The sequence below is a fragment of the Mauremys reevesii genome, linkage group 7, assembly GCF_016161935.1.
Source record: "Mauremys reevesii isolate NIE-2019 linkage group 7, ASM1616193v1, whole genome shotgun sequence".
NCBI classification, from domain to species: domain Eukaryota; kingdom Metazoa; phylum Chordata; order Testudines; family Geoemydidae; genus Mauremys; species Mauremys reevesii.
Genome location: NC_052629.1, coordinates 94822017 through 94924377, shown reverse-complemented (window position 1 = coordinate 94924377; position 102361 = coordinate 94822017). Strand labels below are relative to the sequence as shown.

Sequence of the window (102361 nt, the reverse complement as noted above, 5' to 3'; positions counted from 1 at the left end):
CTCCTGGACCCTGAGAGGCACAGACCTCATCCCTCAGGTCACTCCTTCACCCCATCTAATTCAAACTAGCCCCTCCCCAAAAGCTCTTTATGTCCCCTAGTTCCATCCGGTGTCCTTAAGCAGAAAGCTTTGGAAAAATCCTGCAATGATTGTGCAGGTCGAGGTCACCTTTAGCTTCTGCTGAGAAATCCTCCCCCACAGGAGCTAGGGGACAGGATTCCACAGCATGGGGGCGGCTCCAGGCTTGTGGGCTGCCAGCAGAGAGAGAGGTTTGCAGCACCTTGGGCTTTGAGGCCATCATGCTAACAACAGCCCTCCCTCCCCCCATGGTTAATCGGGGGTATTAATCTGGCCATTTGCAGCTGGGCCAGGCAGGGAGATTTGTGATTTTAAAATGCACCACCAGCTGTTCAGCCACCTGAGCAGGGCAGCCATTTAATTAATAGGGATCCAGACTGGGGGTGGGGGAATTGTCCGCCGCACTCACTCTGTCTGTCTCTCTCTTTCTCCACACTTCCTAACCCCCCACAAGTTGGCAGTGTCTCATCCTCAGGGGCATCAGCAAATCATCATCCCACTGCCCCCCCTCAAAGGCAGTATCAGATCACTGGAGGCCTGACTCCAGTCTCAGGCCTGGTACTGTTTGTGTACAATAGTGTCTAGAGACCCCCCTAGAGATCGGGGCTCCAGCATGCCAGTCACTGAGACTGGGGCCCCCATCATGCCAGGCGCTGCACAGACCCCAAATGAGATGGGGGTCCCATTTTACCCAGCATTGCACAAACACACAGCAAGAGACAGTCCCTGCCCCAAAGAACCTAAGCAGACAAGGGGTAGGATAATTGTCCCCATTTGATGGGGAAGCCAAGGCATGGAAAGGTTATGTGATATGCCCGAGGTCACACGAAGTTTGGCAGAGCCAGGTGTCCTGACTCCCAAGGTAGTGCCCTAACCACTGCACAACACTGCCTTCAAATTCCTCTCGAGCCAGAACCCCACACCAGGGGAGTATGAATTGCTGATGTTCTGGGCTCACACACAGGCCTCTGGGGAGGTCGATCCGGCACATGCACCCACTGGAATTTAACCCCAGTCCCAGCCCAGCCCCAGGAGACAGACAGCAGCTTTTCAATGTGTCTTTATTGTCAGGGTCCAGAGGGAGCGTGAAGTCTCAGCAATACATACACTGGGAAGCACAAGCCCCTCTCCCCACCCATCCCACCCCTCTCCCTCCTTCCACAGGCCTCAGACCCCTGGATGTGGGCAAGGGCAGCCACTAACACAAACCACCCGCTGCCAGGGCCGGCTTTAGGCCAATTCCACCAATTCCCCCGAATTGGGCCCCGCGCCTAAGAGGGCCCCGCGCCCAGTGAGAATCCCTTCCCTGGCTAGAGGCGCCTTTTTAATTTTTACTCACCTGGCGGCGCTCCGGTTCTTCGGCAGCACTTCTGCGGTGGGTCCTTCGCTTGTTCTGGGTCTTCAGCGGCACTTCGGCGGTGGGTCCTTCAGTGCCGCCGAAGATCTGGAGCAAGTGAAGGACCCGCCGCCGAAGACTCGGAACACTGCCCGGTGAGTACAAGCCCCACGTGGTTTTTTTGCGTGTTTTTGGTTTTTTATTTTGTCTTCCCTGCCGGGGCTCTGTCGAAACCGTTCGAACTGGGCCCCGCACTTCCTAAAGCTGGCCCTGCCCGCTGCTTAGGCTGTGGATGGGCCCCATGTGGGTACTGTTCCTAGCTGTAGATCCCACCCCAAGAAGAAACTTTCACCCACACCTGGTCTGTGCTCCCAATGCCACCTGCCTACCTCACTGCTGGGATCCCTCCCGGGCTCCACGCCCCACCCCACACTACTGAGATCTCTCTTCTGGCCCCACCCACAGCCTGTACTCCCCACACCACCTCCCCCCCAAATTGCTGGAATCCCTTCTCCATCCCCATCCCCCGCCTGGGCTCCCACAAGCCTGCTTCCACCATGCTGTACCTCCCATGCTGCCGCCTCCCGCCCCTACTGCTGGGATCCCTCCCCCATCATTTCCTGTGCTCCCCATGCTGCCTGCCTCCCCCACTGCTGGGATCCCTCCCTGGCCTGCACACCCCACACTCTCCCAATGAAACCACCTCTGATATGTGTGGGGAGGAAAATTTTGAAACATGGGTGGTGTCAAGGCCACTCCTACCTCAGCCAGCAACTTAGTGACATAGTGGATCACATCAGAAATAAATTACCAGAGCCCTCCTCCCCTGCCCCCCGCCAAGGACCCCAACTCTGGAGCACCCCTCCCCCAGTCACTCATGCACAGTGTCCGGCAGGCCGTGGGGGGATTTGAAGGCATCAGGGATGTCGCATTCCAGTTTGCAGATAACCTTGTAGATGGATTTCTTCCAGGAGGGGTCAGCATCACAGCCCTGGGAGATGGCACTAAAGAACTCACGCAGGGTGATCTGGGAGACCTCCAGGAACTTTCTGGGGATCTGGGTGGGGGGAAAAAAGACACAAGGGCATCACCCCATCAGGAATGGTGAAGCTTGGTGCAGGAGGGGTTTATCTGGGCTCTTTTATTCTTCCCCCAAGGTCAGTTTCCTCTTGTCAATTGCTCCTACGCTGCCAAGATCACCCCAGGACTGCACTCCTCACCTCAGGTGGAATCCCTCCCCAATCCCCACCTTGGCCTGTGCTCCACTTCCCATCCACTTGGCCCACTGATGGGGCTCCTCCCAAATCTCCACCCGGTCTGCGCACCCCACGTTGCCTGCCTCCCTGCTGCCGGGTCCCCTGCCCACCTCGTAGTCATTGGCTTTGTTGTAGTGCTGGTTGAGGACACGTGCCAGCTCCGAGTCCCGGGTGACAGTCAGCGTCTCAGCGCTGAGCACGCCATCACTCAATGCTTGGCGTGAGAACTTCTCCATCTGGATGTAGAAGAACTCCCGGAAGTTGCTGAACCACTTGATGAGCTGGGATGTGATGCAGCGATTGAACTAGGGGGACGGCAAGAGGAGAGAGACATTGCCATCAACACAGCCCTGGGCCTCAGTCCCCCAGTTCACCTTCCCTGCCCTCCAACTCTCTGGGAAAAGGGATGTCCAATCCCCCTGTGCTGTCTCCTATGACTCTGGGAAAAGAGGAGGCTGATTCCTGTTCTGCCCATTCCCTGGCAAGGAGGGGTTGTGATCCCCCTGCCCTCCGCATCTCTCATCACATGATATACCTAAGTGTCTGTTTCTGGCAACAGGGTCAGAGGTGGGGAAGGGGCCAGGGACCCTCCCTCCACAGATGGATGCTGCTAGAGGACCTGCATGGGCCATAATCCATGGGGAGGGTCCATGGTCAAACTGTCCCAGAGTTGGGGAGGTTCTGAGGGACCCACCTTGACATCAGAGAAATAGGTCTTGAGTGTCCCGGAGCTGGGATAGCGAGTGTAGAAGAACATCAGCTTGGCCTTCTTCAAGTGCCCAGGGGTGAGGCCCTCCTGGGAATGACGGGGTTAAGGAGCAACCAGGGGAAGAGCTATAATGGGGGCACCTCAGTCAAAGGCCCTCCAGAGAGCAGACACCCCCCCCCCAAGAAAGCAGTGACCGCTGCCCACAAGCTGAGAATAGAACCCAGGAGAGTCCTGACTCCCAGCCCCTCTTCCCCATTGTACCCCACGAATTTCACCTCTCAATCTCTTATCCCTGCCCCGGCAGCTCAGCTCAGGCAGTCAAGGGAGACGGGGGTCAGTGGAGGGCAGGTTGTGTGTGTGGGCTGAATATGTGTGGAGCAGTGCGTTTGGGGGGTTTCAGGGGAGGGGGCGGCATGGGGGAGGCAGTCAGGGAGGGGCAGTGTGTAGGGTGGGGGATAGTTGAGGGAGGGGGCAGCGTGTAGGGCAGGAGGCAGTCAGGAGGGGGGCAGCGTGAATGGCGGGGGACAGCAGGGGGAGGAGGCAGTGTGTAGGGCAGTGTGTATGCTAGAGGGCAGTCAGGGGAGGGGGAAGCGTGTAGGGAGGGAGGAGGTTGAGGGAGGAGGCAGTGTGTAGGACAGGAGGCAGTTGCGGGAGGGGCAGTGTGTAGACCGTGGGGCAGCGGGGGGAGGGGGCAGCATGTACAGCAGGGGGAGGAGGCAGTGGGTAGAGCAGGAGGCAGCGGGGGAGGGGGCAGCGTGTAGGACGGGGGGGGGGGGCAGCGGGAGTGTCTTTGCCAGCCCACTCCCACTAATCCTGAGGATTATTCCCAGCAGGTGCCTAGTGGGTTTCAGGAGGAAGCTGTTTCCGAGCTGGTGCAATCAGCTTAGGGTCCGGCTCAGCCTGGTTAATCATTAAACCTACCCCGGGCCTCAGGGGACTAGCGGTGGGTGGGTGGTGTTGGGGGAGCAGGTGATGCTAACACCTGCCCTGCCAACGCCTCACAGGTGGCAGCAAGATGTGAGCAGGTGTGGAGTGGAGCAGGGCAGGGCCATGGGAAGGGGTCTGGCTGAGCTAATGGCAGGGCTGTCAGTGTATAGGGTGTGCAGGAGGTGGGGGGACAGGAGTGTGTGTTTGGGGTGTGGTGTATGCAGCATATGGGCTGGGGGAGGGAGAAGGAAGAGGCTGTGTGGGGATGTCCAGGTCAGTACGTGTATATGAGGCAGGGGCCAGTGTGTGGGAGTTCAGCAGGGGGATGCCTGTGTGTGGGTCTATGGGAAACAGTGTGTGCATGGATGGTGAATGTGTGTAGGTTGGTTTGGGGCAGGGTGTGTGTGGGGGGTGGGTCAGTAGAGGATAGGTTGTGTGTGGGGAATGAATATGTGTGGGTTAGTTGGGAGCAGGGTTTGGGGGGGCAGTGTGTATGTGTGGGTTGGGGGGCACAGTGTGTGGGTCAGTGTGTGCATGGGGAGTGAATGTGTGTGGGTTAGTTCGGGGCAGTGAGTGGGGGTCAGACTGTGTGAGTGGGTCAGTGTGTGCATGGGGGTGAATGTGTGTGGGTTAGTTTGGGGCAGAGTGTGGGGGGCAGGGCACGTATAAGGGGGTGAATGTGTGTGGGTTAGTTGTGGGCAGGGTGTGTGCATGTGTCAGTGGGGGACAGGATATGTGTGTGTGTGTGTGTGAGGTATGTGGGTTAGTTGGGGGCAGGATGTGTGTGGGGGGAAGTGGGGGGCAGGGATCAGACCCTCTCCCCACTCTACCCTGAGTCCTGGCTGGCTACTAAAGGATATTGAGGGCTTGTAGAGGGCTGGCTCCAGGCCATGGTGCGTCTCTGTGGCCTGGCTCTTGGGGAGCTGGCGGTCAGTCGTCCCTGCCAACTGGAAGAGGGCACAGTGCGGCTGCAGCAGGTGGCGTGAGGACAGCTTGGTGCGCAGGCTCACACCCTCCCAGTAGGCCTCTCCCGCTGCTCTGTCCTTGAAGGCCGACAGGTATGGGGGCACAGCCATGGGCTGGGGGAAGGTGCCAGCCACCAGCTCAGGGGGAGCACGGGGCAGGCTCTTCCTCACCACTAGGGGCAGTGCCTCTGTCTGGTCACTTGGGTAACTGCAGGGGGGCTCCTCCGGTGGGGGTTGCTGGCGGGCAAACACCTGCACGACTGTGTCCACCACCTGGGTCATGGCTGCCCCAAGCTCCTCCTTCAGGGCCTCAGCCAGGGTGCCAGGGTGCCTACTCCCTCCCCCAGGATGCTGGGTGCTGGCTCCAACTCTGCCTGGCTCCTGGGACCAGGCTGCCCCCATATTGCTTCCTTCCTCTCGGGCCACCCCGCTGTAGATCTGGCACAGTTTCTCCTGCAGCTGGAACACTTGCTCACGCATCTTCTCCAGCTGCTGCTTGAGCTGGCTCCGCTCCTGGGCCCGGCGGGAGCGGCCGTACCCGGCGCCCCCTTCTTCCAGGCCCCCATCACGGTACGAGCTGCTGATGCTGCACACAATGTTCTCTACCCGGGCCCGCTTGGCCCAGGCAAAGTCCTTGGAACCTTCTGGATCCAGACTCCTCTTCGCCGGGACCTCCCCGTCTCCCTGGGAAGACTCGCCCGAGTCACAGGCCTCTGCCAGCTTGGCCTTCACACTCCTGCGCAGCCATTGGGAAATGAGAGCACTGTCAGGGTAAGGGCCCGCCATGTCACCGCAGCCCCTAGGTTGGCTTAGCTGGTAGGCAGGGCCCTCCAACTGCTGCTCCTCTAGCCGCTCCAGCTTGAGATTGGTGCCGGAGAAGGACATCGTTGTTGGGAGTCTGCAAAAAAGATCGGACACATGGGAGTTGGGGAGTCTGTCGTGCACCGTGCTCCCTCCTGCAGCACAGCGCTCCCAGTACCGCTCTGGGGCATTAGGGTCAACATTGAATACAAGGGGAGAGCACCCCCTACTGAGAACCTGCCCCACTCCTTGCAGCGCAGTGCCCCCTAGCACCACACTAGGGCAATGGGATCAGCACTGATGGTGAGGGGAGAGCGCCCCCTACTGACTCCCCCAACCTGCTCCTTCTTTGGCTTTTCTCAGTGGATCCTGCTCTGCATTGGGAGGGGAGGGGGGAGTCTGTCTCAACCCCAACCTAAGCATGGGGCAGAAGCAGGGAAGGGGTTAATACAGCTGGCTTGTGCAGAGATCCCAGCTGGTGGACCTTGGGCTGGCAGATTGGGGGAGGGTACAGGGCCATTTAAGGGCTGTAGGCAGAGATGCCAGTGGGGCAAAGGTTCCCTCCCCCGCCCCCCCAAGCAAACTCTCCCCATCATGGTCCCTGGCCAAAACAAACAGATCCCTTGCTGCTCCCTGAGAAGGCAGCTGGGAGACGCGTGTAGGCCTGATGCAAACCTAACAGCTCCCTGTTCTGCACCACACACAGTGCCCCCAACCCTCCACAACTCCCACATCGCCTGCTGAGATCCCTGTCCCCACATCCACCCAGGCCTGAGCTATGGCAGATCTCCTAGTTCCCCCTCTGAGAGAGCCCTGTCCCCCTTCCAGCAGCCCCCCTCCAGCCTCGCCTCTGCTGAGATCCCCTCGCTGCCCTAGGCTGTGGCAGGCCATTCTGCCCCCCATGCCTGGGCTATGACAGCCCCACCTTGACCCCTGCAACCCCTCCGGTTGAGATCCCTGTTCCCCAGTGATCCCCCAGGCCTGGGCTAGGCAGCCCTTGCCTCAGACCCCCCTCCCCGACTCCTACATGGCCAGGAGGCTGCTCCCCATTTTGTTACCCTGACACAAGAGTGCAACTCCCCCTCCTCGCAGCCCCCTCCCAAACCCCTTGGAACAACTACTAGGAATAGGCTGTGTTGTGGGTAGAAAGCAAGAGGCTGGGGCAACGGGCACTAACAACCCCCACAGTGTTGGCTGGAGGGGGGCAGCATGGGGATTCTGGGATCTGTGGCTCTCACGCTGGCTAAACTTTATAGTAAACAGATAACCCCCTGCCTCCCTTCTGCCCCCCCTGCATCCCCCAAACCAGACCCTGCCTCCCTCAGCATCCTCCACCTGTCTCCCCCAAGCCAACCCCTGCATCCTCCCACCCAGACCCTGCTTCCTTTCAGCCCTCCTACATCCTCCACCCAGACCTTCCCTGCTTCCTTGCATTTCCCACCCCAGCTCTCCCCTAACCCCCTGCCTCCAAGCCTCTTCCTGCACCCCCCCACAGACCTCCACCCTGACCTTCCTACCCCCCAACCCTGCACCCCCTCATCACCCCCAATCCCTCAGCAACCCTGCTTCATCCCCTGTACCCCACCCCCAGACCTTCCCTGGCCCCAAACCCTGAACATCACCTGACCCAGACTCTGCACCCAACTCCCAGCCTTCCCCTGCTCCCTGCATGCCAACCCTTATATTCCAATTCCAGCTTCTCCTCACCCAGAGCCTGCCTCCCCTCAACTCCCCCACCCTGCTCCTGAACCCCCATGCCCGCTATTCCACCCCTCCCCAGCATCTCTGGGGGGCCCTGGAAATCCCCAGTTGACTCTGCCCCTTTTGCCCATGCTGGCACCGGAAGGCAGGTGCCAGGGGCAGATGGTATTCTGACTCACCGCTTGGCAGGTGCCCACCCTGGGGAGAGACCCAGCCCCGATCCCTGATGCCAGCTAGTCTCTGCCACACTGATTGACAGAGCCTGGAAGGACCTGGGTCATTCCTCTGGTGACATCACACCACGGGGACACAGCCCCACGTGGGGGGAGGGGAATGCCAGTAGCAGGGGAGGAGCTGAACCATGATTGGGCAGAGGGTTATCCCCTTGTCAATCCTGGGCCAGAGTGGGAGGAGGGACAAGCTGGACCCAGATGCCAAAAGGAAGAGCCAAGTCCTGGAGACCAGAAGGAGGGAAGGAAATGCTAGGAAACAAGTGAACACAGGAACCCACTCCCCTCCCAGAACTGAGGAGAGGACTCAGGAGTCCTGACTCCCAGCCCTCCACTCTAACCCATTGCACCTTGCTCCCCGCCCAGAGCCGAGGATAGAACCCAGGTGTCCTGACTCCCAGCCCCCCTGCTCTAACCCATTGCACCCCACTCCCTTCCCAGAGCTGGAGGGAGAACCCAGAGTCCTAACTCCAAGCTTCCACCCCTGACCCTGTCCCACCAGAGCCCACTGCACTTCCGGAGCTCAGATAGAACCCAAGAATCCTGACTCCCAGCTGCCCCTGTCTCCAGATCCTTGGCTACAACCCTCGCCTCCCAGCTGCCACTCTGAGGTGCTGTAAATCACACCATAAATACAACAGTACTTCCCCTGGGGCAGCTGGCAGCCGGGGCAGCCTCGGAGCAGGAGGGGACCTGCCAGAATCCAAGGGGCCACAGAGTGAGTGTGTCTGTGTGTGTAGGGTAAGGGGTCAGGATCAATGAGACCCAGGTGGGGTGGGGGAGAGGGAATCAACAGGGTCTGGGGGGTCCTAGATGGTTGGGATCTGTGGAGTCCCTGGAGGAGGGAAGGGGACAGGGAGAACGGCAGCCTAAAACTGACATTTATGGGGCAGCTGTTCAAACAGACAACCCCCTCCCCTAAACACATGTACCCACTCGCATTCAGACACCCTCCTCATGCACAACCACACCCAGTGCTCACAGGGAGGCGTACCCACACTGCCTCACATAGGGCCCACTATCAAGCTGCCCCCACTCCCCTCCCTGAATGGGGACAGAACCCAGGCTTCCTGCCACCCAAGCCCTGCTGTTCCAACTACAAGACATCACTCCCATCCCTGTGGCGGGGACAGAACCCAGGAATCGTGACTCCCATATCTCCAACCCTCAGTGCTCCACCCTGCTCCCCTGCCCCCAGGGTCTTTAAGGGTCTCTTTCCCCCCTCACCCCAGACCCGCTCCCCAGGGCTGGTGTAATGAGCTAACCCTGGGAGAAGCCTTTAGCCAACCCATCAGGAATGCGGGTGGGATTAGTCTGGGTCTGTGGCTGCCACAATAGCCACCCAGCCCCATACGGTGGGTGGCAGGCCAGGGCTTAGGCACAAGTGCTGTGTCTGCTCCTATATTCACGTCTCGATGCGTCCAAAGGATTTGTGCCCCCCCGCACCGCCTGGCCCATTCACTGCCTCCATTCAGCCCTTAATCTCCAGCCCCCACCCCGCGCCTCTTGTTTTCTGCTTGCTGGCATTATCAGGGCCTGTTTTCATGCCCCTTTGACACAGCCAGAGTTCCAGGGACCCACAGGGTCTTTGTACAGAGCTGCATGCCCCAGTGGAGGGAGTTGTTCCCCTGGGGGTAAGGGGGGGAAGTCTTGGCTCTTCCCAGTCCCTCTCCTCCCATGGATCTGGGAATAGAAGTCTTGACTCCCAGCAGCCCTGCTGTGATCACTAAACTCCACTCTCCTGCCCATAAGGTCTTTAAGCGTCTAGTCCCCCCACCCACGCACCTGCCCTATATCTGCTCCCTGCCTGGGGCAATTCTGGAAGGTGCACAGGGTGGCAAACTCCCTTGCACACTGGCATACAGATCCTCCTGGTTCTCTGTGACCAGTGCCATAGATGGCCCATGGGACCAGAGACCTGCCAGCTCCTTTCACGTGTGAACACACGGTACCCATTGAGCCAGGCACTGACCCACAATGGGGATCCGAACCCTTGTCATGCTGAGTGCTGCAGACCCATGACTGAGATTGGGGCCCCTGTGGTTCTGAGTGCTGCACAATCCCCAGCTGGGACTGGGGTCCCCTTTGGGTCAGGCACTGCACAGACACAGAGTGAGAGAGTCTCCTGCCCTGAAGAGTTTGCAGTCATGGCAAAAGGCAGGATTATTCTTCCCATTTGTCAGACAGGCAACTTGAGTCACCAAGTGGATGACCACCCATGGAATTGCAGCAGAGCCAGAAACTGAACCCAGCTGTCCCGAGTCCCAGGCCAGCGGCCTAGCCCCTGGAGCACCACCTTAAAGGGAAGATGTGACCCATCTGGATCATTGCGGAACAGAGTCACCTGCTCTGATGATGGCAAAATTCCCCAGACTAATAAAAGCTCCAGATAAGCAGATGCATAAATCTCCTGGGAGAGACAAGCCCCTCATCCATTACCTGAGGATCTGTCACTTACCCTGTCACACACATCGCAGGCAGGAGTTTCCCAGGGGCTGGAAGGTCCCAGCTTATCAGTCCCAGCTGGGCCCCGTGAGAACATGGGCCTCCAGTTCCTCTTGAGAGGCTGCTGCGTGTTTGCCTGAGTTGTTTTAAGATTTAATTGGACACCATAAAGGGGAGGGAGGGAGAGGCACCTTGGAGGGAAATAAACACAGCTCAGATTCTCAGGCTGTCGGATTCTGAGTTATAGACACCCCCCACCCATCCTGGGGATACACAAGGGTGCCTGGGAATGGGACATGGGGTTTTTCCTATCTAGATGGTGCTAGCTAGCTCCAGTCTGGCCCCAGAGTGGGAGACTGGCTGGCTCAGGAGGCCTGGGAATAGGATACAGCACCTTTCACCTCTAGGGGGCGCTGGCTTCTATCCAGCCCCAGGTGAGGGGGACTGGCTAGCTCAGAGGGGTTGGGAATGGGATATGGGTCCTTTCCTCTTCAGGGGACGTCAGCTTGGATCCAGCCACAGGGCAGGAAATGGAACATGGGGCCTTTCCCCTCTAAGAGGCACCAGCTCCAATCCAGTCCCAAAACAGGAGGCCTGGCTAGCTCAGGGGGGCTTGGGGATAGGATATGGGGCCTTTCCCCTATAGGGGGCCCTAGCTCAGATCTGGCCTTACGGCAGATAGACTGGCTGGTTCAGGGGGGTGGGGAATGGGACACAAACCTTTCCCCATCCCCATTACGGGGCGGTGGCTCTGATCCAGCCCCAGGCCAGGGGGACTCGCTGGCTCATGGGGGTGGGGAATGGCACAAGAGAACCGGCTCTGATCTGGCCCCAGGCCAGGGAGACCAGCGGGCTCCAGGGGGTGGGGAGTGGGAAACAGGAAACAGTGGGAAACCCCTTTTCTGGCTGAGCACACCCTCCTCAGGTCTCCGGCCTACGGCCTTCACCTCTCTTGGGGAGGAAACTTGTGATTCTCCTACTCTTGGCCTGGCTGCTGGGCTACAGCTGGGCCCATCGCGGGCCTGCTGGGTTCAAGCACTGGCAGATCTTCCCTCTGGGAGCCTGTGACTAGTGGGTTACAGCCACCCCAAAGAGCCTTCGTCAAACCCAGGTATTGATTACTGAACCACAGGAACAAAGCACAGAGGAAAACATTCTATCCCAACCAAAAGCCTAGGCGCGTGTCTGTGGCTCTCTTTCCTGGCGTCTAACCATGCTTCTGGTGGGCATCCTGGCAGGGCGCACTGCCCCCCACACCTCTACACAAGCAGGCCTCAGGCTTCAGTCTCAAAAACCTGGGTCTCTTTAAACCTTCCCAAGACTTGGGATTCCCACCCCCCTCCCAGAGCTGGGGATAGAATCCAAGAGTCCTGGCTCCCACCACAGCCCTTCCCCCACTCTAAACTATTAGTCCCTACTCTACTTTCTGAGATCCTCTGGGAAGGACCCGTGTGTGTCCCAACCCTCAGACACCACACACGCAACCCCCATTCCACACTCAAATTCACACACACACACACCCTGCCTCACAAAGCCCCCCACTTGTGAAACCTCACACACAACCCATCCCCCAGCAACACCATATGACTCCCCACATAAAACACAATGCAACCACACACAATCCCCCTAGACAAACGCAACCCCCCATTATCCCCAATGATTCATTCACTTCCCCTCATGCACCACCTCACAACACTACACACTCAGCTCCCCTAGACATTAACACAATGCTCCAGCATGGCAGACCGACACCACACAGACAGAGGTGGATTAAGGTTTTGTGGGGCCCTGGGCCAAAGCAAATAGGGGGCCCCTTCCCCACACCTTCTGCCTGTGGTCCCGCCCCTGTTCTGCCTGTGGCCCCACCCACAGCCTCAAACCTTGTGCCTCTTCCCCATAGCCCAGACCCTGTAAGCTCTGTCTCCCCCCCCCATCTCCACCAGGGCCCTGGGACCACAGCAGGAAGTGAGGACTCCCCCAGCCCTGAGGCCGCAGCAGGGAGCAAGAGCTCCTCCAGTCCTGGGGCTGCAGCCAGGGCCAGGAAGCTGGGGCTTCCCCTGCCCTGCCTGGCACTGCTGCCAGAGAGCTGGGTTGGGACGCAGAGACTCCCCCCGCCCCACCCCAGTGTTTGACTTCTGGGGGTGGGACTCCCCAATTGGCCGGGGCCCATGGGCCCACTGGCTAATCCACCGCTGCACAGACCCACAACCTCTTAAAAGTCAACATTTATTGTAAAACTGACTTCTGCTACCTCCAGACACCCCAAAATTCCAGTGGCGCTTTGGGCTGTGTCCTACATCTCCCCCTACCTCCCACCTGGGGCAGGGGACACTGGCTGCCATTCCATACAGCTCCCCACCATGTGGATCGGGGACCCCAAACCATCACACCAAAGCTCAGACTCCCACAAACTCCAAGATCTTAGCCAGCTTCCTGAATCGCAAACCCACAGGGCGGGGGTGTGTGGGGGGAGGCAAATTATCCAGCACAAGGGGTCAAATGCAGGAAGCCGAGCCCATCAACACACAAAGATCGCCCAGAACCATCCAGTTGCACTAGGCACAAGTAAGTTACTTCCTTTAGCCCCCTTTTATGCACGGTGAAAATGAGGCAAAGGGAGTGGCTTGGCAGAGGTGACACACAGAGAATCAGTGACCGAGCCACTAAGAGAACCCAGCAGTCCTGGCTCCCAGTCTCTTACTCTAAATCTGATTCCTCTTTCATTGCAAGGAGGAGAACCAGGAGCCCTTCCCAGAGCCAGCAATAAAACTCATAAATCCTGACTCCCAGTCCAGCCAACTAGACCTCACTCCTCTCCCAGAGGCAGGGACGGGAACTCAGGAGTCCTGGCTCCCATCCTCACCCCCCAAGTCTCTCCAGACCATTAGCTACAGGCATCTTCAATGACCTCCAGCAGGGGGGCCGCCCCTCGTTTACTGTCCACTAGTAGCTGCGAGGGGCCATGGACCAGAATGCCTGGGTCCCGGAAAGCTGCTCTCTGGAAGACCACGGCTCCATCCAGCACCGTGAGCCCATGATGGCGGCACAGCTCTGCCATCTCCTCAGGGCTGTCCACTGCCAGCAGCTGGGCAAGCCAGGTCAGAGGGCAGCGACAGTTCCTGGCACTGAAGCCGTGGCTAAAGGTGAGCAGTGCCAGGCGCCGAGCGGGGCCCAGGTGCCGATGGAGGGCACAAATCGGCAGGTAGGGCAGGGCCTGCACCAGGCGGAAAAACCGTGCCCAGTTGCGCTCCAGGTAAGCCCAGTTGACAGCTAGCGCCGTGCGGAGTTCAGGGGAGGCCCGGACAGGGTCTGGGAGCTGCAGGACCTGGCGCAGGGCTTCCGGGAAGCCTAGGGTGGAAAAGAGGCAAATCAGAGCAGCGCTCCCTGAGCCCCCCACTGCTGCTCCTTGCAGCACAGCACCCCCCTGCGGAGCTCCCCACAACTCCCTGCAGCACAGGGCCCCTACTGAGATCCCCCATCCTGCTCCCTGCAGCACAGTGCCCCTCCCTGACTACATTCCCCTCTCCCTGTCATCTGGCTCCCTCTGAGCCCCTTGCACCATTCTCTGCAGTCCAGCACCCCCTACTGAGCCCTCTGTGCCACCCCATGCAGCACAATGCTCTCTTCTGAGCCCGCACTTCTCCCTGCAGCACAGCACAGCACCCCCTACTGAGCCCCTGCCCCCTCTCTGCAGCCCAGCGTCACCCACTGATCTACCCACATTGCTCCCTGCAGCACAGTACCTCCTAGCACCGCACTGGGGTCAGCACTGACTGTCAGGGGAGAGTGTCCCCTACTGAGCCCCTGACCCTGGTCTCTGTGGCACAGTGCCCTCTACTGAGCCAACACGCTATTCCCTGCATCACAGTACCCCCTGCTGAGCAACACGTCCCACTCTCTGCAGCACAGCCCCCCCTACTGAGCAATGCATGCAGCACAGCGTGCCCTACTGACCAACTCACTTTGCCCTATGCAGCACATCGCCCCCTCCTACTCCCTGCAGCATAACACACACACCCCCAAGACCTCCCCCGAATTCTACCTGCAGCATAGCGACCCCTACTGACTCCCTCCTGCTTCCTGCAGCACAGCACCCCCTAGTGCTGCTCACCCAGGTTGTAGAGGAGGAAAAGGGCCTGGAAGGCTGGCTCCCTGTGATGACAGCTGTCCCGGTAGCAGCGCCGCAGCCAGCTGAAGCACTCCTGGAGCTGGGTGCGATGGAGGTGGGGGTCGAAGCGGGCAGGAGGTTCCTGGCACAGCTGGTAGCCGGCATGGAGCAGGTAGCCCAGTGATCGCTCCAGCAGGGCCACGCATGGAGCCCCTTGCAGCCGCTGCAGCGTGGCATCCTGGTGCACAGCACGCAACCGGTCGGAGATGAAAGCATGGACCTCAGCTGAGGGCAGGTCAGCTTGTGGCGCCACCTGGCCCAGCAGGTAGCGCACAGTGGCCAGCAGCACTGGGGCAGGGCGCAGCTCCTGGGGCTGGGGCAGCTCCTTGCCAGCAGCTGGACGGGAATACTCCTTCACCACGCGGGCAGGGTCACCCTGCCGCGTCCCCTCCCGCAGCTCCAGCCGGTGCAGGCGGCCCTGGCGCTCCCGCTGCGCCAGCTCACCCAGTGAGCACATCCCAGGGCATGTGCCCTCTGGGAACTCATCTGTACCCCCCATTGGCCAGGCACCTGCAGCAGAGAGAGAGAGTGAGAGAATCTGGGGGGGGGGCAGGGGGTTCCCACAGCGCACGGGGCAAGATGAGGAGAATCAGGTCCTCCCAGTGGGGACTTTGAGGAAGGGCAGGTCTGAGGTAAGGGCCCCTCCTTGTGGGGCCTGGCAGGTGGGTGATTTGAACTAGGCCTCTGGTGGGTCCTAGGAGGAGACCTGGGAGTCAGGGCTGTCCCTGTGGGAGAACTGGACCAATCCCAGCAGCCCCCCAATTATATCCTCCTCCCCCCACAGACCTGCCCAATGCTAGGGATAAAATCCAGGAGCCCTGACCCCGCCCCCCGCTCTCACCACTAGACCCCACTCTCCTCCCAGCGCTGAGGCTAGAGCCCAATCGCCCTTCCCCCCAACCGAGGAGCCTTCCCTGGGTCCCACAATGCCCTACGGCCTCGCCCCCCGCGCCTTGCAATTCCCCCACAATGCACTGCGCCAGAGGCTGCTTCTCCCTTGCACAGGCAAACAGCCCATCATCATCATGTGATCTCACCATCCAATCCCAGCTGTGCAGGGCCCGGGGCGGGGAATGCTGCTGGATGGTCCGTTAGAAGGGGGGGCGGGCGCGCGCTCGGGACACCTGGGTTTTATCCCTGGCTCTGGGAAGGGTCTAGCGGCTTAGAACAGGGCAGCTGTGAGCCAGGACGCCTGGGTTCTATTCCCAGCTCTCCCCTCGGGGCACTGGGAGGGAGTTCTTGTGCCCCAGTTGTTCCCACCCGAGTTGGCAGCTGTGTGCTTTGTTTCCTTGCTGCTTGCAAAGTGCTTTGCAGTGGTGAGCAGGGAAGGGAACTCCTGGATCTCCTGCTCCAGCCATCAGGGCAAGGAGACCACATCCCCTCCAGAAGAGGAACCTAAGTACCACCATGCCAGGGGGCCCATTTAGCCTGGTATCCTAGCTCCCAGAGCAGCCTGGCCCAGCTGCTTGAAAGGCAGGTGAAGGAGCCCTTTGGGAATGACATAAGTGGATCACAAGGGCAAGTTCCTCCTGACCCCAATTAGTCAGGAGTGAGCTCTTGCCCTGAAGTATGAGGGTTTCTGCTCTTTCCCAAAGCCTAGGTGACATTTTAATCCTTGCTCTGGATGTTCTCGTTATTCAGATCAACATCCAGTTCTGGTATTAATCCCTCTAACTTGGTTTCAATGAGACCTTGTGGCAATGAGTCCCACAGGCTAACAGTGTGGAGACATACGATCAGACTCACACTCCCTCACTGACCAGAATTCACCCACACTTTCAGCCCCCAAGAAAGCCATAAATCCAGGTTGCAGCCACACACCAGGACACTGAAAAACCAGGGAGGTTTCTTTCCATTGACCCACACCCTCCATGGCCCAACTTTCTCAGACACATGAGGGGTGGGAAATGTACAGATAAAATACATTTAACACCAAGAATCAAGACTCCTGGATTCTACTCCTGGCTTTGGGAGGGGACTGGGGACCAGTGGTTAGAATAACAGGGTCAGGACTCCTGGGTTCTAGTCCCAGCTTTGGGAGCTGAGAGTGGTCTAAAGGGGGCTGGGAGTCAGGCTTCCTGGGTTCTTTTTCCAGGTTTGGGAATACAGTGGAATCTAATGGGTTGGGAGGAGGCCAGAGAATCAGGTCTCCTGGGTTTTATTCCCAGCTCTGGGAGCAGGGGTGGGGGGAGGAGGAGACAGGACTCCTGAGTTTTTTTATTCCAACTTATGAGAATCCAAAAGACAGCAACTCTCCAGAACTGTCAGCTCTCTCTGGCTCTGAGGAGCCCATCAGAGTAGTTACAAGCTTCAGAAACATTAAAGGATGTACCCTGACAGTACTCTGAAACTGAGGCAGAGATGGGAAGTGACTTGCCCAAGGTCAGACCCCAAGTCTGTGACAGCACCAGGAATCAAATCCATGTCTCTGGAGTCCGAGTCCTGGGGTCTTAACCACAAGACCGCATGGAAAGGCTCCATCTAATCCTTCTCTATGGTAGTCACAGTTGAGAGTCATCAGGAGGGGGACTGAACTCAGGCCACAAGAGAAATGCCATTGGCTGGTGGCAGCAGTAATAAGCCCTCATCCGTTGTGTGGACCAGGTAAAACACAGAGAATCTGGTCATTACCCAAGCAAGGCTGTGAGAGACAGAAAACCCTAAGGATTCCCCACAACAGTTAAGATTACAAATTAAAAATGCCCCCTGGGGTAAATAATTCACCCTCTTCTCTTCATCTCCCAAAACAAGACATCCCCACCCCCCAACATTTCCCCATCTCTGGGTGAGGCTCACCTGCTTCTCTGAACCAAAAGCTGTTTGATGGGTAGCTAAAAGGATTCAAGATGGAGGGTGGTGTATTTCTAGATTAAGTCCCACCCATAGGCAGGATTTACCTGGGAGGGTGGGGCTGAGAACTTTATATATTGATGAGAGCCACTAGGCTAGTTCTAGATTGACTGAGGAAGGAGAGTGGAGCTAGTCAGGTGGCCAATCTATATGACCTTGGTGTGTGGGGATACAAAGAGTTCCTGGCATAGGAGGAAATGGTGAAGCCTGGTATGGCGGGAGGAGCAAAGAGGGTACATAAAGGCCCTGGTTTGTGGGAAGTAGAAGGCACACAGAATCCCTGTCATAGGGGAGAGGAGAATGGAGAACATGCACATATTCTGGCCTGGAGGAAAGGAAAAGGGGGGCACCCAGAGCACTTGGTATGGGGAGAGGGGTGAGGGGGAGTCACCATGAGTCCTCAAAATAGAGGGTTGTGACTCAAAGACCTCTCAATGCCAACTGGCAGAGGGTACAGTGATACATAGGGGCACAGGGATCCCCAGAGTTCACCAAAAAGGTCATGCAAGGTCTCTACTAGAAGCCTGTGTCACACTGGTCGCCAAAATAATTGTGAGATGGATGTATGGAAAACGTGAGGAGTTGTGGCTATGCTGAAAATTGTGTTCTCTAGACCTTGTAGTTAAAGGCAGAGCACTCAAAAGCAGTGTGGGAGGCACCTATCTCCCTGGTGGGCCATTGTGTGTGTCCCAGGAGAAGTCTGCCAATGCACTGAGTCCAATGAAGAGCTTGTGGAGTCTTCAGGAAATTAACAGTAAGAGGGAAATGGGGGTTCAGTCTGGTATTTCTGGGGGTGCAGCAAGATGCCCTGGCATGCCACAATCTGCGAAGACTGGCTGCCAGCAGGCTTGAGCTTATGAAAGGGGGATCTCAGCCATGCTGGCTGAAAAGGCTGGGAAAAGGACTTGGGGCAAGCTGTCCTGCAGATGGAGCAATGTCTTGTGAGTTAAGTCTAGGCATGCAAGGATTTTGTTTTCTCTGTAACCAAGATTGTTTCCAATATTCTTCCTGTCCCTCATTTGAGTCTCTCTCCTCTGCTAATAAAGGAGGCTTGTTTTCACTCTGACTGGCTAACTGCTGGACGTTCAGCGGAGCAGGGAGCTGGAGGTGATTCTTGGAAGTTGCTGTGTGCTGCTCTTGCAGGCATGGCAAAGCTGAGTGTGCCCAGTGGGTCGGGGCTGGGCACTCCAGGGCAACAGGTGTAGGAGCTGGAGGTCAGTGTGTGCTGAGGACAGACTGGAAGGCCGGGCTTGTGTTGCCAGAGGTGGGGGGGCTGCTTCATGACAGGCATAGACAAGACCCCCTCAGGTGAAGGGCAGGTGGCAGTGAGGTGCCTTGCAGCCCTGGCACCCTTGGGAGGCATCCTGAGGGGGGCACACAGGGAGCTGTGGGGGGAACGGAGGGCAAAGAACCCCTGGTGTGTGCAATGCGCTTGCCTGACACAAGCTACACAGCGTGAGCCCCTCTTCGCTAGTCCTTGTTACCCAAGCAGCCTCATGTCCACACTGGTTTGTTACTGGCAGAAGCCGGCTACAGAATGGCCTGCAAGCCTTGTGGTTATAGATGCTGGGTGGTTGTTGTAGGGTTTCTTGCAATCGCTGCCCTGATTGTGCCTCTATGGGAAAGCTTGAGGGTTAAATCTGGACCCTGCTTTCAGGGGAAAGATTAGAGGGTCCCAGCCCCACAGGATTGATGCAGGGCCCCCTGCTAAGGACAGAGCCCTGGCCACATGCTAGTCTCTGCCAATAGTGCCCTGGGGGCTCCAGTGCTGCTGTGAGAATGAGTCAGCAGCTTTCACCCCATGCCGCTGAGTGAATGGGGGAGGACAGGTGGTGCGAGTCATGCCCACATGTGGCAGGAAAGCAGAGCCATGGGAGTTCCTCTGTATTCCATTCCCCTTTCCTACTCTAGGTTCCTCCACCCCTCTAGTGTGTTGGCCTTGTCACCCACTAGTGCCTGCAACACAGAGGATAAAAGACCTGCTGCAGTCTGAAGGAGGACAGCTCCGCTCATGTGGGAGAAGCCCAGCCCTTTGACCACTACATTCCCATGTTCAAGTCCCAGGACTCCTGTGGTCTATACCCAGCTCTGAGAGGGGAGGGGGGCCTACAGGACTAGAGAGGGGAACTGGGAGTCAGGACACCTGGCTTCTATTCTATGCTCTGGGAGGGGAGTGAGGTCTAGAGAACTAGAACAAGAGGAAGCCAGGACTGCTGGATTCGATTTCCAGCTTTGCCACCAGTTTCCTATATGATTTGGGGAAGTCATAGCTCTCTGTACCTCAGTGCCTGCATAGTGGGGGTGCTGACCTCTTCCCTCTTTGGTTGTGGGGGCTCCAGGGCTCATTCACCTTTGCAAAGAGCTGGAGCTTCCTGACTGATTGTTCAAACACACGCCCAGGGGGGAGAAGAAATCACCCACTGTCTGGAGAGGTACTATAGACACATATCTTTAGTAGTGCAGAGATTCCCCCCTTCACCATACAGCCCTGTGTTAAAGCAAACCATGGAGGCTGTGTGAGTGGTGTGTTTCTAGCCAGGGCCTGTAGTCCTGCTTCTGAGCCCAGGGGGGACATGAGGGAAGGGCTTTAGCTAAGTCACTGGTATGTGAATGTGTTGGCCCTAGATCCCTTTGGAAAGGCAGTTTGGGGTTCAGATCTCAGCTCAGCCCCATGCCCTGGGAGCAAGGGAGGGGACTTAGATCCTGGCTCATGGCTGGAGATGGGTCAGCTGGACCAGCTCTTCAGCCCGCTGTAGATACTCAGCTGTCTTCTTCTTCACTGCTTCCCGGCGGGTGGGATCGGGGTCTCCTGGGCAGGGAGAGGAGAAATGCAAAAGATGTGCCTATGACTGTAAGCAATGAGCTGACTCCTCCCTGCAGTGAAACGTATGACACTTAGGCCTTTTCATCAGCTGCAGAATTAATGCACGGGAGATGTGTGTGAGGGGGTGTTTGAACTCAAGCTGGCCAGCCCCAGAGGGGGTTTAGGCTAAAACTCAAGTGAGTGAATCTCTTCAGCTGCTAGCACAACAGTGCAGGGTGACTGCAAGCTAGTGCTGCTCGAGGGCAGCTAATCCTTCAGTGCCTTCCCCCAATTCCTCCCCATCCAGGTGCCTGTAAAGGACAGACGGGTTCTCCACCAATTCACTAGAAAAGGATCACAGCCACTCAGCTTGCTGTGATAATAACGACTATGGGATGCCCCCCTGAAATCTTAGCACCTCCCAAGAGCGGGGCAGACACATCAACTGCAGCGAGGCTAACACTTTGCATGCAATCACAGAGTTAACTCTGCAGGGAAGACCTGCTCTTGGAGAACAGGGGCCAGGAGACAGTGTCTCAGCATGCTGCCAGCTCGTCCCAATGGACTGGTGCATGTCTGGGCTGAGGACCAGGGTTTTCAGAACCAAGACCCACATCTCCAAACTCAGTGACATCTTGAGAAAGCAGCTGTGGGTTTGTTCTTTACACCGGCCTCTTTGGCCACAACAGCCCAGACTAAATGTGGGAGGATCCACACTGCTGTTAGGTAGCCTGAGTTAATTTGCAACCCCCTGGGAAAACAAAAGGCCCCCAAGGATCAAGGAGGGGAAAAGATGGTCAAAAAGCCACAGCAAAATCTGTGTTTAAGCCAGAGAGGCGTAGCAGCCCTGGCAAAGGGACACAGGATCAATCTCACAGCCTGGGTAACCTTAATATTGGATCTTCCTCCCTCCTGACAGCAGGCTGAGGGTGGCTGGCTCACTGGCAATACCCAGCTGCAGCTGGGGAGCTCTTTGGGGTAGGGACTGCCTGTTCCGTGTTTGTGCAGCACCTAGCACACTGGGGTCCTGCTCCAGGACTGGAGCGACCAGATGCAGCCTCATTAGCTGTTACGGCTCAGGAGAAGAGAGGGCCACACTGAACTCCGTGGCCTCTCTTTGTCTGGCTGGAATGTGGGAACTTATGAAAACTGACCACTTCCAGAATCGCTAGGAATGGTCAAGGCACCAGCACCCTGCAGAACTGGGGACAATGAGCAAACCCTGATTTTCACTAGAAATCGATCCCCTTGGTGCAGCAGGCAGAGGCTCTCTGGTGCCCTCTGCTGCTGCCTACACACATCACAGGCAGCAGCTCTCCAGAGGGTCATACACTCCCTTGCTCATGCAGGCCAAGCTCTCTGTGTTATCCAACTTCTTAAGTGCTAATTGAAGATCGTGGTAAGGGGTCCAGCTGGGGGAGGAGGGGCTGGCTGGGTGTGAGGGGCAGTAAGGGTCCAAGGCCCTGTCCGGGCAGGGGGCTGGACACAGGGGGGGCGAATGAGGGGCTGGCCAGCAGTGGGGCAGAGCTGCTGGCTATACAGTTTGTCCTACCTATGCCATGAAGGGTGCAATGCTCTGGTAATAACAGCGCTGGCCCAGGCCAATCCCTGGATCCCCTCTCACATCCCTGCGAGCGAGTGACATGGGGAGGGTTGTTCCACTGCAGCTTGTGAGAGCCGCCCCAAGTCCCTGCTTGGGGTGATTTAGGGGACGCACACACCCAGCCATCCTGCACAGCCAAGCACAGCCTGATGGAATCAAGGCCTGTGACTCGCTCTGGGGAGTGGGGGGAGGAAATCGATGCAGGTACAACACCGCTGACACTAATGGGCAGGGGGCTAATAGCTGCCGTGACACAGACATCTCTGGGAGAGTAGGGGAGGGAGCTGGGAGTCAGGACTCATGGGTTTGATGCCAGGCTCTGGGAGAGGAGTGGAGTCCAGTGGTTGAAGCAGGGGGCTGGGGGCCAGGACTCCTGCGTTCTGCTCTGGCTGTGCTGCAGACTTCATGCCATGCCTTGCAGGGGACGTCACTAACCTTCTCTGTGCCTCATTTTCCCCTCTATGCTATGGAAGGTATCGGTTTATCAATGAGGTCAGACCAAGAGGTTCCCCCACCCCTCCAAGTACCTTGCACCCCCTTCAGCAGGATGTCCACCCCATTGCGGTAGCCACAGAGGGCCCCTGCGTAGTCTTTGGCTGCTTCTCTCTTCAAGGCCAGTGTGATCTCCTCAGTGGCCACTGCCAGGTACCCTCCCGGGTCCAGTCCCTGTATTGCCTCCTGCTCCGCAGGCTGAGAGATCTGCAGATCCCACAGGGCATCAGCCGCAAGCTCAATGTCCTGGCCAGGAAGGAGTTCTGATCCCACGGCCAACGTGGCCCCCTGGGAAGGGCTGGCTGAGCATTGCTCTGAAAGCACAAAGTGTGTGGGTGAGGGAGGCATGTTAGAAGGGAGCGGGGACCCCATGCCGGCTTCATGAGACTGAAACCCTCCATTCCCCTCTCCCACTATGGGGAGCACCAGGCAAGATTCCCACCCCTGCACTCTCCAAGTGGCCTGAGCCTGCCCAGCTCCTAGAGGAGAAAGCCACCATGTCCCACTCCCCTGAGCCAGCCAGTGCCCCCACCCTGGAACTGGATCAGGGCTGGCATCCCCTAGAGATGACCCAGACCAATCTAACCCCCGCCTACCTTCCTTGATGAAAGGGTCAAAGAGGGCCAGGTCCTGGTTAGACAGGGGGCCGCGGAGAGGTGACCCGCTCTCCTTCTCCTCCCCTACTGAGGCAAAGAGCAGATCCAGATCCTCCTCGGATTTAGCAGCCAGTGCGGGATCCCCTGTGAGCCAGGCACGAAGCACAGGAGAAAGTGTGGGTGTCTGAACTGAACCCCACCCTGAGGAGCCAGCCTGCCTACCCGCCCCACCATCAGCTGAGGGTCTGGCGCTCAAGGCCTAAGTTTCCCCATCTGTACAACTGGGAGAGTCACTGTTTGTCTGTGAGCTCTTTGGGGCAGGGACGGTCTCTCGCTGGGTTTGTAGGCACTAATGTAATACTGCTACTAATGCACCCACCAAAATGGGACCGCAGGCTTGGTTGGGGCCTCTCGATGCTACTGTATAATTAATAATAAAGCACACACCATAATGGGGCCTTTGGGCGCTACGATATTACTACTACTAATGTGCATGCTATAATGAGGTGCAAATCTCAGCTGGTTTCTAGGTGCTACTGTAATGCTACTAATAATACACACCCTAATGAGGCCCTGATCTCAGCTAGGGCCTCTGGCTGTGACCATACTACTAATGCACACACTACAATAAGGCCCCAGTATTGGATGAGGCCTGTAGATGTTACCATAATATTACTAATAATGCACACCCGTAATGGAGCCCAGATCACGGCTGGGGGCTCTAGATGCTATTCTACTACTACTGTGTACCTCATAGAGGGATCCCCATCTTGGTCAGGGCCTTTGTGTACCATACTCTATGGTGTAATACAGCACCTCTAGGTACCACCATCATCTGATCAGTGCTGCTAAGTGCATCTAGGCTGGGCCAGCTGAAGAGCCTCTGCCTGAGGCAGGATAGAGCCTGGGATCTGACAGTCTTCACTGGCGAACGCTGAAAATGATGCCTTTCATTATAGGCTCAGGCCCTTGAGCTGCCTCTTCTCCAGTCCCTCCCTGGTGCTGGGCTGTGACTACAGCTCTTTGTTTCCCCGCTCCGGACTTGCCTGCTGTAGCAGCAGAATCCTCCCTCACTCCCCCACCTACAAACCACATGATGCATCATCCCCTGTCTCTCCCTGAATCAGCTGAATGTCATGTGCTCATGGTGCATTGTCCCCTAATCGTGCTCCCTGGCCTGCAGAGAATAGGAGGCCTGGGATTCTGAAGTGCCTGCTGCCCCGATCAGAGCCACGGATAGTCACTGCCTTTGGAAACCAAACCCTCGGCAAGGGCAACGTCCTTCATGGAGATCAAGGCTGGGATTTGTAAAAGGTGTTAAATGTCAATATCCTCTAGGAGTTGGGGACCTAATTCCCAATTGCAGCCTCCAATCCTCCCTACTAGGGAATGGCTCTTAGCAATGCCGCTTTAGACAGCTGATCACCGGGCTGGTCAGTTTCACATATACTGAGATGCAGCATGGTCCAATAGCTAGGGCACAAGGCTGGGCCTCAGGACTCCTGGGTTCTATTCCCAGCTCTGCCACCGACCTGCTGGGTGACCTTCGACAAGTCTCTTCACCTCTCTGTGCCTCTGTTTCCCACCCTTTGTCTATTTAGGGTATGAGCTCTTCTGGGCCGAGACTGTGTAACACAATGAGCCCCGAGTTCAGCTGAGGACGGTAGGTGCCACCACAATACTGGTGATAATGTGCACATCATAGTGGGGCTCTAGAACAGAGGGGTCCTCCAGGTACAACCTTAATACTCCTGCTAAGGTGTGCCCCATAATGGGGGTCCCTTCATGCTCCCACAATATAAATAGGAGTTGCTCAAATCTCTGCTCTGAAACTCAGCTGGCAAGTTTCCCTTCCTTCTCTCCCTGCCGTAAGCACAAGGTTGGTCTGTTTGGGTAGCCAGGGTCAGGTTTAAATGGTAAAAATGGGGAACAGGTTCCTGAACGTCACAGATCAACACCACAACATTTAACGGCACAATAATATTTTTGCCCCTCTTTTGTGCCTTTCCTCTGAGGAAGTCAAGGGCTTTGCAGAGAGCAATTAATTAACCCTTCGCAGCCCTGCTGAGAGGCTGGTCAGTATAATTATCCCCATTTTGCAGACTGAGGAAGAGCAGCACAGACAGGGGAAGCAATTTGTCCAAGGTCACACTGGGAATCTGTGGCAGGGTCTGGAACTGAACCCAGAAAACCCAGCTCTTGTCACTCAGTCAGACTCCCAGAGCTGGGGATAGAACCAAGAGTCCTGACTTCCAGCCCACTGCTCTAAACCACATGATCCCACTGCCCTCCCAGAGCTGGGGACAGAACCCAGGAGTCCTGACTCCCAGTCACCCAGCTGTAACCCACAGAATCAATAGCAGGAATCTTGTACCTGTCTCCTCTCCTTCGTCTCCCCTGTTATGCTCCTCCCCCGCTACCCCCACAACTCCCAGGGGCACTGGGCTCTGCGGTTCCGCCTGCTCCCTTCGATGTGGGTGTGGCTCTGGCTCCCCCTCAGGCTCCAGGCTCTGCAGTCCCAGCTCTGCCACAGATCCCCGTGCATCGTCCCCGGCATCTGTGCCCTCCTGTGGTACTGGGATCAGAGGGGGTGGCAGGATGCGTAGGTCACAGGCCTCCAGGGGCCTCTTTACCTCCCCTCCCTGGAGGAAGGAAGCAGCATGGTAAAGGAGGAGCTGGGGACTGGGGTGCTAGTGTGGCCATGGGGGCAGGGATGGGGTATTAGCCTCGTACTTCTCCACTGGCAGCAGACACGTTTTGACATGCACAGCGGGGAAGATGCGTACAAAGGTGGGGAAGTGACCCGCCCAGAACCACACAGCAGGTCAGTGACAGAACTGGGAAGGGAACCCAGGTGTCCACATACCAGCTCCCCCCGTAACCCACCAGACCCCACATCCCTCCCAGAGCTGGGAACAGAACCCAGGAATCCTGACTCCCGGCTCCTGCTGTTCTAACGCACTAGATCCAATCAGTCCTGACTATCATCTTTCAGAGGAGTCTCTGCTGTACACTGGGATGGGGAGAATCTCCTCAGCCCAAGCTTTTCAAGGGAAGTGTAGAGCAACTGGGTGGGCCATTGGTGTACTGCCACGTGTGTGAGCAGCCTGATGCATCAGCAATAGACTCTGACCACCCCGGGATCCCTCAGCCCAGACCAGCCCTACCCCACGTACCCTGAAGAACTCCTTGAGCTGGGGGCTGTTGTTCAGTGCAGGAATGTGCACTGTGAACCTCAGCATGGCCTCAGCCGCTTTCCTGCGCTCCTCGATCACCTCGGGCTCAAAGCGGCCTGCAAGACAAAGCTCCTATTAGGATAGGTCCTCCAGCACAACCCCCTCCCCAGACAGACCATCCACTCCACCTCTAACCCTGTGGTACATTCTAGCTCACTCACCCCTGCCACTATCTGGTGGGCATCCCACCTCAATTCACTTCACATGGTATGATCCACTGTGTGCCCCTGTTGTGGAGCACTGTGGGGAGGAAGAAGCTGTGTGGGAGGATGAGGGAGCTACGTGGGGTAGGGGGCTGTGCTGTGGGGATGGGGGAGCTAGGCATGAAAGAGGGAGCTGTGGGCGGGGAGGGAAGGTGGAGAGATTGGGGGAGCAGAGTGCATCTGTATGTGTGTGTGGGGGGAGCTCTCTCTGCCACTGCCCCTGCTCTGGGGGCAACCAGATGAATCAGGCTCCAGGAGCTGCTGTGCCCCCTGCCCCTTGGGAAGCCCCTTACCAAAGACCTGGGCTTTTGGGAAGGTGGGGAACTCCTCCATGCGCCGGAAGAGGTTGCGGTGGATGTAGGACAGGTCCCCATGCAGCTTCTTGAAGTCACTGTATCGTTTCCAGACCGTGATCTGAAGGACACGAGCCCCCCAGGTGCCCCAGTTAACTAGCCACAGATGTGCACTACCCCACAGCTCCCACAGTCCCAGGGACCCTTCCCTTATTCCCCAAACTGCAACCCTTCAACTCAAACCCCCACATATAAATCTATGGACCCATCTCCTTCCAAGCTGAACTTTGATGTCAAAACTCCTGGATTTCCCCCAAAGCCCTCCTAATTTTCACCCGCAGACCTTGGTCACTCTGCCCCTGCCTCACAACCTTTGCCATAGGCCTCAAAGCCCCAAGACAAAACCATCCCCAAAACTCAGCTCCACCAGACCTCAAATTTTGGGACTTTGCCCATCACTGCTGAGCAGCCGTGTGTGCGGGCTACCCTAGAGTGGAGACCCCCCCCAGAATTCTTTGCTCCCTCTCTTTGAGGACACAGACAGATGGATATGGATTCCTTCCCATCCTTTCTTTGCACCCCTCCCCTGCATGAGCAGATGGGTTTAAAAGAGTCACCTCCTTGACATCCTCCGGGTTCGTCTTCGAAACAAACTATGGAGGGAAGAGACAAGGAGTCAGTAACTTCCGAGCCAGGAGGTGGAGATGGGGAGGTTCAGAGATAATGAAGGGACCAGCAGCCTAGGGGCCATCAGCCTAGGATGTGGGAAATGTGACAGCCATGGGGTGTGGTGTGGTAGGGATCACTCCCCCAGGACACCCCCAGGGCGTGGGAGTTACCTTTAACCTGGGACATCCCTGGGACATGGTCAATGTGGGACAGGTCTTTGACCTGCGACATCCGCAATGCCTAGGGCTTGTAGCAGGGCCTCCCACCTGGGAAGCCCCTGGGGACCAGGGTCAGTGTTATATGGGCCCGTGGTGCCCGGAACTCCACCAGAGAGGTCCTTTGGGGCCATCTGCCTGTCCCAAGTCAGGGTAAAGGAGGAGGGTTGGGCGTGGGGCTAGCAACTCCACCCTGTAGAAATCAGCTTGCTACAGAAACGCCAACAATAGAGTTAACAGAGACTTTTAGCCTGGAAAAAGAAGGGTCTTCAACTCGAAGATGCATGACGCTGGGTGGTGAAAGCCGCGAGGAAGCCACTAAGCCGATCACCCTTCTTGCAGCCAGGAGGATTACCATCGGCACATGGAACGTGAGGACCATGTACGAGTCAGGAAAGACGGCGCAGGTTGCAGCAGAGATGAGGAGCAACAACCTGACCCTACTAGGCATTAGCGAGCATTAATAGCTGCCTCAGAAGGATTCTCCAGATCCGCTGGCCAGACACCATCAGTAACATCCACCTCTTGGAGAGGCAACTCCCAGCAGAGGAAGAAATTAGAAGGAGAAGGTGGGGCTGGATAGGACATACACTACGCAAGCAGCCAACCAACATCACCAGACAGGCACTGCAGTGGAACCCCCAAGGCAAGCGGAAAAGAGGCCGCCCAAGAAATACCTGGCGACGCGACCTTCAGGTTGATAGCAAAAAAATGGGCTATACCTGGAACCAGCTAGAGCGAATGGCCCAGGATAGAAGACTGTGGAGATCTGTTGTTGGCGGCCCATACCCCGGTTGGGGTGACGGGCATGAATGAATGATGAATGTGGTGCCCGGGCTCCAGCAATATTCAGGGCCCGGGGGCCCAGCTCCACCAATGTTTCGGGCTGGGTCTCTCCCCTGCAGCTCCCCGCTGCCTCCGCTTTGCTGGCTCCCGGCATCAACTGTGGCCGCAGAGTCCTAGCAACCCCATCCACTAGTGCCAAGGCAGGCTGACTCTTCCCTTTTCCGGCAGGACCCTCCACCAGCACACCCCCCCCCCCACCTGCAGTCACCGCTCCTGCCCCACACTGGGCAAGGGGCAGCAGCAGCAGGGGAGGAGGTGCACACGTGATGGCAGCCCCCCCCCCTCCCCGGCACCAACCACAGGGGAGGCAAGGGGGCTTCCTGGACCTGAGAGGGGCCCTAGGAGCATGTACAGTGACAGTGGTGTGAGGTGAGTGTGCTGCTGGGGGGTGGAGAGGAAGGCCCCTCCCACAGAGCTTGCTGCTGCAGGTGGGGAGGGGGCTGGGGGGAGTCCTCCTCTCCGCCCCCAGCCCTGGGGAAGCCTGTCTGCACCCCAAACTCCTCATCCCCAGAGCCTCCACCCCCAGCCAGAGTCCTCACCCCCGCACCCCAACCTTCTGCCCCAGCCCTGAACCCCCTCCTGCATCATGAACCCCTCATCCACACCCCAACCCTCTGCCCTAGCCCTGAGCCCCCACCCTAAACCCCTCATCCTCATCCCCACCCCCACAGTTTTACATTCTTTTAAAAATATATATACTGGCTTACAAGGCATCGGGGGTGGGGGGTGCTTGGACCAGTTCTGGGCACCACCAAAAATTATACAAACGTGCCACCCCTGCCTGGGGCATGGAAAGCTGTGGCAGGTGCTAGCCACGTCCCACGTGCGGGTCTCTCGGGACCCAGGAACACAAGGCTCCCCCTGCAGGAAGCTTCCACCTTAAAGGGGCCACACCCACGACACCCCAAAACGGAGACCCGACAGGGCCCACACGCAGCTCCCCATCTCTTAAAGCGACTACACACAGTCTCCTGCCCCCGGAAAAGTACCAGGGACAAGTCTCGCCACACCCGCGCCCCATAATGCTCCCTCCTTAGGGAGACCAAGTGAGGTGCCCCCCTCTCATGGGGGTATCAGCAGCCCCTGCTGCCCAGCAGGAAGGGCCCTTCGCCTTAAAGGGGCCACGCGCAGCCCCCTGGGGAGGGTCCCAGGAGCTGCCCCTCACCTTGGCTGTCACTTTATACTCGGTGTGGCCCTTGGGGTGGCTCCTCGGCTCTGTGACCGTGTAATGCCGCTGGTACTCATCCTTCACCCTGCAGGCCATCACCCTCCTCCCATTGGGGCTGCGGCCCCTTTAAATCCTCAGCCCGCCCTCTCCCCCAATCAGCAGCCAGCCCCCCACCAGCAGCGACTGCCGCCAGGGAGCGTGGGTTTGCCGAACAGCCACTACGCATGCGCAAGCAATGCAAGTGTCGCCTCACCCATACATTCACTGCGCACACGCTGCCTGACCTCCTCTCCCCGCCCCAGCCCAGGGAGCGTGTGTAAAGTGCAAGGCTGCAGGCGAGCTGAAGAGTCAAGGGCTCCTCTGGAAAGTGCCCACATGTTACAGGCAGGGTAAGCAGGGAGTTGAGCTTGGAATGGGGAAAGCAGTACAGAGGAGAAAAGTGGCAGGGGCAAAGGGGTAATTGGGACAGAGCTGGGATAAAGAAAGCAGGTTACAGCAGTGGTTCTTAACCAGGGGTATGAATAGCCCTGGGAGTATGCCGAGGTCTTCCAGCAGGTACATTAACTCATCTAGTTATTTGCCTAGTTTTACAACAGGCTACACAAAAAGCACTAGCAAAGTCAGCACAAACCAAAATTTCAAACAATGACTTGTTTTTACTGCGCTATATACGATACACTGAAATGCAACGACAATATTTATATTCCAATGGACTTATTTTGGAATTATATGGTACAAATACGAGTGAGCAATTTCTCAGTAACTGTGCTGGGACACTTGTACTTTTGTCTGATTTTGAAGGCAAGTAGTTAAGTGAAGTGAAACTTGGGGTACGCAAGACAAATCAGACTCCTGAAAGGGGCAAAGTTGTCTGGAAAGATTGAGAGCCACTGGGTTACAGGGTAAGGCATAAAGGGTCTAATATTATAGGATAGAAGGCGGAAGGTAATGGGGTAGGGCCAGGGGAGGCTATGTGACAAGGGAGGTAAATAGAGAGTAGGGAGAAAAATGGTGTCGCCCTTCTAATGCTGATGGGCTTTACAAGCAGAGCAAAGAGCTAGGAATAAGGTTTGCTCTCTGGAACCTCAATCCCCATGTCCCATTCCAACCCCAGCCAGGCTGCTCCAGCCCTCGCAGTTCTATGTTGGGGGGGCATCTTTGAGGTACATCCTTAAAGTCGAGGTCTTGCCATTGCTGTACGGACACAGCTAACCAGAGGGCATGTCTGCAGCAGCCCAGGGCTTCCCACTGCCGCAGGGACCTTGGCCAAAACAGCACCTCTCATGGCTCTCCTATCCCTTCTCCATCCCAGAGGTTGCTGCAGCACAATGAGGGTGAGTGCAGAGTTTGCAGAGCAAAATGAGATTAAATGCACTGGAAAGAGGTGAATTATTAAACTGTATTTGACAGAGATTAACTTTCTCAATCACTAAAATGCAGCTGCCTCTGGGGTGGGGCACAAGAGCTGTTTCTACAGGGATCCCTCACTCAGTGCTGAGATGTAGCCCCCTCTGAGGTGGGGAGCAGGGGCTGTTTATTCAGTGATCCCTTGATTGGCTCTGAGATGCAGCCACCACTGACTGGGACAGAGGGAGCTGTTTAATAGCTCATAGTAACAGTTAAGAACAGGAAGTGAATCTCTCTGCTTAAAACCACAGCAGGTTCAGGATAGAGTGGGAGGGTGAGGGAGATCCTTGCAGAACTCCCCCCTCACCCCCAGCCTCTTGAGTGCCCCTGCCCCCAACTGCAACTCAGCTGAGGCAGGAAAAAAAAAATATACAGGCATCACTAAGCCCATGTGAGAAACAGATGCTGTAGCTGGGCATCTAGAGCCACCCCTAGGGGAAGTCCATCTCTCAGGTGAAGCTGGCACAATAAGCCAAAACCACAAGGCAATCCATGCAGGGTCAAGGAATCCAGGCATAGCCAGGACATAGGCCACTGATTTTATTAGCGCAGGAGATGAAAAATGTGAGTGAATGTTTGATACAGAGGTGGTTTGGGTTTTTGTTTGTTTGGTTTTTTGTTTTTGTTTTTTTTTTTTGGGGGGGGGTGCCTCTCTACCAGTCCCACTCACACAGGCCTTGTGCTCCAGTGATGGGGCGTCAGCCCCCACAACTATAAATGGCCTGGTCCCTCTGCTTCCCCAGCTTCCCCCTTCATTTGGGTCGAACTGATTGCCAGCATTAAAGGCTCAAACCCTGAAACGCATGCACGAGACCCAGGCCAGGGGCACTAAGCCATGCGTCAATCCAGGGGGCAGCTGGGATCTAAGCCGAATCCAAGGGGAGTTGCTGTCCCGGTGACTGACTGTTGGAGGAAAGCATGATGAGAGGGTCCATGGAAACAACAGCCACATGGTCCTGGGAACTCTGTTCAAAGCTTGGATGCAGCCCCACCCCCATTCTTGCAGCCCCCGCACAAAGGAGGGGGCCAAGTCTGGGGCATGGTCAGTCCGTGGTGAAGATCCGGCTGGAAATATCATCCAGGAGCCAGTCGATCCCCGTCAGCAGGTTCTCCCCAGTGAAGGCACTGCAGGCCTGGATGCACCAATGGTGGCTTTTGATGCTGTCTAGTTCCAAGGCCTGAAGGGAAGACAGGACGATGCTGAGTTACCTGAGTGTGCTGGGACCAAACCTGTCCTCAGCCCACATCTCCCAGCACTAGCACACCCTCCTGTCCCTGCTCTGGGGAGGGAAGGATTAGTCCCTTACTCACAACCTGGTAAAACTGAGGCACAGAGAGGGGAAAGATCATACAGTGAGTCAGTGAGAAACTGGAAACAAGTCAGAAGTCCTGGCTGCCATTCATCTGGTGTAACTCTTCTACCCCACTCCCCTTCCAGAGCTGGGAACAGAAGAGCTTACTCCCAGTCCCTGCCCCCCATCCTCCACCCAACAGATCTCACTCCCCTCAGTCAATATCCCTGGTTTGCTTCAGGCCAGTGGCTCTCACCTCCCGGATGGCATTGGAGGACAGTGCTCCCGGCAGGTCCTGTTTGTTGGCGAAGATGAGCAGGGTGGCTCCGGCCAGGCGCTGTGGGGAAGGAAGCACAGGGTGAGTTGCATGGCCCTGTTGTCTTGGTCCCCCATGCTCGTTAGCCCTTCAAGCACCCTCCCACCCAGTCAGCAGCCTACCCCCTCCTCCTCTGTCCCAGACAGGGGTCTGTTTCTCAGTCCTGAGGGACCTGGCAGCAAGGGGACTGGGGTCCTCTCTGCAGCAGAGGCAGGTGCTGCCTCCAGCAGGTCAACACCAAACCAGGCCCCTCAGGGATCCCAACCCAAATCCCAGCTACCTCCAGCCTAGTTCAGCCAGAAGTTGTCCCACCTACCCATAGCATACAGCCCTCCCGAAGGACACTTTGTACAACCTGCTCCCCCATGCCCAAAAGATACACCGCCTCTCCCAAGACATTTGATACAACCCATCCCATACATATCACTCTTTTCCTGGCAGGATACTGCCCCCCCCCTCCCCAAATATAGACCCTCTCTGCCCCCCAGATAGATGCAGTTCCCACCTCTTCCACCAGGAGGCTCTGCAACTCCTGCTTGCAGACCTGCAGGCGCTGCTGGTCAGCGCTGTCCACCACCCAGATGAGACCATCTGTGCTCTCAAAGTAGTTGCGCCAGTAGGAGCGCAGGGATGTCTGTCCGCCCACATCCCAGATGTTCAGCTTGAACCTGAGCAGTAGAAAAAGACACAGAGTGTGGAGGTAAAGGGGCAGTCAGGCAAGATCCCAGCATGCAATGGGAAACAGGCAGCCTGGAGCAAGGAGGGGACATTCCCTCTGCATCTGACTCTGGGGAGACCAAACCTTCTCCAAATCCCTTAAGAGTGACAGAAAGTGAGCAAGGGGCTGAGCTGAGGGTGGGGGACAGGGGATAATAAGAACATAAGAACATAAGAAAGGCCGTACCGGGTCAGACCAAAGGTCCATCTAGCCCAGTATCTGTCTACCGACAGTGGCCAATGCCAGGTGCCCCTGAGGGAGTGAACCTAACAGGCAATGATCAAATGATCTCTCTCCTGCCATCCATCTCCATCCTCTGACGAACAGAGGCTAGGGACACCATTCTTACCCATCCTGGCTAATAGCCATTTATGGACTTAGCCACCATGAATTTATCCAGTCCCCTTTTAAACATTGTTATAGTCCTAGCCTTCACAACCTCCTCAGGTAAGGAGTTCCACAAGTTGACTGTGCGCTGCGTGAAGAAGAACTTCCTTTTATTTGTTTTAAACCTGCTGCCTATTAATTTCATTTGGTGACCCCTAGTTCTTGTATTATGTGAATAAGTAAATAACTTTTCCTTATCCACTTTCTCAACATCACTCATGATTTTATATACCTCTATCATGTCCCCCCTTAGTCTTCTCTTTTCCAAACTGAAGAGTCCTAGCCTCTTTAATCTTTCCTCATATGGGACCTTCTCTAAACCCCTAATCATTTTAGTTGCTCTTTTCTGAACCTTTTCTAGTGCTAGAATATCTTTTTTGAGGTGAGGAGACCACATCTGTACACAGTATTCGAGATGCGGGCGTACCATGGATTTATATAAGGGCAATAATATATTCTCAGTCTTATTCTCTATCCCCTTTTTAATGATTCCCAACATCCTGTTTGCTTTTTTGACCGCCTCTGCACACTGCATGGACATCTTCAGAGAACTATCCACGATAACTCCAAGATCTTTTTCCTGACTCGTTGTAGCTAAATTAGCCCCCATCATGTTGTATGTATAGTTGGGGTTATTTTTTCCAATGTGCATTACTTTACATTTATCCACATTAAATTTCATTTGCCATTTTGTCAATAAAGCTTCATCTTGCTTTGGTTAAGCCTGTGAGGACGGAAGAACCACCCCCATGATCTGAAGGGGGTTAAGCTCAAGGGGGAGCAGGAACTGTTAGGGGAATGGGGTGAGGGATCTGTACAGAACTTGGAGTAAAGAATCAAGGTTATTGAGATCTATTAGGCAGGGGAATCACTCTCCAAGGGCGCACTATAGAATCACAGAAATGTAGGGCTGGAAAAGACCTTGAGAAGTCATCAAGTCCAGCCCCCTGCACTGTGGCAGGACCAAGCAAACCTAGACCATGATATTCAATTTGTGATCCACTGAAACCCCAAGATCCTTTTCCACAGTGCTACCACCTATGGCTAAAGGGGTTTGAAACCAGGTCTGAACAGAGGCTGAGGGTTTGCACTGTGGGGCAGGGTGGATAATCCTGCCCTGGAGGGGGTGGGGATCAGACTTTGGAGGGACAATTATCTCCAGGGGATGGATGGGCTGAGCAGGTTTTGGGGCCTGTGGATAGACCAGACACTCCACTAGGCGCTCACCCCCGGTGCTCCAGAGTTTTGATGTTGAAGCCCAGTGTGGGTGAGATGGTGTCGATATCCTCCCCGTTGAACTTCTTCAGGATGGTGGTTTTGCCAGCATTGTCTAGGCCACTGTGGGAGGCAGGTCAAGGAGATGGTAGCTCAGAACACGGAAAGCCACATGAGCGTGTGGGAGGGGGGAATGGGATGTTAGTGTCACAGCTGGATGGCGGATCAGCCCATAAAAAGGAAACTCCCAGTTGGGACCAGTGCAGCCCCTTCCTCTTCCATCAGCACCTCACAGCGCTTGGTACAACCCTATTTACCCCTCTGTTCACTGGATACAGCCCCCCCAGGACATTTGGTCCCCCTCACCCGCATACCCACAAAATATAGCCCTCCTCCAGGACACTTGGTAGAGCCCAGGTCCCATATCCACAGGATACATCCCTGCCCCCAAACCCCTTGGCACAGCCCAAACCCACAGGATGCACCCCCTCCCCCCAGAACTGTTGGTACAGTCAGACCCAGACCCACGGAATACACCTCCCCCCAGCACCCCGGTACAGCCCAGACCCACAGGACACACCCTAGAACTGATGGTACAGCCCAAACCCCAGACACACAGGATACATCCCCCCGGCCCAACTCCTTGGTACTGCCGTCAGTTCCCACATCTCAATGATAGAAGCCCCCTTTATCACGCGATACTTGGTACAGCCCATCCTCTCCCCCTGCAAAAGGATACAGCATGAGGAGCCGCAGCTCCCGCTCCTTCTGTCGCATCTTCTTCAGAATAGTCAGCAGCCCCATCACCAGCAGTCCAGCCGCCTCTTCCGCCCCGCCCGGCACCTGCTTTCCACGGACCAGCGCCCATTGGGTCCCATAGCCGCCAATCACCACAGCGTTGATCTCCATTGGGTGCACTCACTACACGGTCCGCCCCCTTACCGAAAACCAAGGAGGACGGGCCCTGCCGCCAGGAGAGATCCCTCACAGCGCTAATTTTCCCACATCGCCATCTAGACGACGGGGGTGAAATTACAGATCCCACCCCCAGGAATCACAGAGGGGGAGGACCATCGGCTAGAAGAACCCTTAAAAGGAACCCACAGCGTCACCTGGGGATGGAGACTGGTATTACAGCCCCTCAAAGAGGTTTATTTACAAGTCACATGGAGAAGACTAGCCAAACCCGAAATGGGATAGCTGGGTGGGATCCCATTAGCCAGGTGCCCAGCCAAGCCCAAGGGAAAGCAAGATGCCCACCCACGCCAGGGGAAAATGAGCCACAGTGGGGGCAGTGAGTCACTGGCCCCACCCTAGATGGGGTGGGGGGATTAGCCCAGCAGCAGTGCACTCCAACAGCCAAGCTGGCTAGTACTGGCCCTGACCCCATCGGCTAGGCTCCTGACATCCCTGCTGGTGACACGAATCCCAATGCAGAAGGGAAGATGCACTGGTGGCTTGGCCATGTCCGAGCCCAGTGTGTGTCATCACAGGCCTCTGAATCTTCTTCTGCAGCTAGGGATAGCGCTAAGAGCAAACAGGCCATCCTTATCAAGGCCAGGGATTCCCACACACCAGATCCCTTAAGAGAGGGCAATGCTTTCACTGCTATTAACTCCTCCCAAGACACTGGGGATCACCCTTCCTCAACAGCTCAGAGCTTCTATGTGCATTAGATTGGGGACATGGACCCTTGTGGGGGTGCTTATTCTGCAAAGCACCCATCACTTGCATAGCTGGTGGATGATAATACTATGTTTACACATCTCACTGTCTAAAAGGTGCTGCAACAGCTGCAGAGCACCTAGCTGGTGCTATGCAATGAGTACAAATGCCTCTGTGTCCATGTACTGGAAGGAGGTGCTGCAGCACAACTGGACAGCTAGTCAAGTTGGTGAGCATAGAGGATCACAAATGACCAGTAGCAGGGAAATTTGCAGCCATTCTTCACTTCACTGGTTCTTCACTTCACTCCCTCATCCACAGAAGCCCTCCAGGAGCCAGGCTGGAGAAACTAATTCAGCTATTTGATCAGTGAAAATTTGAAAACTGGTGCCCTCTCCATTCTGGGATGGAATTTCATACTGGCACGTGATGGTGGAGTACGAGCTCTGAAGAGTGAAATCCCCTCTACCTCAGCAAAAGAGCAAATGTCCTCCCCCATACCTACATGGGGTCCAACTCTCAGGAGTTAGACACAACCCAGCCCTTCAACCCTCCACAGGAGCGAGTAGCCAGAAAGGGGAAGTGACCTGTTTTTCACAAGTGCAGCGCAGCCCCCCACTTGTATGAAGTACAGGAGCTGGAGGTTCTCAGCACCGCTGGCACTGATATAGGATTGAGAGACTGAATGCCAAAGGAAAGTTTTAAAAAAAAAAAAGACACTTTCACTTTCCTAAGGGGAGCAAGGCTACTGGAAAGCAGAGTAAACAATGTTCTAGGACAGGGGTCGGCAACCTTTCAGGAGTTGTGTGCTGAATCTTCATTTATTCACTCTGATTTAAGCTTTTGCATGCCAGTAATACATTTTAATGTTTTTAGAAGATCTTTCTATAAGTCTACATACAACAATAGTTTAATTATATATTATAAAGTAAATAAGGTTTCAAAATGTTTAAGAAACTTCATTTAAAATTAAATTAAAATGCAGAGCCCCCCCGGACTGGTGGTCAGGACCCGGGCAGTGTGAGTGCCACTGAAAATCCGCTCGCGTGCTGCCTTCGGCACACGTGCCATAGGTTGCCTACCCCTGTTCTAGGAAATAGTACCTAGGAGGGCACTGACTTTATTAATCACTATTAATCATTTGAGAGAAGCTATTTCTCTTTACTCGGCTAGGCAGTAACGAGATCAGATTGCACTCCTCAAAAGCCAAAGCACCTTTTCTTTGTTGGCTTCAGAGTTGGTTCCGGTACGACTGTCAGCTGGGGGAGGGGGAGGTTAACTGACAGATATACGACACAAGCCCTACTGTGGGCAGTTATAGTGGTAGAAAGGTGCCTTAGGCCTGGTCTACACTAGGGGGAAGATCGATCTAAGATACGCAACTTCAGCTACGAGAATAGCGTAGCTGAATTCAATGCATCTTAGATTGAATTAAAATTACTTACTTCGCGTCCTCATGGCGCTCGATCGACAGCTGCGGTTCCCCCGTCGACTTTTCTTCCGCCTCTCCGAGCTGGAGTTCAGCAGTCGACTGGAGAGCGATCGGGGATCGATTTATCGCGTCTATACTACACGTGATAAATTGATCCCCGATAGATCGATCACTACCCGCCAATCCAGCGAGTAGTGTAGACATACCCTTAGACTGCTATAGCTTATTCCCCTTCCTGTAGGGGAATAGCTCAGCACCTTTATATCCCTATCACGATGTCCAGCTGGAGTGGTGGGGTGCTGTACTTCTTTAACTAGACCAAGACCAGTCCTCTTTTCTGCAGTTTGTTGGAAACGGACCCAATCCTGGGTCCCACAAGCTTCTAAACCCCCTGGATCTGGGTAGGGTCTAGTCCCTGTTTCTGGGTCTCTAGGGTGGCCACCCAGGTGCCGACCTCTTGTCTGAGCCCTTTGTCTGCAGCCCAGCCACCCTAGGCCTCAAAAGCAGTGCCGCAGCTATCCCAAACCACTCAGCTGCTTACCTCCCATCTCCATTCCTCTCCCCCCCGGGCTGCAGAGGCCTCTGGCTTCAAGTTTAAAGGGCAACGTGAAAGGAACACAGGCTCAGCAAAGGGAGTTCTTAGCCACAGACACACTCAAGCACTGGAGACTTACAGCTCTTTGCAAAGCACCAGGTCCCAGATATGCCACCCCTCTACCTCCAAGTCAGATCTCCCCTGCTCTGAGAGTCTGAGGTGTACTCCGAGTTTCAGGCTAGGCCCTGTTCAAGGCCCAATCCTCCCAGGTATTTAGGTTCCTTCCCTTACTTTCAATGCACGTTAGGAGCTGAAATACCTTTGAGGATCTGGGCCTAAGGCCCCTTTCTACCCTGCTTTAGCGGTGTAATTTACACCCACTACATGGTCCCATTACTAGAGGTGGGCAAAGGAGCCATGGTGTGAGAACCTGGCTGTAGCGGTTTGATGTGAGAACACTCCTTCCCCTGGCTGGTTTTATTCCACCAGGGCTATCCTGTCTTCTCCCCTAAACAGTACATACATCTCAGCTCAGTACTGGGAAGGTGTCCTGCTGTCAGGCTCTACTAAGGAGCTGGAGGTCCACTGAAGACAAAATGAGGAGTAGGGAAGGTAATTAGAGGAAGATCCCCATCCTATGCCATGCCCATAGCCTGGGATGTGCTCCATGTTTCCAGGGGAAGGAAGCAAAGGCTACTGGAAGAAGTGGAAGGTGAGGTCAGTCTAGCTATAGAAGTAGCCTTTCCCATTACATAGAATTCTCCTTCTCCTTGCTCCTGAGTAGGTGGTCCTGTAACACCAGCTGTTCTGTACTTCTGACCATCTAAGGTACTTATCTGGTCCCTATTAGGAGACCCTGTGTGGCCTAGGGGATCATGCACTGGACTAGGACTCAGGAGAGTGAGGCTCTGCCACTGACCTGCTGGGTGACCTTCAGCAAGTCACATTTCCTCTCTGTGCTTCAGAGTCCCCCTGAATGGGGGTCACGATTCTGACCTGCTTTGTAAAGAGATCTGCTGATAAGAGACAGAGATTGCCATCATCTGGGCGCCTTGAAGCCTCAACTCTTTTCCTCCCTCCCCATCATGAGGCAGTACCGAGCTATTATCCCCATTGTACAGATGGTGAAAACTGAGACTGGGTGGCCTGCCCATGGTCACGCCAGGAGTCTGTGGCAGAGCTGGGAATTAAACCCAGGTCTCCCAAGCACCCTCACCACTGGGCCATTGTCCCGCCCCAGAAGCAGCTCTGTGGACAGAGAAGAGAGGGAGGTGAGGGATGGCACATCCTGCAGCATGAGATCAGCTGGGAGGAAGATTTCAGGGTCTGTGACTGCTCAAAGAGGAGCCCATTAGCAAAGCCAGTAGGCCCTCTTCAGGGACTGGCAGGGAACCAAAGACCAAGGCAGACACGAAATAATCAGCCGCCAGCCCAAATGCTACTTAAACAAGGATGTTTATTAGTTCCAAGCCTCGCCCCTACCCTTGTGATGCTGTACTAGGTGCCACCCACCAATCCCAGAGCCCTATGCTAGGGCAGCACATTTCACTCAAGCCTCGGATAAGGGCTGGAGCCAGGTAGCCACTGATACAGCAGAAGCCAACTTCTTTCAGAGATGCCAGGGTTCTGCAGAGGGGGCTGCCTGTAGTGCTGGCGGAGTTCCAACGCGAAATGTCACGGCAGCTTAGCACCAGCTGCACAGAACTAGTAGGCAATCCAGTTCTGGGTCCACTCACAGCTCTGCTGATGCCCCTCAATCCTGGCCCGCAGCCCTCATGCTATCCCAGGCTGGGCTCTGCTTCACACCCCCACCCCCAGATCTGCCAATGCTCATTAATCCCAACCCACAGCTGCCCAGCTATCCCAACCCGACTCCCCCGCTACACAGTTCTGTCAAGGGCTCTCTCAATCCTGACCCACAGTCCCCTGGCTTCCTCTTCCAACTCTGCTGATCCCCCTCAATACCCACCTCAGCCCCCTGCTATCCCACCCCCAGACTCCTCTCTCACACAGCAGTCAATGGCCCCCAATTACATCCTCCAGCAACACCCTCCACCTCCACTAGTCCATTCCTGAGCTTCTCCTGAGCTGACACTGCCAATCTGGCCCGCTTAGGGGGGTGGTTTAGTCCACTGGGGAACCGCAAAACAAACACAACCCGTCTCATGTAGCTCCTGTGGTCAAGTTTAACCCAGATCTCTGATTGAGAGAGGCTTTATAGTTACTGCTGCTCAGGGCCCCCTAGGAAGGTAATGTATTCCACTGCTCCAACCCACAAAGCACTGAGCCTAGGCTTCTACCCCTGCCTTTGGCCTCCACACACACACCTACCAGGAGCAGCTCGCCATGCTCATCCAATGCAGAGAAGCCTGCAGTCCCCACACTCCATCCTTTTCTGCCGGAGCCAACTGCAATTAACAGGGAGTCGAGACTATTGCTGGAGGTACCCGGTGGTAGAGACGTGGTGGTTCTCGTCCCGCACACGAGCTCTGCTGGCCCCATCTCTGTTGCGGGACCTCCCATGTCAGGGATCAAGGAGGGAAGCTGTGGAAGGTGTGGTGTTGGTCAAGGCCCCGGGCTAGACAAGGAAGCAAGGTGACTCCCACCCAGAAGCAGCGGTTCAGAGATCTTTCTGAGGCAGAGAAGAGGCCCAGCCAAATCTGCACTGCCTTGGTACAGAGTGAAGATGCAAAGCTGCCCCCACCAGTCCCACCCAAACCAAAGGCTGCAGGACGAGTCGTATCACCCAGGAGGAAATGGAGACAACCTTGGTCTTTACACCAGAGAATTCCCTCCTGTCCCAACACCCCTAGATGGAGAAAGCCGCCCGTGATGCAAACCAAGCCAGCCCTACAAACCAGCATCCCGCCCACCAGGGGATGAGTTCTCAACACCTTGAAAGATCAATCCCACCCCAAGCACCAATCATGATCGCAGGGAAAGACCTCTCCCAGCTCCTAGCTCCATGCAGCTCTCCCCAGCCAGAGGACAGAGCGGGGCCTAGGCTGTTTGCTCCCGTCGCCCGTTACCCAGCAGCCAGGAGGTGTGGAGAATCTCACCGAGCAGGGAGCCTTCCGACAGCATCCAGAGCACTGTGGCGGGGACGGAGCTCGCTGCTTTCGCAGAACAAGGGATGGTGGAGTTGGGCTGGGAGGGAGAGAAAGAGAGAGAGACAGAGAGAAGGCCCAATCCACTCTGCTCTAGGAGAGAGTAAGGAGAGAAGAGAATTTCAGCTGGAGGCTCCCCAGCTCCAGGCTTCCTTTCAGTCCTTGTTGCAACCAGGCCACTCTACACACAGATCATGTTGTGGGTGGAATGTTGTGCCAAAGGTCTGGATTTACCTCAATCTGCCCCTTCCTGTTCAGGTTGATGAGGAAGAGGAGAGCACACACATTTTGATGCAGTAGCGCCAAGGAACTGAAGCTGGGAACTGTTGGCTGCCCTAGATCTGTATGTTCACCTTAGGGCGCATTCACCCTATATTCAGCCTGGGCTCATAGCACTAGTAGGGCCACCTAACCAGAGCCAAGGGCCTGTATTTCTTCAGGCAGGCAACCCTAATATTACATAACTTAGAAGATGAAGAATGATCTTAAGGCTCAAGTGCTGGACTAGGAGTCAGGAGACCTGGGTTTGAGTCCCTGCTCTGCCAGTCTGCCTGTGTGAACTTGGCCAAGTCACTTAGTTGCTTTGTGCCTCAGTTTCCCCATCTGTAAAATGGGGAGAACAGCGCTGCCCTGCCTCACAGAGGTGTTGGGAAGATAAATCCATTCAAAACTGAGGTGCTCACATACTGCGGAAATGATTCACTGCTTTTAAGACCAGAAGGGCCCATTCTGATCATCTATGCTCACCTCCTGCATACTGTAGGTCAGAGAATCCTTTTTCCTGCCTCACGCCTGTAATTTGTGAGAGCTACAGCGCAGGTTTAGGAAAGATAGCCAGTCTCGACTTAAAGACTCCAAGCAATGGAGAATCCACAACGTCCCTATGTCCACTGGCTAATTCCTCTCGGGGTTAAAAATCTGCCTTATTTCCAGTCTGAATTTGTCTCGCTTCAACGTCCACCGACTGGCTCTTGTTCTGCCTTTGTGAGATTAAAGACTGCTCTACTCTCAAATCTCCACCCCAGCTGCAGACAGTGATCAGGTCACTATGGGAACCATATAAAGACCTAAACTAGATTACACCAGTAAGGCAGGAGGCACGTGCTTCCAGAACACCACCTCTCTGTGGCAGGGATTTCTAATACTACTTGACTCAGCACCAGCCAGTGGAGATAATAACCAAACATGAATCAACCCTTGCCCCTTTTACAGATGAGATCCACAGACTTGCCCTGAGGTCAGTGCCAGAACCAGGGAACAGAACCCAGATCTTGTGCTGTCCGTGACAGAAGCACACCACTGTTCCTTCCTCTTGGAGCGCGAGTGAAAGGGAAGGGGGGACAATCGCGCTTACCTCCTGCTTCATCTCAGGCTGGATTCCCCAGGGGTGTTTAAGGCTCACAGTGGTTAGAAAGAAGAGACTGGGAGATCTTCGGGGAATCCCTCAAGTCAGCTTTCACCTCTGCTAGCAGGATGCTTGGTGGGTCCTCCAGAAATCCTGCTCTTCCCCTGACATGTCAGCTGAGGCCAAAAGAGTTCCTGGTCTGGGGGTTACCTTGATGTAAGATCTCTTTGGGATAGGGTCAATCTAGAATAGATGGGCGAGTTAGAGTCACTAGCCCCTCCTGCCTGTGTTTCTAAAAGGATCTAGGGGCTTTGCATCCTGCCCTTTGGTTTCCCCTTGGCCTGGAGGAGCTTGGGTTAACAGCTGGCCTTCAGCGTAAAATGGAACAGATTTAAACACAGAGCTCGGATGGCGCATGGCTGCCAGCTCCAAGGACTCTGTGGAGTCAGCAGACTTGATAGTCCCAACAGGATGCCTCAGAAGTTAGGCTGACAAATGTCTGTCCATGAATTGTGCTGAAAGCAGATACTGCGCCCCCTCTTTGGATGCTTATGGAACTAAGACCTGCCCCCTAATGCTCCCCCACGGCCAGATCCAGACCGTTCTGATTGGACGCTCAGAGCAGCTTCCCCTGAGCTGCCAGGCTCTTCCAAATTCTGTTCTTGGGGCACATCACCCCACAACCCCTTGGTCAGGGGATGGAAGGAGTCTGACCTCTGAGCCTGGGCTGAATGGCAATGGTGCTTCTACAGCCCTTTCCATTAGAGGCTCTCCAGGCACTGAAAGGCTCCCACAGTCACACATGGGGAAACTGAAACAGGCAGAGGAAGTGATCTGTCTACGAGCTCATAGGGGTAGACGCTCCCTGCTCTAACCACTGCACCATCCCCCCAGTACCCCACTCCCCTGCTCGCAGCATCGTCTCCAACACACACAGGCTCAAACCCTCATCGGGGAGGTCTTTCTGCCTTACCTCAATCTGCCATGGCCAGATGCCAGAGGGAGACGGTTACCCTGTCGGCTGTTTTTTTCTGATGCTCCCCCCTTCACCTCCCAGACGTGCTGCTGGGGGAATGAAAGGGTCTCTCTATCACTTCTCTCACACACCAGTGGTCCACCTAGTTGTGTATCCCACATCAAGAGAAGGCATTACCCAATGCTGTACCAATGGGGGATGCAATTCCTGGCCCCAGCCGGTGAGCACGTTCTGCCCCAAGTCTGCTCCTAGGAGAGAAAGCAGCTCAAGCTGACTATTCAGCAGCGCAATGGATTCCTATGCCATTGTCTCTGGCAACTGAAGACAGCTACTAAAAAGCAAATGGAGGCAGGGTGTGCTAGCGGATGCATGCGGGGGGATCTGGAACGACCAAAGCGATCCCCAGGCTAAGACATACATGTGCTAAGGAGTGGGCCTGTCCCTAGATCTTCAAACCCAGTAAGGGCAGGAACATGAGCTAGCCAGAGGACATCACAAAGGGGGGGGAGTGGGGCTTAGGTGGAGCGCTTTAGATGGGTGGAGGCAGCATCCCCAGCAAGAAGCCAAAATCTCTTTGCACATACAGTGCTTACCCAAAGATTTCAACGCAATCTCTGCTGTGGGGAAATTGAGGCACAGGGAGGGGAAGGGAGTTGCTGGAATAGAACCCATGAGTCCTGCTAGCCTTGCGCTCTCACCAGAGGGTGCCCTCTGGACTGCCAAATAGCTAACCCGAGAGCACCAGAAGAGGAAGAAGCGCAGGTAGGGGACAAGGGGAGTGGTATATTCACTCAAGCTTGTAGTGGAGGCTTCACGCTTCCTTCAGCAGGGTGGTGGTTAAAGGCATTGCGCTGTCTTGAATCAGCTCTGCCTGCACCTTTTCAGCCGAGATCCCTTTCCCCCTTACGCCTCCGAGCACCGGGCTGTGTATGGAGAAAAAAAATCAATGGGGGGGGAGAAAGGGTTAAAATGTTAGATACCTGACAAGTGAGGTCTAAACAAACGGGTATGGGAAGGGAGGAGGGGAAGTTGGCCTCAACAACAGGAACAGCAGATAAGGAGCTTGCAACAGGTCAGAGTTACTGATGCCCCGGCTGAGTTGGAGCAGGGGAATGCTGCAGCCAGAAGGCAGGAGGGAAACCTGGGCAGCCTGTGGGGTTGCTAACAAGGTGCTCGCCGTGGGGAGGGCACAGGGAGACGGGAAGGGAAGAGGGTTGCTCCGTTAACCGAGGCAACCGCGGTGGAACAGGCAGCGCGATACAGTCAAGCGAAATCGGGGTGTCAGTTTTGCCATTCGCTAGGCACAGAGGAGAGAGGCAGAGAAAGAAGAGCCGCACGGAGGTTTGGGCACAGTTAAAGCGACGCAGCAGCTGATTTGACGACGAGACGCCGGGAGTTCTGTACAAGCTGTTTAATCATCAATGTAAAAAACGAAAAGGGAAAAAGAAGCCGTGACACGGACTTTGGATGCACCAAAAAAATCCACTTCCTTTTGTAATACTGAGGTACAGAAACAGAACAAGGCACCCCTCCCCCCGCCCTCTGGTCCTAGCTATGGATCTAGAGACACACATTTCAAAACTCCGCTCCTCATGCACAACACGGGAAGACCGCGCCAAGGAATTAGCCAGCAAAAGAGGAAAAAAAAAGAGCACTGCAAGTTACAACGGTTAAAACTGATGAGAGGGGAGGGGAATCAAGAAAGGATCAGCTCTGAATTACGAGCAGAATCGCCTTGACTTTCCGTGCAGGCTTGCAGGGGACCAGTTCGTCATGGTGGGCGACTGATCTTCCAAACTGGGATTATTTTCTTAGCGACCGAACCAAAACAAAAGAGAACGTGAGGAAAGGAAACCAGGAGGGAAAGGGGATGAGGGGGGAAGGTAAAGAAAAGATGCATCCTAACAAACCTTGGAAAGTGGGAGCATGAGAAGACTAAAGGAAAAGAAAGGTTAATTTCTTAACGGGGAGGGAGGGAGGCAAACTCACTTCTCGCCAGAGCTACTTGACCTTCAAAGGAAATCTAGGCTATATATTATATATATATAAAACACACACATAAAAGGTTGTCTAGTTCATATGAGCCTATTTACTGCCTTTCAGGAGGCATGGTAACCTCCATCCACTGTGGATGACATCAGAGAGCTACTTTAGGGAGGAGTGGCACTCCCTTACCCCATAAAAAACTGTGCCACTTAGGAGTTCTAGGGCTAGTTACTCTCCACCCCATGCCTCCGCCTCCCACCGAAGCTAAGATCTCTGGTCACTTACTGCTATGAGCACAGTGAGATTAGTACGTCTGGGCATACTGAGTGGCATAGCCGTTGCTGTATTTCTCATAGTACTCCCCTGCACTGTAGGTGGCACCCATGCTGTACTGGGAGTAGGTAGCTGCTGCTGCGGCTGCAGCCGCCACTGCTGCATAACCCGTTTGGTTGTACACTTGGCTGTATGTCTGGGCAGCAGCCGCAGCAGCGTAGGGATCAGTATACTGGGCCACTGCAGCAGTCGTCCGCCTGCCCACAGGGCTCCTCTCTCTGTAGGCAGTGGGGGTAGAGGGCGGAGGTGGCAGGGCCCTCTCGTATGCTGTCCTGGCAGTCAACGCCCGGTCATAGAGCTCATAAGCAAAGCGGTCGTAATATTCCCGGTCATACCAAGATCGGGTTGCATATGGGGTATATGGAGACGGTGGCGGGGGGATGCGCCCCCTGGGGAAGTAGTAACTGGGCAGTGCAGGTGGTGGAGGTGGCACAGAGGTCCCCTTGGTTGTCTTGAGCGAGTTGTTGCTCTTGGACAGTGTTACAAAGATCTTCTGGTCCTCCAGAGGCATGTCGTTGAGGTTCAAGATGGCGTCCATGGCTTCTCTCTCCTTGGCCATGTGGACAAAGGCGTAGTTCTTGACAATGTCACACTCCACCACCTTGCCAAACTTCTCAAAGAGCTCCTTGATCTGGGCTGTGGTGGCCTTGCTGGAGACATTGCCCACATAGATCTTGGTGGCGTTACGGATCTTGGAGGTGGCGTACTCTACCGTCAGGTGGGCCCCGTAGAACTCCTGCTTGTGCAGCTCGCTGATGGCCTTGTGGGCCTCGTCCTCCTTTTCCATGTGCACAAAGGCGAAGTTCTTCAGGATGTCACACTCGTTTACCTGTCCATACTGCTCGAAGAGCTTCTTCAGCTCATCCACTGTGACAGAAGGGGAGACCCCTCCCACAAAGATCTTCACCATGGCAGGAGGTTGCACTTCCAGCCTGCAATGCTCTCGGGAATCACCCACGCAAACTCAACTGAGAGACAGAGGGGAGAAGAGTTACTTCTGGCTTACGTTCAAGCTATCATAGTGATACTAAGTTGGGCTGTCAATCGCAGTTAACTCAAAAAAAATTAATTGCACTTATACCAATAGAATACCAATTTAAATGTATTAAATATTTTTGGATTTTTTTATATTTTCAATATTGATTTCAATTACAACACAGAATACAAAGTGCACAGTGTTCACTTTATAGTATTTTTGATTACAAATATATGCACTGTAAAAATGTTAAAAGAAATAGTATTTTTCAATTCACCTCATACAAGTACTGAAGTGCAATCTCTTTATTGTGAAAGCGTAACTTACAAATGCAGATTTTTTTTGGTTACATAACTGCATTCTAAAACAAAACAGTGTAAAACTTTAGAGCCTACAAGTCCACTCAGTCCTACTTCTTATTCTGCCAATTGCTAATACAAACAAGTTTGTTTACATTGATGGGAGATAATGCTGCCTGCTTATTTACAATGTCACCTGAAAGTGAGAACAGGCGTTCGCATGGCACTTTTGTAGCTGGCATTGCAAGGTATTTACATGCCAGGTATGCCCCTTCCATGCTTCAGCCACCATTCCAGAGGACATGCTTCCATGCTCTTTAAAAAAATAATGAATTAAATTTGTGACTGTACTCCTTGGGAGGAGAACTGTATGTCTCCTGCTCTGTTTTACCTACATTCTGCATATATTTCATGTTATAGCAGTCTGGGATGATGACCCAGCACATGTTCATTTTGAGAACACTTGCACAGCGGATTTGACAAAATGCAAAGAAGGTATCGAAGTGAGATTTCTAAAAATAGTTACAGCACTCAACCCAAGGTTTAAGAAACTGAAGTGTCATCCAAAATCTGAGAGGGATGAGGTGTGGAGCATGCTTTTAGCAGTCTTAAAGAGCACAGGGATAGACTAGTGGTTTGAGCACTGGCCTGCTAAACCCAAGGTTGTGCATTCAATCCTTGAGGGGGGCCATTTAGGGATCGGGGGCAAAAATCTGTCTGGGGATTGGTCCTGCTTTGAGCAGGGGGTTGGACTAGATGACCTCCTGTGGTCCGTTCCCACCCTGATAGTCTATGAACACTCTGATGCAGAAACTACAGAACCCAAAGCACCAAAAATCAACCTTCTGCTGGTGGCATCTGACTCAGATGATGAAATGAACATGCATCATGCAGTCCACACTGCTTCAGATCTTTATCAAGCAGAACCAATCACCAGCATGGAAGCATGTCCTCTGCAATGTTGGTTGAAACATGAAGGGACATATGAATCTTTAGCGCATCAGGCACATAAATATCTTGCAACGCCAGCTACAACAGTGCTTTCAGATAACACTGTAAATAAGAAGCAGGCAGCATTATCTCCTGCAAATTGTAACTAACCTTGTTTGTCTGAGGGGCCGTGGAGTTACTGCGCTGCCGCGCAGGCCAGTGTGGGGCCAGGCGCTGCAGCAGCAAAGAGCTGGTGCTGTGTTGGCACCATTGTCCACAACACCTCAGCACCGCGTTGTGACCGTTTTGGCGCTGGGGAATGGGACAGAACACCGGGATGTGCGGGTCATTTCCGCTTTTCGCTGTTGTGTGGTCAGCGCATGCAGCATTTTCTCGTCGCAGCGTTGGCGCCATTGTTCCGTGGGTTCATTTCTGTACATCTCTATCTCTATTCCGCAGCGTTTGGCGCCATGGTGAGTGCTTTTCTGTCTCTCCCTGGTGTCACCTCTTCTCACTGCATGGTGCCCGATCTGCTGAGGACTCTGCTGATAGACAGTGAAGGCACAACATGATATCAATATGGATTTGTCTGCCGCGTGTGACACTTGAGTGCTTGCGGCATTCAATGCAATGCACTCTTGTCTGCACTGCCGGCACCGTTGAGCGCGATGGTGCGCTGGTCGTGGGGAACGCGCAGGTGGGGAGGATGGCTCGGAGATGCAGCTGCTGCATCTGGGAGTGTATCTGCAGAGCTTCATGGTTTGAAAAGCCACTTTCATGGCACTCTGCAGAGACGGCCCAGGAAACTGCCTGAGCAGGGACTGTGCCCTGAGCTTGCTATTGCAATCTGGAAGATGGGCAATCGAGAGAGGAACCAGAATCAGACAGCTACAGTGGGGTGTGGAACGGGTTTGGTGGGAATACAAGAATGCAGGGAATCGCATCCTGCTAAGCTAAGTCCACTCTGCGTGTGTCTGTGAAGCGTGATGTGGGTTTCTTAAATGGGTTTCCGATGGCTTTGCACAATAGGGTTTCCTGTAACTGGGGGGATTTCTGGCCTGCAGGGCCTATTAGATGTGCCCCATTCATTAAAGAGCATGGTTCTATGGGAGACGTATTTCTCTTCTGTTCTCCAGGCCGATCATCATGTCCCATTTCGGATTACGTAGAAGGTGCATGATGCAGGCGCGCTTGAGGGTGGCCTCTTTTTCTTGATGCAGGGTGGCTTCCGAGACAGGAAAGACAGCAGGAAGATGCAGACAGGCCGGAACAGATCCTTTCAGAAAAATGCTGATCCTTTTGAGACCCAGACAGGAAGATGCCAGTAGGGGATACCGAAACCTGCCTTGGACCGTGAAAACCTACACAGGAGGGCCGGCCTGAGCGAGAAGCTGGTGCTTTTACAGTGTGCTGGTGGAGAGTGGGAGATGTTGTAAGGGCTGGCTGAGGCAGAATGACTGTGGAGTGTGCTGGGAAAAGGAGCTTGCTGTACCCAAAATAGTGCTGAAGAAGGGAAGTGAAGGAACCCATGATAATATTTGTGAAGGTTCAGTGAGGCATTCACCAAGAGAGTTCTGAATATGGAGGCTGAATATGCACAGGCAGAGAGCAGGGCAGGGAGGAGGAAGCCCAGCACAGAGGGAGGACAATGAGAGATGCCTTGAGGCAGATGTTGCATGGGAGAATTTTGCATGATGCTGAATTGCTTGTTGATTTGCACTGCTTACCAATAAATAATAATATTTATTTATAATATGATTTGCATAATTTGCTTTGCAGTGCCTCTTCTATTATCCATACTATCTGTTTTCAACTTTCTAAGTTTTCAAATTTCAAAAAAGTTTTTTCTTCTAGAAAAAGTAAAAAACAAAACTTTCAAGACAGACACACAACAACATTTTAACAAGGCAAGCAGGGTACAGGTGGGCAGGTGGTACAGTATAGAGTTTGTTGATGCCATGTCTGGATTGTTGTTTAATGAATGCTGCACTGTGAATGGGGCATAATGCTGAGGATGGGGGGGTTGAATGGAGGGTAAGGGGGTGGTGGTAGGGTGGGGGGTGGGGGAGCGTGCAGGAGGTGTTGGAGGGTGTGGTAGTGGGGTAGAGCCTGGATGCTGGTGGTGAGCTGGTTGGAGCTGACATGTGGGAGGAGAGGGATGGGTGGGTGGGGCGGGTGGGGTGACAGGTGGCAGGTGACTAGTGACTCTATAGCACTGACTGCGCTCGCAGTGCTCTGCTTGCGCGCGCTCCTGGCAGCAGCTCACTCCTCTTCTTCTCCATTTCTCTTCTTTCTCCTGCGCCACTTTTCTCTCTTTTTCTCTTCCTCAATTCTTTTCTCTCTGTTCTTTCATCTCCTCTTTCTTTTTTTTTCTTTTTTCTTTTTTTTTTTTTTTTTTTCTCTTTTTCAGCATCTGGGCAGTCCAGTTCAGTCACCTGTACACACAGAAATGACAACATTTAACACAACACACAGTATATGTGGCAGCAGAACACACACATTTAACACACACAGAGTTCTCACCACTGACTCTCACATTCTATCTCAAAGGAAAATTCTTTATCCCACAACATGGTGAGTGAAATGGTGGAAATGAGTGAGAGTGGGGAGTGAGGAGTGGGGTAATCTCTGGAGTGGTAGAGGAGGAGTGAGCTGAGAGAGAGCAGGATCTTTGTGATGGGGTGATCTTATCTCTCTTCTCTTCTGAAGATCTCACAGTTTTCAGGAAGATGGAGATAATCCCCCTTCATCCTGGAAGACTCAACACTACTGGGAACAGAGGGGACTAGAGAGGCCCCGGGACTATGTCGGGGGCGGCGGGTGTGTGAAAATGGTCCCCCCTGACCCCCTGGCCGGCCGCGCGTGGCGTCTGGTCCGTCAGGACAAGGGGGGACAGAGAGGCTCTGCCTATAAACCTGCGCACAGGCTGGATGTGCCCACTCTCTGGATGAAGCTGAGATAACTGAAGCAGATTTAAGAGATGCGTGATAGACATCGGGCCATTCCACATCACATCTGCACCAGGGCCATGCATGCATCTTCCACCCCTTCCCCCCCAGAATGCCAAAATCCTCAAAAATAAACTCCAGCCAGCCTACCCCTGCCGCTCTGCCCCCTCTGGCTGCTGCTCTGCCTGGGCTGGCTGCTGCTGGCTGGCTCTCCTGGCCTGGCTGCTGGGCTCCTCTCTGCTTGCTTCCCTTCCCCCCATCCCAGGACCCCCCCCTCCCCTTCCCCCTCCCCTCCTCCTCCTCCCAGCTCCCTCTCCCTCCCCCTCCCCCTCTCCCCAAGTGTCCACCGCATCCCCCTGATGGGCAGTGGATTGGGGTTGGCGGTGGGGTCAGCTCCATCTGTGCATCGGCGCCGGAATCGCGATTCCGGATTCGGATCCCTCTCGCGATTCTCTCGGCTTTAGGCACTCTCAGCCTACTTTCACCCTGCATTGTAACCCGCCCTATCAGCATGTCCCTTGATATCTGTCAAAGATCCTCTGCTCTCAAAGATATCGTAATTCCCGCGCCGGAGGGCGCAGCTGTGAGGAACGCTGACGCCGCCTGCAATTCACACCTGCTCCATGCTCTGGGCCGTGCTTGCAGGCATGTGCTGCTCTGACCTGCATGGTTACCTGTAACCTGTGCAATTGCTACTAACTCACTGCAGCAAACTGAGGGGAGATTTTAAATTTTGCAGCATTTAAAAAATTTTTAAGGCGGGTCACCTGAAGCAAGAGCAGCAGAAGCAGCACTGATGCAGAGTGACTGGAATTCTGGGGATGGCTGGAGAGCCCTGGGATACTGGAGGACAGGTAAGCGCTGGTGAGTGTCCGCTGCTGAGCAGCGCTGGCCAGCGCCAGCGCTGCACTGTGCCCCCCCCACCGTTTGGATGGGCAGCAGAGCCAGGGAGTTGCAGCGGTTGCAGCGCTGCCCCTGCAAGTGTGGGTGGGGGGTAATTGCAGCGCTGGAAAGCCTCCACCAGCGCTGCAACTTGTAAGTGTAGCCAAGCCCTGAGTGATTGGCTGAACAAAAGAAGTAGGACTGATTGGACTTATGGTCTCTAAAGTTTTACACTGTTTTGTTTTAGAATGCAGTTTTTTACATCATTGTATATAAGTTCAGCTTTCATGATAGAGATTGCACTACAGTACTTATATGAGGTAAATTGAAAAATACGTTTTTTGGTTTTTTACAGTGTAAATATTTGTAAAAATTATAAAGTGAACACTGTACACCTTGCATTGTGTTGTAATTGAAATATATTTGAAAATGTGGTAAACGTCCAAAAATTTAAAATAAATGGTATTCTATTGTTTAACAGAATGATTAATCGTGCGATTAGGCACAATTAATTTTTTTAATTGCTCGATAGCCCTAATACCAAGCTCTCCAGGGGTTGACAGAACAAAGCTGGACTGGGAATCCTGTGGCTATTTTCACAGTTGCGTATGGAAGTGGATGGCCTGTGCGGGTTAGGAACTAGAGTGAAACCCGTAGTAAAACCGTAGCTGCTTAGCTTTGGCAGCATGCAGGCCAGACACACAATCTGCACCTCCTCCACTGGGGAGGACTCAGCACTGGGACGGGTGCTAGAGAAAGGGACAGGGCAGGCAGGGTCTCAGGCGCCCTCGCCACCTGTGGCGATCTCAACCCCTCCAGTGGGGCAGGAACGGGGCTATAGGGGAGGAGCCTGGTGCCCTGGGCAGGGAAGGGGGCGTGGCTCGAAACTGGGGACGGCGATCCTGAGGGACAGGCAGGAAACGCTTCGCCTTGTGACCAAGCCCCTCGGGGTCTCCGTAGGGCCAAGGGCCTCTGCCTCCCCTCGCTCCACCGTGCTCGCCAACGTCACCCAATGGTACCACCCCCCGTGTTTCCCGATGATACCATCCCCGCATGCGCACTGAGCACAAACCAGCCCACCCATCCGGCACGCGCGAGCTGCGGCGGGACCACGAGCCCTCCGGCTCCTTCCCGCCCCGCTCGCCTGGGACTCACCGCGGAGGCGGGCGGAAGGGCCAGGAGGAGCAAAAAAGCGCAGCTCCCGCTGGAGGCCAACTGTTCCTCCAAAACCACAGAAACAAGATGGCGGCGCTCACTTCCGGCCACCCCCGGAAGTCCAGCTCCAGGGGTAGAAGCGATTAGGGCGCCGCCATATTTGGGACACGTGATAACCATCGCTCTTGCGGAAAACTAAGGGGTGGAGGGAAAAACGCTGCTCCAGTGACGGCGGGACCATCGTGCAATCATTTGATGGCGCCCCCCCCTATTCCTGCTGAAGCCGCATGGTGGCGCCATCTTTGCCTCATATGATCAGGAAGCAGCAAGAAAGAGTCCGTCCCCCTCCAAGACTAGAGTTTGGGGCCACGTTTTGTGCCAGGCAGATCCCCTGCCCCAAGGAGACCTGGCTCAGGTGCTGGGGCTAGCCTCCCTACTCCGCCCAGCTCACTGCCACCAGCCTAGCCACAGTTGCTGAAGAGTTTGGCAAGACAGGTGGCTTCAGGTGTTAGGAAAAGTTACCAAGGCATAACATGACCTGTGGGTGGAGGGGTCACAGCACATCTCCTTGCTCATTGGCCAGTAGCAGACTAGGCTCAGGACGTGCTTGAGATGCAATTCTTCCAGCGAGAAACAGCACAAACAAGCAAGGATGAGGGGTTGTTTAGCCTCTCTCTACTCCAGGAAGAGGGCAGATCAGACTGCATTGCTAGAAGCGAGGGAGATACCACTGTCTGGTTGCAGATGCTGGCATACAACAGGGATAGTTTCCAACATAAGAAACACAATAGAGTGGTGAAGCAAGGATGGCTCAGAAGAGCAGGAATGGGGTATGCTGCCTTTTACCTTTAGCTTGCGACCGCCAATCTGTCTCTAGGAGCAAGGGGGAGAGGCAGGGGGAGAGAGACAAATGTGTCTCAGATTATTCCACCTTTAGCACACTGCTTTCAAATATGACCCAGGTCAGGAGTGGCTGAATATAGGAATACAGTTACTGCCAGACTGGACCAGATCCAAGCTCCATCTAGTCCAGTATCCTGTCTCTGGCAGTGGTCACTGTCAAACTGTTTTCCATCTGACAGTCATTCAGTGGCCCCACATGATACAACTTAATTCTCAGCCCCACTCCCACTGGACAGGCAGCCACAAAACCACCACCACTTTTATTAGCAGCCTCAGTTCAAGGGCCAAGGAGCAAAGCGAGGAAAGCTGCCTCCTGGCGGTGGGACACAGAGACAACATCAGTATCCACGTTATCATGTGTCCCAAATATGGCAGCCCCCAATTAACAGATGCCTATAGCTGAACATATGATCTTTCAAGTAACCACAGGTCTGGAGTTAACCTGTGACTCTAAAAAAATAACTAGCCTCTCTCAGCTTCCTTCACAACAGCACTCAAATATGCCTCGCTCCTGAAAACCAGGGCTTGGGTTGTGTATAATGAAGGATTAGTGTTAGTAAAGCCCTTAAAGTGTTGATATGTGTCTAGTAGTATCGTTTTTAAAAATAGAGGCAGGGCAAAGAGAAGCAACGCGATTGGTTGAGAAAGGTTCCAGCCCATATGGTAAAAGGGGAAGAAAAAAAGATTTACCCTTAAGAACTTCGGTCGGGGGTGGGGGAAGTTTTCCCTGGTTCCAAAGGTTTGTAAACTGCCCAGCTTATTCCCCGGGGTTCACCCAGCCACCATTCTGCAAATGGACAGCACTACGGAGCTGTTAGCACGGCCTGGGGACCTTTGCAAGGGGTGGGAGATTTGTCGCCTCCCCTCCCCGCCGGTGTCAAGTGAACCGCAGCGTGGGGCTACAGGCTCAGAGCCAGGCCAGCCTTCCCCGCATCTCCCCTTTGCTAGTTCGACACCCCTCCCCCAAACTCATCTGCTAACTGCCACCTCGCTGCTCCCCGTTCTACTCTCCCCCTCCCGCAGCTGAGCAGGAGGGAGGGAGGGGCCGCCTCTCAGTCACTCACCGGGGAAGCCCCGGATCTGGCGTCACGCACCACCAGCTACTTCCGCTCCATACCGGAAGTCTGGCACTTTTCCCCCTTGACCACTGGTGCCTGAGCCCTCCCAGGGTAGCGCCATGTTACCTGGGTCATGTGATCAGAGGACTTTTTTTTTTTTTTTCTCTCGCTCACGAATACACACGTTAGTTTCCCTCCCCGTCCCTACACAATGGAGGTTCAGAGTGGAGGGGGAGCTGTTGGGGATAATGTGGAGCGAAATATGTCATAACATCCTGTTGGCATGGTGCCCACCTGGGATGAAATAAGTCACTAGCACACAGACATGCAACACAGACTATGTGTCTTGCAGCATCAACATGGTGTAAAATAAATAACTGGCCCATGGCACCACAGCATGAAATATGTCACCACACAGCATCAGGGCTTCAGGGGTGTGTAAAATAAGTCACTGACCTATGGCACCACAGTATGAAATATATCAGCACATGTTGCCCACGTGACATGAAATAAGTCATTGGCTTATAGCCCTACAGTGCAAAATATGGGGAAAGCTGGGAAAACGAGACCAGGAGTTTGAACGTCACCTCTTCTCTGTGCCCCATGTGAAATATGTCACCACACAGAGTCAGGGTGGTGTGAAATATGTCACCACTCAACAGCAGCCTGAGCTGAGTCACCGATCCATGGCAACAGGTGTTAAATACATTACAGTTGCTGGGCCTCAGCCCAGTTCCCGGCAGGACAGGTTTCCCCATCACACAAATCCTTCACTGCAAATCACCCACACATCATCATCACCGCTCCCAGAAGCTAATGATGTAGCTGTGCACCCAGTTACACCAGAGTCCTGCTGAATCAAGGCTAAGGCATCTCTGCCTATTAATTATTATTACTACTACTAGTAGTAGTATTGTAGCACCAAGGAGGCCCAATCATGGACCAGGACCTCAGCAGGACCTGTGCTAGGCGCTGTAAAAACACAGAACTAAGAGACAGTTCATACTGTCAACAAGAACATAAGAACAGCCATACTGGTGAGGCTACAACAGTGATGATCGAGTGCCTCGTGCCCAATTCCAATTAGACACACCAGGGTGGAAGCAAAAAAAAATTTGAGATCTCAAGAGCAGGATGCTTTGATGGCAGGCGATCGCCTCAGATCAAGCACACCCCAGACAAGCAGCTCTCTGTCTTTTTACATGAGCTTAGCTAAGCATGTCATTACCCACAATGCCCCCCTCCCCTCCTCCCTCTCCCTCCTTTCTAGTCTTCATCCATCACATCAAGCACATTATGAAGCAATTACTCTAAACAGGTTAGATCATGCATAAAAAATAAAAATATATTATCGTTTTAGTAACTTTTCTTGACTGGGTCATTCTTTTTACCCCTTTGCAAGGGTGCAAGCAGGTTATAATTGCCTCCTGGTACTGATAACTAGTTGCCACACATTATTTTCCATCTAGCAGCCTGGGGGGTTAATTAGTTAAAACATGGCGGTCAGACAAAGCAGAGGAGAAATACAACAGAGAGCCCATTGGCACTGCATTTTTTTCCACCCCTTTGTCAACACCGGGTCATGCCTGGTGCCACCAACACTGGGTCAGATCAATGGTCCATTTGGCCAGTATCCTGTCTTCTGACAGTGGCCAATGCCAGATACTTCAGAATGAATGAACAGAATAGGGCAATTACAGAGTGATCCATCCCCTGTCATCCACTCCCACCTTCTGGCAGTTGGAGGCTTAGGACACCCAGAGCACGAGGTTGCATCCTTGATCATTTTGGCTAATAGCCATTGATGGACCTATCCTCTATGAACTTATCTAATTCAAGAGACTACAAGATGGAGACAGACAGGGGAGTACAACAGGTGGATACAGATGGACAGATGGGAGTACAAGGACACAATGAGACAATATTGCTCAGCATGATAGGCTGTAGTCTCAGCACACTAGCAGCCTAACCATTGCCAAGTTTTCTGTAGGACTCACAGCAGAAGAGAGTTTTAAGGAAGGTTTTAATATAGGATAATGGAATGGAATGCTAAACTGTATTGTACTGTTCTGCCAGTACACTGGCAGGGGGCACTGTGCATAAACACCTGATTTAAAGCGAACCTTAGGTATACCTGCAAGACCATTAAAGGATCTCATGATGAACACACCTGGTGTGTATAAACAAGCTCTCTGACCAGTCCATATCTGGTACAGAAAAACATGACATGGTGTCAGAAGTAAACTGAGAACAGAAACAGAAGGAAAACAGCAACAAAGGTTGCAAACAGAAGGGACAACGCAACAAAGGTTGTAGGATCTCATCAGCATGCCACTCTTCAATGCCCTCAGAGAACTTCAACTTTGACAAACATTAAGAATGGACAGACTGGAAACAATATTTTGCAAGATTTTGCATTGCTACCAAGCTGCACAAAGAAACTGGAGATGTACAGGTATCATCTATATTTTATGCTATACAAAAGCAAGCAGAGCATATCTTTAAATCCTTTTAAAATTTGGTTTAAGAAAGAGCATGTTTCCATCAGAGAACTCAAGAACCAGAGGAAAATGTTGAATCATTTATAAGAGCTCTGCATACGGTAACTGAAAACTGTGATTTTGGGAACGTAAAACATTAAAATATTAGAGGCAGGCTCGCTATTGGGTTAACAGGCAAAAACCTTTACAGCAGCTCCAATTAAAAATAGATCTAACCCTACACCAGCTATTCAAATTGCAAAACAGTCTGAACTGGTGAAACAGCAAAACCTAGAGCAACTTGACATACCTGAAAAACCTGAAACTAGCTTAGAAACTGTAAACAGACACTTGGGCATTAAAAGTTAGTATCATAAAACCCCTGAGTCAAGGAGAGAAAACTCCCAGGCTAAGGCTATGTACACACCACAGCTTACGTCAGTATAAGTTATGCTGCTCAGGGGTGTGAATAAGCCACCCTCCCCGAGCGATGTATGTTACACCAACCTAAGCACTGGTGTGGACAGTGCTGTGTCAGTGAGATAGCTTCTCCCACCGACATAGCTATCACCACTCATGGGGGCTGAAGTAATTAAGTCAATAGAAGAGCTCTCTCCCATTGACTAAAGCTCTACCACAGCGCAGCTGCACTACCGTCTAAGAGGGACAAATTCCAGTCTACGTGCATAAGGTGTGGAAAAAGTCATATCCAAAGAGTTTATACATGTCCAGCCAGAGGCACATGGTGTAATACAGGGGTTCTCAAACTGGGGGTCCGGACCCCTCAGGGGGTCACGAGGTTATACCTGGGGGGTCACAAACTGTCAGCCTCCACCCCAAGCTCCGCTTTGCCTCCAGCATTTATAATGGTGTTAAATATATAAAAAAATGTTTTTAATTTATTGGCGGGGGGGGGGGGTGTCACATGCATAGGCTTACTATGTGAAAGGGGTCACCAGTACAAAAGTTTGAGAACCACTGGTGTAATACATATATGAAATATGGACATTTTACAGCTGTTAGCCGCACCAAAGCAGTCAGGGAGTTGATTCATGTTAAAGACAACCAAGAGCAATTGTTTCTGGGATCCATCACTTGTGATGAAACAGAACCTATCTGGAGAGTGAAACTGACTATTCATGGAAAGTCTATTGACTTTAAAATTGACTCAGGAGCTGGACTCTGACACAGCTCTGACTAGCTCTGGAGGTATTTTGGACTGCATTGGGCCAGTTCACCACAGAAACAACTTACAAAGGCAAAAACTATGCATTCACAGTGCATGTGGATCAAAGGATCAAAGACCAACAACTTTTTCAGCCGCAGTGTGGCAGCCATAGAGGGCCTAGTGAGAAAGGTGGAAGAACTTGATGGAGGACTTTATGATATTGGACATTTGAAAGGAGATCCAGTACAAATCAACTTAAGAAACAATCCTCAACCATACAGTGTACAAGCATCCCTACCAGAGAGACCATGGAAGAAACAAACTGCAGATTTATGCAAATTTAGAATTAATTATTTCCTGGCCATAGTGGACTATTTTTCCAGGTACATAGAAATAATATACTTGACAGACATAACATGTCTCAGTTTTATTGAGAAATTGAAGTACACTTTTGCTCATTTCAGTATTCCAGAACAACTAGTGATGGAGAATGAATCACAATTTACTGCAGCAGAATTTAAATCATTCCAATCGAAATATGATTTTGATCATATTACTAGCAGCCCACATTACCCACAAGTGAATGGAGAGGCTATGACAGTTGTACAGACAGCCAAGAAAATCCTACAGCAGGAAGATCTAGTCCTCACTCTTCTGAGTTACAGATCAACACCAAAAGCAGCTACTGGATATAGTCCAGCACAATTCCTGATGAGAAGACAATTCAGAACTATTGTTCCAACTTTGGAAAAACAACCTATCTCCAAAGTGACCAATACAGATGTGGTCTCCTCACCTCAAAAAAGATATTCTAGCACTAGAAAAGGTTCAGAAAAGAGCAACTAAAATGATTAGGGGTTTAGAGAGGGTCCCATATGAGGAAAGATTAAAGAGGCTAGGACTCTTCAGTTTGGAAAAGAGAAGACTAAGGGGGGACATGATAGAGGTATATAAAATCATGAGTGATGTTGAGAAAGTGGATAAGGAAAAGTTATTTACTTATTCCCATAATACAAGAACTAGGGGTCACCAAATGAAATTAATAGGCAGCAGGTTTAAAACAAATAAAAGGAAGTTCTTCTTCACGCAGCGCACAGTCAACTTGTGGAACTCCTTGCCTGAGGAGGTTGTGAAGGCTAGGACTATAACAATGTTTAAAAGGGGACTGGATAAATTCATGGTGGCTAAGTCCATAAATGGCTATTAGCCAGGATGGGTAAGAATGGTGTCCCTAGCCTCTGTTCGTCAGAGGATGGAGATGGATGGCAGGAGAGAGATCACTTGATCATTGCCTGTTAGGTTCACTCCCTCAGGGGCACCTGGCATTGGCCACTGTCGGTAGACAGATACTGGGCTAGATGGACCTTTGGTCTGACCCGGTACGGCCTTTCTTATGTTCTTATGTTCTTATGACATGAAGAGAGTAGCCAAATTGGATGCAAATGCTTAAAGCACTTATGAACACTTTTACAACAGATGTCACTCATTTAGAGAACTGCCAGGTCTATAACCTGGTGACCATGTTCGTGTCAAATTAGATGGAGAAAAAGGAAGGACAACTCCAGGTGTTGTAAAGAAAAAAAACTCAGTGTCCAGATCATATGTAATCAAGCCTGACAGTGGAGAATGCAACAGAAACCATCAACATCTACAGTTTGTTCCTCAGAATGAACAATCAACAGAGTAAACTCTACAGATGGCAGATGCAGAACAACAACAAGAAGAAGACTCAAGGATTCCAAACTAGCCACAGCCAGTTGTTGCAGCTAATGGACAGCCAGAAGACCAAGTTGTTATATATTCAGGTTGTGTAATTAGAAAACCACTATGACTGAGAGACACTTAACAGACTGATACTGAATTTCAAAGACAATGTGATAGTGTAAATATTGTAAATGTAGGAAAGTGGAACTTTAGTTCTCCCACTAGGTGGCACTGAATGTAAAATACCATATTTAAAGCTAAAACTTAGGCCTGGTCTACACTAGTCTGTTATTTCGGAATTAGCTGAGTTAATTCGGAAAAAAAAAAAAAAAGATTCCGTCCACATGACCAAACCGGTTTTTTTTATTTAAAGGGTTCTTTAAACCGATTTATTTACTCCACCTCGGCAAGTGAAGTAGCGCTTAAATCGAGATCACAATCCTGGGTTAAAGGTATTGTGGACGCAATTCGACATTATTGGCCTCCGAGAGCTATCCCAGAATGCTCCCTTGTGACCGCTCTGGACAACACTCTCAACTCCGATGCACTAGCCAGGTGGGCAGGAAAAGCACCGGGAACTTTTGAATTTCATTTCCTGTTTGGTCACTATCAGCACAGGTGACCGTCAGCACAGTCCACCATCACAGGCGACCATGCAGAGTCCACCATCACAAGAGATCACGCAGTCCTGGATTCGCAGATGAGCTCCAGCATGGTCCGAACGGGAGGTACTGGATCTCATTGCATGTTGGGGAGATGAATCTGTTATGGCCAAAAAAAGGAACGCAAATATGTACGGTAAAGTCTCCGGGGCCATGACGGTAAGAGGCTATTCCAGGGACACAGAGCAGTGTCTTACAAAAATCAAGGAGCTCAGGCAAGTGTACCAAAAAGCCAGGGAGGTGAACGGGCACTCTGGGTCACAGCCCCATAAATTCCACTTCTACTGTGAGCTTCATGCAATTATGAGGAGTGATGCCACCACTACCCCACCACTGTCCGTGGACACCTGCAAGGGGGGAGTTGCACGGAGCGAGGAGGAAGAGTCATTGGAGGACAAAGAGGAGGAGGAGGACAGTGCACAGGCGGCAAGTGGGGAATCCATTTCCCCCCCTAGCCAGGAACTATTCTTAACGCTGGAGCCAATAGCCTCCCCCCACTCCCAATTCGGGCTTCTGGATCATGACCCTGGAGAAGGTACTTTTGGTGAGTGAGAGCCTGATTGGAGCCACACGGGGTGGGGGTGGGGGAAACCCAGCCACGCTGGGCTGTTCGCGTTTAGTTTAAAGGGCTCATCCCTGCTCAGAGCCTCATCAGAGCCACGCGGTGGGGGTGTGTGTGTGGGGAGGGCTGTTGTGTGAAGCAATCATCCCAGAGAGCCCGCAGGCCCTCCTTTTATATGGCAAACCCACCAGGCTTTGCTTGATATGAGAAAGGGGGCCCAGCAGTTTGAAAGCATTGAAATGAATGTAGAAGAAGCAGAACCCCATGTGCCCCTAGGCTGCCTGCAAGCTGAATTCTGTTGCCTGGCCGTGTGTGATGGCTTACTCATACCAAAGTGGCAGGCACTTCAGTATAAGAGGCAAAATGCTAACTTGTACAGAAAGAACATGTGCTGTGTACTATGAATTGCCTGTTTCACTGAGAAGGAGTGTCCCCTTTGTTCTCTGAAATTTATCTTTTAAAATACTACTCTCCCTTTTTCTCCTCCCACAGGTGCTAATGTTTCAACACGGCTCCTATATACTCCGTCCCAGAGGCTGGTCCAGATTAGAAGGCGGAAAAAACGAACTCAGGATGACATGTTCGCCAAGCTCATGCAGTCCTCCCGCACTGATAGGGCCCAGCTGAATGCATGGAGGCAAACAATTGCGGAGTCCCATAAAGCATTACAGGAACACGAAGAGAGGAGGGACACGTGCAACGAGAGCAGGCAGGATGCTATGGTCAAGCTCATGGGGGAGCAAACCGACATGCCCCGCTTTATGGTGAATCTAATGCGGGAAAGGCAGCAAGACCACAGACTGCCGCTGCAGCCCCTGTATAACCGCCCTCCCTCCTCCCCAAGTTCCATAGCCTCCTCACCCAGACGCCCAAGAACACGAGGGGGGAGGCTATGGGGACCCACATACTCTACCCCAGAGGATCGACCAAGCAGCAGAAAGCTGGCATATGCAAACTTTTTATTTGGTTTCTGGACCTGTCCTTCCTTCCTCCTCCACCCCCCTAACCCAATACCCCTCCCTCTTCCCCGGTCTACCTTCTGATTTGTCTCAATGTGTTGCGCAACAAATAATAAAGAACAGTTTTTAAACAATTTTGACTTTATTTCCTTTCATATATATAGGGGGCGGGTAACTTCAAGAGCAACAAACACAACTGTCACACCATACCCTGGCCAGTCATGAAACCGGCTTTCAAAGCTTCTCTGATGCACAGCATGCCCTGCTGCGCTCTTCTAATCACCCTGTTGTCTGGCTGTGTGAAATTGGCTGCCAGGCGAGTTGCCTCAACCTCGCACCCCGCCATAAACGTCTCACCTGTACTCTCATAGATATTGTGGAGCACACAACAAGTAGCAATTACAATTGGAATATTGGTTGTGCTGAGATCTAACCAAGTCAGTAAACTGCGCCAGCGCGCTTTCAAACGTCCAAAAGCACATTCTACCACCATTCTGTGCTTGCTCAGCCTATAGTTGAACTGCTCCTTATTACTGTCCAGGGTTCCTGTGTATGGCTTCATGAGCCATGGCATTATGGGGTAGGCTGTGTCCCCGAGGATAACTATAGGCATTTCAACATCCCCAACAGTAATTTTCTGGTCTGGGAAGTAAGTCCCTTCCTGCAGCTGTTCAAACAGACCAGAGTTCCTGAAGATGCGAGCGTCATGCACCTTTTCCAGCCATCCCACGTTGATGTCGGTGAAACGTCCCTTGTGATCCACCAGTGCTTGCAGCACCATGGAAAAGTACCCCTTGCGGTTTACGTACTGGCCGCCCTGGTGTGCCGGTGCCAAGATAGGGATATGCGTTCCGTCTATCACCCCGCCGCAGTTAGGGAACCCCAGTGCATTAAAGCCATCCACAATGGTCTGAACATTTCCCAGAGTCACTACCCTTGATAGCAGCCGGTCAATGATTGCGTTGGCTGCTTGCAGCACCGCAGCCCCCACAGTAGATTTGCCCACTCCAAACTGATTCCCGACTGACCGGTAGCTGTCGGGCGTTGCAAGCTTCTACAGTGCTATGGCCACTCATTTCTCAACTGTGAGGGCTGCTCTCATTTTGGTGTCTTTGCGCTTCAGGGCAGGTGACAGCAAGTCACAAAGTTCCATGAAAGTGGCCCTATGCATACGAAAGTTTCGCAGCCACTGGGAATCATCCCAGACCTGCAACGCTATGCGGTCCCACCAGGCTGTGCTTGTTTCCCGGGCCCAGAATCGGCGTTCCATGGCATGAACCTGGCCCAATGCCACCATGATCTCCCAATTGCCACATGCCATGCTTCTAGGAACATCTGTGTCCATGTCCTCATCAGTATAGTAATCGCACTGTCATGGCTTCCTCACCCAGTTTTGCAGGTACTGCACATACTGCTGGATAATGCATGAGGTATTTACAATGGTCAAAACTGCAGCGGAGATCTGAGTGGGCTCCATGCTTGCCGCGCTATGTTGCCTGCACGGGTAATCCTGGAAAAAAAGCGTGAAACGTAGGAGAGCTGTTCGGTTCAAAATGGCCAATAAAAGGTAGTAAATGGTTGTCTTCTGTAGCTTTCACGGAGGCGGGAAGCTCGCTAGAGCTGCAAGAGTGGGAGAGCAGAATTTGCGGCGGAAGCGAGAGCAGAGTTTGCGGCAGAAGCTGTGCGGCTCAGTTCACGATGGCCGAAAAACGGTGGGGAATTGTTGCCTTCTGTAGCTTCCACAGGAGCACAGGGCTGACAACATGGAAAAATTAGCTAGCAGTGCAAGAGTGGGAGAGCAGAGTTGTGCTGCTCGTTTCATTGTAGCCAAAAAAAGGCGGGAAATGGTTAGATAAAAGAGTAGATAGAAAGACAAGAGGACATGCGAGGTGGATTCATAGTACCAGGAGACAGGCGGTGCACCATACTGCACCATCTGCTGGCAGTATGGCATCTGCCATAGCTTTCACGGACGGAGGAACAAGTGACAGAACACACCCAGAAACACCCATGAGAATGTTTTTGCCCCATCATGCACTGGGAGCTTAACCCAGAATTCCAATGGGCGGCAGGGACTGCGGGAACTGTGGGATAGCTTCCCACAGTGCACTGCTCCGACATTCGATGCTAGCCATGGTACTGTGGATGCACTCCGCCGAATTCATGCACTTTAGTGGGGACACACAACACCGCATGTATAAAATCGCTTCCAAAAATTTGAATAGAATAAGTTCAAATTAATTTCATTCTGTAGACATACCCTTAGCTATACCTGGCAGAGCATTCAAGGATCTTATGATGAACACATCTGGTGTGTATAAGCAGGGGCTGAGACAGTCTATATCTGGTACAGGAGCAGACAGATAATGAGGTAGCTCTGAGGGTGTTCACCAGGAGTTCCTCCCAACCCTGAGAGGCAGCACTGGAGAAAGTATGAAGGTGCTTAGTTGAAAATTTAACAAGTGGGTGATGGAGGCTGCATCCTGGGCCAATCAGAGGTGAGAGTCAACCTTTCAGTACTACTGAATGAGAGATGATAGGTAAAGTGGGGTTAGGTCAGGAAGGGTTTCAAAGTGAAGGCAACCAGCTTATGTTTGATAAGATAGAGAACAGGAGGCCAATGAAGGGATGCAAAGGGAGGAGAGACTTGACCAATATGATGGGCTAGGCTAGAAAAATGATCTTTGCAGCTGCAGTATTCTGAATGGATATGAGTGGGGCAAGATGAGAGAGAGAGAGATGGAAGACATGGGATGAGAGCCTGGATGAGAGGTTTAGAAAGGCTGTATCTAAGAGATGTTTTGCAGAAAGAGTCTGCAAGATTTAGCCATAGACTGGATATGAGGCCTTAGAAAGTAGTCCAAGTTGAAGATGATGCCCAAGTTACAGAACTAAATGACAGGCAGGCTGGTGGTATTGTCCACAGTGCTCAAGAAAGAAGGTAGCGGGGAGGGCTGGGGGAGGAAGATTAAGAGCTCTGTTTTAGTCATGTTGCAGTTGAGCTGACAGCTAGACATCAATGAAGAGATGTCAGAGAGACAGGGCAAGATTTCAGTTTGGACAGAAGGAGCCAGGTCTGGAGCAGAGCAGTATCTGTGAGAGCCGTCCACATAGAGATGGCAGTTGAATTTGTGGCTGAGATTACCAGAGATAAGGTGTAGCGGGAGCAGGGCCAGCTCCAGGCACCAGCGAAGGAAACAGGTGCTTGGGGCGGCCAGTGGAAAGGGGCGGCACATCTGGGTCTTCGGTGGAATTTGGCGGCGGGTCCCTCAGTCCCTCTCTTCCTCTTTGAGCTTTTTTTTTTCTTTCTTTCATTTTTTTTTCTGCTTCGCTACTTGGGGTGGCACTAAAGCTGGAGCTGGCCCTGAGAGGGGGAAGAGCTCCCTAGACATGGCTGGTGCCAATCAATGATTAACTAAATCAGCCTCAATTCCTGTTAGCGATAAGGGCCTGCTGCATCCCTTTACTGGAAACACCAATAAAAATCTGATAAGGATATCAGCAAAAGTTAGATGCCTGTGGGCAAATAGGAACAGCTTGAAAGTGGCATGTAAGAGAAGCTCATAAACCCACAGGTGTTTAACTCTCCTCCACTATTGGCTGGTTATAGTCAGTTGCAGTGTGGGTGCCACTCCTATTACCTCTCTCACCCTAGAGCCAAGGGTTAATGTTTACCCTGGGCAATACCTATCTTAGGTAATTAGATGCCCCCTATTACCATGGTATCTGAGTACTTCACAATCTTGAGTATAGCATTGCCCCTCTGGTAATTAGCCACTACCTGGGGTCTTGCAGGGCTGTGTCCATTAGTAGGAGAAATCAGTGAGATGAGGTAGGTCTATTCCTAGGTGTAATCTCATCTATTCACAAAGAATGCATACAAAGTCCTGTTTCCCTGAATGCAGTAGAAACTAACAACAGCTGGTAGTTACCTTGCTTTGAAATCCCCAAGTCTGCCCCTCCAGTGGGCTCTGTGCCCAAGAAGCCCTGCCTTTCTGCTTCCTCTCAGGATCCCACTCACAACAGCTTCTTCTCTTCCTGGCACTGGCCAAGATCCCCCTCTACAACCCAGGAGAAGGAGCTTGACTGTAGGGCCTGTCACAGTCTCAGGGTAACTGGATCTGTATTCCCTCTCCATGCTTTCTCAAAATCACCCACTTAAGTTTTCTGGCTCCCAGCTAGCGCCTCTGTTGGGTAGAGACCCGCATCTCTCTCTCCCTTCTGACCATTTTTTTTTTTACAGCTGCACTGGTCCCTGCCTCACACCGTGATATCCCCTGCAAGCCAGTCTGCCGAAAGCCCAGTCCTTGGGCTTTGCTCTCTCTCTGAGGGTTATGAACAGTTTATTGCCAACAGTTACAAATAACCACCTAGCTCTTTCTAAGCAGGCACATTTATTCTTAAGGTAAAAGCGTTACAGAGAAAACATATAAAACCGATAAACAGATTTAAACACATGCTGAACACACCAGGAATCACCCATCAGTCTCACGGGACCCTAGTAGGCCAAAGTCTTTCTATCCCCTCCTCTGGGGTTGAGGCCCCTGGGACATAAGGTCCTGGCCAATCGCTGGGTCAGAAAGAAGGCCTAGTGTCAGTTCAAGGTCATCCTTTCATACCAAAAGCCCTTTTCTTTGTATCCCAGTCTCTGGAAAGCCCAGATTGAGCCAGTATATGGAAACCCCTCCAGGGGGTCATACCTCTCTCGAGTTGTTTATCCTTAGGCCAGGTCTATACCTGGAAATCAGGTCGGTATAACTATGTCACTCCCGGGTGTGAAAAATCATCACCCCTGAGTGACGCAGTTCAACCGACCTAACCTCTGGCGTAGACAGTGCTAAGTCAACAGGAGAATTCTCCCATCAACATAGCTACTGCCTCTTGGGGAGATGGATTTCCTACGCTGATGGTAGAATCCCTCCACTCAGCCTAGGTAACGTCTTCACTGAAGCGTTACGGCAGTGCAGCTGCAGCGTTTTAAGTGTAGACCTGCCCTCAGTGATTCACCTTAATCACCCCCCGCTGTTTGTAGTTCCTGTAGGGGCTGTAACCCACCCCCACAGAGTAGAGCACAATCAATCATAGACTTAACACAAAATGGTCCTCAAAGATATTGCAGAAGACCTATTTCCGTTCTCTTGTTGCCTCACTTCTCTGGGCAGAGTTCCTCTGGGCAGCATCTGCTGAGATCTTGGACTCCTTCGTGGAGTGCTGGCCGCTGTCTAGGGTTGCCAGGGAGTTCTGATTCCCAGTCCCCACTGCCATGGGTGGTGGGTGAAACTTCCCCTGGGGGAGGCTAGCTCCTTGCCCCGCCTCTTCCACCCATGACCATGCCCCAGCTCTGCCCCGCCACCTCTCACCACATTCCTCCTCCATGAGGCCCCCGCAACCAGCCGCTCCCTGCGTCCCTCCTGTCATCCACACACACCCTTCCCCCGAAGCCCCTGCTGCTCGCACTCTCCACATCCTCCCTCTCCTCCCCCCACAAGTACCCCCCAACCCTCACCATATCCCTCCTTGCTTCCACCCCTCTCCCCTGCAAGGCCCCCCCGCCCAGCACTTGCTGTAGAGCAGAGGTGGACCCACCGCAGCCCACGCTTAGCCTCCCTGGACTATTATACCCGCTGCCTATGCCCACTGTTCTAACCACTGAACTGTCCCTCCCCCGCCACCACATACACTGGAGCCAGCAAAGGAACCCAGGCATCCTGCCTCCCAGACCTGGTTTAATCAGCTAGACCTCACTGTCACTTTTTACTGCTAAATAGTAACAATATATCTTGAAGGGAAAGTGTCTGCCATGGGACAGATCCTTGCTGGTGCAAATCCCGCATAAGCCTTTTAGTGCAAATCAGTGCAGATCCTTCCATCTGAGGATATGCCCCAGAAGGATATTAAAAGCGTGAGGACTTGTCTTCTTTAGGGAAAAAGGTGGGGATTTTAGCAGGCCTATGCTCTCCTGTGGGAAAATTCTAGTGTGGACAAGGCAGGGGGAGTTTTCTTGCATGCATGCACACACACACACTCTCACTCTCTCTCGAGCAGGGTGCAGTGTAGTATCAATCTCGACTGGATAAACGCATGTGAAAACTCCAAGCCACCTGGTCTGTGCTGGGATTTCACCCTGCCTTCCTTACCACAGGATATGAACCCTCCCTGCTTCTCCCCTAGCGTGGCCCTGAGACCTGGGACTGGCTGCCAGGCCAGCAGGGTGGTGAGGAAGTTCTGAACAGACCTGGGGACAGGGGCACTCCTGGGCAGGAATGAGGAACCAACTCCCTGCAGAAAAGTGAAAGCACTTAGGGAACTGGCCGGGGGACACAGTGTGCTCTGTCTCCAGCTAGATGGGAGGAAGTTCTTGGGCTTGCCCACAAAGCAGGAAATTCCAAACACGTGTCTTCCAGCTGAGCCAGACTTTTCTGAGCAAAGGGCTGGTTTAGGATAAATCGAAACTGAGCTGTGTTTATAAAGTCACGAATGCACTGAGCTCTTAGGAGATGACTGGCAGCCTGTGAGGGAGAGCTTGGCCAGGCCAGCGAAGCACAGCTTCTGTCGGGATGGTCCCAAGCTGCTAAGTGCTCCTCGGCCAGAGTACACACTTTTCCTTGGCGATCTGTCACTTCAAGAGCTGATCCCATGCATGTCTATAGCATGGAGCGCTTTGGGACTAACCCTCTGTCCCAGAGCAGCACTAGCTGCCTCTCTGAGGACTCGCAGGATGGGAATATACTAATGGTTGGAGCGGTAAGTACAGAGAGAGCTGTATGAGAGAGAGATTGTGTGAGTGTGTGACAGAGAGAACTGTGTGAGTGTGACAGACATTGTGTATGTGAGACAGAATGCTGTGTGTGTGTGACAGCATGTGTGTGTCAGAGAACTCTGTGTGTGTGTGATTGTGTATATGGGACAGTATGTGTAAGAGAGAGAAGTGTGTGTCTGTGAGAGAGAGACCTGTGTGTGTGAGAGAGAGAGAACTGTGTGTATGACTGCATGTGTGAGAGAACTGCATGTGTGTGAGAAAGTGTGTGACAGAAAGAACTGTGCTTTTGTGTGTGTGACAGAGACCTGTATATGTATTTGAGTGTATGTGTGATACTGTGTGTGTGAGATGCAGAGCTGTGTGTTGTGTGACTGTGTGTGTGTGTAAGAGACAGAAAGATCTGTTTCAGATCTGTGTGTGTGACAGAAAGAACTGTGTGTGTGAGAGAGATCTGTATGTTTGAGTGACAGAGAATTGTTTGTGAGAGAGACAGAGAGACCTGTGTGAGACAGAGACCTGTATGTGTGTGTGGCAGAAAACTGTGTGTGACAATGTGTGTGTTTGACAGTGTGTGTGTGTGTGTGAGAGAGAGAGAGAGAGAGAACTGTGCATGTGTGCAAGAGCATGTGTGAGAAAGTGTGACAGAAAAAACTGTGCTTGTGTGTGTGACAGAGAGACCTGTATGTGTATGTATGTGACAGTGTGTGAGATAGAGAACTGTGTGTTGTGCGACTGTGTGTGTCTGAGACAGAGATCTGTGTGTGTGAGACCTGTTTGAGTGTGTGTGAGACAGAGAATTGTGTGTGTCACTATGTGTGTGAGAGAGAGAACAGTGTGAGACAGAGACCTCTATGTGTGAAAGAAAATAGTATGTGTGTGTTTGACATGTGTGTGTGTCTGTGTGTGTGAGAGAGAGAACTCTGCATGTGTGCAAGAGTGTGTGAGAGAAAGTGTTTGTGTGATAGAGACAACTATATGGGTAGGAGTGTGGTGTTTTTGTGTGTCACAGAGAGAGATTGTGTGTGTCTGAACATTTGACAGATATTTTGTGTGTGTGTAAGAGTTTGTGTGTGTGTGTGTCTGCCTGTGTGAAAGAGAGATTGTGTGACTGTGTATATGACAAAGACTGTGTCCGTGCCAGATTGTGTGTGTGTAAAAGATGTGGGGAGACAGGCAGAGGGTCAGCTGTAGCTGTCCGTCACCCTAGAATAATCCTTTCATGCTCAGCATTGACTCCAGATTCCCCTCAGGAGTTGGGATCACAATAGAGCTCTGAGACCTGCTGGGAGACTGACTGCCAGCCTGGGTGGGACTCTCCACAGTGCCTAGGTCACCTAGGAGCCCCATCCCACAGACAGTCACTGGGCTTGTGCTCCTAAATCCCCTGGGGGCTTTCAAAAGCCACAGCCCTTGTGTGCATGAAGAAGTGTGCCCATGGCTGCCATAAGGCATAGGGGGACAGGGTCAGTCCTGATCAGATTCACCATGACTGGTGTAGGTTCAAAACAGCCAGTGCCAACACCCATAGTCCTGTGTGTTCTATTGCCCCAGAACCCCGGTGCTTTGTTGTTGGCTTGGGCTCACTTGGGATGATGAAGAGAAGAGAAGAGACACCCAAAAGTCCTGATCGCCCTCCCCGGCTCTAACCACTAGACTCTACTCCCCTCCCTGAACCAAGAATAGAACCCAGGAGCCCTGACACAGTCACTGTTCTAACCTACGGGATCCCACAACCCTGGAGTGCAAAGCCCTCTGTTTCTAGCCCCAGCACAGGCACAGTGTGGGTAGCAGCAGGGCAAGCATCCTCCCTTCTCCCCTTACTCTTCCCGCTGATTGGCTTCACTTCACCCCACTACTAGGAGGGGAGAAGGGGGGGTCAGCCCCAATGGCCCATCCAGCCCTCGGCTTCACTGCTAAGGGGGTTGGTTGGGGATAGCTAGTGCCCTCTGTGCTGGGAAGCCCCCTCAGCTGAAGCCTAGCCAACTCATCTCATGCCTCATTGGTTGATTTGTCTCCCAGAATTCTTTGGAAGAAAAGAAGCTGAAAAGACGTCAAAAGAATCGTGCAGCTGCCCAGAGGAGCCGACAGAAGCACACGGAGAAGGCAGATGAGCTCCATCAGGTCAGTGGAGGGGGGCTAAGAGTGACAAGACAGGATGAAATATAGGGGTGCTGGTGCGGGACCCCACAAAGGGAAGGCTCCCCTGTTAGCAACTTAAGAACTGATGGTGGGAGTCAAGGAGGTCATAGGTGCGTGGACCACTGCCCTCTGGTGGAGGTGATCAAAACTGCATAACTACATGTGTCCTAAGGCCTATACTTCTACCGGTGAGCAGGGATTCTCCATCAGCACAAGTGGCAAGGCCCTGAGGTGGGATTCCTTAGTGAGACATGCTGGAACCACAGCCTTGGAGGAGGGAAGGTCTCTCTCTCTAGCCCCAGAGCAAATGCTGGCTCTTTAAGATCCAAGCATGGGATGATAGGGTGAGGTGCCATCCCGGCTGTCCGGAGCCAAGGGTAGGAGGCAGGATGAGGAGCTGGGGCTCTGCAAGATGATTTCTTGCAGCACCAGAAAGTTGGGGTTTTGTGAACCAAAAATAGCCACATGCATTAAGTGTGGCCCCGGGGCCCTTCTCAGTTTGCTGGCATGGTGTCTAGTGCGTTTGTGTGAAGTCAGTGCAGGCCCATGATCACAGCAGGAGACTGGGAGTCAGGACTCCTGGGTTCTGTTCTCTGCTCTGGGAGGGGGATGCGCTTTAGTGGCTAGAGCCAGGGGAACACTGGGACTCGTGCCCCCTGGGCTCAACTGCCACCTTCATGGAAATGAATCTGAGCCCTCTCCCTGCTCTAACCCATTAGACCTCCCCACCCTCTCCCAGAGCTGGGCTAGAATCCAGGAGTCCTGGCTCCCAGTCCTGCGTGTTAGTCCTTACGTCACTGTATGCCCATTCCGTACGTTATCTGTATTACAGCAGCATCCATAGACTGTAACCCCCATTGTGCCAGGTGCTGCACAGACACCCAGTGAGAGACGGTCTCTGCCCTGAAGAGCTGACAGTTTAGATAGACAAAGGGTGGGAGGGGAAAGAGGAATAAAGTGGGGAAAGGACTTCCCCAGGCTCACCCAGCAGGTCAGTGGCAGAGCTGGGATCAAGCTAGGAATAAGCGTCTCTGGTTTGTGCTATGCAGGTCAGACTAGATCATGATGGTCCCTTGTGGCCTTAAAATCTATGAACCCAGGTGACCTGACTCCCAGACCATGCATACCCATTAGACTCCCACTGTCTCTCACTAGTCTGTTCCATTGCATTTGTGAGCTGCAGAATGTCTAGCCCTCCGTTCTCTATTACATCCCCATACAAGGTACACAGGGGGCCTTCCAAACCATTCCCTTTGCATGCAGTTGGTTGGGGAGACGCTGTGTCTAGCAAGGACACAAGGCTATGCCCAGCTGATCTGTCACAGGGAAAGTGATAGCAAAAGCGCTCAGTGGTCTGGACTCTGGTAGGGAGCCAGTGAGAGACAGGAGACCTTGCACAGGGCAGGAACATAGGATGTGCCAGGCTGGCCCAGTAGCCTGTCTCTGACAGTGCCCAGTAACAGATGCGTCAGAGGAAAGTGTAAGGTTCCCATAAAAGCAGATGTGCACTACTCCGGCCCCCACGTTCGGCCTCATCCTGGTCTCTCCTAGTCAGAGCTTTGCAGAAGCCCAAAGTTTAATAGCCCTTCCACAATTTTTACCAACATTAACTCCAGCTATTCCTGTTCTCCAGATCTGCCTCCATACTCCTTTTTCTGAGTCTTGCTAATCTCTTGGCCCCAGTGCCTTGCTGTGGCAGAGAGTTCCACGGGCTAATGCTATGTTGTATGAGTGAGATTCTCCTTTGGTTAGTTGTGAATTTCCCCTCTTTCAATTTCTTGGAACAGCCCCTTGTTCTCATGGTACGAGACAAGGAGAACAGAAGCTCTGATCTCCCTTCTCTAGACCAGTCAGTATTTTAGAGACTTCGATCATGTCCCCTCTCCTTTGTCTCCTTGAAACCCATCCCAGTCTTTTCAGAGAGTGTTTCCAGGCCTCTAACCCCCCTGCTCATTCTGCAATACCCTTTTGGAGATGGGGTGACCAGCAGTGCACACAGAACCTAGCTCAGATACCTGTCTGCACCCCGTTACCCTAGTCACTGAGCATCTCACTGGCCTTAGTGCATTTTTATTCTCCATGCCCTGGTGAGGCAGGGCAGTGCTATTACCCTCATTGCATAGATGGGGAAAGTGAGGCACATAGAGACTAAGGGACTTGCCTAAGGCCATAGAGGAAATCTGTGGCAGTGCAGAGAATTGAACCGGGGTCTCCCAACTGAGTCTGACCACTAGGCCCACCTTCCTCTGCTATCCAGTATTCCAGAGGAGGCTGCACCACTGATGTACAGAATGGCACTAGAAAATTTTTCTTATTATTCTTCACCCCAGGGCCTTTTTGGCCCCTCATCAACCCCCACACCTCACCTTCAACGTGATCAAGGTGCTTAAAAATCCTCAAGCACCATCCATGTGAGGGGAAGGCTGTGGATTTAAAGGCCAGGGAAAAGAGTGGCAGTGCTGAAGGCAATGCTAACGCAGCCACGGGGCACATACTGTGATGAATGTGCAGGCACAGCAGCGTCCCCTGCTGGATAGAATCAGAACTGTTCAACCAGGTGTCCTAGATCCAGCACAGCCAATAGCAGGTGGAGGGCAGGGGAAATCAGGGCTCTAACTTTGCACCAGCATGATTATGTTATTGGCCATGGATTATCTACAATTCCTAGGGCCCAATTCTGTCCCTCTACATGACCCTATAGAAGCAGATGTGGGGGTAACTAGGGGCAGAATTTGTCTCATGAGAGGCAGTGACCAGCCTATTAACCCAGCACCCACGTCCTGCTGTATGAGCATTGATGTGAAAGCACCAGCAGAGCCTGTGCCCCGCTGTTTGGAGTCAGCAGCATAGCCATTGTTGCTGTTTGCTATTCTGTGACTGTGCCTGCCACCACATTGACCACTAGGGGAGCACTGGTGTTCTGCACAGAAATGGCTAGAAATAATAGAGCTGATCTTCCTAATCATTAAGGAGATTACGCCAGAGAGGTCACGGATTCCATGACTTTCAGAGACCTCTGTGACATTTTCCACTTCAGCCCTGAGGGGATGGGCTGGAGCTGTCAGCCAGCAGGGGTCTTGGAGCTCTGAGCTGGCATGGGGACCCAGAGCTCCAGTCCCAGAGCTCTCAGCCATGGTGGGGGGTCCCTGGCAGGGGCGGCTCTAGCCATTTCGCCGCTCCAAGCACGGCGGCACGCCGCGGGGGGCGCTCTGCCAGTCACCGGTCCCACGGCTCCGGTGGACCTCCCACAGGTGTGCCTGCGGATGCTCCACCGAACCTGCGGGACCAGTGGACCCTGCGGGAGGTCCGCCGGAGCCGCCTGCCGCCCTCTCGGCGACCGGCAGAGCGCCACCCGTGGCATGCTGCCCCAAGCACGCGCTTGGCGTGCTGGGGCCTGGAGCCGCCCCTGGTCTCTGGAGCTCCCAGCTGCCACGGGCGGCCCCCTGCGCTCCAAGCCACAGCAACAGTGCATGCTGGACCCCTCCACCCTTCTGCAGCAGGGGTCAGGATCTCTTCCCCAGGCTGCTTGGGCTTCAGACCTCCCCCCCATCATCCCTATTTTATCACAGTTATTTTTAGTACCAGTCAGGGACAGATCACACAGGCTTGTGTGAATTTTTGTTTATTGCCCGTGACCTGTCCCTGACTGGTACTAAAAATAACAGTGATAAAATCTTAATCTTACTAATAATCAAGTAGTAAGAATGAGAACTGAGAATAGAACCCAGGAGTCCTGACTCCCAGGACCCCCCGACCTCTAACCCATTAGACTCTACTCCCTTGCCCTACTGAACCTGTCCCCCTAGAGATCCATTCTGCAAGGTGGCCTGAATTTTAGTCTAAGCCCTTCTTTCTTTGCTCCCTTCATCCCAGCAACACGAGCAGCTGGAGCAGAATAACACAGCCCTGAAGAAGGAGATTGAGGCCCTGAAGGAGGAGTTGATGTACTGGAATCAAATGCTCAAGGACCACGAATCCACCTGCCCAGACATGCTGACTCCCTCCTTGCCAACACAGACCCCCCTTCTGCACTGGCTGGACCGGGGGATACAGTGACCCTGGCTACTCCTTGGGAGTCCTAAGTTAAGGAGGGCTGTTAAACTGTGAGAGAAGAGCTGCTGCACTGGATCAGATCCATGCACCCATCCAGCCCGGTATCTCTCCCTCCCTGCTGCCCTGGCTCAGGCCCACAGCCCATGTAATTCCATCTTTGACATCAGCCAGAGCAGATGCTTGAAAGGACAGCACCAAACGTAATCTGGGAGGTGGGCTGGTGAGTGGACGCAGCTTTGCTTCCTTCCAGGCAGCAGATCTCTCCACAACAGGTCATGGTTAGATGGGGAATTCCTAACCAATCCACGAGGTAACCCAGAATGGGAACATGCACAGACAGAACCCAGCACAATATGGGGAGCAGAAGACCCTGTCGGATGCTGTCTAACACTAAAGCCAAAACAGATCAGTGGCACGTGAGGAGACTAATAAAATTCACACTCCCAACCTCCAGCCAACACCTGACCTTGCTCTATCCAGCCTGGTCTCCCCACCCTGCTACATGGACCTGGGGACACCAATCAGCTAGGATTCCCTAGCGCTAGGCCCTATCCATTGAGCCCTCAGTGCAGCCCTGGTGCATTATGGCGTCCAGGCTTTTTCCCTAGCCTGAAGCACAGGGTGAATTTCACCCTAAGGAGCCATTACCAAGCTGCTGTCTGGGAAACAGTTTGTACTGAAATGGACTGTTATTTTCCTGGGTTCTTTGCTAACTGGGTGCCATGTTTAATGAGACAATGGTGAACTTCTGACATTTCTGTAAATGTCTGTTCTGTGTAACAGAGACACTGTGATTCTGCAGGAGAGTCTATTGGCTTGGAGTTTGTGTCTGCACAGGTGTAAACCTTAAATTAAACTGGGTTTATTCTCTTGTATGAGGGAGTTCAGTTTTTGAGGCAGAGGCGCCCTTATTAGATTGATATATTATGAGCCAGGCCCCCATTATGGTGTACACATTAGCCATATAGTCAGATTCCAGGAATGTCACTCTCACAGTAAGGCCAGAAGAGACCACGCTGATTATCTAGTCTGACCTTGGACACAGTGCAGGCCACAGAAACTCCCCCACCCACTCCTGTGGTAGACCCATAACCTCTGGCTGAGTTACTGAAATCCTCAAATCATGATTTAAAGAGTTCAAGGTACAGAGACTCCACCCTTGACACTAGCTTAAACCTACCTGTGAGAGATGCCCTGGACTGCAGAGGAAGGCAAAACCTCCCCAGACTCTCTGAAGACTATGATAGCTGTAGAATGTGTGTGAAACAATGGAAACAGCTACAAGCAGGGTTGAGGGCTCTTTTTGTTCAGCATGGCACCAGGTTGGGTGAGTCATGATGGGCTTTGCCATGTGGTACCATCCAGTTTTTAACGAGTGCCCCCTTGTGATGCTGTCACAGAATGTGGAGGAGTCAGGGCCCCACACCCCCCACTTCCTGCGATTCACCGTGACTCTCAGCCAGCCAGCAAAACAGAAGGTTTATCAGATGACAGGAACACAGTCTAAAACAGAGCTTGTAGGTACAGAAAACAGAACCCCTCAGTCACGTCCATCTTGGGGGGTGGGGAGCCTAGACCCAGGTTCTGGGCCTCCCCTGTCTACCCAGCCAGCTCCAAACTGAAACTCCCTCCAGCCCCTTCTCTGGCCTTTGTCTCTTCCCCTGGGCAAGGAGGCCACTTCTTTTCTTTGTTCTCCAACACCTTCAGTTGGCACCTTGCAGGGGAGGGGCTCAGGCCATCAGTTGCCAGGAGACAGGGTGTTGGCCATTCTCTGTGAAGATGGCATCACACTGGCTCTTTAGGGCTCTGCAACAATCACACACCCTTATCCCACCACCTAGATACTTAAGAAATACATAGGGGAAACTGAGGCATCCACACAGTATTCAGAAAACATTAAGAACATTCCCACTTCATCACAGATGCACAGCTACACTAAGGCACTTATCTATGCCATGGCAGGAGTCCTAGACCGTTGGTCGAGTTACTTCTGAGATCACCATCTTTACTCTACAGCTCCGCTGCATCAACAATTTTCATTGGTTGTATGAGTGAGACTGCACAGATGCTGGATTACTTGGTTCAGCTACCACAATTCTTCAAGAACTACCCCCACCACAACCCCACGCACACAGCCCCAGCACATATGCTTCACTCACCACTGACACACCAAGACAAGCAGGGCCGGTGCAAGGATATTTTGCGCCTTAGGTGAAACTTCCACCTTGCCCCCTTCCCGCCCCCCCAGCTGCATCAACTGAAAACGAAAAAAAATGAAATTTTATTCCTATCAGTTCTTTTTCTTGTTCACTATTAAAAGTCAAGGATAGAGAATACATGTTACTTACTAACTATGAGTCACTATTTGAATTTCATCAACTGTTTGACGTAAACATTGATTAAAAGATCAAGATGACTTTCCTTAAAATTAAGCAATGTTGATTGTAATCGGAAATACACCCTTTTTAGTCATGTATACTTCCTTCCTTCATTCTTTCATATCAAAATTACTATATTGTATTCTACCTTTAGAATATCCAATTATTGTTATTAATAACATTTATACAATTAGAATGGCGGATATTCCGTCATACAACTGACAAAATCAATATGACAAATTTCAACAACCTACACACGCATATTCGCACACGATAAACATATACATTCAAATACTTAACATACACACACAATTGACACAAAGTATTAGCAAAATGATGCAGCAGCAATTGCCAGAGTCTTAGATCTGAAACAACTCAACAAAAATAGTTAGCCTCAGTCAACAACCTCCGAAAACTAGTAAACTTAGCATTATAAACAGCCTGTCAGAACGGGTAATGGCTGCGCACGATGAGAAAAACGACGTCATTGCCACTTTGTATGGTAGTGAAGCGGTACGCTTGTGCCCGCAACGCAGAGCTGGTGAAGGCTATAGCTGTAATGTGCGAGAGAAGAATGACAAGTTAAAATGCAAGTTCAACAACGTTTCTCTTTTCTGTATTCATTCATTTTCCAGCAATAGTGTAAAAAATTTTTTTTGGGCACCACTTTTTGCCACCCCAAATCTTGGTGCTCTAGGCCACCGCCTAGTTCGCCTAGTGGTTACACCGGCCCTGAAGACAAGCCTTCCAGGACTGCCGCTGTGAAACCTAGAACGTCTGTTGAGTCAGAACACAGCAAAGCAGCTCCAAGCCTGGCTGAGAGTGTTTTTTGCTTAGCATATCACTAGGTTCAGTCATCCCTTGGCCGTGGGAGAACTGGATGGGATGCTGGAACCCAAAGGTTCTGTGGCAGTTGAAGTGTGGCAGCTGATCAAAAAAGATGGGGAAAACAAACGGGGTTGTGCCAGGGGTGGCTCTAGGAATTTGGCCGCCCCAAGCAGGGCGGCACGCCGCAGGGGGGCGCGCTGCCAGTCGCCGGTCCCGCGGCTCCGGGGGACCTCTTGCAGACGTGCCTGCGGAGGGCGCACTGGTCCCGCGGCTCCGGTGGAGCATCCGCAGGCATGACTGCGGAAGGTCCGCCGGAGCCGCCTGCCGCCCTGCCAGCAAAATGCCGCCCCAAGCGTGCGCTTGGCGCGCTGGGGTCTGGAGCCGGCCCTGGGTTGTGCATCCGGTCAGGGGGCAGCTCCGTACGCAAACTTTGGAGAACATGTACAAACAGCAACATTGCTCGCTACCCCACAGTGGATAGAAACCAAGGGCTCCCAAAATACTACCTTCCTACATGGCTTTACTACTGCTGCTCTCTAATCCCTGTTCACAAATACAGGCCACTTTGTGCTGCATTAGCATGTTTGCTGCTGCGATGTTCAGTGAACTAGTAGACAGGCATACTGGGGAAAGCCTGCCAGCCACAGGTACTGAAATAATCTGATTCCAAGCCCTACAGAATTGGGCACAGTGCCCATATTTACTGGTATAGGGTGGCACCGTTACCCAGGCCACCCTAAGCTTTGGTCACGCACACAATGCCACAAAAGAAAGCTACTCTCACTAGCCACAGAGAGGCTAAAGGAAGGAGAACCCTAAGGAAAAATGCCACATGTACAACAGCATGGGCTTTTAGCTACTAGTTAGTACCACAGTAGCATGTAGGGACAAAAAGAAGATCAGGGCCCAACTAGGGTGTGTACATTAGTTGGGCTCAGATAGAGATCGGGGGCCCCATTATGGTGTGTGTATGATTAGTATTAGGGTAATACCTAGGAGCCCCAGCCAAGATCAGGACCCATGATAATACGTGCATTAGTAGTAGTACAGGTTTCAGAGTGGTAGCCGTGTTAGTCTGTATCAGCAAAAAGAACCAGGAGTACTTGTGGCACCGGAGACTAATTCCACTAATTACAGTAACATCTACTGAGCCCAATCTGCTTCAGAGCATAAACTCACCTCTACTAATGGGGGTCAGGTGGTCATTGTCCCTGAGGGCAGGTTATCCCCTAAATGAAGGGTTCCTTGCATCTTCCTGGCAAGCAGATAATGCTGGCCAGTGTCAGAGATAAGATACTAGGCTAGATGGGGCAACAGGTCTGTATCTCCTGCAGTGTGTCCAGCACCAGCTAAAGAGCATATCCAGGAGTGCCCTGTCTGGATGGAGCTTCCCAAGGGAAATTAACTAGAGCTAGTTAGGATCCAGAATCCCCCTTCTGAGGAAGGTTCTGACATTGCAAATGTTTCATTCTGAATCTAAAAGCTGAATTTTGGAAGTTTCCTGAGAAACAAAAGATTCCAACACATTTTGAGTCATTTTGTTTCACCAAGGTAAAACTGGGTCATTTCAACAACAAGAAGTGTTTCGTCGAAACTTTTATATAATAGTAAAATTCACTTTACTATTGGTTATAATTCTATATGTTCTATTTGTAATATACCATATGTATGTTCTATTTAATATTTTAACATAAAATCTAAAGAAAATGAATCAAAAGAAGTAAAAATAAAACACTTATGACACTGATGGAAATTTCTCACTTTGTTTCAATGTTAAAACAAAACTTTCTGGTTTTGACAATTTTTCTTCAAAAATGGAAAACTGGTTGGTTGAAAATTTTTCAACCAACTCCAAAAGTTACCCTCACCACTGAAATGCCAAGGGGAAATTCTGACACAGCCCACTAGCTTCTATCAATACCAACTCCTTTGTGCCTGAAATGCTGCCTTTTGTTTCATCCACTACCTTCAAACCACCCTAGGATGAGATCTCTGCCAACCCCATACCCCTCCCATACTTACCTGCTGCTGGGAGACTGTAGACCACAGAAAGCCATCATTGTACCCTATCCATTCACCGCCCAGATTTGATTTCAATTTCTGCTTCTCATGCGGCCAGTTTGCTTAAACAGAGAGAAATTTCCCCCCGATGTTTGCTGAGTTTCTGTGGGGCTGAGGCCTCCCTAGGTTCTTAGCTGGCCTGGTGGATTTATCCTAGTAGGGGATCACTGAGATCTGGGACCATACATCCTGAAGGGCAAGTAAAGTTAAATGGATGAAACTAGGTGTGACAGAGAGGCCTATTGGTGGTTCATTACTCTGTCAGCAACTCGTCAGGCCTGACATACACACTACACCCTGCACAAAGTTGTTATGCTGTAGACCCAAAAGGTGGTGTTGAGTCTGAACTTTTCATGAGTTTAAACTTAACCTTGATCTCTTGAATCTTCTTTAATCCTTCTCTCAACTGAGAACTAACCTCTGAACCCCCCCCCCACCTCCCCCCCTCATCTCCTCCTTTTTCTTTTTTTTCTCATTTTCATTTTAACCTGTTTTATCCTGTAGAATCTGATGATTTATGCATGATTATTATTGATAATTTATTCACTTTGTTTACTTCTGTGTATAAACATTGATGCTCACCTAATAAACTTGCCACACTTACTCGGCTTTTTTTTTTAAGAAATGGGTGTGTGTGTTGTTGATCATTTCATTTTGTGTCTCTGTCTGGTCTTTTTCAGGCCCCATACCAACTCCGCACAAACTCGGGTGCTGGAGAGGTGAGTAAGGACTTGCTTTTTACCTAACTGTGGCATGTAATATATAACTGGAAGGAACACTAATAACTCCCTGTAACTGTCCTCCCTGTCAGGGTCAGGGTGTCTCCTCTTGGTGGCATCAGGGAGTTGGTATGTGCAGTTGTCAGGTAGAATGGCTGATGGACAATCACCCAGATACCAGTTCAGGTCTCCAAAAAGGAGGAATGGACTCATCAGCTGGTAGCCCCCCCGCCCCCAGCCTCCTGGCTAGGGTACACGGCAGAGTCTAGGGCTCCAGTCCTGTGGGTGAAGCACTGCAATTGTCTACAGCCCTCTGCCTCCTAGCAGGGGCAAATTGTAACAACTAAACTGTCCATTGCTGGCCTAGTGTGCGGCCAGCCCTGAGCAGGGGGCTGGGGCTAAGGGGACCCAGCCCTGGGCCCTACCAGTGGCAGGCGATCCTGTTCCTGCCATTGGGTCAGTGGGGAAACGCTCGCTGCCTTACATCCCAGCAGCACAACCAGACCAAAGTCTTGTTTCCTGGGGCTACTTCCGACTAGTTCCTGCTGTTGCTGCTCTGTGACCATTGGGACCTGGTTCTGTCTCACAGTCAGGCGACCCTTCCACCAGGCTCTCCACCAGGGTCTTCCATCTCCTGGAGCCATGGGTTGCCTTTTCTTCCCTGCTGCCAGCCACAGGCTCAGCTGAGGGCTCTGCTCCCTGGGAGGGACGTATGCCTTCTTCCCTGATCCAGCCATAACTGAGCGAGTGCAGGGCCCTATTCTTATAATTCCTGTCCACCCCCACACTTCCTGCAAGGGAGGTGGGCATGGCAAGGTTGGCAACACCCACCAGAAAGCATTAACTCCCTCTGTGCTGGAGGGAGGCCACTCTGCCTCACTACACTCCCTGATCATTAATATTCTTGTGTGATGTATGTACAGGTGGGTACAAGGAGTTATGGATATGTGCTAGAATTATGTTCTTAAAATGTGTTTGGCAAGCACGGCATAAGCCCCGTCTGCCTTGGACAATGGGATGTGTATTTGCTTGTCTGACAAGCCTGGTCATCAGGCAGAGACAGTGAAGATGTATTTACATAAGCAGTAAACAAAGCCATCAAGCTAACAGGAGAAGGAGGTACCAACTTGTAGCAATAAATGAAGCCAAGTCCGTCAGTCTGTTCCAGTGGGCCGAGCGGTTTCGTTTTCTCTTTATTTTTATTTAAATCATAAATACATAATCATCCTATTATTATGTACTCAAACTCAACAACTCGCTTCCTTCTCCTGATTGGTGCTTTATGCACTGCATGTTCCAGTGGTAAACACCTGGTCGGCGCTTAATCAGTGTGTCTCCTGACCGAGTGTGTGGGGGGGAACCACTTCAGCCGCTCTAAATTCGGGGGCGGTCTTCCTACCCCCTTAGTGCTTAAGAAGTGTAAAGTTCCTACACCAACTCATCTCTCACCAGCAGGGGAGGAATCAGAATGAAGTCTTCCCCAGAGTGCATGGCATTTCTTCCGATCAGGAGGAAAGGAACTTTATCTGAGAATACATTTTAACGGTTTACTGGGCTGTAAAGACAGGGGGTCTGAACCTCAAGTGCTAAGCAATTGAATCAACTGATTTTTATAAAATTACTGTATTATAAAAGCGTATTGAGTATGTTGGATTGAGATTTACTTACTTAGCAGATGGGCTTAACAAATATTTATTAAGGCAAAACACCCGGCAAGCAGTGATCAATTACACACAAGGGGAAGCTTATCAGGACAATCTTATTACAGTTGTTGTTAGCACCTGACAATACAGCTTCAACCTCCCTTTGTTACACAAACTTATTTATAACTTGGTTATTTTTTATACATATGCATTAGTTTAGTTTGATATTAACTTTCTTCCCCTGGTTTAAATTGTTGGTTTAAACATTTTTTCTAACTTTTTATTTCCTTCTTTTTTTTTTACAAACATGATTGCTTTGCATTTTTTAAAACAGGTGCGCACCACTAAACATAATTACTTTACAATTTGTTACACATTCATAATTCTACTTTTGCTTACTCTGTTAAACGTTATTAACACACACTTCAAATTCACAGCAGGCTTTTGTTGGGCCAAAATATGCCTTTGCTTCCAACAGAGTAAGGTCGTTTGTGAAAGCCTGTGACACGCTGGTGATTAATGTCATTCTGCATTAACACACTAAGGAATTACGGATGGTCACTGATATTATACTTTAAAATCTGTGACCAAACACGGGGAGAAACAGGTTCTGTGCCAGACAGAAGGGAAGGCAGCAATTTACTCTTCCCAATATAAAGGAAGCAGTGTGGAATCCCAACAACAGGAGCCCCATTTACATACAAATCAGCAAGGGGATGGGAAGCCCGCAGAAAGGGAAGAACAGCAAGAAACCTTCTGGCTCTTGAAATCCAGACAATGAACTTTGGGAGGATATTGGGGGGCACAAAAAGACATTTGACTTGAATCTTTCAAATAATGGACAAGGGGCCAGAGTTCTTGAAATCCCAGAACATTGGATCCTTCAATCAGGCGGGTGGAAGTCTCTGGGAACTGAGTATAGGTGAGAAACCTGTTTAGGCAAAAACTGAACCTTGCTGAAGTTAAGTTTTAGTCTTAGAAGTGTATTTGTACTTCTGTTTGCTTGTAACCATTTTGGTCGCCCATCCTGACACTTGGTATCGCTTAAACCCATGACTGTTTAATAACCTTGTTTTAATTTTACTCTAAATCAATTGGGTGTTGGATTGAAATGAGCATATGTCAAACCCCAGTTATATTAAAGAGACAACAGCCTGCAGCTCATTAAAGGAGCAACATACATAAGTTGTGTGTGTGTTCCAGGAGAGGGCTGGACGGAGACAGTTTAGGGGAAATTCGGGTCTAGGGGCGTGTGTGTGTTGGGGCCACTCTGCAAACAGTAACTGGGCAGTGGGAGCCAGGGTGTGACCTAGATGCTTGTAAGGCTGGCTGTTGGGGTCCGGCTTATGAGCCACAGCAGCACAGCATTTAAGGCACTCAGAGTTGCAGGGCTGGCAGTGACAAAACCCCTCCCTGGCCTGGTTTGAACCCCAGAATGTCACACTAGGGTCTGTCTTATTAGGGTTCCAGTCCCAGCTCGAGGAAAGGGGGGAAATCTGATGGTTTGAGCAGGAGGTGAGCTCGGAGTCAAGACTCCTGCATTCCATACCCAGCCCTAAGAAGGAAGTGGAATCTAGTGAGTTAGAGCAGCAGGGGCTGGGAGTCTGGACACTTGGGTTTAACTCCAGCTTTGGGAGGGGAGCCAGGTCTGGTGGGTTGAGCAGCAGTTGCACATAGGCTAGCACCTAATTTGGCACATCCATTCTGAAAGGAAGTGTGGCCAATTAGATGAGACTAGGGTCTGCCATATTAAGGTATGTACAGCTAGGGGCATGTCTCCTAGCCTGGGTAAACAGAAACATGCTAGCTCTGTTTGAGTATAAACCCACCTGACCCCTGTGTCTGAACTGGGGTCGGTAGCTGTGCCACCACATCCATGCTGCTGTTTTTAGTGAGCTAGGGTGGCTATGTCTACTTGGGCTAGGCAGCTTGATCCCAGCTGCAGTATGGCCATCCCCTTAACGCTGGAGTTCTAGCCCCAGTGCTGCCTGAATTGACTCTGGAGGAAGATCCACAGGCTTGGTCATTAATCTGCTAGGGCCATTCCTATTTCTCAAGCTGCTTAAGCCAAGAAGCACCAGGAATTTGAGTGCCTCTGCTTTATTTTGTGGCCTGTAACTAATCAGTCTAGGGATTTGAAAGTGGGGACAGTGGCAAGAGACCTCTGCTGTCAAACATTCTGCAGAGGGAGCTAAATGTCTGACAGACAGGAGAGCTGTGTGGTATCCACTACACCTGTCCCACATTTTTACCTTGAACAGAGAAATCAAAGCATCCAGAGGCTGCAGTCAACATCATGCTAACAGGAAACAAAACCCTGGCAACAGGAAGTCTGACAACATAGCCCCCCTCCTCCTCTCTCGCCCCTTTCTGACGATCTTGGAATCTGAAGACATCTTGAGAGGGTTTGTGAGGAACACGACAGCTTGGCAGGAGACCCTGAGCAAGGCTGGGTTGAGAGGAAGAAGGGTGGTTAATGCACTGACCCAGGAGATATGGGTTTAATTCCCATCTCCTGCCCTGTTTGACTTGTGGGCAAGTCACTTCTATCTTTATGGCTTGTGGATCCCTTCCAATAAAGTGAGAACCATCTTTCTTTGCCTATTTAGAGTGTGAGCTCATCAGGGCAGGGGCTCTCTCTCACGGTGTCTGTGCAATGCCCAGCACCGTGGGAGGCCCCCAATCTGGGTCAAGTAATACAGATATTATTATATCAGATGACATAGGAGGGCTACCTGTGCTGGCCACTTACCACCCCCTGTATCACACAACACCAGGTTCTACTGTCTTGCAGCCAGGACCAGGCAAGGTTCATTTGCACCAAAGGCAGGAATCAAAACAGCCCACAAGTCTGGAACTTTGTTGCCCTTAGAATTCCTCTTGCTGCAAGGAAGATGCTGCTGAGCACCATTCATCAGCCTCCTGAGATCAGTATCAAATGCTTGATTGCCATCCAGAGCAAGGGAGGGAAGGCTTTGCTTGGCCCAGGATAAGGGTGGGGAAGGCCAAATGTTTTCACCATGGCACCTGAGCTGAGCCCAGCTAGTAAGTTATTGGGGCTGGAGACTAACACTAGATCTGTAGGCAGCAACAGCTGTGATGCAGCCATAAGCCATGTGAGGCTGGAGAAGCAGCCATTGAGGAGAGCAGCTGGTTAGACCAGAGGGCAGGAAACCTTTTGATATAAGGAGGCCCTGAAACTTATGGCCTGAAGGGAAGGGAGGGACAGACACTCAGCTGGGATCCACCCATTGTATTAATCCACCCTGGTGCTGACTGCATGGCCCCTGCCCCAAGTGCTAGCAGGGGCCCAGAGCTCAGATGTGAAGCCTCTCTGTGAGCCCAGGAGGTGGCTGGGATCTTGCTGAGTTGCAGGAGTGGTACACAGGCCCATGGAAATCTGCCCTTATGTGTCATGGGGAACTGTGAGGGGCAAAGGGAATTGTTCCTCACTGTGGCAACACACATCCCACAATGGCTGCTGGGCTGGGGGTGGGACACCAGAAGAGGAGAAAGTCCCCCATTCTCAGGTCCACGAGTGGAAGGTGGGGCAGCTCCCTCTGCCTGTCCCAGAGCTGGGGGATGCTGGGAGCAGGCAGTGTTGATCTGGGGCATGACCCTGGCTGGTCCCCAGCATGCGCCTCTCCCTGCTCCAGAGCCCCAGCATGGAGCTTGGGGGGGCAGGACCCTCCCTCCTTGTCCCTCTGCCTAGGCAGCACTGGGTCCAGCCCCGACATGCTGATCCAGGCCAAAGCGCTATTGACTCACGGGGCAGGGGCTGTACGAGGCCTGGGGCCCTATGTAACCAAGCCCCACGCAAGGGGGGTTTGTGATGTCACTGGCCCCCTGGGATGGCTGAGCCCCCTGCCAGGGCACTCTGCGGCACTCTGGCAGCATGTGGGCAGGCCTGAGCTGAGCATGGCCCACAGCAGCTGGCTCCTGTGGCTCTTCCTACGCTGCGTGGCAGGGCAGGCCACGCCAGGGGAGCAGAGGGAGCCCGTAGCTGAGGCTCTGGGCTACGGGAGGACACAGCCTAGGCCCAATCTGCAGGACCAGCTCGTGGCACTGGGGCAGAGGGCTGTGCTGTGGCTGGTGAGCACTGTGGGGCTGTATGGCCTGACCAGCCTGCTGGACGACTTTCCTGACAAGCAGAAGAATGAGGTGAGGGCCCAACAGGCAGGCTTAGCTCAGTCCCATCCAGCATTGGCATGTCTAGAGGCCCCATCAGAGGTCTGGCCCCATTATGGTGTGCACATTATTAGTAATACTATGGCACAGCCTGGGAGACCCAACCACTATCTTGCCCTGTTATGATATGTGTATTATTAGTAGTATTACTTCACATCTTGTCTTAGATTGTAAGTCTTTTGGGGCCTTGTGTCACGGAGTCCCCGGGCGATGCTCTGGAACTGCTCCCCAAAAAGCCAGTCAGGACTTCGGAGAGCCTCCTCTCCTTTGGAGCAGACTGTCTTCAGGGCAAGAAGCTCACATGGCTTCACTTTCCTGGGTCTGACCTTGGAGCATTCAGCATATGCCCCTCCGTGCGCTTCCCACAGCGAGTCCGTCCAGGCAAGGTCCTGGGGAAGCCAGAGGGTCCTGCACCCCCCCACACACTTCGCAGTCAGACGTGACTCTTAGCCAGCCAGTAAAACAGAGGTTTATTAGATGACAGGAACACGGTCTAAAACAGAGCTTGTAGGTACAGAGAACGGGACCCCTCAGCCGGCTCCATTCTGGGGCCCAGCGAGCCAGACAACCCCGTCTGCCCTCACTACCCATCCCCAGCCAACTCCAAACTGAAACCCCCTCCAGCCCCTCCTTTCTGGCCTTTGTCTCTTTCCCGGGCCAGGAGGTCACCTGATCTCTTTGTTCTCCCACACCTTTAGCATCTGCTTGCAGGGGGGGAAGGGTCCGAGCCATTAGTTGCCAGGAGACAGAGTGTCGGCCAGAAACTGAGCCACCCACAGAGTATTCAGAGGAAACATTAAGAACATTCCCACTTTGTCACATCTTGCACTATGGGGGCCTGGCTGGGCTCCTAGGCAATACAACAATACATACAAGAAGTAGTAATCTAGGGATGGGAATAATAGATACTAAGGAAATATCTTCCCACCTATAATGCACTATTACCCTGTGGAACTCATTGCCACAAGATACTGTTGAGGCAGTTTCAGAGTTCCTAAAAAGGATCGAATACTTATAGGGATAAGGCCAATGTACTGAGTTATAACAGTAAGAACTGAATACAATAAAATAAGGGTTTAAAAGGGGTTGGAGCCCCCTGCTTTAAGGCATAATCAACGTCTCACAAGGTAGGAGGTAAAAGACTAGATTTTAAGGCTAGAAGGGTCCATTGGATCTAGTCTGATCTCCTGTATAACACAGGCCAGAGAATTTCACCCAGTTACCTCTGTATTGAGCCCAATCCTTGATAAAGTTCTCCCTTTTAAGCCTTATCTGAAACATCAGTGTTTCCAAAAGTCATCAGATTTAATAATAATTCCTAGCTCTTCTATAGTGCTTTTCATCAGCAGATCTCAGTGTTTTACAAAGGAGGTCAGTATCACTATCCCCATTTTACTGATGGGGAAACTGAGGCACAGGGGGCCGTGACTTGCACGGGATCACCCAGCAGGCCAGAGGTTGAGCCAGGAATAGAAGCCAGTTCTCCCAGGTCCCAGACCAGTGCTCAAGCCACGAGGCTGCACTGAAAAAGAAGCATTGGGGATTTTTTATTTGCCTTCTTGGTTTACTAGCTTCATGTGTTATGGGTTTGCTCTGCAGTGATGACAGCTAGAAACTTGCTCTTTAAAAAACAAAACAAACGAAAGCTGCAATTCTCAGCGGCACACACACACTGGGGCTTGACGGAAAAACAGGAAATCTTGTAAGAGTAAAATTGCAACCATTGGCATCCCTGCAAAGTAACTTTCTCACCAGTAGAGGGAGCTCCTGGGCTCACACTAATGCTGCCTGTTTCACTGCAGGACGATGGCTCTCCAGGCTACTGTAACCCTCCCCACCGGGGCTCCTCCCTTGACTTGTCTCTGAAATGCCTGGATCAAGCAGAGCAGGACTTGGTGAAGCTGCTGGTTGAGCTGTGGAGGTGCAGAGATGCTCTGGGCTGGCTCCCAGAGGGGAGACATGGGAAGAAGCTCTGGGACGGCTACCCCAGCAAGAGAGAGGTGGTGATCTATGAAATGGCGGAGTGCTCCGACTAGGCAGAGCCTGGATCCACCCGGGCCGAGAGCGCTGCAGGAATAAAGGGTTCCAGAAGTATAGTCTCCCCCCTAACTCTCACTCTTCATTTAGAGCCAAGGGACAGTACAAAGATAAGATATCAACCTAGGGAAATGCACTAACCTCTGGAGTGTACATCTTCCCAGAGGTGGGACTAGAACCCAGCAGTCCTGCCTGCCAGCCAGCTCTGCACTACCCCCTAGAGAGACCCCACTCTCCTCCTAGAGCTGGGACTGGAACCCAGGGGTCCTGACTCCCACACCTCTGTACTATCTACTGTCCTTTCCAAAGCTAGGAAATAGAACCCAAGAGTCCTGGTTCCCAGCCCTGCCGGTTCCCAGCCCTGCCTGTCCCCTCCCCCAAGCTCTGGGTGGTCAGTGCCCTTTAGGGGTTACAGCAGCTAGGCAGGGTGCCCGAACTTCTCGGTTCCAGTCCCAGCTCTGGGAAGCAGAGTTCTATACTGGTTAGAGCAGGTGGGGCTGGGAGCCATACCCCAGGGGCCATCACAACTAAATCTCTGATTTGGAGTCTTAGCTGTGGCCCGCCAGAAACTAATGAGGAGAGGGGATCTCAGATGGGGGTGACTCCAGGGCAGGGCTGAGCCATCACGAATGATGCTTTCTCTCCTCCCCAGCCTAATCAAGGCTAAATCCTGCTGCAATTTCCAATGGTCTCTGCATTTGCATTGGGCGAAGCCACTCCAGATTGACAGCAGAAGCAGAATCTGTGCCAGGCCCTGGAGAATTCACTAGCACTTAATGCTAGCTGGGTAGGGCAGGGGCCTGTGACTTATCAGCACCATAGAGCCCCACTCCTGGCGTGTGGAGGAGCCAAGGGGCCACTGCACAGGCTTTCTGGAGCCCTAAGGCATTTGAGCTACAACCTCCAAGCCAGTGCCTTAGTCATGAGACCAGCCTTACGTGAGGTCCTCTCTGACCTTAGGCCCAAAGCACTTTTCACATTGAGGGTAGGGGGCTGTATTTCCAGAGCACCTGACACCTCTCCAGCGCATCAGAGCTTGACTCTATTGACTTGCGCCTGAATCCCACCAGGTGAGAGGAGAACTTGGCCTGGTAGGGCATCCACCAGCCACTGTACTTAGCAGTGAGTCAGTGGCAAGGTTAGGAATAGAACCCAGGAGTCCTGACTCCCTCCCACTTCCCCCTGCTCTAGCCACTAAACCACACCCCCTTTCCAGAAACAGGAACAGACCCAGGAGTCCTGGCTGCCTGCCCCTACCCCTGCTCCCTTCTCTAGCCACCAGACACCCCCTTGTCCCACCCCCCTGTCAATGAGATCAGAATCCAGCCCGGCAGCTGTTTGGAGACAAGTCACCCTAGCTACAGCTTTTATGATGGAAAAATTAAGCCAGCCCCAAACTCTGACCAGTCCCTCACTGATTCTTTAATCTAAGCCCCCTGCTCAACATTTCTCAGTTAACTCATTTTCCTTCCCCCTACGTGCTCAGACAGATACTTGCAGGAACAAGACCTAGCTCGAAGGGCCTTTGTCTTTCAACACAGGCAGCTACTGAGCTAATGTCAGCTTCCTCCAGACTGTCATTGAGGCGAGGCGGCTGCCTGCCTGCTCATGTCCCCCCCCCCCCCCAACTCCTCCCTGCTCTGAGGGGGTCAGCAGTAGGGCACTTCCACATGGGAGCACCCCAGCAGCACAGCTGGCCCCACTGTATAACATCAGATGTGCTCTATTCTGATCTCAGCTCTTCCAGGATCATGCAGAATCGCCCAGTGGGGTCAGGGCTGGATTCTGATTTCAGCTCCTCCAAGGTCAATTTGGAGTCACTCCCAAATGCATCGGGGTCAGGGCCTGATTCTGATCTCAGTTACACTATGTACATTCATAGTCACCCTCACTGGCTTCAGTGGAGGCAGAGCAGATTCTGTCTTGGTATTAACCTGTTCTGCTGCTTACCCAGCAAATAAAAGGCAGCCTCACCCTCGATCCAAGCTTCCTCACTCCTTCCCTGGACTCTGGGGTGTTCCAATCCAGAACAGAATTTGGCTACTTGGACCTTTCTTTCCTGCAAACCACAATCCACTTCTCTTACTACAAACTTCCCAAGACCTCCCCTTTAAAAGCCACACCCCACAGATGCAACATAGAGCAATTGACCGAAAAAAGAGCACAGATGGGTCAGTTGTTAGGGCCCCACACCTGCATCATGAGTTGACCAGGGTTCAATTCCCTTGTTCTGTCTCCGGTTCCCTGTGTGATCTTGGGCAAACTAGCCTCTGTGCCTCAGTTTCCCCCTCTCTAGTGCCCTGCCTCACAGGGGTGTGTGGGGATAAATCCATTCAAGACCAGCAGGTGCCTAGACACTACAGCAGTGGTTCTCAAACTTGTGTACTGGTGACCCCTTTACACAGCAAGCCACTGAGTGTGACCCTCCCTTAAAGATATAAAAAAGTGTTTTTAATTTATAACACCATTATAAATGCTGGAGGCAAAGCGGGGTTTGGGGTGGAGACTGACAGCTCATGACCCCCCCCCCTGTAATAACCTCATGACCCCCTGAGGGGTCCCGACCCCCACTTTGGGAACTCCTGCACTACAGTGATCGGGGGAGTGTGCAGATGAGTACATAGGAGAGACAAAAAAGCGGAGGGATATTGACGTGTGCTTGGCTCCTTGAATGGACTAAAGATGAGCGGGCAGTTGGTATTTCCACAGGCTGAGAGTAATACAGAAATAGCCCCATTAAATATGTATTGTAACGACTCTTTTTGCATGATCATTTCCCATAAGTTTGATGAGGCCCTGGGACTGGTGCATGCACACGCACGCATCTATGGCTTTGCTTAGAGAACGAATTGTAAGCTCAGGGATGCTAAAGACGGCTTGATGCAGGATACAGTTACTTTTCTGCAGCGATCTTGTGCTTTCTTCCCTGGGACCAAGGGCCAAATCCTGATCTCTGCCAAAGTAGAATCTGGCCAGTGCCAGATGTGACCCACACTGCACTTGGAAATAGCTGACGGAGGAGCTGCTTACTGCACTGCAAACCAGCTGGCAAGGGCGAGATTTTTCCAAAGAGCCCAGGGCAAGGTTTCTGAGGGCTCAGCAGCCACAACTGGGCTTGTAGCAAAGCAAACTTCTGGAAATCAGGCCCAATTGGGGGTCCTGAGCCCTTGGGAAACACAAGCAAAGAACAGCTCAAAGTGAGGAGCTGTTTACAGGCCAGAACGGCAAGGCAGAACTCTGGTGTCAGAGGTGTCTCATCTGAAATCCGACATGAAGCCACAGCCCTTGTTGGCTTCAGAGATCCCGTGGCACTTCCCCCAGCCAGGGCATGAACCTTGGCAGCCCAGCCCAGCCCAGCTCCAGTGTTTTGCCTCCTTACCTAACCCTTCGTTGTTTCAAAATCCTTAATTTCCTCCCCTAAACTCTTGCCTGTCAAACTGCCCTGCCCAGAGACGGGTGGATTGAGCTGAAACGCACGAGCAGAAGTGCTGCTAGCCGATGATCTCCTCACAAAGATCCCAGCTCAGTCACGCCAGCTTTTCAAAGCTCCTCTTTATCCAGGGAAGTCTGACAGCTCAGCCCTTCTGGCCAAATTCCACTTTCTTTACGCAGCATTAAGCTTTCTGAGCCAACCTTCCATTTAGAAAAAGCTTGGCCCCAAGACTCAATCCAACAATGGCAGGTTTATATATTGAACTTAATCCAATGCCTAAAATATGTCTGGGTGATATAAATAGTTGCTGGTAAAGAACTGGAGCTTTCTCCCTGCTCTCTTCCAACATGTTAAGTCACAATCCCCTTTAGTTTAATTCAACTCTCCTGGAATTAAAGATTTAATTGGCTTGGAGGGGAGAGGTGTTAAGAGCCCTCAGTGCTTTAGGGCTGTGCCGGGCTCTGCTAATCGAGTTAGTGTCTGGTTTAGTGACCCCACCAGTATAGAGGCCAGGGGGAATCACATTTTCCAAAGACACTTATGCCCCATTTTCAAAATGACTCCTCAGAGCCCAAGTCACTTTTGAAAATGGGGCACAGGCAGTTTGGAAAATTTGATCTTTAAGATTTTAAAAGTCAGGATCTTAAATCCCTAAACCCCTAGATAAAGACAGGCCAGTGCTATTCTTACAGCAGGAAGGATGGTCTTATAGCTAAGGGGCTGGACTAAGCCACAGGTGGGCTGGGTTTGATTCTTGTCTCTGCCGCTGACTCCTTAGGCAGGTCACTTCCATGCTCTATGCCTCATTTTTCACCTAAAAAGCAAGGCTAATTCGCCTTCTTTTATCTATGTAGACTGTGACCTCTTTGGGGCAGGGACGGTCTCTCACTGGCTGCCTACCTGGCACAAGGAAAGGCCTGATCTTGGGCAGGGGTGTGTACGGCACCCAGCACAATGGGGCCCCCCCCAGTCTCGGTCAGGGTCTGTGCAGTGTCTGGCCCAAGTGGAGGTCCTGATCCTGGCCAGGGCCTCTAACAATCTTGCCCTACCATGAATAGCAAATAAAAACCCCAAACAAAACCACCCACGTTGTTGTTTTGGTTTGAAAAAGAATCTTTAAAACAAATCCTCTCCCCCCGAGATCTCCCCCTCCCACATTGGTCAACTTCAGCCATTTCCAGCCTGGGTTCAATTGCCTGTCATCCCCACAGCTGGATTGAACCTCCTCCAGAGGAGACATGGGGATCCCTTTGTTCTAGAGTAGCAGCTTTGTTCGTTTGGGAAGGATCCCTCCTCCCTCTCCCTGCCCGGGTGGCAGGTTTTCATTCAGCTTTCAGAAGCAAGATCAAACCTGTCAGTAAAGATTAGGCAAAGGCAGCCGTTTTCCTAGATGATAAGGCCAGAAGGGACCACTGGGATCATCTGGTCTGACCTCCTGTAGAGCACAGGCCACAAGATATCCCTGCATTAACTCCTGTGTGAACCAGAGCAGACCTGCTAGAAATACCGACAATTTTTAAATCAAGATTGGATGGGATGGAGAATCCACAACCCTTCCTTTGGGAGGTGGTGAATTCCCCCTCACTGTTAAACATTTGTGCCCTGCTTCCAGTCTGAATTTGCCTAGTTTTATCCCAGCCACTTGATCTTGCTACACCGTCGTCGGTTGGAATCCATTGCTCTGAGAACTGACTCACCATTTCGCCTTGGGCTAGTCACTTCCCCAGCTTTGCGCCTCAGTTTCCCCATCATTAATGTGACCCACCCCAGAGCAGAGCCAGAAAGGTTAATTCTTGTTTCTAGGGTACTAAAGGAGGAAGTGACGTCCCCCAAGGGCTGCAGCAGAGCCAGGAATAAACCCAGGTGGCCCGAGTTCCAGCCCAGCACACTAGCCATTGTACAACACTGTCTCCTTGCCCATGCTTTTCCTGGAAGGTGCCGGGGTCTCTGCAGAGCTGGCACCATCCCATATCCAGCAAGAGACAGCTCAGTGATGGATGGAGAAGAGCAGGGATTTTGAGGGTTAAGGTACGGGGCTGGGGCTCAGGAGATCTAGGTTCTGGCTCTGCCATAGATTCCCTGGGTGACCCTGAATCTCTCTGGGCCTCAGTTTCCCCACCTGGGACATAAGAATGATAATTCTTCTTTTATCTTATTTATTTAGATTATAATTATCCCTTTAATCACAGATGGGGAAACTGAGGCCCAAAGAGGGTTGGTCACCCACCCGAGGTCACCCAGTAAGTCTATCGCAGAGCTGGGTTCTAGGAGCCAGTGATTAATTAATACACCCAGGCACTCCGAGACGAGCCACTGGACGAGGACAAGCCATTGTTCTTCGCTGGGCTGCCAGTGGAGCCAGAGCTGTGACCTGGAGTGACCCTGCACCATTCTGGAGAAATTGTTATTAGCAAGAAATGGACACATTTTGCAAAGGCAACGCAATTATCTCCCTAATGCACCGGTAGTCGGATGCATGCCGGGGCGTCTGGCAGGGGACTTACTGTGCTCCTGAGCTGGAAGGCTGCCTGCAGGAAGACATCATTGTAGAAGCATAGTTTGCTTGGTCTGAGGGGGCGCTTGCCATTCACTAGTTCTTTGGATCACAGCATCTGGTACAGCAGATGAGTTGCAAGAGCCATGTCCTCAACACTCATTAAAAGTCCCCTGGCTCGGTGCTGTTAAATAGCTGCTGCAGCTCACTGGTGGGTGTATAAGCTCCCCCTCTCCGCTCCCCCCGAAGCAGATGCATCTCATTGGGAGGTAAAATGGGGTGTATACATAGTTTGCACTGTGCTCTGAGATCTGTCGGAATGGAAGACGCTGTCAAATATAAGATCCATCAGCTGCTACACTTGTGTGATATTGAATACCGAAATATGAAGCAATAAAGCACATTGTAGCCCTGCCTCTGGGGACATAGAGGGGTCGGACTTTGGGGACTGCATAGACCACGCCACTAAATCCATTTCAAACATGTCATTTCAGGAGGATGAAAACAAGACGTACAAATCTAGCAACACCCCTGTTGTCTCTAGACAGCATGCACAGCCATGCTGGCTAGAGCTCCAGGCCTTTCCTTCTACAAGGGCAGGCCTGGAGGTCATAGATAATCCCCATTGGCTGTTAGCAATATAGGGCTTATGACACACGCTTGAGTCTTTTCAATTCCATCCAGCAAAGGGCAGTGGCACTCTCTGTCATGCACATGCACATGCACGTGCACTCTCTACGCTAACAAACTATTTGTTGCGCTGCCCCCGAATTGATAGTTCTAAGGGGAAGGGAGTTAATTGTAACCACAAGTGGTCTATTTTTACCCAGCTCCAAAGCCCCTTTTAAGCCGGCACTGTGAAGGGCTTGGCCTAAGAAGCTGATGGAAGTTGATGGGGTGGGATCTCTGAAAAAGCAAGTGGCTCTGGAAATCCAGAGAGCAATTTATTTGTATTAGCTGGAGGGCTGGTGGGGGCGGGGCAGAGGGTGGAGATGGGAAAAGTAAGAGACCCGAAGGGGCAGGCTGAGGTGTGGAGATGCAAATACCTGAGCTAGATATAGCACCTGGGAGGGCTTGCAGCAGAATACCATGACTCGGGAGCTGCCCAACAGGACCCTGGTGCGAGAGAGCGGCTAACACCCTCTGCTGCGGACTTCCTGCCAGCCACACACAGATGGTAGGCTACACTCCTGGCTGGGGGGAATTGAAGGGGGCATAACAGCTGGGGTCTGAGCTGCACTGAAGGCAGAGCAGGTTCCCAGGTCCTTTCGGTCCTTGAGGCAGGAGGAGTTTGTAGGTGAAGAGAGAATAGTCATTAGAGGGAATAATCCCAGGCTCACATGCTTGCGCTAGCCAACTTGCCTCCCAGAGCTGGGACTAGACCCCATGATGCCCAGCCCACTGCTCTAACCACTAGACCCCTTTCCCAGAGTTAGTGGTAGAACCTAGGAGTCCTGATGCCCAGTCCCTGCATACTAGTCAATGCCCCTTTGATCACTGCTCTTTTGAGTCACAGGAGAAGTTGAGTTGAAAGAACTTGTTATAGCAAAAAGGAAAATCTCTTTTACTGTATTTGCTGTTCCAGTTTTACTCCAGGTAGAACTGTACAAGGCTGGAATGCCAGGAAGTGGGCACAAGCAAACGACATGTGCTTTGAAAGGAATAAACAGATTACTTGATGAGGGACTCTATCCTGGGAAGCTGCGGCTCTGAAAAAGATTTGGGGGGTGAAGAATCAGCTGAATGGGAGCTCCCAGTGTGATGCTGTGGCCAAAAGGGCTAATGTGATACTTGGATTCATAAAGTGGGGAATCTTGAATAGAAGTAGAGAGGTTAGTTTGTCTCTCTAATTGGCACTAGGTGGCCAGAACACCCTGTCCCGTTCTGGCGCCCACAGTTCACGAAGGATGTGGATAAAGTGCAGAGGGTTTAGAGAAGAGCCACAAGAAGGATTAAAGGATTAGAAAACCTGGGTGACAGTGAGAGATTCCAGGAGCTCAATCTATCTAGCTCAGGGGTAGGCAACCTATGGCACATGTGCCAAAGGCAGCACGTGAGCTGATTTTCAGTGGCACTCACACTGCCTGGGTTCTGGCCACTGGTCCGGGGGGCTCTGCATTTTATTTAATTTTAAATGAAGCTTCTTAAACGTTTTAAAAACCTTATTTACTTTACATACAACAATAGTTTAGTTATATATTATAGACTTATAGAAAGAGACCTTCTAAAAACGTTAAAATGTATGACTGGCACGCGAAACCTTAAATCAGAGTGAATAAATGAAGACTCGGCACACCGCTTCTGAAAGGTTGCCGACCCCGATCTAGCTTATCAAAGAGAAGGTGAAAGGGTGACCTGATCACAGTCTAGCAGTACCGACATGGGGAACAAATATTGAATAATGGGCTCCTGAGTCTAGAAGGGAAAGATTTGAAATAAGGCACACATTTTCATCAGTGAGGATAAGTAACTATTGGAACAACTTCTCCAGGTCAGTGGTGGATTTTCCATCATGGACCATTTTAAATCAAGGTTGGATGTTTTTCTAAGAGATCTGCTCTAGGAATGATTTTGGGAAGTTCTCTGGCCTGTGCTCTATAGGGGGTCAGGACAGATGATCACAATGGTCCCTTCTAGCCTTGGAATCTATGAATCTAAGTGTGTGGGGTGGGGGATAGGGACAGCCCAGACTCTGAAGCTTGGTCTATGGCCTTTGTCACAGCACATCCCAGTCTCTTTTGTTCCCAAAGGCTAGAGCCCTTCTACTCAAGAAGAATCCCCATTAGCAGTATAGGAGCTAGGACACACAGCTCAGAGGTTCAGATTCCAGCCAGCAGAGGGTGGCTGTGCACACTTGCACGCAGTGTACGCACTATTCTAATCAGAGCAGCCCCTTCGCTCCCCACTTCCTGCTGCCCTGGCTCTGTACCCTGAGCCTGTGCCATTCCCGTTGCAGAGCCCATACACCATGCCATCCTGCCATGCTGCCATCATCTCCCTGCTGCTGATCCTGACGGCTTCCCCATGCTGGAGCTACAAGGCCATCGGGCCTGGCTGTCATCTGCACCGTAAGGACAGAGGAGGGGGGAAATGGAGCAGTGCCAGGGCTGAACATAGCACCGGGGAGCCAGGATCTCCCTAACTCTGGGTCTGATGCTGACCCCCTCTCTGGGGACTCATGAAATTGCTGCATTTTACAGTCTGGGAAACTGACGCACAGCAAGGGGAAGTGACTTGGCCCTGAGGTCAAGCATAGTCCGTGACAGAACCAGGAATAGAGCCCAGGAGTCTTGGCTCCTAGCCCCTCTGCTCTAACCACTATAGCTCCCTGCCCCCCCACAGTTGACTTTTGCACCCCTGTACTTTACAGGGATGCTCATGGCTGTAAATCCACTTGAGTGTTCAGTGCAGGGGATGGGTCTTCTGGATCCTAAAGTTGCCAGTTCAAATCCCAAGCAAGTAGGGTCCTGCCCGCTCTGTGGCCCTGGTGTGGAATGAGTTAGTTGGCTCTCAGCCCAGCCCCTAGCTCATCAGCACAGAGGTTGAGGGCTGGCTGGGCCATGAAGACTGAACTCCCCCTTCTCCCCACAGCATTTGATGTAACCATCAAGAGCGACCGCCGTGGGACCTGCCGTGGGTCCCATGTGGTCCAGGCCTGTGTGGGCTACTGCGAATCCAGCGCCTTCCCCTCCAAGTACTCCGTCCTGCTGGCCAGCAGCTTCAAACACAATGTCACCTCTGTGTCCCAGTGCTGCACCATCAGCAAGATGCAGAAGGTGAGTGGGGCTGGGGGATATGCCCCAGATCCTGCCCCACAATGTGGGCTCAGGCCTGGTATGAGTCTTCCCACAAACTCAGCCAGACTGGGGCACATGGGACTCCTGGGTGCATGCAAGAGCTGGGATGATCGCTAGAAGCAAGAGAGAGGGGGATCCTTTAGCAGACACACAGGTATTGAGGAATCCAGTAGCTCCCCAATGATTCCCCAGGTCTCAGAGACAGCAGCTGGGATCGAAGCACATAGGGGAAAGCTGGATGGACACAGCAGGGCCGAATCTCAGCTACTTTGAGGATTTGGTGCACGCTACAGCCACATGACACGAGTGATGTGACTGGCACAGGTGCAGCGCACCCTGGTCCGGCACAGCGCTCACAAGAGGGGATCTTCAGCGCTGACTGGAATCTCAGGGCTACTCTGTGGCCCTTTCAGAATCCATCCCTGCCAGCCAGCGTGGAGTTAAAAGGGCTCTGCTCCTAGGAAGGGGCATGGCCAGAATGCACCATTCTCTGGCTATACTCTGCCCCCAAGGGATCATGGGAAGTGGCACCTGCTCTAACTTGCACCAGGGCCTGGAATTCAGGGAGGGCATAGGAGGTTGGTGCCAGTCCCTCTCTCACCCTCCCATCCCCCCCGCCACAGATCAAAGTCCGCCTGCATTGCGGGGCCATCCGCCACGAAGAGATAGAGATCTTCACCGCCAAGAGCTGCCAGTGCGACATGTGCCGTCTCTCCCGATACTGACTGGGCCGGGGAAGCCCTCTCCTGCGACACCCACAGACTGGGCTTGTCTAGAACTGTGCATATTAACGTGTCAGCAGGGGCTACTGCCGTCCATACCAAGCTTGCTTTGCCACCACCAAGGGGCACCACAGCTGCTCCCAGCTTTACCAAGAGCTTCAATTTGCCAGAGTGCTGCTGCTGTAGGTTTGTCTTTGCAAACAGATACCATTAGCAGACAGCCCCCAGCTGGATAAACCACAGAGCCAGGCTCCCCAACCCAAGCAGGGCTGTAAATGGGGTGCTGCCTGTCAGAAAAATTCATAGGCTTTCCCCTCTGCTGTGCTGCCAAGAAGCCAATACCTGATCTCAGGTTAATGTACCTGGCTAGAGCATAAAATATGTTCCTTCCTGACCCCTAGAGAAGAGCTCAGCTCATGCCTTGGACCCTGAGAGTTGATTGTCACTCTCAGGAAAGGTCCCTGCAAGGACATGCCTGAATCCTGACCCCATAACAAAGGGAACCCTTTAAGGCCCCTTTATTTACCAAGCAGAGCATCCTAGTACTGAACTGACCTAGGCCTCCTAGGGAGTCTATGGAAGGAAAGTACATCCCCATTGCTCATTTTTATATGGGAGTGCCAGAGGCAGCGCTAGAGACATAGCTCCACCCTGCACACATCTCACCTCACCCACACCAGCTGGAGCTGGAATAGCTACCAGAGGCTGTAGTGGGGTAGCCAGAGGGCTGTGTTTTATACGCAGGCGATATGGGATCTAGTTGTTCTGACCTGCTGTGTGACCATGCACACGTTCTTTCTTCTTACTGTGCTTGGGTTTCTTCTCCCATCATTTGCCTATTTAGATTGTGAGCTCTTTAAGGCCAGAACGCTCTTTCACTGTGTCTGTGCACTACGTGGCCTGTTGGGGGCCCTGATCTTGGTCAAGGTCTCTAGCTGTGACTCTAATATGAATAATAATACTATACTGGGGCTAAGGCTACCTGTGCTTCCACTCTCTCACTGAGTGCTACAGTATGTGAGCTATTAAAATAAATGATCTTGTTGAAGAAACTCTAGTTTGCCCAGCAGTTTCTGTGCCAAACAAACCTTTCCAGCTGGGCTGCTTAAAGGTGTCAGTCCCCAGCTGCTAAAATTAAGCAGCACTTTAAAAAAATCCTAGTAATCTTGGATCCCCTACAGTCCTGGTGGCCAGGAGTTCTGCTGGCTGCAAGAAGCAGCATCTCTTCTTAGTTCTCACTTCATAGGCATTCAATCCTTAGATGGTTCTATCCCTGGTTCTGGGAGGGGAGTGGGGTCTAGTGGGTTAGAGCAAGTGAAGAGGGGAGCCAGAACTCATGGGTTCTATTATATTCTCAACATGTGACTGTTGTCACTCAGTGCCTCAGTTTCCCCCTCTTTAAAACAGGGATAGCAACCTTCACTGCACTGGTGGAAAGGCTAACACCATCAAAGGAGGGAAGGGGACTCTAGGCTGGGGTAGCCCCTTGGTCTTCTCCTGTTCATAGCCTCTTGCTGAGCTGATGTCCTGGACCCACAGTCTGGTTGTGTAAAGGGCCTCACCTCCCAGCCAGGTGGGTAGATGGTTCAGAAGTCTGATCTGTAGCCCCCACCCCACTCCCAATGGGCTCAAGCCATTGTGTTCCCAAGCCAGGAACCACTTGGCCTTTAGGGCAAACTCCTCTCTGCACACATGGTGGGGGTGAGGCATGGGGGTGTGGCAGAGGGGAAGTAAACATGGGAGAAGGGGCAGAGACCAGTGTGGGGCTGATTTCTGTGTCAAGGAACCAGACTCCAGCTAGAAACTTTATTTGGATTAGAGTACACTGGTGGGAGGATACAAGGAGACCTGCCCCCCGCCCCCAAGGCTCTGTTGCACCCACTCACCCCTGGCTGCTATCAGTCCAGGCCACTCCTGCAGGGGCAGCAACAAGCCACAGGGGGCATGATCAATGGAGGTCCCTGCAGGCCAGTGAGTGGCTGGCAGCTGCTGCCCTGCTGGGGCATCCAGGCAAAAGGATTCAAAGCCTTCAGTGCTGGTCCATAGTAGGGGACCTGCTGCCTTACTGGTCCGTAGAGGGCAGGTGCTCCTGCTGACTGGTAGACAGACACACTTGCAG

At 52.4% G+C, this 102361-nt stretch overlaps 7 protein-coding genes across 21 annotated transcripts; 2 read left to right on the top strand and 5 right to left on the bottom strand.

The window, feature by feature from the left end:
• Nucleotides 1-1599: 1599 nt before the first annotated feature.
• Nucleotides 1600-18664, bottom strand: LOC120368736 (prospero homeobox protein 1-like). Of its 2 annotated transcripts, XM_039481190.1 has the most exons (6): nucleotides 17413-18664; nucleotides 10462-10639; nucleotides 5167-6169; nucleotides 3365-3472; nucleotides 2781-2975; nucleotides 1600-2471 (listed from the first exon to the last, which is right to left on the bottom strand). In XM_039481190.1, the coding sequence occupies exons 2-6, from the start codon at nucleotides 10473-10475 to the stop codon at nucleotides 2286-2288; spliced, it is 1506 nt and encodes a 501-aa protein (XP_039337124.1). In that variant the 5' UTR covers nucleotides 10476-10639; nucleotides 17413-18664; the 3' UTR covers nucleotides 1600-2285. The 2 variants fall into 2 exon arrangements, with proteins under 2 accessions (XP_039337124.1, XP_039337126.1); XM_039481192.1 differs by lacking the exon at nucleotides 17413-18664 and having other exon boundaries at nucleotides 3365-3466; nucleotides 10462-12335.
• On the bottom strand, nucleotides 12661-17406 carry SAC3D1 (SAC3 domain containing 1). 4 transcript variants are annotated; one of them, XM_039481194.1, is made up of 3 exons: nucleotides 17072-17406; nucleotides 14560-15126; nucleotides 12661-13796 (listed from the first exon to the last, which is right to left on the bottom strand). In XM_039481194.1, the coding sequence occupies exons 1-3, from the start codon at nucleotides 17082-17084 to the stop codon at nucleotides 13333-13335; spliced, it is 1044 nt and encodes a 347-aa protein (XP_039337128.1). In that variant the 5' UTR covers nucleotides 17085-17406; the 3' UTR covers nucleotides 12661-13332. The 4 variants fall into 4 exon arrangements, with proteins under 4 accessions (XP_039337128.1, XP_039337130.1, XP_039337131.1 ...); XM_039481196.1 differs by lacking the exon at nucleotides 17072-17406 and adding an exon at nucleotides 15654-17056; XM_039481197.1 differs by lacking the exon at nucleotides 17072-17406 and adding an exon at nucleotides 15585-15607.
• An 838-nt stretch (nucleotides 18665-19502) lies between the features above and the next one.
• On the bottom strand, nucleotides 19503-29762 carry SNX15 (sorting nexin 15). The gene is made up of 8 exons (XM_039481193.1): nucleotides 29588-29762; nucleotides 27310-27345; nucleotides 26693-26813; nucleotides 26137-26252; nucleotides 25335-25602; nucleotides 22961-23104; nucleotides 22400-22678; nucleotides 19503-20275 (listed from the first exon to the last, which is right to left on the bottom strand). Exons 1-8 carry the CDS (start codon nucleotides 29684-29686, stop codon nucleotides 20175-20177), a joined length of 1164 nt encoding a protein of 387 aa, XP_039337127.1. The 5' UTR covers nucleotides 29687-29762; the 3' UTR covers nucleotides 19503-20174.
• Nucleotides 29763-30574: 812 nt separating this feature from the next.
• On the bottom strand, nucleotides 30575-35923 carry ARL2 (ADP ribosylation factor like GTPase 2). The gene is made up of 5 exons (XM_039482723.1): nucleotides 35665-35923; nucleotides 34938-35048; nucleotides 33111-33273; nucleotides 32546-32626; nucleotides 30575-32175 (listed from the first exon to the last, which is right to left on the bottom strand). Exons 1-5 carry the CDS (start codon nucleotides 35832-35834, stop codon nucleotides 32041-32043), a joined length of 660 nt encoding a protein of 219 aa, XP_039338657.1. The 5' UTR covers nucleotides 35835-35923; the 3' UTR covers nucleotides 30575-32040.
• A 4077-nt stretch (nucleotides 35924-40000) lies between these two features.
• On the bottom strand, nucleotides 40001-55589 carry LOC120369079 (RNA-binding protein 4-like). Of its 11 annotated transcripts, XR_005582918.1 has the most exons (6): nucleotides 53495-53637; nucleotides 46257-47272; nucleotides 44163-44908; nucleotides 43983-44074; nucleotides 41617-43820; nucleotides 40001-41101 (listed from the first exon to the last, which is right to left on the bottom strand). XR_005582918.1 is itself a non-coding variant. In XM_039481968.1 (2 exons), the coding sequence occupies exon 2, from the start codon at nucleotides 47212-47214 to the stop codon at nucleotides 46276-46278; it is 939 nt and encodes a 312-aa protein (XP_039337902.1). In that variant the 5' UTR covers nucleotides 47215-47272; nucleotides 53495-53637; the 3' UTR covers nucleotides 44920-46275. The 11 variants fall into 11 exon arrangements, 1 of the variants encoding a protein (XP_039337902.1); XR_005582915.1 differs by having other exon boundaries at nucleotides 41617-41757; nucleotides 43019-44908; XR_005582919.1 differs by having other exon boundaries at nucleotides 41617-41704; nucleotides 43019-44908.
• A 13843-nt stretch (nucleotides 55590-69432) lies between these two features.
• On the top strand, nucleotides 69433-77405 carry BATF2 (basic leucine zipper ATF-like transcription factor 2). Its single transcript, XM_039546539.1, has 3 exons — nucleotides 69433-69734; nucleotides 71770-71871; nucleotides 75763-77405. The coding sequence occupies exons 1-3, from the start codon at nucleotides 69627-69629 to the stop codon at nucleotides 75943-75945; spliced, it is 393 nt and encodes a 130-aa protein (XP_039402473.1). The 5' UTR covers nucleotides 69433-69626; the 3' UTR covers nucleotides 75946-77405.
• A 9946-nt stretch (nucleotides 77406-87351) lies between these two features.
• On the top strand, nucleotides 87352-101254 carry GPHA2 (glycoprotein hormone subunit alpha 2). Its single transcript, XM_039546524.1, has 4 exons — nucleotides 87352-87732; nucleotides 98680-98791; nucleotides 99315-99499; nucleotides 100144-101254. The coding sequence occupies exons 1-4, from the start codon at nucleotides 87490-87492 to the stop codon at nucleotides 100243-100245; spliced, it is 642 nt and encodes a 213-aa protein (XP_039402458.1). The 5' UTR covers nucleotides 87352-87489; the 3' UTR covers nucleotides 100246-101254.
• Nucleotides 101255-102361: the final 1107 nt, after the last annotated feature.

Excerpts from the sequence above, each read along its gene's own strand:
- LOC120368736 (XM_039481190.1), bottom strand. Across the intron at positions 2,976-3,364 it reads CCTATTTCTCTGATGTCAAG|TTCAATCGCTGCATCACATC; the intron begins GTGGGTCCCTCA and ends CCGTCCCCCTAG. Across the intron at positions 2,472-2,780 it reads ACAAAGCCAATGACTACGAG|ATCCCCAGAAAGTTCCTGGA; the intron begins GTGGGCAGGGGA and ends CCCCCCACCCAG.
- SAC3D1 (XM_039481194.1), bottom strand. Across the intron at positions 13,797-14,559 it reads TTTCCTCCTCTACAACCTGG|GCTTCCCGGAAGCCCTGCGC; the intron begins GTGAGCAGCACT and ends TTTCCACCCTAG.
- SNX15 (XM_039481193.1), bottom strand. The coding sequence starts at position 29,686 with ATGGCCTGCAGGGTGAAGGATGAGTACCAGCGGCATTACACGGTCACA. Across the intron at positions 27,346-29,587 it reads AGTATAAAGTGACAGCCAAG|TTTGTTTCGAAGACGAACCC; the intron begins GTGAGGGGCAGC and ends TTCCCTCCATAG. Across the intron at positions 26,253-26,692 it reads CCCAAAAGCCCAGGTCTTTG|GCCGCTTTGAGCCCGAGGTG; the intron begins GTAAGGGGCTTC and ends TTTGTCTTGCAG.
- ARL2 (XM_039482723.1), bottom strand. The coding sequence starts at position 35,834 with ATGGAGATCAACGCTGTGGTGATTGGCGGCTATGGGACCCAATGGGCG. Across the intron at positions 32,627-33,110 it reads AGAGCCTCCTGGTGGAAGAG|CGCCTGGCCGGAGCCACCCT; the intron begins GTGGGAACTGCA and ends CCTTCCCCACAG. Across the intron at positions 32,176-32,545 it reads CCTCCAATGCCATCCGGGAG|GCCTTGGAACTAGACAGCAT; the intron begins GTGAGAGCCACT and ends TCTTCCCTTCAG.
- LOC120369079 (XM_039481968.1), bottom strand. The coding sequence starts at position 47,214 with ATGGTGAAGATCTTTGTGGGAGGGGTCTCCCCTTCTGTCACAGTGGAT.
- BATF2 (XM_039546539.1), top strand. The coding sequence starts at position 69,627 with ATGCATGTCTATAGCATGGAGCGCTTTGGGACTAACCCTCTGTCCCAG. Across the intron at positions 69,735-71,769 it reads ATATACTAATGGTTGGAGCG|AATTCTTTGGAAGAAAAGAA; the intron begins GTAAGTACAGAG and ends TTTGTCTCCCAG. Across the intron at positions 71,872-75,762 it reads AGGCAGATGAGCTCCATCAG|CAACACGAGCAGCTGGAGCA; the intron begins GTCAGTGGAGGG and ends CCTTCATCCCAG.
- GPHA2 (XM_039546524.1), top strand. The coding sequence starts at position 87,490 with ATGGCCCACAGCAGCTGGCTCCTGTGGCTCTTCCTACGCTGCGTGGCA. Across the intron at positions 98,792-99,314 it reads GCCTGGCTGTCATCTGCACC|CATTTGATGTAACCATCAAG; the intron begins GTAAGGACAGAG and ends TTCTCCCCACAG. Across the intron at positions 99,500-100,143 it reads CCATCAGCAAGATGCAGAAG|ATCAAAGTCCGCCTGCATTG; the intron begins GTGAGTGGGGCT and ends CCCCCGCCACAG.